The 144,179-nt window shown below is 35.6% G+C and overlaps 3 protein-coding genes and 2 long non-coding RNA genes across 6 annotated transcripts in view; 3 read left to right on the top strand and 2 right to left on the bottom strand.

Annotated features, from left to right (window-relative positions):
* Positions 1-24,022: 24,022 nt before the first annotated feature.
* Positions 24,023-26,137, bottom strand: LOC146748029 (uncharacterized). The gene is made up of 3 exons (XM_085496629.1): positions 26,034-26,137; positions 25,754-25,822; positions 24,023-24,999 (listed from the first exon to the last, which is right to left on the bottom strand). Exons 1-3 carry the CDS (start codon positions 26,116-26,118, stop codon positions 24,023-24,025), a joined length of 1,131 nt encoding a protein of 376 aa, XP_085352755.1. The 5' UTR covers positions 26,119-26,137.
* Positions 26,138-39,275: 13,138 nt separating this feature from the next.
* LOC102804386 (zinc finger MYND domain-containing protein 10-like) lies at positions 39,276-123,990 on the top strand. Of its 2 annotated transcripts, XM_085497280.1 has the most exons (12): positions 39,276-39,452; positions 40,261-40,369; positions 58,588-58,755; positions 58,961-59,040; positions 61,529-61,601; positions 61,998-62,086; positions 62,279-62,379; positions 97,707-97,879; positions 98,239-98,364; positions 100,040-100,161; positions 122,096-122,221; positions 123,702-123,990. In XM_085497280.1, the coding sequence occupies exons 1-12, from the start codon at positions 39,352-39,354 to the stop codon at positions 123,796-123,798; spliced, it is 1,365 nt and encodes a 454-aa protein (XP_085353406.1). In that variant the 5' UTR covers positions 39,276-39,351; the 3' UTR covers positions 123,799-123,990. The 2 variants fall into 2 exon arrangements, with proteins under 2 accessions (XP_085353406.1, XP_085353407.1); XM_085497281.1 differs by lacking the exons at positions 39,276-39,452; positions 40,261-40,369 and adding an exon at positions 44,129-44,280.
* On the top strand, positions 104,214-119,985 carry LOC102800909 (ileal sodium/bile acid cotransporter-like). Its single transcript, XM_085496628.1, has 3 exons — positions 104,214-104,569; positions 110,931-111,141; positions 119,035-119,985. The coding sequence occupies exons 1-3, from the start codon at positions 104,214-104,216 to the stop codon at positions 119,548-119,550; spliced, it is 1,083 nt and encodes a 360-aa protein (XP_085352754.1). The 3' UTR covers positions 119,551-119,985.
* Positions 123,991-142,906: 18,916 nt separating the features above from the next.
* LOC144341761 (uncharacterized) overlaps positions 142,907-144,179 on the top strand; it is a 9,780-nt gene continuing 8,507 nt past the window's right edge. The window contains exons 1-2 of the long non-coding RNA XR_014928922.1: positions 142,907-142,978; positions 143,472-143,715. This is a non-coding gene — a long non-coding RNA (uncharacterized LOC144341761). The remainder of the gene's footprint in view (positions 142,979-143,471; positions 143,716-144,179) is intronic.
* LOC144355300 (uncharacterized) overlaps positions 143,794-144,179 on the bottom strand; it is a 3,862-nt gene continuing 3,476 nt past the window's right edge. Inside the window, exon 4 of the long non-coding RNA XR_014928921.1 lies at positions 143,794-144,179. This exon is cut by the window's right edge and continues 958 nt beyond it. This is a non-coding gene — a long non-coding RNA (uncharacterized LOC144355300).

Below are 144,179 nucleotides of genomic sequence, written 5' to 3'. Positions count from 1 at the left end.
ACTCCTCGTCGGGCACTATGTAGCTGGTGTGGTATATTTATCACAGACAGTAGGGCAATTGTCACATTTAGTGCTCCAAGAAAATATTCTCTGTCCATGTGTATTTATATAAATAGATGCAGTTTCTTTGGCTTGAATAACATTCACTGGCTTCGTACATAAGGTATACTGGTTTACCTGTTTCTAGTTGAAATTTAGCCAATCTTATTAACCAAGACAGTTGGACATTTGCCACATGTCACAACACTCATTTCCAAGTGCCATAGCTTGAAACAAGTAGTCAAATCTGATATTGGCTGGAGCTTTAGTTTCTATGGACATGGTAAATGGCAAACTAGATGGTCAGAAAGTAATAAAAATAATCACAGCTTTACTCCATCCACCCCACTATGAAGTAAAAGGCTGTTTATAAGGCCATGTATGATGGTTTCATGTTTCTTATGGAAAACGATTTTAATTATAAACTTCTATGCTCCTGTACCCAACCGTGGGGGTCCATCACACTAAACAACAGGTGTCACTATTACTAAGAAAAATGTACTTTTTTTAAATAAAATTACTGAATGCTTATATTTATGTTTTAAGACGTTAGTTAAAATTTAATATCAGGCAATGCATTGGTTCATTACCCTGGCTACATGTTAAAATGGGTCTGAATTTACTTTCGATAAGTACATACATAACCGACCAATCTTGGACTTTATTTCAATATGTTGGTCAGGGTTCTGACCCTGTGTATTTTTCGGTGGGTATCGTTTAATTTCATTACCCTGGCTATGTGTTAAAATTGGTCTGAATTCACTTTGGATAAGTATGTGCATAACCGACCAATCTTGGACTTTATTTCAATATGTTGGTCAGGGTTCTGACTCTGTGTATTTTTCGGTGGGTACCGTTTAATTTCACTACCCTGGCTACGTGTTAAAATGGGTCTGAATTCACTTTGGATAAGTACATACATAACCGACCAACCTTGGACTTTCAATTTGCATGCAGGTAAGGTACACCTACAGAAATAACTGTGGACATTCAGTTCTTTTTCTTTAGATAATGGCAATTTTTTGGTCAGAGCGCCCTCTAGTATTTGTGGAGAATCATGTTCATTTGGAATGCTCTGATTGGATGGAAGTTCAAGCCTAGCAAGGTGTGATAGAATTGGCCTGTTATGTTCAGATTCAAATAAGCATGAACCACTAATTTGACAGGGAAGTGTTACTTATAATGCAGCAAGCTGTTCTAATTGCTGTTGTGGTAGACTTTTTCTATTTTCCTGTCAAATGCATTTATTGGTCCACTGAAAAATCAAAATAATGGTCCCTGTAACTTAGACTCTTATTGATCAAGGCATTTTAAAAATCATGGGTGTTAACTCCCCTCAAGTTATGACCCGTTGTCCCCTACAGAATAATGGTTGCATCTAATATTAAAATAAAGATGGCGGAGTATAGCGTTGATTCATCTCGTTCTACTCTGGATTACTTGGAGTCAATAAAGATCCTAGAAAGTTAGTATTTATATGCCTGTGTGTTTTTTTGTTTGTTTTTTCACTGTCTTTGACTTTCCCAGTATGTTTGTTGCTGTTGACAACAATTCAGTCCTCTGCCAGGCTTCAGTCAATGTTTTTGTTCACTGCCTACCCAACTCCTCGTCGGGCACTATGTAGCTGGTGTGGTATATTTATCACAGACAGTAGGGCAATTGTCACATTTAGTGCTCCAAGAAAATATTCTCTGTCCATGTGTATTTATATAAATAGATGCAGTTTCTTTGGCTTGAATAACATTCACTGGCTTCGTACATAAGGTATACTGGTTTACCTGTTTCTAGTTGAAATTTAGCCAATCTTATTAACCAAGACAGTTGGACATTTGCCACATGTCACAACACTCATTTCCAAGTGCCATAGCTTGAAGCAAGTAGTCAAATCTGATATTGCCTGGAGCTTTAGTTTATATGGACATGGTAAATGGCAAACTAGATGGTCAGAAAGTAATAAAAATAATCACAGCTTTACTCCACCCACCCCACTATGAAGTAAAAGGCTGTTTATAAGGCCATGTATGATGGTTTCATGTTTCTTATGGAAAACAATTTTAATTATAAACTTCTATGCTCTTGTACTCAACCGTGGGGGTCCATCACACTAAACAACAGGTGTCACTATTACTAAGAAAAATGTACTTTTTCCATTAAAATTACTGATGTTTAATCATTCACTGCACCAAAGAGCATACATTATAAGCTTCGCAAATTAACATATTAATTAAAATTAAATAGACAGTTTAATTGTTACATATTAGAGCTTTTGATCTGTGTCGGCATGATGACACAAGTTCATTTCTTTTGTTTAATGTGGAGTGATGGGGTCTAAAAATTATGATGAATTTTTCTTTCAAACATAAGATACATTGTTTGCTGGAGCTATTATACGGGCTACCGCGAGCAAGAATTTTCCATTGTATTTTATATTCAATATCTTTTTCTTTAAGTGACCAGACGTGTTTACTTAGTTCTGTCGCATTTCTGGAGGCCTGATCGCGAAATGAGGCCGTGTGGTTTCTGTATCTTGTTTTGAACTCATTACCAGTAAGTCCGACGTACGTTTCACTGGTGTGCTTGTCTAAATGTGTAACTTCCACTTGGTATACGACGCCGGACTGCAAACCCTTCCCGTCTAGTGGACATGTTTTTTTCTGGCAATTACACAACATGTTGGCTTTCGTTTCATCAGTGGTAGTGTTATTTTTCGGTAGCGAGTTGGTGTTTGTTTTTCTTGTTGATGGTATCTTTGATGTTGTTCCTACAGCTATAGCTGACTTTGATTGTATTTCTGTTAAATATTTTCTTGAGCTTGTTGCTGGTAGGAAAGCACTTGTTGATAAGATCCAGGAATCGCTTTCCTATACTTTGGTGGGTTGAACCAAAGGACGTTGCTACGCGGCCGTTTTTTTACTCTTCTCTGTGGGGGGGGGGGGGGGGGGCTCAAACTTTAGTTGCTGTTTGTAGCCGCTTTCGCGTAGAACTCTTTGGTAGGTGGTGCCGCGATGTCAAACATCTTCTTATCTGACGATATTGCGGAAAGATGCTTGTTAATCCCGGCCGGGATATTCTTTGTGATGGCGGGTGGGTGATTACTCTCCTTGTGTACATATACCAAGTTGCTATTAGGCTTTATGAAGGGACTGTACGAACTTTCAATGAGGTTTAGCGTGACATCAAGGAAGTTTACAATTTTTTTCTTTGCTTCGATCGTGATCTTTAGGCCGTTGTTTTTAAACACGCGACAGATAGCTTTTTTCAGTCTCTTTGGGTGCGGCGTCTAAGGCGACTAAGCCATCATCTCGGTATAGACCGATGTGAACTTTCTTTTTTAACTGTGCTTTGAGCTGTGAAAGCAGGAAAGCAGCCCACAAGTTCACAGGTCTCTGCGCCGTTGAAACATCCTATTGTAACATCAAACGTGTTGGAGCCCCTCTTTTGCCACGGCGATTGATTGTGGATCAACAATGTTTGGCGTGAGTGATTATGTTTATTTCTTCATCCGGAATATTATCATAAGCCGAGGCAAAACGTAACGCTTTGCTTAAAGTGCCTGTGCAATGCCCACCCTTACGTTTCCCATTTTAGATCTGTGTCCCACTGAAATGGGCAGTTATTGATTTCTTTGCTGAAAATGATTACTCGTATCCAAGTAAATTTGGGATTATTCTCGTGTTGTAGCCACGCCCACCTATCCCGAAACGGTCGACTGTTTCCGGATTTCCGACTCTCGCCGAAAGTGCGCCACCAAATGCCAAAATGTGAGAGGAAGTCATACCCCTGAGCCGTAATAACACTGGTCATTCAGTATACTTTTAAACGATATACATTTTTCGGTCGGCGGATTTCAGAAGAGAGAGAGACGTCCAGCAAATGTTTCAAATGAGTTGACTTTTTTGCGATCCTGATTATCGTTTTATAGAGACCATTTATTCCCTGTTAAGTAAAAGGTAGCAATAATTTTGACAGTGACACGAAAACGGAGCGTCGGACAAACAGGAAATTACACAGCCCTTACACACTGCTAATTGTTTTTATTTTCGGAGGCTAAAAGTTTCTGAATTGTTTGGTGGTTGGTGTTGAATGTCGAATTCACACCTCTGTTCTTTTTTTACCTCCATGCTTGCAGCTTGATCTATCATAGTGATAGAGGGACTGTGATCTGCGTAATAATTTATGAAACAAGAATCCGGGCTTGGTCAATGTGTTTCCACCAAATAAAGTTTTAATGTGATGTTATAATTATGACAATCACGCCATGGATCACGCTAAGTCGAATCCTCGCTGAATTTATCTGTATGTGTGTCGATCTCGATTATTTTTGTTATCCAATTAAACGCCGCTTTTAACGCACTTGCCCTCGTCGTGACCCGACGCGTTCACCTATTTCAACAAAATTTCAATTTATTTCCACGCGGCTGTCATTTATTTAGTAACTGTGATTTGTCGTTTTTTTAATTATTTTATAGTGATCACTATAGTCTAATGTTTAGAATGTCAAAATATGTTCTCTTTTATTTTAATTTTGAAAGTTTTACTCAGATGATTGATGAAATAAAACAGTGTAGTGACGTGCCTAGTAACCTGCTAAATAACGAGATAATTCCGTCGTCAAATTCTATTTTGTCCAGCGACAGTATACAAACGTGCGCCGGTAACTGTTACGACCACGGTGACCAGCTACACCAGAACGGATATATTTAGCATCTAACTGAACCCCATGCAACAAAAATTGATACTATGTATTCACTATGGTCCACTCCTCCTCGACGAACAAGTACATAAGTGAAAATTTAGTCAAAGACGAGAAAACTGCACAAGAAATTTGCCTTATTTACACGTATCGGCAATGCAACCTGCCATGTGACTTCCCCTTCTGACGTCACAAGGGGAATTTCTGTATGCAAATAAGAAGCTAATGAGGAGCCTCGTTTTAAAATACACAAAAATAAAGTTGCTGTAGATTGAGTTTAAAACACATTTTTTCACTCAAATAAAATAATTCATGCTTAGAAACATAACAAAATAATTCGGTCGTCAATTTCCAATGACTGGGCGATTTGCTTATCAATTTGCGTGACGTTAGCAGCGGTAGATATTTTGTATCAGCTGGAATTAACAGTTTGTTTTCATTTGAAATAGCATCAACATCATTGTTAAGTTTTTTGAGGAAAACACTACTCACGGGTTTAAACTTGCTGGATGTTATGATGCTTAGCATTCCGTCTTCAAATTCTTTTAACTCTTCTATATGCGGCGGGTTTTTTGTTTAATTAAAACCATAGGTCTGTTTACTGGACGAAGATCGAGTCGGGTTCAGAAAGAAGTGAGCTTTCCATCGCATTCTACGTAGGAAGTGTTCCGTTTTCTCGATTAGACGATGTAGGTAGTCTCTTTGCGAAGGTATAGGGATGTTCTTGGTGGAGTAGCTGGGGTTGAATTTCTCCATGTCAGGTAATCGTAGAGTGCTCGACAAGTGTAACCAAGGAGTGGAATATAGTGTAGATACAATAGTCGATTATTCCAAAACAAAAGTACTCAATACAAAGTATATGTAGAGCGGGTGAATACGGTGGTAGAGGAATTAATACACAACTACATGAATATTGAAACTCAACAGAACTAAGTAAACACGTCTGGTCACTCAAAGAAAAAGATATTGAATATAAAAAACAATGGAAAATTGTTGCTCGCGGTAGCCCGTATAATAGCTCTAGCAAACGATGTATTTTATGTTTGAAAGAAAAATTCATCATAATTTTTAGACCCCACCACTCCACATTAAACAAAAGAAATGAACTCGTGTCATCATGCCGACACAGATCAAAAGCTCTAATATGTAACAATTAAACTTTCTATTTAATTTTAATTAATATGTTAATTTGCGAAGCTTATGATGTATGCTCTTTGGTGCAGTGGATGATTAAACATAAAGCTCCTGATGAGTGAGGTACTTTTACCTTACGAAACAGTGCTGTCGAGTTTCAATATTCATGTAGTTGTGTATTAATTCCTCTATCACCGTATTCACCCGCTCTACATATACTTTGTATTGAACACTTTTGTTTGGAATAATCGAATATTGTATCTACACTATATATATATATATATTATTAATTTTATAATAAAATATGTACATTTGTCTTAGTAATAGTGACACCTGTTGGGTACAAGCGCATAGAAGTTTATAATTAAAATTGTTTTCCATAAAAAAAAAACATGATGAAATCATCATAAATGGCCTTATAAACAGTCTTTCAATTCATAGTGGGGTGGGCAGAGTAAGCATGTACTTATTGTTATTACTTTCTGACCATCGAGTTTGCCATTCACCATGACAATTTCCATATAAACAAAAGCTCCAGCCAATATCAGATTTGACTACTTGTTCTAAGGTGTGGCACTTGGAAATGAGCGTTGTGACATGTGGCAAACGTTCAACTGTCTTGGGTAATAAGATTTCAGCTAGAAACCAATATACCTGTATGTATGAAGCCAGTGTATTTTATTCAAGCCAAAGAAACTGCATCTATTTGTGAATATTTTCTTGGAGCACTAAATGTGACAATTGCCCTACTGTCTGTGCTAAATATACCCTACCAGCCACATAGCGCCCGACGAGGAGCTGGGTAGGTAGTGAAGAAAAACATTGACTGAAGCCTTGCAAAGGACTGAATTGTTGTCAATAGCAACAAACATACTGGGAAAGTCAAAGACAGTGAAAAATCACACAGGCATATAAATACTAACTTTCTAGGATCTTTATTTGCTCTATATAATCCAGAGAAGAACGGGACGAACCAACGTTATAGTCCGCCGTCTTTATTTTAATATTAGATGTAACCATTATTTTATGGGGGACAACGGGTCATAACTTGAGGGGAGTTAACATCCATGATTTTAAAAATGCAGGGAAACATTATTTTGATTTTTCAGTGGACCAATAAATGCATTTGACAGGGAAATATAAAAACTCTACCACAACAGCAATTAAAACAGCTTGCTGCATTGTAAGTATCACTACCCTGTCAAATTAGTGGTTCATGCTTATTTGATTCTATCACACTTTGCTAGGCTCAAACTTCCATCAAATCAGAGCATTCCAAATAAACATGACTCCCCACAAATACTAGAGGGCGCTCTGACCAAGAAATTGCCATAATGATTTTAATTATAAGAACTGATATATACATATACATATACATACGTGGACAGATAAATTAATACACGACTACATGAGTAAAGTTGACTCTACATGGAGTACCTCACTCATCAGGAGTTAAGACTTTATTAAATAAACCACCAAAACAGACTATGTTATAAGCGTTACAGATTTACATACCAATGGAGAGGATTTACGATATTAAAACTAGTTGTTGCATAGCAATGATTTGGCTCACTGTCTACAGAAAGAAAAAAGCTAATTTCTTTTATTTAAACTACAGTAATGTGGTTGGAAAATTATAATATATTTCTCTCTAATGCATAAGTTGCAACGTTTGCTTGAAGTATTATATGGCGCATCACGCGATAACACTCTCCATTTAATGTCATAATCGATGTTATTGTATTTAGTCCATGAGCCAGTTAGGTTGCCGGTACCATCTCGAGGGGCAAGCTCCACCATACTTTTTCTGTTAGCTCTGGACATATAGTTTACAAAATTGTTTGGTGGACGTGTCGTATAAGTAGCTAAATAGTGTTGCCATAGCAACCAATCTAACAACATTTAGTATGATAGTGTATGGTATCAGTGCAATACATGCATTCAGTATAGGTAATTTCTCATGTCAATCAATTATACTGAAGTATGTCACCAACAGGCATCTCGACGATGCCAATCGTCAGGGCCAAAGGGTCAGGGTCAAAGGTCAGAGGTCAAAGATAAAAATCACCATATCATCAATAGTTTGAAATAATGTATAATGAATTAACAAAATAACAAATAGTAGTTGAAGTAACAGTGGATTGGTAGTTAAAACATACCTGCTTTGTGAAATCATGTTAAAATCCATTTAGCTAGTTATTGCCAGAAAGTTACTGCAATGTAATTTACAATAAATGAAAACAGTATCTATTCTGTTTTTGCATCGATAATATAGCTAAAAAACACAAAACCATTGTTCTAATAAATGGCTAAAATAAATAAATAAATAAATAAAAATAAGGATAAATACATTGTGTTTCACCATACTATACATACATTCCCTGGTACACTTACAGGACAGAAACTCCATTACTATCTCTGGTGCTGGGGCCTTTCATCCAATCAATTGCAAGATTCCCTTCCTCCATTATCCATCCATATCCAGTTTCTGGGCTCGGAATTTGTGGATAACTCTCCAAACACCTATTCCACACTGCAGCCTGGTAGTTGGCACTTAGAGCATGCAGATATAGACAATCTTCACAGGGAGGTAGTTGACTGGATTCAATATCACCCTTCTTAGCTCGAAATAGTTGGTACCTCAACATATTGACCTCATTAGTTGTTGATCCAACAGCATATAATCGACAAGTAAATTGTTGGAGTAGACAAAACAGGTCTTTAGATAACTCCCATCTATCACCTAGTCGTGCTAACGCCTTCTGGAGATTCTCATCTGCAATAATTAGCTTCAATGCAGAGAGTTTTCCACATTCTCCAAATGCACTAACAGAATCACACCCTGTAAATGCATGTAGTCCCATCAAACTTTTGCAAATGTCTCTGCCAAGTGAATTACCAAGTTTCCCGATATCAATATACCTAATTCGATTTTGGGTGCCACATCTGATATAGATATTATCCAAATCATTTCTCCCAAAAGAGTTAGTGCATTGATAACATCTGTGTATTCAGATATAATTATGACTGATTGATAATGATGGGATGCATGTTTTGCATGGAGCATCATCCTTGTGTCTGCTTCCTCTCAAAATCAGGTGGAGGGCAAAAGACACACCTTCTTCACCGAGTGTGATGCAGTTTTCCTGGCAAGTGACGAGTAACACCTTTGACCCTAATTTCTCAATGTAAGAAGATTTCTTCCACTCTTCCCAAAAAAATGCAATGAGAGCAGTTTTGCTGGCAGAACATCAGAGAATGGATCTCCATTGTTGTATCTTATGGCTAGACGTAATCTTATTTAGTAATACCCCAGAACCAGACTCCATCCTTTTATTGCGTTCTGCATTCTTGATTGACAACTCTCTGTGTGTATCAAATATCACATCTATTTTAGCACAGTCTTTTCCATCTCTCAAAACCATTGCAAATACAGCTGCTGCCAGTTCACTGTATGTCTTTCTTTCAGCATTTACTTTATGTACCACAACCATTCCATCAATGATGTAGGCAGAAGGCTTTGGGATTGTGTCAGCTGGAGATACTCTCCTTTCCAGATGCCTTGCAAAAACTGATTTGGCTAGTCTTCCTCATTGTCCCATCAGAGTTAGCAAAGGACCAAGGTAGTGGACCTAATGGGTGTTGTAATACCTATGTGATATCCAAATTTCGACTTGTTGCAACAAGAAGCATATGACCAAAAAACTTGTGATCTGTCTTCAGAACAATTTCCTTGTTGGAAGCCTATGGTTTGCTAGATTTCTTAATGGTGCTTCTTCTCCTTTCCCAGGTGTTGTCAACAAGTCTTCTTTAACAGCATCAGGTAGTAAGGATCCAGTTGAGAGACACATTAGTTCTTGTTCATGACCAAATGGATTCACCCAGTTGTTTTGTAGTGCATCCAATAAGGATTGAATATCTTCTTCATTCTTTTTCATTCTTGAGAGCTCCAAATCTTTATGCAATATGCCTTGTATATCTGTCTGTACCATTTTTCGGAGATTCTTAATGCAGGTAGACCTGAACTCTGCAGTAATACAATACCTACTTACAGAACCAGCTTTAAGACTAAAACCTTTGGGTATCCCTGTTGGCCGTCTTCTCAATGGCCTGGATCCACAGGAATTCGTCCAAATGGATTGGATGGCTTAATTTGTACAGAGAATCCTCCATGATGTAGATGAGAATAGACTTCAGGATGTTCTATTTCTAGTCTTGTCATCGGGGCATAGTATACAGAAAGATATCTTGCATAGTTCAACTTATCGTATGCAGGTAGAAAAATCTATGAAATTTATTAATGATGTCTATGAAGAAAATAAAAAGAAACTAGAGGAAATACAAAACACTAACCATCTACTTATTGCTGAAAATGTTTAAATGGTCTATTAAAAAGAAAGGTTTCAAGTTTGGAGCGAAATTATAATGATTTGGATCAATATACGAGACGGGAAAATATTGTTATTACTGGCATCCCTGAAACAGATAACGAGGATACTGACGAAATAGCTTTGAAAGTTGCTAAAATCGCCGATAATAATGTAACGATGTCGGACATTGATGCTTCGCATCGTTTTGGAAAACGTCAAGTATCCGGTGAACAACATCATAAATATCCATCTCCAATTATTGTTCGTTTTACTACAAGAAGAGTTCGTGATTCTGTGTTCAAAAATCGTAAAAAGCTAGCTGATGTCAATTCATCAAACATCGGGTATCGAGCTGCAAATGTTATCTATATTAATGAGAACTTAACACCAATGGCGAAATCATTATTGACAAAGGTAAACATCAAAAGAAAGCATTTTAAATGGAAATTTATGTGAACACATAATGGTAGAATTTTAATAAAGAAAGACGAATTGTCACCTGTGGTCCATATTGCCGATGAAGAAAGCCTTACTAAGATATGCTAATGTCACCATTGTTATGTGTACTTAATGTATAACAACCAATCATATTGATGGATCCAGACTCAATATACAGTTTACTACAAAATCATAGCATCTGTCAATCCTATTCTTTAAATGAGTTCAATGGTAAGGAATCACTTCCTTTGTTATCAAATAATTTATCTGCTCTTCATTTAAATATTCGGTCACTAAGTGCACACTTTGATGACCTGTCAACTTTTTTAAGTTTATTGAAATGCAAATTTTCTCTAATTGGTGTTACTGAAACGTGGTTACATCCCGGTTCGGAAACTTCAATTTATAAAATGCCACCATATAACTTCATTAATAATAGCCGCAACTACTCCAGTGGTGGTGGTGTGGGTCTTTATGTACACCAGTCATTATCATATACTATGATTGATTCAATTACTTTACGTCACTGTGAATCATTATTCGTGGAAATACAAATAGGCATTAAACAAATCACAGTAGGAGTTATCTATCACAAAACCAAATACACCTGTACATGAATTTCTGGAGAGTTTTGAAGTCTGTCTCGAACATTTTTCAAGTAACAAAAAACGTTGTGTTATCCTCGGTGATTTCAATATAGATGTTAGTTGTACAAATATTTCACAATTTGAATATGTTACCTTACTTAATGAAAATAATTTTCAACAAATCATAGATGTTCCGACCAGAGTAACTAGTACTACATGCACAACAATAGACCATTGTCTCATAAATTTTTCTGATTATTTCATCGAAGGAGGTACTATTGAAACTGATATTAGTGACCATTTTCCAGTGTTTGCCCTATTCAGGGATCTACATCATGTTTTTAACAGAAAGTCGGTTAGATATAAATTTGACTTCTCACAGTTTCATTCAGATGCATTTGAAGCGGAAATGGCCAATATTTCTTGGACAAATATTTATAATTTATTGGATCCGAATTTGGCATATGATTATTTTTATAATTTGTTTAGTGATATAATTACTAAACATCTACCTAAGAAAATGATTTATTCTGCATCAAAATCATCACAAAAACCATGGTTATCTAAGGGGCTTCTCATTTCAATTAAAACAAAACATAGACTTTTCTCAAAAACTAAGCGACATAGTCCCAGTTCACCAATTCACATTCAATACAAAATTTATCGTAATATTTTGTCAAAATTATTAAAAATTGCTAAGAAGTCTTACTTTTCTGGCAAGCTGGCAAATGTTATTGGAAATAGCAATAAAACATGGCAGGTTATAAACGAACTGCGGAATAATCAGTCATGTAATGATCGTTTTCCACATAAACTTAGAGTGAGTACTAACCCAGATGAATTTGTGACAGAGGGTAGGGATATTGCTGAGAAGTTTAATTCGTATTTTGTTAATGTTGGTCCAAATTATGCATCTAAAATCAATTGTAATGCCAACTTCAATGATTACCTTGATAGTAGACAATCACATTCATTATTTTTCAGCCCAGTTTGTGCTTATGATATTTTAAAAGAGATCGATAAATTAGATCCTAATAAAGCAGTTGGCTATGACAATATGTTCCCTAAACTTATCAAGCAGGTTGCTGAACAAATTGCTGAACCACTGGCTCATATTTTTAACTGTTCTGTGTACACGGGTATATTCCCTAATAAATTAAAAATAGCCCGGGTTTCTCCATTATTTAAAAAAGGTTGTGCATTTGAAGTTGGTAATTATAGGCCGATATCAGTGTTACCCATTATTAGCAAATTGTTTGAATCTTTAGTAAATAAACAGATGTGTGCTTTTCTAGAAAAATTCCAAATTCTTGATGAAAACCAATATGGATTCCGTAAGCATCACAGCACCAAATTAGCTTTAGCTGACCTTACTGCTGAGATTTCAAAACAAATAGATGACGGTTTTATCACATTTGGTATTTTTCTAGACCTCAGAAAGGCTTTTGACACCATTAACCATACCATATTATTGTCTAAATTACATTATTATGGTATAAGAGGGTCTACTTTGAGTTGGTTTGAATCTTATTTAGAAGACCGCCAGCAATATGTTAATTTAAATAATTGTAATTCTGATTATAAAGTAATTTTTTTGTGGGGTCCCACAAGGGTCCATTCTTGGACCACTTTTGTTTTTAATTTATATAAATGATATTGTAAAATCATCCAACACTTTCCAGTTTAGGCTTTTTGCTGACGACACAAATCTGTTTCACTCCGTTAAAAATGATTCTATTGATATTGGCCTACTTAATTCAGAATTGAATAAGGTTTGCACATGGTGCAAGGCAAATAAATTAACCATAAATATTGATAAAACAAATTTTATGGTTTTCAAAACAGCTCAAAAGAAGACAAATATGCAAAATTTATTAAATATTGATAACTCTCCTATTGAACTTGCTTCCTCTGTGCTATATCTTGGTGTCACTCTCGACAGATCACTTACTTGGAGACCTCACATTAATAATATTGTTAAAAAAATTAGTAAAATGATTGGACTCATTTCATATCCGCGTCACTACCTACCCAAATCACTTATATTATTATATAATTCACTCATTCTTGCACACATAAGCTATTGTATTGAAATATGGGGCAACACTTTTAGTACCGTTATAGATCCAATTTTAAAATTACAGAAAAAATTTATTCGCTTAGCCACTTTTTCAAATCCCTGTGCAAGTAGCTCACAACTCTTTAAAAGATTGGGCATTCTTGATGTGCATAAATTATGCAAGTTCCAAACGTGCATGTTTATTTATGACCTGAAGGGCGATTGTTATGCTCGTTCTCTGGGTCATTATGCCTCTTCAATCTCTCACTCTTATTTGACACGTTCAGTTATTTCTGACAAACTTGAAATTCCAAAAGTAAAACTAAGCTCAACTAAAAACAGTTTAACATATTCATTAGTAAAACACTGGAATGATCTTCCAATTTCCATTAAAACATTAACATCAAGAAATCGCTTCAAGCTTACCCTAAAACAATTTCTTTTAAATAATTGAACATCAATTTTATTGTTATTTCTCTATCATTCAATTTACAGTATTGTCATTTCACTATTACCACCATATTTCATATAATTTTTCTCCTTGTGTATTATGTACTCTTAAACAATATATTAATATGATTTATGATTTCACTGTCCTTATCAGTTTTTTTCTGCTATCAGTGAATATGCAAGGGCGAGAGACTAGATTAGTTCTACTAGAACTACCTCTCTTGTCCTCGCCAGATAGTTATGTATATCTCTATCTTCGTTTTGTACTTTGTAATGTAATTTATCTGGTGAAATAAAATTGTATTGTATTGTATTGTATTGTATTGTATTGTATTGTATTGTATTGTATTGTATTGTAAAATGCCTATGGTATCATTGATCTTATCATAGCAAGATGAAGAAGCCAGTTTCCCTCCCTAGAAGCACAAATGAGACCAAGAAGAACTTCTATCATGTCAATGTAACTCATCCAGAAACTTGACAATTCTCCATTTTCAAACTTCAGGAAATTCAGGTATGTGTTAAATAGTTTCAATACCTTGACACAAGATGGATTACTTTGAAAGATTTCAACTTGATCTTTAGTAGTGTTACCATGAAGCCTTTCAGCTTCTTCTTTTGTTGCTCTGAAATCTGGCAGGTAGTTTTTGTGTTGATCTTCCATCCAAGTATAAAAGCCTTCCCATGCCAATCTTAGCAATGCCTCATATACCAATTTATGTAACCTTATTGCTCTGTTGTACTTTCGTCCTTCCATTACACCAATAATAGATCCCTCTGCAATCACACTTGTTCCTACAGCTAGATCTTTGAGACCAGCATCCTGGAATCATTTGCCAATGATAGACATGTTACACACTGTGTGAAATACAGTCTGTAGCCGGAGCATTTATAGTTGGAAGATAACCAATGGTGTTGTCAGTTACACTGTGGTTGTTAGGAGCCTGGATGTTGAATCCTGTCCATGAGCTGATAGTCTGGTTATTTACATTTGTCTGTCTAACCAAAGACCATATCTGGTTCGTAACTTGAGCACTGTACATAATCTCGTCATAGTCATGTTCCAATGCTTCCATCAAAGGTGGCCCAACATGTCTACCAGCATTGTAAAGCTTCAGTTGAATTGGTGTAAGGACAATGCTACGTTGTTTCATTTTCGCTGCAGAGACGTACTTTTTTTGGTTCTTCCACATAAGGTAGTAGTGGCTGGACTATAATACCATTAACCCTATGAGATGTTCCTGCACCAGAGAGAGTTTCTTTAATTCTGTCGATATTATCATATGCTAGAGTCACTGGAATACAAGGGTGAATGTGGTATGGTATTGCGATATCGCAGTCTTCTGCATTAGTTAACTTCTTTAAGCACAGGGCAGTGTCAATCTCTTCCAGTTGGCTGTAGGATATACCATGACCAAGACAATTTAGGATCTTGATTAACTCAACATTTCCTGTGAGCGTTTTCACTGCCCATGGCAACAAAATGTGTTTTGCTGGTTTCTGCTCACCTATAGTGATTGTATAAATCAAGTTCAAATAAATCAATGACTGAAGGCCAAATGACTGAATTTATCTTTCAACTCTTGATGAAGTACATCGCACGTCTCCTGTTAGCAACACTGTGAGGAAGTCTACTATTGATCTGGGCATTGAAACATACTCATTGTTGAAGGTGTCTGGTTGAAGTGGCCATGGCTGGTCATTCTTTGACTTCTTTACATCAGTTCTTACTGCAAGAGCACATTGTTTCCTAAGAACCTCATCACTGTCTTGCATCTTTCTCTGGTTCAGCTCAGCCATTAGTCATTAAATTTTCCCAATATATTTCTTGAGAGGGAGTCTGGTATAACAATGAGTTTGCCTTTGTCATCAGATATAATCTCAATACTATTGGCAAACTCTGCTTCCATCTTTCTTTGTATGTGGCTTCTTTGTTTGTGGCTTTACATTTTCAATGCCTAAGGACAACATATTTGCAACTAGTCCGTCTGTGATGTTAACCATTAATTCTACTCGTGGGTTTGTAAACAAATCATTACGGATATAGTTGAAAAGCACGACATAAGCTTGTCACTCTTTCACAATGTAAGCGTGTTCTTCAGATTCATCTTGTGTCTGGAGTACAGTATTCATTCTCGTATAATTTTGGTAACAGCTACAGTGATACTGTGCTTCTGCTGCTACCAGGTCTCTTGATGTTTTGGCCAACATTTTTGTATCCATCTTCTTTTGCGCTATTTTTCATAGTGTCATATCTGATCTTAAATCTACTGCTTGGCATAGGGATTCCCGTGAATGAGTTCCTTTTACATATTTTGTCTTTTCACAAAATATACAAATGTTATCATACACTCTACTGGAAATTTGAGTTCTTTTCCTTTGTGATTGTTGTAGTTGATCTGAATCATCTTGTGATGACGAAGATGGCCCTGATGCTTGCTTTTTTGTAAGACTATCAAGTGTTTTTTTATGGGTGAACTGCTTTCTGCATTCTAAATGGTAATACATATCTGGAACACCCATACACTCTTTACATTTTAAAATGATCTCACATTGCCTCATTTCAGCTGCATTCAACAGTACATTCCACGAGTCTCGGTCTTTTAGTTTGTTCAGACCAGAACTCCAAATTCCACACACACGCTGGATGTAACTTCTGTTCTAACCCACTTTTTGGGTATTCAACTTCTGACTTGTCCACTGTGTAAGTTAAGGCAAAGACAATAGAAAAGGGGGACATGCAACTGCGGCAAACATGAAAGGAAAGTAACGGAAGTTACTGTCTCTCACAGGGCAACAGTGCTGGCAACTTGTTTTCGCAATTATTTACATATTGACCATCAAATCGCTGTATTTTATCAACTTATATCTTTTGGAGTATATTAGGATTCAGGTAAGTGCCTTTATGTGTTAATGAATCAACTATGTTTTTGTTTTTTTGGGACTGTTCAAGTGATAATACAAACCGAGCCAGCAAAATCACACAATGTGATTTGAAACAGTGGACGGTAATTTTTTTCACCCGTTTTGCGTCAGAAGATTTCATAAAGGCTGTTTATAACCATGTCCAGGGGGCACCTTCTAATCGTGGTTCTGCATTTCAGTCTCAAGTTTTTGTAAAATATAAGAAATAAAGTGTATAAACCCCTGTATTTCAGAACTGTAAACGAAAATACAAATTCGACGCCATGACTGGCAGTTCATTATAGTGTTGTCGGTTTTCACCCCTTTGCGTCAAAACATTTTAATTTCATAGTTTTAAACTTTCGTTATTGAGTAAATTTTCATTATTGGTGTGCATTACGGTCTAAATTTTATGCGTCATGAATGAATGAAGTGTTCTAACCTGCGTTTTGCAGAACTGAGAACGAAAATAGGATATGTTCACCACATGATACACTGTTTAAAATCACGTTGCTTGTTTTCACCCATTTGCACCAAAACAGTTTAATTTTACTGTTTTTAACTTTGATTGTTGAGTCACTTTACATTACGGGTTTGCATTACGATCTAAATTCTAGGTGTAATGAAACTAATGAAGTGCATAAATCGCCCTATTCGAGTACTGTACGAAAAGGAAACATGAATTTTCAAAATGGCAGACGTTCGAAAACGCTGTTTTGATCGTGGAACTAATTCGCCATTCATGCTCGTGCCTGATTTCATTTCTGTTTTAATATTTGTTTTTTTTGTTGGGGGAGGTGACTTTCCACCATGATTTTGGTCTGAATTATATGTTTAGTAAAGTGTAATAAAAACGTTGCTAGGTAGTTCCCAGCTATTTCACCAAGATGGCGAGCGATCGACATTCAATTTGTTGTTGACATTTTCTTTGCCAAACATTTTTTTTTTAAATTCACATCTAAAATTTTCAGCATGTACTTGTATACCTAAACATATGAATAATTTGTTTATGTGATTACAACAGGAGGAAGTGGAATTCGCAAAACCTAACATTTATGCCTTTCTTGTCATGGGCTCTATTCACACATGCTTGTTTTGGTTTTACCCTAATCCTCTCAGCATTGTCCTGCCTGTCAACTTCCTAAAAAACAATTTCCATTGGTTGCATTTTTTTTAATGTTTTGCAGTATTATTTGTACCTAGGTGAACAAGAATTACATATTTTTTTCTCACAATTTTGACTACACTGTTTATCATATATTATTGATGAAGACTAATAGAACATCACACTGATGATACCAGCAAATTTAGCATGGCCATTTAAAATACATTCAGACACATTTATTTTAATGTGTTGTTGGTGACATTAATTAACTCACATATTGTTGTTTTGTAACAGGATATCTAAAAAAAAGAATGTTTTTTGGTATTCATTAGCTGAATTTGAAGCTGAAGTTGATGTTTTCATTACCCCTTTATAGTGTCAGTCCTGTTAATTATTCCTAAAATGTAACGACCCTGATGTGCTCCAAAAGGCTGGTTTCAAAACAACTAAAAGCCTGTATAATTATCTTCATTATTCTGAATCTATGCAATATTTTTTTACAGTCATGCCGTACAGTTATGGTATAGGGAGACGTCCAAGATATTACCATCGAAAGAGGAATGAGAGATCAAAGAAGAAACAGCATTCATAGAACAGTAATTTCAACAAGCTGGATGCTGAAAACACTTTGGACCCCATTGATACTGATAGGTTAGATGTTGCTAACACATTGTGCTCCCTTCAATTTTTAACTGAGAGTAGTTGTCAGTCAGGAGAAGCAGATATTCATCATGTAGATAGTCCATCTGTGAACAAAGATAATGGTAATAGTGTATGTGACCAAGCCAAAGAAACACAGGTACATGTAGATGACAATGCCTATGCAGTAGAAGCAAATATAAATCAAACCATGGAAAAAGATGTCATTAATACAAGTTGTGAATCAGCTACCTTGGGTGAGTTGAGTGCACCTCCTGATTGGCCGTTAAACTTGTCGCCTACTCCAATACTGCCAGTGCTAATGGGATTTGATCAGATGGCAAACTTTTTACAGTCTTTTTCATTGCCTCCTGGATGGATTTTCCAATCAAATTCTAGAGAAATGAACTTCCTCTACCTACAGTCAGTAGGTGAACTTGGGCAACAGATTACCAAATCTCTTAATATTCAGCGCAGTGGTGTGTGGGAAGCTAGGCTTGCTCAGTCAACTGTAAATAACACGGCTCCATTTCAGCAGTTAGCTAAAGTTATTGAGCGTCCATCCATGGTCCTTGCTCTGGTTTATGTTGTTGACAGCAGTAAAATTTGTATTGGGAATCCAGATACAAAGTTTTATGAGGTACCAGCATCGAGAAATGGTGTATTCACTGGTCATGGAAAGCATGCTCCAATGGTTGCACAACAGCACAAAATTCATATCATTGACAGCAAAGGTAATTTGTATGATTCCACAGTGAGAACAGTTGATTGTGGAATTATTTCTGATGAAGGAAAAGACAGGTGTAATTCATGTTGCCTTTTCAGAAACAAACTCTTTGCTATGGTTGCAGATGACAGGAGAAAAACAGATACAAGTGAACGAATTGACCCAAGCAGTAGCACGCCTCTGACTTTTTTAACTTCTGGTGAACTCTGCATGCGAGCTCATAATATAATCAAGGCAAAAAGAAGAGCAGAGGCAGCTGAGGGCAGATTGAGACACAAGCTTAGAGAAAATATTAAGAGTGAAGGATTAATTCTGGATGGTGATGTTTCTGATGGGCTTCAACAAATCATGGAAGAGTATGGCAATGCTGTAGAAGAGGAGACTGCAAAGGACACTTTTCGTAGTTTATTCTGGCAGCAACAAAAATCAGCATTGCAGTGTGACGACAAACGAGGACACAGGTGGCACCCAATGTTTATTAAATGGTGCCTGAACTTGAAATTGCGTTCTAGTGCTGCATATCAGACACTACCAAATAATCGCACATTAATGGACTACAGCCAATGGAAAAAGGCATCTACTGGCTTTAATGCAGAAACATTTGAACAGTTGTATCGAGAATGCAACAACCAACAACTTAAAGAACACCAAAAGCACTTAGTTCTTTTACACGATGAACTTTGTATTCGCTCTGACCTAGTATTCAATAAAAACACTGGAGATTTGGTAAGATTTGTTGATGTTGGCAATGCACTGATGGAATTTAAAAGAAGGATGAAAGATGAAGGTGATGTGACATCGTCTGACAAGCCAATAGCAAAGTACATATTGGCATTTATGGTTTGGGGTATAAATTACTCACTTTGCGACAACAACTATTACATCCGACTTTCGTTTCCCATTGGTGTGGGAGGCAGTGGAATGGCTAGAAAGAGTTGGATTTAAAGTTATTGCATCAACAGCTGATGGTGCCTCACCAAATCGAAGGTTTATTAAATTACATAAAAATGACCCCATGGATGAATTGGTTTACTGTACACCAAATGTATTTGCAGATGATGGAAGGATGTTGTATTTTTTTTCTGATGTCCAACATCTGATGAAAACTACTAGGAATTGTTGGGCAAATTCTGGATTCCATAATAAGAAAAGGATGTTGTGGGTGAGTGTTGATTATCACAGTATCTGTTTATTAAATGACTATTTAGCTCTGATGGGGACATACAATAAATTGTTTAGGAAGGGCTTTCATGGCCGTTTGTGATTTCTATTTTGTATTTTGCATGTTAGAAAGATAAAACAGTAACATTACTATGCCATCCTGTCTTTTGCTAGGTAATGAACCAGTTAGCCAATTTGAAAAATAAATATAGTTGTTCAGTCTTCTTAGATGGAAAAATACTAAATAACTAAATATAATGAATGATAAATACTGACAGGACTGAATTCACCTATTTTAATTACTTTTTACTGTTATCAGCATTCTTATTACATTTCAATGCTAACATAATACCAACATAGTAACTCAAAATATTACATTATTTGCACCATTGCATTATATTGATGTCACTAACAGTAAATACTATTTTTTTAGAATGGTGAACATATATTATGGATAGCTGTCATAAATTTGTACAAGGCAGATTTAGAAAGGAATGGATTATTTTAGCGCCAACAAGCTGAAATATGAGCATGTTTATTTGTCTTCATTTTTTCGCATGAATATGCGTGGAATATGCTGTACAGGTAAGCTCAGTACTGGAGGGATGCGATCTGACACAAGAACTTTGTAATTTATATTTGTCTTATGTATTATTTTAATTGTTCAAATACATGTATAAAGCCTTGTATTTACATAAATTGGGACAGCAAAGTACATGCTTTTACTCACACAAGATCAACAAGCAGGGCTGGTGCTGAACATTTTTTTATTAAGTGCAGTACACTCAAAGGCGACTTGAAAATTGAGTGCAAAGTAATTTTTGTTGTGTGCAACCAAGGTATCATTGTCCTGATAACTAAGATTTTTTTTGCATGCAGTTCACTCAATAGGGTCTGACATTTTGAGTGTACTTGTTAAAAACTGAGTGAAAACACAATAACTATGAGTGAACGTGAGCCCTGAACAAGTAACTGCGTTGTTTCCTTGCTGCGTATGCCAAAGGGAAAAAAATGTACATGTACAGTACATAAAATGATGATTTTATTCGCATTTAATGCATAAATACAGCTTAGAGATAATTGCAGTACTGTAAAACCTGTAATAGAAGCCACGGCTTCAGTGAAGTACAACAGAGGGGATGTGACTTCTATTTAAATATCTACACATGAGAAATGGTAAATTCCAGGTTGTAAATTGTCAAAAAATAGTTGCATGTGGCTTCTATTACAGGTTTTACAGTAGCTCATAAGAAAACATCTTTCAGTCAGATTCATTTTTATCTTCTAACCATTTTTTCTTTTAGGTTCTCAGCTCAAGGGTTGCCAATGCCTTAGAAGCCTTCCATGCTAATGGAAACCAAGCAACCATTAAATTTGTCAGAAATTTTGACAAATATTTGTATTGTCTCAATGTACGGAGTATGAAAGAGGGTATAAATAAAAGAAAACCAAACTTGCTACCATTCAACAATCCTGCAGATCCAAGACTAGAGGTGTGTATTTCATATTACCCCCGGTACCGTATGAAATATTGTAAGAGTTCATTCATCGGTCTGTATGAAAAAATGATGTTTACTTTAGTAACAAGATATGATTATAATATTTACTTGCTTTAAAAATATTGTTATTAAGTGTTACACTCTGTAGTGTGATAACTACATTGAGATACCGCAAATTTATAATTTTTATCTATTTTTCATACATGATTATTATCTTTAGTGGCTCAAAAAAGATTTCCTGCAGTATCTTGCTGACTGGGATGAGGCAGTTGATCAAAGAGTGGAAGTTTCCAAGAGTGACAGAATTCGTATGAAGTTGAGCAGAGAAACTTTGGAGGGAATACATATGACAGATTAGCATAAGCATATCTACAAAATGACATAATTCCCGAAAATTTCTGCAGTTCAATGGAAATAAAAACTAATTTTGTTTCCACTTCTGTTGTGACGTTTAACCAAAATGTGGTATTTTGCAGTAACATGGTGTGTGCATAAGAGGGGGGTAGCCCAAGTGTACTATCAATTTGTAGTAGTTAACATTTTCACAAATTTGTTCAATTTAGCATTGTTTCAGAATAGAAATATACATAAACAACACTAGGTAACAGATTGTGGGCTACCAATTTTGAAATGTGGTGGCCCCATCCTACAAACTGGTAGTCTGTGGGCACATGGCTTACTGTTAATTTTGAGCCCTGTCATTGTACATGCAGCTGTGCTTTAGGCCTAGTATTATATAAATTCAAATCTAATTATGTCTTGAGAACTAGAAATGTGTGCCATCTTCATTATATTCAAGAAATTGTTCCTTGACATTATTTCTTTTTATTGTTACAGTTAACTCTTGTTGGAGTCACAAGATTCTTGTTGAGTCAACCTGGCGTGCAGTGTGTCCGTTCAGAGAAGTTGAACCAAGACCCACTGGAAGCGTATTTTGGTAACCAACGTCAGATGAAAGGTGGTAACGAGGCCCCATCTGTCCAGCAATTCAGTTACAATGCTAATGCATTACAGCTCAAATCATCAAACATGTTGAGAGTCAGTGGGTCAAATGTCAGGATAGAGGCGAGTTCACGAATTGATGATACTCCTCTGCCCAATCACCGTCACATCACAGTGATGTAAATGTATATTAACTTTGGATCCAAAATGCCACTTTGCATGAAAATTGGCATAAATGTTCTTGCAATATTGAGGTCAAAAATTCTATCAACATTGATGGTTCTCAAAAGTAGTTTCAGATTTGTTAACCAGGTGACAATACTGGTGTATGGAGGTCCATATTTTTGTTAAAATTGCTATTTTCAACATGAGGGATTACACACAAGTTTGTTTTTACAGAAAAATCAACTGTAAAGCTTTTTGTGTGTGTAGTCTAATCAACGGCATTTATTCATGTAACCCTATTTGTTTATTGCTTGTAATTACCTGGCAGTTTTTTTTTTCACAACTTTAGTAATGTAGAGACTGAAACTGTCCAATATTTTGGTTACTCATTCTGTGCATATTCTTGCGTCTAAATAACACTAAATAAATGCCATTTATAATATTGCAAATGAAGGTATTTGTCCAGTAATCTTCTTGGTGAATTATCAGGCATAACCACACAGACGAGAGTGTTCTCCCCATGCCTTCTATTCATAGTCTGCTGACTATTAGGCACATTGTTTGGTGTTCATATCAGGGATCCCTCAGGTCAGAAAAAGAAATTCCCTGCATGGAAAAAATCAGTGAATTAGAAAAAAAAATAAAAATCAGGGAATTTAGGATGGAATGGTAAAAGGACCTGTTTAAAAACATATACACAATTTAATTTTGAACACTTTATTTAAAAAGGAAAAGAAAGCACGTTTGATTTTAAAATTACATTGAATATAATACTGTGCTCATTTTACATGTTAATAAACAGAACTGGGACCATCACTGCAGAAACAGTGGCAGTGTCTGATGTACAGATGGACGTTGCTAGCAATGTCCTTCATATTTGCAGTTGACCATCCCGCAGCACCAGACACTGCAACTGCGACAGTGATGCCAACAACCCAAATTTCTTTAACTTTTAACCCCCCCCCCCCCCCCCGAGCTGATGCTGTGGATACATAACAGACAAATTCTGATCTTTGCAAGTTATCAATACCAGACCCCCCTCCAAGAAAGAAAAAAATATATATATATATATATTGAATACAACAGCATTGTTCAAAGATACTAAGGATTTTAAGCTGCAAGTTCTTTCAGTTCTTTGCGAATTCCTTTGCTGCGATGTGTCTTGGCATTCTTTACTTTGAATTCCTCAATTATTTTTCGTGCAGCAGAATGGCCTCTGATATTTACTAACATCTTCACACACATAAGCATTAATTTGAGCGAGGCATCATCTTGTAAATTGGTTGACAGGTCTGACCAGTGTGTTAATGCCACTCTATCAGCAAGGATTGACTGTGTGACAAATTCATGGATAGTTTTAACCTGTGCAATGGATGCAGAATGTAGTCTAATAAAATGTTCCACTCTGCGAAAAAACAAATATGTTTTGTCACAGACAGAAAATAGTCCACCTCGATTTTCTTTGTCAACCCATGTAGTTGTGTATGCCAAAAATGTTGGAGAATCGTTTTCAGATCTTTTCATTGTAGACAAAGTCTGAATCATGGAAGTGTATGCTGGCCCACGTCTGCGCAACTGTTTGGATAGTGCCATTGGAATGTAGCCACAGGCATAACGCAATACATTCTCTTCAACTTTTGTCATTTGGGTAGAGCTGCTCTTGCTGTCACTCAGTTCAACTTGTTCTCGTTGCAGGAGTAGAGCTTCAAAAAATACTTTTGCAATACTCATCATTACAACAGATGAAGCTGGGGCACCTGCTTTTGCCAGTAATGTTGCCATGTGCTGCTTTAATTCTGATGACAGTCTCACTTGATGAAATTTTGCAAATATTGCTTCCCTTCTACTGTGACTTAGATGTTTACTGTCCCCAGCTGTTATTGCAGGCCACAAAATTTGAAGAATGGAAGACGTTTCCTCTTTAATCTGTCCTTTTAACAGTTTTGTGACAGCCAGCTTTGTTTCTTTAACCCCAGATAACATCTTGCTGTTCAGAATGTCTTTCTCACCAAATTTGTCCAATGCATTAGTAAACAGTTGTTCGCGGTTTTTCAAAGCATCTTCAATTGTAAATTTTGACTTTATTTCTACAAAAAAAAAGGAAAATGGTTGTAATTACTAAGCTGCGAAATCATCTGACCTGTTGAGTACTTCTGCATGTACATGTACACACAAAATTATATCATTACATATTTAAGGCATTCCACATCCAAGCTGCATGTTGCATCATAAATTATTATCGGTAATAATAAATCTAAGCAAAAACAATAAATTACATATAAAAGAGCTCAGTTGATGAAGTCATCAGTTATGTCATTGTCCCCATTTGTATTTTTTATTACTGCTTTCCTAAGCTTGTTTCAGTTGATGGACAGGAATGCTAATATAATAAAAACCAAGTGGGTATTCTGTAATCCTGCAGGTATTTATTTTTTAATTAATCCAGTTTGTTAATGCACAGCATTCAGATTTACACATAAAGTAGTAGCAATGAAATAAACTATTTTGGTTTGTAATAACTTTTGCAAGAGAAACACTGATGTCTAGATTAAAGTGTTGCTGTGAAATTGGACAGTGGATTTTGATCATTTGTGCGAGTTATAGAACCAAATCTGACCTTAACTATTATTATGTCCATTCATGTTACTGAGCCAATATTTAGATCCATTATTGGCATTGTAGTATAGAAATAATATCTTTCTATTGACTTAGACAACAAGTATTTTTAAACTATTAAAAAATCAATGTCTAGACAACTCAAAAACATTTTGGTTTAGTGAAAAAGAGTTGCTTTTGTTAAAGTTTCAAACAACAAAACAATGAGTGATTGAAAACACTTACCCACTGCTTTTATTTCCTGTCTAGTAGTAGGCCTACATGTTGCACTTGGTTCTCCAATACGTCCTGATTCTGAAATTAATTAATTTGAACATTAATAAAATGAGTTCGTTTAAAACAGAAAATATTAGAACAGAACGAAGCGACTAAAAAAGGGAAAATACGCCCCCCCCCAATGATTCCATGGTATCTTTTTACCTCCGTGCATGAATTTAGACAAAGTTATTGTGTACACTTCACACAAGAGAAACTTGACATACAACGTTAGAAAACACTTCCTTACCTGTAAGTTTATGAACAACGATTAGATGGTTCTTGCATCCTTGTTTTGTTTTGAATTGCTTAAGACACGGATTACAAATAAACATTTTTCTCTTGGTACTGTCTTGCTCGTCGACGGAGATTGCAATATACTGCTCAAGGTACTTGTAGGTACTTGTAGTCACGCCGAACCGATTTTGGCGCATTTTTCGCCGGAGAACTAAAGTCCACATCTTCAGTGGTGCCTTCAGAGTTGTCAGTAAACTCTTCTAAATCTGTCCAGTCTTCGTCAATGTAGACATTTACGTTGTCTCCTTCGAACACGTTTGCAAACTCGGAAGCCATCTTGTAAACAAAATTACCTAATTAGCATACTATCGCTCAACTCGTGCACTCAGATAACTCGGAATACGAGACATTTTCACGATGTTTACCAAGATGATAGTATGCAACAAATATAATCACCAAATTTGTATGAATAATTATTACCAATGTCTTTATTAAGTTTACATTATATAATTTCCTAGTAGCGCACAGCACAAACTGCAGAATACTTGTATATAAATATATCTATATATATAGCAGCTCTTCTTTTATAATTACTGTTAAAATATAAATTATACTATTTGTTACGATAATACACATTAACTGTAATTTCTGTAATGGTTATTATATTTTATGAACATGTGGATCCTTTTTAATACCATGGATCTTAATAATGGATAATGATTGAATTTTATTTTGGCTGGCAGCATCAACATAATAAAATAGTCCAATAATACAGGATTCCAATTTGTATTTGTTTGTCACAGCACACAATGTGAAGACAGTCATCATTTCGCAATACAATACATAGAAAACTGCATGAATTGCTATTTTTTATAGAAAAGAGCCTACTGAAGTTGTATGAAAAACACACGCAACAGTCAAGCAGAGAATACAAAATAATCCAGAGAAAAAAATAAAACTGCTTAATATTTTAAATGAAAAACTTTCTACAGGTGCTAAAATACAACTTCATAAATTTTGGGAGAGTCGATGGTCAAATAAACACATGGATGCTCTGGATTCAATAGAGATTCAAAATGATACTAACCTGCAACGTCAAGGCTGCCATTTTTGAAGAGGAGGATTCTGGGAGATTTTACAAGACAGCACTAGAGGGCGCTGTATACAAGTACAACTTAATATTTGTTTAAATTACAATATGAAACGAAGAGAAATATGTTGATGGCTAATTTTTTAAAATAAACAAATGCGTTCATACCGTGAATGTGGTAATTGGTGGGAAAATTTTAAATTTGCTTTTGCCCTTAATAAATAACATTAGGATTTTGATTCATGCAGAGAAAGTCATTTCACTATATAGAAGCATTAACACTGACGTCCAGTAATCAATGTTTGTAGTAGCAATATACAAATATGTATATAGTTCTCTTTACAGCACAGTTTGGATGTTTTTGTAATATTTAGGTTGTTGCTATGGTAACGCATTTTTTTAGCAAAAAGCTACATTTGTGACACGTCCACCATCAATTTTCATAAAGTATAGGTATTAATCTTTGCGTACCAATGCTGCGTGGTTTCTGTACCTGGTTTTAAATTCATTTCCTGTTAGTCCCACATATGTTTTATACTTGTTGTTGTCTTGCCGTCTGATATTAGCTTGGTAAACCAAGGTCGATTTAAACAATATCCGTCTAAGGAACATGCAGATTTCTTACGGCAATTACATAATCTTTTAATCTCGGTACTGGGTTTGTTGGCGTTGGCTGATGTAAGTTGTAGTTTGTTTTGATTGTAGATTATTTGCTTTACGTTATTCGTACAGCTGTAGCTCAATTTGATGGTGTTATAGCTGAAAATTTTCCTGAGTTTGTTTCCTTGTTGGGAACACTTCTCCCGACGCTCTTAGTGACATTTTTACTGAAGGGGGGGTTAAACCAGAGGATATTGTTACGGGATATGTTTGCCCTTCTTCTTTCGGTGAATTTGAGGTGATAATCATATCCACTTTGATTTAGAGCTGTCTGGTAGGATGGCGCGGCTAGATCAAAGTGTTTTTTGTCTGATGAAAGATATAACAATCGTTTGTAGATTCCAGTCAATATTCTTTGTGATGGAGGGTGGGTAGTTGCTCTCTCTATGTACGTATAGTGGGTGGCTGTTGGGTTTAATAGGTTTAATAATAATAATAATGATGAAAATACAATAAAGTAGTACAAAAAGATAGCAAACACAAGACATTTACAGACATTTGAATAAAGTTGGTTGGTTGAGGCATCTGTCATTTTAGGATTTTTTCTTGTCGTAATTTGAAACAAGTGTGGATGAATTTTCCTAGCTCAATGATTGTTTTGTCATTTTTACTTTTTGTATATCTGCATGGAACTATAAACCCCTAGTTCCATGATATCTGTAAGTTGTTCGTCATCCGTCCCCAAGTTGCTTTTATTGTATTTAATTTTCTTGACCATGATTTCTCGTTCCTTCTTGTATAGATTACAATTGTTTTTCGTTTTCAATGTTTTCCTGTTTGTCACAAACTGGGCAAATTCGGTCCTCCGCTAAAATGTTATTATATCTGCCCCTTTCGATTTGAAGAGTATGAACACTTATTCTGAGTTTTGTCATAGTAGCTCTATGATTTGGATTTTTGATTGTGGTGAGATATTTTTCACTGTTACCCAGTTGTCTTTTCCTTTTGTATCAAGATGTATTCCAAGATTGTAAGCGTCATGCATGTACTAGTGAATTTGGGTTAGAATTATTTATTTTGATCCAATATTTGATCATATATTTTAAGCGTGTTGCTAGGAGAGGATATCTTCCCAACTCTAGTAGGCTTGCAAAATTACTTGCTTTGCTATTTACTTTTAGGGGGTATTTGCAGAAATGTATTTGTACTTTTTTCCATTTCCATTTTTAAGTATGTTTTGATTGGAATTAGTTTTCTGAGAATAGCATTTGTTTCATTTTAAAAATAGCCTTCAATGCTCTAGCTCTGAGGTCTTCTTGTGCTCCGATAAATTTACCTGATTTGTGTAGTTTAATGCCGAGGTATGTGTAGGTTTTTGTATTTTCAAGTTCCTTTTCATCAATATTTAATAAAGTCTTAACTCGTGATGAGTGAGGTACTCCATGTATCTTACGAAACAGTACTGTAGAGCATGGAACTATAAAGGGTTTATAGTTCCATGTGTAGAGTGAACCTCACTCATCAGGAGTTAAGACTTTATTAAATAAACCACCGAAACAGACTACGTTATAAGCGCTACAGATTTGCATAACAATGGAGTGTGTTTACGATATTAAAACTAGTTGTTGCATAGCAACGATTTGGCTCTGTGTCTACAGGAAGAAAAAAGCTCATTTCTTTTATTTAAACTACAGTAATGTGGTTGGAAAATTATAATATATTTCTCTCTAATACATAAGTTGCAACGTTTGCTTGAAGTATTGTATGGTGCAGCACGCGATAACACTCTCCATTTGATGTCGTAATCGATGTTATTGTCTTTTAATGACCAAGCGTATTTACTGAGCTCTGTTGCGTTTCTCAATGATTGGTTGCGTAGCGATGCAGTGTGGTTTCTGTACCGGGTTTTAAATTAATTTCCTGTTAGTCCCACATATGTTTCACACTTGTTGTTGTCTTGCCGTCTGATATTAGCTTGGTAAACCAAGGCCGATTGTAAACAATTTCCGTCTAAGGGGTATTCAGATTTCTTACGGCAGTTACATAATCTGTTGATCTCGGTACTGGGTGTATTGGTGTTGGCCGCTGTAAGTTGTTGTTTGTTTGTTTTGATTGCAGATTATTTGCTTCACGTTATTCGTACAACTGTAGCTCAATTTGATGGTGTTACGGCTGAAAATTTTCCTGAGTTTGTTTCCCTGTTGGAAACACTTATCAACCAGGGTGAGGAATCTTCTCCCGACGCTGTTAGTGACATTTTTACTGAAGGGAGGGTTAAACCAGAGGATGTTGTTACGAGGTCTGTTTGTTCTTCTTCTTTCCGTGGGGGGTTCGAATTTGAGGTGATAATCTTATCCACTTTGATTTAGAGCTGTCTGGTAAGGTGGCGCGGCTAGATCAAAGTGTTTTTCGTTTGATGAAAGATATGACAATCGTTTGTTGATTCCTGCCGGTATATTCTTTGTGATGGAGGGTGGGTGGTTGCTCTCTCTATGTACGTATAGTGGGTGGCTGTTGGGTTTAATATATGGATTGTAAGAGCTGTCAGTGAGGTTGAATGTGACGTCCAGGAAGTTGAAAATATTTTTATTAGCTTCGATTGTGACTTTCAGACCGTGTAGTTTGAAAATACGACAGATGGCTTTTTTTATTCTTTCAGTTTCTTTGGGTGTGTTGTCTACAGCGGCTAAGCCATCATCTCTGTACAGACCGATCATTTTTCCGTAAATATCATGTAGCTGTGACAATAAAAAGCATCCAACTAATTCACACGTCTCTGCGCCGTCGAAACTTCCCATAGTTACGTCAAATGAGCTGGTGCTCTTCTGCCAGTAGTGGCCATTATGTGATAACAGAGACTTTTTTGAATGTAGAATAATATTTATTTCTTCTTCCGAAATATGGTCGTATGAAGAGGCGAAGTGTAACGCTTTGAGAAGAAGATCTTGGTGTCGGAGAAAGTTACTCCGAGTTATATGAAATTCAAGGACAAGCGACTCCACACCCGTTTCGTGTAGTACCAGCTGTGATACTAATAGTTTATATATCAGCCTTTTATATTAGCCATCCGGATTCTAAAAGTAAATCCTCTTGTTAATTACGTGTGTTTAATTAGTCTTGTTACCATGGTATTTATAGAGCCAATCACGACATAGTATTTTCATAGACATGGCCAATCACTGATCGTAAGTTTGTCCTTCAAGCTTTCCCGCCCCTTTTCACTCTGTTTTTGTGGGCTATGTTTCCTATGACGTTCGATTTAAGGGTATATAAGAATGAAACACACGCTTCTCGATATGTATTTCTTCAGTTTGTAACTCGTTACTATGTTCCAGCATTCGCTGTTGAATAAACCATTAGTTTATTAGTTTCTTAGACGAATTACTGTCTCCGTGTCTGACATTTGTATACCCCCGCTCAAGGAGTCCGGTTTTTAACTGCATTCCCCCACACTTGGTTAATGGATGGATTATCGGAAATATAACTAGCCGAGCTTGATGTCGATTTAGGATTCTGCTTACAAATAATTTAGCCAATCATAGTACGTTAATTTTAGCCAATAAAACAACCTCATTAATAGTTATTTACCTATCAGCTCGTTTCCCTATTACCCAATCATGTACAAGGCCAAAGTCACTTTCCGCCAAAATGCAAGGAATGTAAACTTGTGTATATAAGTGGGTGTTTTGACACATCACGGCAGGAGTTTCAATAAAGTCATCTGTTATAGTGTACACCAGTTCGTCTCTTGTTATCCACCCCTGAACCTTATCTTAACAATTACACACATGGATAGAATTCTACTATATCAAAGCAAATAAAACGATGTTTTTCTTTGTGTTCGATTTTGTTGAACCATTCTATTACAGATGCAGTGTTTTTCCATTGGTTTGCTCTTGTTTCTGTAATAATTTTCTTATTGATCCTGTCTAAAATTTGTTTACTTACTTTGCCAATTTCTGGTTTGGTAGGGTTGATCAATCTGCACGCAGGATTATTTGCAAAGTTTGGTTTGTGGTCTTTAGGGTGATGAAGGCCTCTCTATTTGCGGTGACGTCGACGCGGTCATCGATGTCTAATTTCACTGCAATATTCTTGTCTTCTTGTCTAATTTTTCTAGCCGTATCTTCTGTGTGTTTTTTGTAAGACTTAGTTATGTTTTTCTCCAGTAGTTTGCTGTATGTTGTTGGGTCCATCTTGTAGAAGTTTGTTGTTTTGTCGGCCGGTACAGTCAATGTGCTGCTGTTTTTTTATGTGTTTGACGTCGCTGTTGAGATCATTGAGAAAATACTACTCACTGGTTTAAACTTGGTGGATCTGATAATGATAATCATGCCATCCTCGAATTCTTTTAGTTCGTCTATGGGTGGAGGGTTTTTTGTTGAATTGAAGCCGTAGTTCTGCTTGGTGGTTGAGGCCTTGTTCGGGTGTAGGAAGAAGTAAGCTTTCCATCGCATTCTTCGTATGAAGTGTGCCGTTTTCTCTATAAGGCGGTGTAGATAATCTTTCTGGGTAGGTATTGGTATGTTCTTTGTGGAGTAGCCAAGATTTATTTCCTATATATATATACATGATTTTAAAATCTTGCCCTTACAGAGACCTGGCAGTTTAATAAGAATGATTTTTATATTATGCCAAACTATTAACTCAAGACTAGATGTAGGAATACCAGTCGAGGGGCGAGGTCGGTATCTACACAATACTCTTAAATATTAGGTAATATTAAAGTTATAACTGCGTAATCAATTTGGTTGGAAATTGTTACTGGTAACTGCTTACTGTCTTACTGTCATTATTGCCAGACCACTATGAAATTGACGGTCTGGTTAATATAATCTACTTTAAATAAGATCAAAAGTAATTACGGCGATTGTTTTTTTAGTTGCAGACTTCAATCTTGATGTTTGAAATGTTTTGACTACAAAAGCATGTTATTAATATCTTCTCTTGTTTCCAGTTAGAACAAATATATGTAAGCACGCCAATTAGAGTAACAAAACATATCAAGTCCACTACAGATCAAATTAATACTGATCTCTACAATATGTAAATTTTCTCGAGAACGATTATGTCAAATGTCTTCATTTTGAATTTTTTGCAGTTTTTCTGTTTCCTTAGTTACGCTTTTAGACATGATTTCAAAGCTGAATCATGAAACAGTGAGTGGCAAGATTAATAGTTTCAATAAACTATTTTTTTGATTTATGTGTCACGCACCCTCCCTTTAAAACAAACCAAAAATGGGTAAACAGCGTAGAAAAGATTAACCGTGGATAACAAGGGAAATCGGAAAATAAATTAATAAAACCAAAACGTACGTTATTTGGCAAAAGTTATTATGACAAAGCATAAGTATGTCATAACAAAACATGCTGAAATATTCTGACTAATAGTTTTATAAAAAGTGATGGCGTTCAATAACTCGTACTGAGCTGCTGGATATAGTACACTGTTTTAATTATTTACGTTGTGTGATATAATTAATAATACGGGGAATAATTGCATGCATTTCCTTTTGAAGCCAATGATGATAATACATTGGAATTATTATCCAAGGGTTTTATTCTAAGAAAGCGACAGGATGGGATGGCATTGGTATCAAAACTAGTAAAAGATTTTGCAACCCCTGTTATATTGGCGATCAGCTCCACTAAGATTGCACTTAAAATCACTTTTGTATGGGGTGTCTGTGTGTGTGATTTCCAGTGTTTTTACGTATTAATTATTCTGTATTTCTTTCGGCTTGGCCGATTTTGCTCAAACCTGGCAGGCAGGTCACACCTAGTTAGTAGGTAAAATCTGAAAAAAATATGGTTTTATAAAATGATATATTTTCAAACGATAACTTGTTAGTTTAATTAGGCCTGTATTGCATAGAATGGATAATAAGGAAACTGTTGGAATATCCACAGATTTCTCGAAGACATTCGATATAGTCAATCATAATATTTTACTTTCTAAACTTGATCACTATGGTATTTGGCGAACATCCCGATGCGGTTATAAAAAAACTGCTGAGTGCTTTCCTGGACTTATTTCCTCCAGTTGACCATTAAACACTTGCGATAAAGACTTATGGTTTTCGACATTGTGAAATTCTTATGGGTGCATAGGGAATATATTTCGTTATGAATTATTCTTAATATAAATTTCTGAATTATTTTGTCAAAATCACTTTTTTCAAGAATTTATGCATGTCGAAAAAGGAAAGTCTCTGTCGTAGTGTTATTTATGCATAAATTAAATAATAATCTTTCTCTCCCGAAATGTTTTACCAATAGTGGCAAATTGTCGCTTAAATTTCTTGGAGTCAAACTCTGGGTAATATACCTTCAAATATTAAAATCTCCGTCGCCTATCTTCAAAAACCAATTTAAGAAAGACATGTTATTTCATTAATATTTTTTTATTGACAACACTCGATCTGAACTTTTGTTTGCATTATTTTACACGTTTTTATAAATATGAGTATTTTTAACTAGATTAGTAGCTCAAACTTCTATATTTCAATTTCTTGTTTCGTCTCTATTTTTGTATTATTAACAAGCTTGTAATATATATATGAAAATTAAAAAAAATATTACTATATATAGAACTATATATAATAATTTATTACATCCTTAGAAATACATTTTGTATCTGTTGACAACAATATCATTTTCGATACTATACAATACAATGTAAATAATAAGTCATAACAAAATCTAGTTTTTTGTTTTTAATTTCAAACATATTTGTTTAATAATATGGTATTCGCTGTTACTCAACAAGTACTTGAACATCTGAAAATCACCTCTTATTCCAGTTAAGAACCACAGTCCCTCTACGAAACAAAGTCGGACGAGTCGACAACAGACAAGTCGAGTGAAAACCCATATTACATCTGTTCCACCACACCGGAGACTGAAGACACCACCGTAACCACCTCGAATGCTGACAATGAGGACACCACTATGCTGTTCACTATACCGGGAAAAATATCGCCAGCGAAGTCTGCAGTATCTGGCAACGGTTGCGGTGAAGCGAATAACACGAGGCTCGTCGACCTGGATATATTGATTTCGAATCTGGCTGACTACTGTAAATGCTCTCGGTGTAAAAAGGGAAAAATAAATATCCATGAAGAATCTCGTTATGGCACGCGGATTGGATAAGAATACGAGGTAGTCAAAAATAGACTAATCAGGTCCATTGTGTCATGTGGGACGGCAGACTGACTTTCAAATTTGAGTGACGCATCGGTGGTTCGTATACAAAGCAGCTACACGTACATTCTTAGCTCTTGGAAATGAAAACTGTTTTGTGCTGGTAATAATTGTATAACAATCATACTGCAAGTCGACAAAACTAAACTAAACGAAACTCCGATTGTAAAGAGTTATAGAGCAAAAACGACGACCTGTAATTCACGGCAGTACTGTCGGCAAGCTTGACTGACTTGCTTCCAAGCGGATTCAGTCAGCAAATAGTAGGCCTTTTTTACTTCAATTACGATTTTTAATTGATATTCAACAACAAAAGTTTCATCGCCGGTATTTAGTAAAAAATAAAAAAGCGTAGCTTTACCGAGTACTCGCATCTCATTATGTAGTTCTGCTCTGATGACATTTTCGCTCGGTTCAGATGCCATGGCTTACGGGAAAGTTGCGAGAAAGGGAGCGTAGACACAACAGTGTTTTTTTTATAAAACCAACACAATAGCTATCTTAAGGTAGAGATGCAGTTTATTTGTGAATTTCAATCAAAAATAGTTTTTTTTCGTTTTTTATATAGATTTTTATCTAAAGAACATTCTGTGAAAATTTAACCAATGAATTGTTATTGGAACACCGTTAAAATTGCTGTTTATTTTCTGGTTAAAAATAAAAAAACACTCACACGTGGCAATGTTTATGTCCAATTGCCTAATTTGCATGAGTAACCAAATAACAGGACCTTTGATTGACAATATGCAAATCGAGATTGTACGGGTCATAGTTCATTCAATTCACGCGCATGTGCAATTATTCTCAAATCAGTTCTCGCTCGCTAGCAAACCAAACATTATATTTCCTTAGTGTTTTTTTTCCTAATTTTTATCATTACATTATGCGTGGTGTGAAAAGAAAGAGAGGTAGAAAGAAGATTCAGATGATTTCTATGTCGGAAGAGGCAAAAGCTACACTGGGCATCAGCATCAGCCCACCGAACGAAAAACAAAATTGATGTGAGCGTCCAAACATGACTTTCCCTGAAGGCATGAATCCGAGTTTCTGATTGACTGAGGGATTTTGTTTTTAAATAATTGTTCTCAAAAAATAAACTGAGCATGTGAAGAATAATTTAACATTGTTTACATTGATAACTGCTCATTGTCGAAATGAAGCTTACCCATTCACGATAGTCACAATAAACATCATACTCTTGAATAGGCGTCAATGACTACGGTAAAACTTAGACTCTGTTTTAGGCATCAGGAATGATTGAAATATCCGAAAATGACGCCAAAATACACCTTAAAAGTCCCATTTTATTTTTTTTCTAAATCCCATCCCGAATTTACGGCAGAATCTGGTCCCTCAAATAAGGGACACGTGAGTTTTGATTCTAACCGGATATATTGCACTGGGTCGGGGAGATACAAACTTTTGTGTATCTTTTGTCCAATGGATACCTCTACTACGATCATTCGCAAGTTTTGCTAGGTGGTGCGAGACAGCTTTGTTTGTAACCGGACGAACTCCGTTTAATTCAATGAAGCAAACAACTGACAATGCTAAAATAAATTGCAGAGGTACGCTAAAATTAATTGAAAACAACCAAATAATTTCAATGAAAAATAAATCACACAGAGAGGTAACTTGATACATTACGGTAACAACTCTTTTGACGCGCTGACCGCTTCTCCGCGTCTGATGTTTTGTTTTCCTTTCGTAATACTTACTGATTGATGATTTTGTTTTGATTTTTGAGTTTTTTAGCCTGCAACTCGGCCACGACCTTTGCTTTTTCCGTGAAAAATGGGGAAGTTTACGTCAATTTGACGGACATTCCATTTTTTTTTAAACTAACGAAGCACACTGTTTAGCACTCCCATTTTTTCATTTGCCGATTTTTATTCAGAAAAATTCGACCGCTCGAAAATGCACCTTAATTTTGCAATCTTAAAACATGTCAGATTTCCAACACTTAATTATTTAAGACCGGTCGAAATTTTAAAACTTTTACGTTAGGAGCTGGAGCTCTCTTCTTACAGGCGACCGTCGCCGGTAGTACAACAGCATGTTTTGTACGTACATCCGTGCGCTGATTGTCTGCGACTGTCTTAGAAAATCCCTGAATAAGGCGTTGCCAAAATCGGAAAAATAAAAAAATGCCTCCTTAAAAAACGAACATAATTCAAATATTTCTTTTAACAAATATGTTGCAGTGGGTAAAATGGGATTGGAAAGGATGAACAAAACTTCTGTGCCTCGCGTTTGGATTCTAGGATTACGCGATTATTCATTATTGTGTGTTCGCTTCCTGGAGTTGGTTCTCAATACTACATAAAAATCATCAAGGATAAATAATTTAATATCCCACTTTGTACTCTTCACGGTAAACCATAGGCTCTGAAATACTCGTAGATTTTTTATTGAAAATACATCGAAGAGAAGCCATGATGTTTTGATCGTGATAAAAGGTCACCTTCCTAGGACCGCCCCCTGTTTAATAATTCATGAGATGACGTCATATTTACTGGCTATTGCCACGTGTTTTTACCGACCCCATCAAAACACTGGTATGAATGACGTGTTTCTGATTTATATATTCAAGAGCAGTTGTTCTGGTTCAACGATTTTACACAAAATGTCTATGTCTATACGTCAACTTTCAATTTCAATAGTCTAGAAAGTATGACAAAGTATGACAAAACAGTAATTCCCGGTTTAACGCGCAAATATGCAAATTAGCCTTTTTCTCGTCTTCTATTTTTGGTGAATTCTTGGGTTTTAAATTAAAATAGCTGATAGACGCTTTGGCCATTTGCCTCGAAATTTCACACATTATTGACAAGGTGTTCCCCCTTCAAAATGCGTCCGGACAGTTTATTACGGCGAGTGGAACAAAAATAACAAGTCCACAATTAACATGGATATATAAATTATGCAAAAATAGAAAAGAGTGAACTTTGAGGTCATGCTGTGCGACTTTGAAAGTCGTTAGAGAGATGAGTGGACGCATTTGAATTAGTAGTATACCAAGGTATCCAGTGATGTAATTTTATCCACAAATAGACTTGAAGTTTTTAAGCTATTTTTTTTTAAACCACTTTTGTCCAAAAAAGCATATTTTTGACCCAAAATCAAAAACGCATTCTGGATATTTAAAATAAAGACAATTTTTACAAAGTTTGTATAATAAGCTTTCAGAAAATATATAACATGTTGGATATATAATACCATCTTCATTGTCTAATTACTCAATTAAAAAGCAAGCCAAATAAACTGCATCTCTACCTTAAACATAAAAAAATAACTGAACACGATAAGCTGAACAGAAGATATCCTCTCGACTTTTGGTTTTTGAGTCTTTTCAGCCATTTGAAACGTAACGTGTCTAAAACCACAAAAATCACTATTACGCGAACAGTTCTTGTCCGATTTCATTGATTTTTTTCAGAGATTGAACTCAAGATCAATTGAATACAAAATGTAAAATCTTTTTCAAGTATCAGTAATATTTCATTACTAATTGACCTGTGAAAACAGAGCACTCTAATTTATTACAGAATTCTTCCCCGCCACTTTGTAAAAGAACCAAACAATTCAGAAACTATTTTTTACATTATTGTTGAGAACATTGTAGTCTTCCTTTTCTCATAAAAATGTGTTGGCTAACTGATTTCGTTTTCTAGTAGCAGTGAAAATAACAGAACAATCGATTTTGTTTATTTAACAGTCACGTGACATGATTAATATTGACATTAGTGTTGTCATAATCTTTGGATAGAGTGTTGGAAGGGCTACAACAACATGTACAAATTGTTAGTCATTAATCATTATTATAATTTTTATCAAGCTTTTTCCGTTTTGCCCAACGAAAGTCTACTACATCCTTAATTTCTTTTCTTTTCTTTTTGATAACTCAGATCTCCAGGAGGAATTGTCACCTGCGCATGCGTCAGATGACCATAGCGTGTCATTATTCACAAACAAGCGTCTACCCATGATGAGCCTTTGCGTTATTAGCGTGTGTTGTTATCGTCGCTTGGGACTCAATTCCCGCGCGCGCGCAGGTGATGATCCTCCCGCTTTTAGGCAAATTTTACACTGTTTATAATTTTTGAATACGTTTTTCCAGGCCTGGTTTTCTTTTAAAAACAATAAATTTACAATTACACGCACCACGCTGCGACTTTGCATATATAATCGGCCGGTAAACCAGGACAAACTTTATTTTCTGTTTTGTGCTTGAGGCGGGAACCAGCCAACCGGTAAACCAGGACGTTGATGTTCATTAAAATAAAGATAGGGAGTCATACATAGTACTTTGTATTCCACTTAGAGGTACCTTTCAAGTTGCGCATGCTCGCATCAGTCATTGCAAATGGTAGCGTCCATGAAACTAATATTTTAGCTGGAATAGTAGTCTTTTACAGTTTACGTGCGATTTTGTCATGGCTGGTGAAGTAGCATCAACGGTACTCTTGGCAACAGAAGCAGAAGCTTATGTACAATCGTTGGAATCATTTAAAATTCGAGATATTGGCAGTGAGAGGTAATGATACGTAATTTGTGTAGCTAACCGTTGCTTTTTTGTAAACAATTTGTTGTTGCTATAGTAATTCTTTACCATCGGTTTTTGCGTTAAATCATTATGACATCAATACTACTGACTTGTTCATGGCACTCGTTGCAGTTTTTTCTTTGCTAGCTCAACTGTTTAATTTTGTCTTTATGCATGAAAAAACGTATCCTCCTTCAATGAAAACGTTTCCGTGATTGCATGTGTAGTGTTACGATCTGTCTTTGCCTAGCACTGCGTACAGTGCTGTGTGTACGGGGACGCGTTCGGTTGATAGATGTCCCCACAACCACACCACATTACTAATAACCGTTGGTTAACGGTCTGGGAGAGCTGGAAAAAGTGTGGAAATAGCCTACATAGCAGTCAGTATCAAGTTCGGTTTATTTGTGTTTATTTGGAGATAATCTTTATTTCGGGGAAAAAAGTACCTTGCTATTTGAGATACATGCAGTCATCATACTGAACTACATGGTCACCGCTAGTCTATGTAATCAATGTATTTATGAGCTTGATTCCACATATTCAAATACATGTCAAAATGAAAGTGGTAGTGAACTTTTAAACTTTGCTGTTTGCTGGCACTCAGTGGCCTAAAAATATATAGTCTGCCTTGGCTTCATATTAACTATCTATTAAAAAATAATAACTTTCAATTAAGGGATGTACATTGGTATGGCATATGCGCTACCATATTTGCCTATATCTAAGGTTTCAGATGATTTATAGGTTGTTATATTAGCATTCTTTAATAATCTTAGTAAACTGTTTTTTCTTACAGATGGATGAGGCAACATGAATACCTTGAAAAACTAAATATGCAAGCATTGCTGAATGCTTCAGCTCAAGAAGATGAATTTATAAAAGATTTTATTATTTCCGCCGACAAGGTAATGATATTTTGTTATATTGTTATATTATCACATTATACTACATGTATATACCTGCAAGTACCATAGAAACATGGGTTATCCCTGATAATTTGAACTGACACAGGGCTTGACACTGAAGGTAGTCCTATAGCCTGCGACATTGCCATTCGAATAACAGAATAGTAATTTACATGCCCTTAGGATAACAATCAAACAAGCGGTTTCTGCTTCGGTATCTAGGATGCTCCGGTGAGTCTGTCGATTTCACTAATTAGCTTTCTATGAGGTCACCCGGAAACGACATTTTTTCTGCCCAAATATGAACGCAAGTCGTTCTATCTTTACACTGGCAAAGCAACGTGACACAGCAAATATTTATGGCCAGCAATTTTGTGAAATTGACTATTTACTAGATGCTAACAAATAGGTCAGCAGAAACCTTGCTACAATGTCCTAAAAATATACAAACGTTTAAATGTATTTACATTTAAGTTGTCCTATTTTATACAGCAATTGATGTTCTTTTGGAGTTAAACAATGGATTTTCAATTTGTTTCAGTCTGCTGGCGAAAATGAGGCGCCGCACTGAATATTCAGCTCATGAATATTCTTGCATAAATTTGCATATTGCGCGAAGCTCCTCGGAGTATCAGGGACCTCCCCTGAGGAGAAAGCAGCTCCACAAAGCTCCCTAGATATCAGGCCGGAAATCGCTTGTTTGATTTTGATCACCTCTCAGCAAACTGTGAAAAATAGGGCTGCGCATGCGTGAGTTTAGCTAATATCGTCCACAACTTTTCATCCAAGTTAAACCCGTAGAAGGCAAGGTAAAACCCGGAAAATGCCACAAAAGAAACTACTAAATACCGGAGTGACTAGAAAGGGAGATAGCCAAGATGGAAAAGTGGATGAAATGCTCACAACGGACGAAGATAACCAGATAATTCAAGATGGCGACCTACAACGGGCCATGAGGTTATCAAGCAAGGACAGATCGGAAGTGACATTAAAACTACTGTTGGCAATCAATAAAGAGGTGTCCAAGATCGACCCTCTAAATCAGCAACTCCAGGCAACTAATCAGAAAGTGAAAGATATAGAGGATTCGCTGAATCAAGTCTACGAGCGTGTAGAACAAGTAGAAAAGGAAATGCAAGCGGACACACAAACAAGTGACCTAGATGAGCTGCGAGGAAAGTTAAAAACACTAGAAAACCGGGTGCGAATATCTGAGGATAAGAACGAAGATCTTGAAAATAGAAGCAGAAGGAGTAACCTCAATTTTATGAATTTCCCTGAGGGAATAGAAAAAGAGTTAAAAGCTTCGTGTTCAGATTTCTTTCGCAATTTTATTACGGGACATATGAAAGTACAAGGAATTGAAGGTCACGTGGGAATTCAGCGCGCCCATCGAGTACCAACATACCCACTACGATCAGGAAAACCAAGACCTATCAAAGTCGCCTTCGTTGATGATAGTGTTGCCAGGACAGTTTTATATTCTGCTCCCAAAACGTTGAAAGGCAATAAATTTGAGGGAAATGAGATATTGTGGAATACTTTATTTTCGCTGGAATTAATTTTTGCTGAAAAGGCTTTTTGGGCGTTCTTTGTGGAATTTATTTTCACTGATTTTTGGATGAGTTGAATGTGAAATATAGGAAAAAAAGTATATTCGCTGGATTTTATTTTCACGGAATCATCCCTTCAGTAAAAATAGCGAAAATAAATTCCAAGCGAAAATAAAGTATTCTACAGTATTTGTAACAGATGATGCAAGTCCGAAGATTGTGAAAGAAAGAAAGCGTTTGTTAGAATACCGCAAGAAATTTCAAAGAGAACATCCACAAATAATAATAATAATAATAATGAATTTATTGCATCCTTAGAAATAATTTCCATTGGTTGAACAGCAATAAAATGTTGGTAATAAAGTGCAATACATATAAAACTAAAGTAAAAGTATTGTTATTTCTGTTTTCAAATATTTTGTATAAGTATTCACCAACTTGTCTTATTAGTACGTCTTCTCTTGAACTCATAATATATTTAAATATCTGGTTATCACTTTTCAATTCTTCTGGAATACTGATATTATTAAATACATGTAGCTTTAAAAGCAATTGTTTCTCTGAGATTCTGCATGCAGCCAGTTTATTTTTTGAACTGAATAACACATTTCTAGAAGTTTATTTTCACTTTACCAGATAACACTATATATAATTTAACAATTTCAAGAATAGATTAGATTGCTTGCTATTCCATTGGAAACTCTTACGGTACTTCCAAGTGTGATTTTTAACAAGCGTTTATGTTTAGCTAACCAAAGGGAAACAAAAGCATAGTGACAGGAAGTCACCACAGCCAAAAGTATGACAAAGGCTCACGCTTCAAAAATGACCGGAAAGTAAATAATTTATAACCAAAGACCGTCTATGCATAAACAACTAAAGATCAGGGAGGTACAGCTTTGCAAAGTAAATAATTTATAACCAAAGACCGTCTATGCATAAACAACTAAAGATCAGGAAGGTACAGCTTTGCAAAGTAAATAATTTATAACCAAAGACCGTCTATGCATAAACAACTAAAGATCAGGAAGGTACAGCTTTGCAAAGTAAATAATTTATAACCAAAGACCGTCTATGCATAAACAACTAAAGATCAGGGAGGTACAGCTTTGCAAAGTAAAAAAGTCATATGGGTAGGGGGGTTAAAACACATTGCTTCAAAACGTCATCTATTCAGCTCAGTGTACAAACACATGAAGTACAGAAATTGAATAATTACGGAAAACATTAGACAGAACAAGTATATGTAAGCAATATTAAAATTATGCCATGTTTTGTTTTGTTTTTGAAAAATCTTGATGAAGTGCACAGCCATAGAGACTGTTTTAGTGGATAATAGTATTTTGGGTTTGCAATGTCATACTCCTCCAGATATTTATCAAGTTTCCTTGTGAGGTGGTTAGCTTAAGGAGGGGGCTGTGCAAACTGTTTTTTCTCCTCTTTGTTTTTGTGCTATTCCTTTTCTAGTGTAAAATATTTTTTCTCCAAGATGTAGGCATGTCAAATTTTTTCCTATTATTGATCTCTGCAGGATTTTTTCAATAATATGGAAAAGCAATGTACAGTGACTACACACTTGGAACTTTCAAATCTGTGTGCAAGCGTAAAACTGATAAACATGTAATGATGTACCGTAAATGCTAAACCATTGCATCCATCAATACTGATTAAACTTTTTTCTTCCCTTAACGTCCATAAATTCTGGTTCTTCAACTTCTTACGTCCCATATATATAGTTTTTTCCTTTTTTTAAATTGTTATTATCTGCAAAAAATAATTCAGTTTGCTATAAGCTTACAATGACCAGTTTTTTTTTTACACTTTGTAACCAATTTTGGAAACAAAAATTTGGGGTGTCTGTGTATGCTGGCATATTTCTGTCCTCACAAATAGCAATGTGGATAAAATGACATCTTGTGATATGTTAATTTCTCCCCTTTACAACTCAGATATACTTCCAAAAAAATGATACCGGGTACATTCTGATTGAAAAAAATATAAAATAAAATAAAATTGTTTCCTAACAAAATGCCACAGTTTGTCTCTTGAGAAACTAGGACAGTAAATTGCTGTACTTGGGAACCTAATTTCTGAGAACAATAGGGGGTTTTAACTTCCTACAAGACAAGAGACAAAAGAATGTTATGTAACAAGGCAGCTGCATGATTTTGTCTCTCAAAATAGAAAGCTGTGTACATACAAAATTATAGAGTCCCTCCACAATGGGAATGCCACCATGAATGTACAACTTCATCGATCCCATTTGTGGATACTAAATCATGAAAATATTACTTATTTCGACCATTGAAGATCCCTGTAATTTACCTAAGCGTATGTGCTGCTAATAGAGTAATTATGGTAAGTGTAATATTGTTTCTATATTTTTTTTTCAAAATCAAGAAAATGATATTAAAAATATAAAAACAGTTTAGTTTGAAAAATGATATAATGGTACATGTATTCAGATGGTTATGATTTAAACATAGACCTTAGAAAACAGGGACATGCAACTTCTGTCTGAGACAAAAGAAAATCCAGTATCCTATGTGCAATGTGGGTTATAACCTCTCTAGAAGATTTATACATCTGAAACAGTTTTTACTAGTATTCCCATTGGTCAGTGTATAATGAGTGCACTATGTTATATCTGTTCTAAATATGATGAAAAATCCACTATTTATAATGACACAAATTTTCACCGGTCATTGTTTACTTTTAGGCAGTTTTGTTTTCTTGCAGAGAAAACTTACCATTTTTGTTTCCCTTTCCTGATTTCATAGTGGAATAAAAACTTAATTTTTAGTCTCACTCGCATCAATAGAATGGACTTGGCTATTCAGTTTTGATCAAATTTAATTTTTCTGATTATATTCCAACCACAAAATTGTCTCATTTTGTGTACAGTGTAGCTACACCCTGGCAGCCATGTTTGGCTTATGAAACAGGAGAGGATGTAACAGTGGTGTTGACATAGATTTATTATCAGTTTCTCTAAGGTGTTAATTTGGTAGAGGATTATAACTAAGGTTACTTGAAAGGGATACCCACAGTAGCATGCCCCTGTTCCCATTATATAGACTAAATATTTGTTTGTCCAAGTTGAGCCAGACTACCCATGATTAATTTGACTGACCCAGAAACGCCCAGGACTTTTACTGACTGCATATTACACCTTCATTATAATTTGTTTAATTTTCACCCATTTGCCCCTGGATCTTCAATAGTAGTGTTCATGCTACACAATGTACGGACTAAGATTTAAGCTAATCTCGTATGTTTGAGTTCATGCACAGAAGGAAACGATGGTTAGCACGGGGTAAGGAACGCCCAAACTTATTAAGAATAGGCAAAATCTTCAGGAATTTTAACTATGATTGCTCAGTTAGAGGAACTAGGAAGGTTAGTTCTACAGTTATAAAACAATACCAAAGCAAATTCAGAAAGTGCAAAGTGTAGAATAACAGGAAGTAGCACAGAGTCTCATCATCAGTTCATTTTTTAGTCCCCGTTCAGGCGCAGCCTGAAAAGGGGACTTTATAATTCAGGTTTTGTCCGTTTTCCGTCTCCAACATTTTCTCAGAAATTCTACAGCAGGTATCAGTGAAACTTGGCAGGTTGATGAACAAGTGTCTTCCGAGTATGCACGTAATTTTTTTTCCAGATCTGAAAATCCCAAGTGGGTTTTTTCACGATTTTTATCAAAAATTACCTCTCCCGGCAACATTGACAGAACGTCTGCGCATGCTCAGAATAAATTAATTACTGTAAAATACTTTATTTTTGCTTGCAACATTTTTTTGCTATTTTCGCTGAAGGAATGTTTCAGTTAAAATAAAATCCAGCGAATATTCCCTTTTTCCTATATTTTACAGTCAAACTTGTCAAAAATCAATGAAAATAAATTCAATACAAAAAACAGCCAGAGAAAGTCTTTTCAGCGAATGATAATTCCAGCTGAAATAAAATATTTTACAGTAGATTAGATCTGAGTAACGATACAGCACGTGATTTCTCCATTGCGTGCAATTTATTATAGTACTGTTTATACATGTATTCTGTTCGGCTCAGTGGTCTCATTCACTTGTTATTCGAAGAACTAGTAACCTTATTTGATTTCAAGAACTTCAAGAAGGCGGCATAAGAGACATGTTTGCAAAGGTAAGTTCTCCAGTTTCTACAAAATTGAATGTATTTTGTGGTACGATTGGTGTGGTACGGTTGGATGTGAATATTATGATGATTGCCAGCTTTATATTCTTGTGAAAAACCAAAAAAGCAAACAATTGTCTCCAATCTACGAAACTAGTTTGTAAATTGTATACCCTGTCAAATTATTGTACACGGACGATTAATTCATGGGGACATAGTTTCAAGTAAATCGTTATCCGGTCTTTCGCTTGTGTCGCGATTTCCGAAATATCCACAACTGGGGGGGGGGAGAATGTCCCTGTGTCGATCAACTTATTCATTATATAATAGTAGGTTGCATATGATTATATTCGTATTTTTATGTTGTGAGCATTGAACTGTTAGTTGTAATGAATTGTAACGAATTAAATTTTTGTGCGTTATTATAATCATTACCAGAGGTACATTACCTCTGGCATTACTGAATAATAATCAACAATTGCAATACTTCGAAAACAAGTGAGTTATTCACTTGCGAAACACAGAATGACCAGATTGTGCTACCGTGATCATTCGCTACCGGTACTAACCACTAAGCAATGTATTCGTGTTTGTATTTATTCGAAACTTCTTTTAGAACATACTTTTCGTTATCAACAAGATTATAAAAAAAATAATGCATGTTACAGTATGTGAATTTTTTGGGGGGATTCAATTCCAACATTTCACGATGCCTATAAACCAAAGGCCTTTCACTCTTCTCTGAGTGTGACACCTAAACCAGAGGTTTTATGGTGTATAAAATGGCACTAAATGAAAAGGCCGTTGAACCTTATTCAATTTTATAAGTACATGTTATTATGTATTTAATTATGAAAACTGACTAAATTAAATGTGATCTTATTTTTAATTATGATTATGATTTATATCGGTAATGACGTTTTCATCCAATATTAATTGTGCAATTGTTAAAATGCCTACCTACACATTTATTGTTTTTGTTTCTGTTGCCCTGAAATAGACATTTGTAAAAAAAAAAAAAAATTAAAAAAATCATGCTTGATTAAAATTCAAAAAAAAAAGATGTAGTCATGTAGCCCCTTCCTGTTACCTGTTTTCAACTTCTTCCAAAGTAAAACTGGCGAAGCCTTGTAATTGCCATACAATCATCAACTGTGGGAAAACTTGTCTGTTATTGAAAATCTTAATTTTGTTGTCTGTGAATTAATATAATATTTGAAATGACGTAATGGTGCAAAATATTCTCAAACAATCAGTCTTCTGATGACACTACACTGCGCATTTATGCACAGTCAGTATCCCAATGCGCGATCACAGCTTACTAAGTGATGATGGTGGTTGAAATGGAAAACTGAATACAAAAATCCAGTAATATCTCAAACGAATTTCCGTCTGCTGTGAATGCATGTTTCGTTGCATCAAATAAATAACCCAATTTTATGATAGAAGCTTGCAATCTTGTGCCATACAGGGTCAAGTGATTGAGCAATAACAAATGTGATTTTATGTATTAGGTCATTGAATGTATCCAAAAACATGGTACCAATGATCTGAAATTTCAGGAGTGCTCGCTGAAGGTTTATCAATCCTGCGTATTGTCTTGTTCTTTTTCAATCCTGCATTTCAGTTACTAGAATTCATACTAAAAAAATAGTTTCTGTTTTTCTTCTAATAATTCGGCCACTTTCAAAAACAAATAATTTTCCATAGTCGAAATGCTAGAAGAATACAAAACTACTGTGATTCCATAGCTATACCTGTAGGGCCATTGTCAATTAGTTCGCCTGATCAACACAGCGTTATACATAGGACTGATATTGAATCACGGAGAGTAAAATCTGGTGATACTAATCCCTAGAACCACTCAGATTGGGACATATGTCTTATGAACCCACATGTGTATGTCTTCGACTATACTCATTTTAACCTATTTTTTTTTTTTTTTTACAGTGGTGCTGTGAACTGCTTCAATTTCGCAAGGCAATTTATTCTGGGTTCCTACAGCATGGAGTATCAGGGACTTTATTGAAATGTTGTACACAAATTTCACAAAATCCTGAATATATCTAGAAGTGAAAATTAAATGGTTTACAGTATTTTATACTGTGGAATACTTTATTTTCGCTGGAATTAATTTTCGCTGAAAAGGCTTTTTGGGGGTTCTTTATGGAATTTATTTCCACTGATTTTTGATGAGTTGAATGTGAAATATAGAAAAAAAAGTATATTCGCTGGATTTTTTTTTCACGGAATCATCCCTTCAGCGAAAATAGCGAAAATAAACTCCAAGCGAAAATAAAGTATTCTACAGTACCCATTAATAATGATTGAAATGCAATAATATCACTGCACTAAAAAGACTTCAAACAATTATTTGTTTCTTCTCCATTGAAGGGAATGAGCAGACCAACTTTTATCGCAACTGGCTTTCTTAATTATTACATATACTTGCTCTGAAAACATAGCTTTTACAATTGTTTAAATTAACAGATGTTGTTCTATGTACAATGAATACATTTTAAATAATAAACCTTATTGTGTTTATAACAAATTGTATTTGACAACATGAGAATGATTCTGATGCCCAATGGTGATGTTGAAACAAACCCAGGTCTTGGTAATATACTAAGACCTGATTAACAAAGAAGTCATGTACCGGTACATCAAGGTTCACTCAGATTTATCAATGCAGTTTCTTGAGCAAGTATACATGTATGACAAATAGTTTTGTTGCACTTGTGTACTCTGAGATTCTGAACATGGGTCAGTGGAAGTTTTTAGTTGTCAGTACAAAACTAGATCATCGGAAATCACTTTATGATGAGTTGTACCCACAAAGAGTACATATTTATTCACCTGTTTGCAGATGTTCCTTGTACAACTTTATAATCAAATAACGGGGACTGTGACATTTCATGTCTTGTTTCTTGAGTAAATCTCTCTATATGTGTTAACGTTGATTGTCATGCAGGAAATGGCACACCGAAATAAAAAGTTATGAATATAGTAGTAAATCTCCTAAATGAACTTTGAATACAATGGTTTTTTTAACCGAGCTAAGTGCTCATGCATGTTTTGTTTTGCCTGTGCTAAGGCTCTGGACTGACCAGATTTACTCTGTACTTAGTATTTTTTAGCCTGTGTTCATGCACATTTTTTCTAGCACAGGCTAAGGTATTGGACCTCTTAGCCTTTGCTAAAGAGCTCTACGTGAATACTACTAACAAGTGTCTTCTGTTTATTCCTTCCTTAGGCGCATACATTTAGGTTCACTTCCCTTTTATATTGATCTCTACAACTCATTCAAATCAAATTAGGCTCAAAGATGGGCAAAGAATATTAGATTTAATTGAAATTTAGTTTAAATCCATGCTAAATTAAAAGTTATTTTGAGTATGGGAGTTTTTTTTTGTGCGCAAAGAAAATGAACTGTTGCACACTGTGGGCATATATCATCTATACTAGTTTACAGGAAAAAGGGATTCTGTATGATATTTGACGTTAAGGGCTAATATATATATTTCATACATGGTTACTAAATTAGATTTCCTAATGTACAGTACACTATTGCTGGTATTGTCGAAAGAGAAAAAAAAAACAATATACATAATCTTTGAAAATTTAAAAAAAAAACATTTTGCAGTCAGTTAAATTATATTAATAATTTGAAAACATTGCCATGAATGGAAACAAATTTATGTCACAGTCCGTCTAGATAGAGGGACTGTGTTTACGTTGATGTTTTTTGCAGTTTCAGGAGTTGGAAATAACCTTTGTTTATACTTTTCTTGTATTAACAAATATAGGAGCTAATCCTCATTAACATCTACTTGAGCTTGTTGTTTGACAAGTATGAATGATAATGAAACAGTACTTATACAGTGAGCCACGACTGAACAAAAACTTGCGCATTTATTTTTTTCAAAAAAATAGGTATCATAGTACATAAAGCAAATGCCAGTGTTTTTTTAATTAATATAATTTTTGAAAAACAAAAAACGAAAGCCCCAAAAAACTGCTACATAAACAACAACAAAAGTATCTAATATTGTATTGAAGTCATTGTAAAATGGTAAAATAATTACAAATTCATACCTTGATGTGCCAGTTGCAGTACTGCAATCGTCCTATGATTCATCTAAATACTCCGCAGGTTATGTAGTCCACCAGCAGTCACTGGCATCAGCGTTACTATAAAATTTCACTGTCGATCGAGGTATTATTCGCGAAATTTCATTTAAGTGTACTTGCAAGCGCCAGTGAAACTTGGAAAAATAAATTCCCACACGTATATTGACTCAAACGAGGTAGAAGGTTTTTTTCTTGGCCATTATATTAGTGACATGAACAAAAATACTGGTCATGTTATGTATGTAATGAAAAATAAAATTACCATTATACTGCCTATCAAAAACAAAATTTCATCAACTCCATCATTTAAAAAGCAATTGTAATTATTCTGACCAGTATAAAAAACATGGGTCATTAAAACCACCATTTAAAAAACACTGGTAAATATTTTGGCCACTTAAAAAATTCTGGTCAATATTCTGGCCATTAAGAAAATAGTGGCCATTATAATGGCCAGAAGTGACTTTTTAAAGGGGTCTGAGGGGTGAAAATAACAGTGTTAAATTGAAATGAAAAATTATTATAACCTCCCCACTAACCTAAAAGCACAAATAAATATTCAAAAGTTTTGAAAATTAAAACTTTCCGAAACGCGACGGAATTTCCGAAAGTAATCCGGACGCTGTTTTTTGTCTTTCTGTTTGGTACCTAAGACATTCCATGAAGAAATGTTCTTCATTTTCAATTTTGATCTGGGAACATTGCTTACAGATTCTGTCTTCTAAAGGTATTTTGGGTTGGGTATGTCTACCCTTCTCAATTTCTAATACATGACTGCTTATTCTGAAACGAGTCAATAAGATTTTATGTTTCAGATTACATAAGAGCAAATATGGTTCAAAAGTGTACGAATCTTTAAACTTTATATACGTTCTCAGTTTTCTATTATCATTTGTTACACTCAACTTCCAGAACTCTACATACCTTTGTTGGATCTTTTTTCGTATGTTTTTTATTTTACTGTGTGGTAATTTTTGAGGTATGACAGACGAGGACAAGTTTGTAATATTTTCGGAGACCATGTTTTTTACTGATGTAAACCAATTTAAATTTTGTTGTTTTTGTTTTTCAAAGGCTTGTTTTGTAATATTACTGTCTGGTAAGGCACTAATACGATACCAGTATTTAATAAGATTGTATATTACTGTCTGGTAAGGCACTAATACGATACCAGTATTTAATAAGATTGTAATATTACTGTCTGGTAAGGCACTAATATGATACCAGTATTTAATAAGATTGTATATTACTGTCTGGTAAGGCACTAATACGATACCAGTATTTAATAAGATTGTATATTACTGTCTGGTAAGGCACTAATACGATACCAGTATTTAATTAGATTGTATATTACTGTCTGGTAAGGCACTAATACGATACCAGTATTTAATAAGATTGTATATTACTGTCTGGTAAGGCACTAATACGATACCAGTATTTAATTAGATTGTATATTACTGTCTGGTAAGGCACTAATACGATACCAGTATTTAATAAGATTGTATATTACTGTCTGGTAAGGCACTAATACGATACCAGTATTTAATTAGATTGTATATTACTGTCTGGTAAGGCACTAATACGATACCAGTATTTAATAAGATTGTAATATTACTGTCTGGTAAGGCACTAATACGATACCAGTATTTAATAAGATTGTATATTACTGTCTGGTAAGGCACTAATACGATACCAGTATTTAATTAGATTGTATATTACTGTCTGGTAAGGCACTAATACGATACCAGTATTTAATAAGATTGTATATTACTGTCTGGTAAGGCACTAATACGATACCAGTATTTAATAAGATTGTATATTACTGTCTGGTAAGGCACTAATACGATACCAGTATTTAATAAGATTGTATATTACTGTCTGGTAAGGCACTAATACGATACCAGTATTTAATAAGATTGTATATTACTGTCTGGTAAGGCACTAATACGATACCAGTATTTAATAAGATTGTAATATTACTGTCTGGTAAGGCACTAATACGATACCAGTATTTAATAAGATTGTAATATTACTGTCTGGTAAGGCACTAATACGATACCAGTATTTAATAAGATTGTATATTACTGTCTGGTAAGGCACTAATACGATACCAGTATTTAATAAGATTGTAATATTACTGTCTGGTAAGGCACTAATACGATACCAGTATTTAATAAGATTGTATATTACTGTCTGGTAAGGCACTAATACGATACCAGTATTTAATCAGATTGTATATTACTGTCTGGTAAGGCACTAATACGATACCAGTATTTAATAAGATTGTATATTACTGTCTGGTAAGGCACTAATACGATACCAGTATTTAATCAGATTGTATATTACTGTCTGGTAAGGCACTAATACGATACCAGTATTTAATAAGATTGTATATTACTGTCTGGTAAGGCACTAATACGATACCAGTATTTAATAAGATTGTATATTACTGTCTGGTAAGGCACTAATACGATACCAGTATTTAATCAGATTGTATATTACTGTCTGGTAAGGCACTAATACGATACCAGTATTTAATTAGATTGTATATTACTGTCTGGTAAGGCACTAATACGATACCAGTATTTAATCAGATTGTATATTACTGTCTGGTAAGGCACTAATACGATACCAGTATTTAATTAGATTGTATATTACTGTCTGGTAAGGCACTAATACGATACCAGTATTTAATAAGATTGTATATTACTGTCTGGTAAGGCACTAATACGATACCAGTATTTAATAAGATTGTAATATTACTGTCTGGTAAGGCACTAATACGATACCAGTATTTAATAAGATTGTAATATTACTGTCTGGTAAGGCACTAATACGATACCAGTATTTAATAAGATTGTATATTACTGTCTGGTAAGGCACTAATACGATACCAGTATTTAATAAGATTGTATATTACTGTCTGGTAAGGCACTAATACGATACCAGTATTTAATTAGATTGTATATTACTGTCTGGTAAGGCACTAATACGATACCAGTATTTAATCAGATTGTATATTACTGTCTGGTAAGGCACTAATACGATACCAGTATTTAATAAGATTGTATATTACTGTCTGGTAAGGCACTAATACGATACCAGTATTTAATAAGATTGTATATTACTGTCTGGTAAGGCACTAATACGATACCAGTATTTAATCAGATTGTATATTACTGTCTGGTAAGGCACTAATACGATACCAGTATTTAATTAGATTGTATATTACTGTCTGGTAAGGCACTAATACGATACCAGTATTTAATCAGATTGTATATTACTGTCTGGTAAGGCACTAATACGATACCAGTATTTAATTAGATTGTATATTACTGTCTGGTAAGGCACTAATACGATACCAGTATTTAATAAGATTGTATATTACTGTCTGGTAAGGCACTAATACGATACCAGTATTTAATAAGATTGTAATATTACTGTCTGGTAAGGCACTAATACGATACCAGTATTTAATAAGATTGTAATATTACTGTCTGGTAAGGCACTAATACGATACCAGTATTTAATAAGATTGTATATTACTGTCTGGTAAGGCACTAATACGATACCAGTATTTAATAAGATTGTATATTACTGTCTGGTAAGGCACTAATACGATACCAGTATTTAATTAGATTGTATATTACTGTCTGGTAAGGCACTAATACGATACCAGTATTTAATCAGATTGTATATTACTGTCTGGTAAGGCACTAATACGATACCAGTATTTAATAAGATTGTATATTACTGTCTGGTAAGGCACTAATACGATACCAGTATTTAATAAGATTGTATATTACTGTCTGGTAAGGCACTAATACGATACCAGTATTTAATTAGATTGTATATTACTGTCTGGTAAGGCACTAATACGATACCAGTATTTAATTAGATTGTATATTACTGTCTGGTAAGGCACTAATACGATACCAGTATTTAATTAGATTGTATATTACTGTCTGGTAAGGCACTAATACGATACCAGTATTTAATAAGATTGTATATTACTGTCTGGTAAGGCACTAATACGATACCAGTATTTAATTAGATTGTATATTACTGTCTGGTAAGGCACTAATACGATACCAGTATTTAATCAGATTGTATATTACTGTCTGGTAAGGCACTAATACGATACCAGTATTTAATTAGATTGTATATTACTGTCTGGTAAGGCACTAATACGATACCAGTATTTAATAAGATTGTAATATTACTGTCTGGTAAGGCACTAATACGATACCAGTATTTAATAAGATTTTCCTGAATATCTATAAGTAATGGACATTTACCAAGTTCAGCTCTGCATGCTGCATTTGAGGAGAATTTACTCACACCTAGTATTTTTTTGCAGAATTTCAAATGTAACTGTTCAATTGGTGTTTTGTCCCATCTATTATTGTCTAGTATGTCATGTCCCCAAGTTGTTGATCCATATAACAAAATTGGTTTAATACATATCTGAAAAAGGTGCATAAATGTTCTACAGTCAGTCTCTCTTGGAAAAGAAATGCTATATAGCATGGAGAGTACCAGAAACCTGTATGGTAGAGAATGCACAGGGTAAAATGGATCCAGTTACAGTGCAAGACATCACATGGTAACCGGGACAAATTTTGTTTTATTACTCAAGTCAGGTAACATTTTTATTAATAACTATGAAGCGGAAGCCATCCAGTGCAGTGCAGCAATTCTATGCAATATGTTTTATCAGACTGTGTGAGGGGGGTTTGGGTTGTTGTTGTTGTTGTTGTTGTTCTGTTGTATTCTTGTTCTGTTAATTTTTGAAAAATGGGTGAAGCAAAATATCTACTATTCATTGTACATTCATTGTAAGGATATACAGTTATCAGTAAAGACTTTTAATACCAGAGGGCTCAGAGAATTTAAAAAAAGGAAAAAAGTGGCAAACTGGATAAATGAGAAGAAAATTGACGTAGTTTACCTACAAGAAACACATAGCACACCACCTGATGAACCATTTTGGTCTTCCCAGTTCAGGGGTAAATGTTGGTTTTCACATGGCACAAACGTGAGTAGAGGTGTTATGATTATTGTTAGAAATATGGCTTAAAGGTAACTTTAGAAAATATACAGTATGACGAGGGAAGGCTTCTGATTATCCCCACTGAAATGGACGGTCCCCCTGTATCCTCCTAAATACTTATGCACCAAACAGAGAGGCAGAACATAGGATTTTCTTGAATAATGTTAAAACTAGACTTGCCAATAATATTTCTGACCCAGACTGTACCATTGTGTGGGGATGTGACTTAAACTTTACAATTAATAGTATTGACAGATCACAGAGTAATTCTCGGCCATGGAAAAGTTCAATTTGTATAATGGAAGATATTCAGGAACAGTTCAATCTGATAGATATTTAGCGGGTTAGGAATGAGAAAATGCGGCAATACACTTGGCGAAGACGGCACCCCTTCATTCAGCAAAGTAGATTGGACTATATTATTATATCAGACGAATTACAAAATATTACCAATAGAATCGAAATAATTCCTGGGTTAAGCTCTGATCACTCTGCAGTTGTATTAAAACTCAAAAACAGGCACCAGAATCATGGCCCATCATATTGGAGATTCAACTCCTCTCTGGCAAGAGAGCCTTTTGGCCTTTGATTGGTAAACTGCTCGTTAACTCGTTGAATTATGCCTTCGAAAATGGGGAATTTTCAACCTCGCAAAGACAAAGCATGATCACCCTAATCGAAAAAACGGGACGAAATTGCTTAATGTTAAAAAACTGGAGACCGTTATTTCTGATGAATGTAAATGTGAAAATCGCCTCAAAATGCTTAGCTAAAAGACTTGAAACACTCTTGCCAGAATTAATTGGTCTAACACAGGCAGCATTTGTAAAAGGCCGTAACATCTGTGATTACGTGAGGTTGATTGATGAAATTTATCAATACACAAAAGATTCCAACCTAGCAGCCTTACTCATTGCAATCGACTTTGAAAAGGCTTTTGACACTGTTAGTTGGGCCTATCTGTTTAAAGTGCTTGAAAAATTTAAATTTGGACAAAACTTCCAACAGTAGATAAAAACGTTATACTCTAACCCGGAGAGTTGTGTCATGGACAGGGGCTTCATCAGTACAGGTTATTTCAAACTGGGAAGGGGGGTGAGGCAGGGGAACCACTATCACCTATGCTCTTCATCCTGGTATTGGAGACTCTTCTCATCGCCATCAAAGATAACAAAGGATATTTCGGCAATAACCAGTCTGGGGGAAGAAATTAAAATGCTGCATTTGCAGACAACATGACCTGCTTTTTGTCTAATGAGGAATCAGTCGGTGTGCTATTGAACTTACTAAATATATTTCATAAGTGCTCTGGCTGGGTAGATGGAGGGGTAGAAAAGAGCAAAAATTTGGGGTTATGTGGCCCACATCTCCTATCAAGATAGTAGGCATATATTTTTCTTATGACAGTCATGAAGTCAAAACAAAAAATGTTATTAAAGCAATTAATAATATGAAAACTGTCTGGGAAACTGTCGTTGTTCGGTAAAGTTCAAATAATCAAAACACTTGGAATCTCTCAATTTTCTTATATACTTAATACAACAGTGATTGACAAAAATACAATTCAGGAAGTAAATAAAATCATGTATGAATTTCTTTGGGAGGGCAGGGATAAAATAGCGAGAAAGACAGTGATAGGGGGTGTGGGCCAAGGGGGCTTGAATATACCAGACATGTACATTATGAAGAAACAGCAAAGAGTGTTGTGGATCCAATGTTTTTTGAACCCTGATTTTAGTCACCCTTGGAAATTGTTTTTGCAAAAGAAACTAGAAAATATAGGCGGTAACATCATTTTTCAGTGTAACTATATAACAGATAGATTACCGGTGCAGTTTACAGGCTTTGTCACAGAATGTTTGGATATATGGTCACTGGAAACTGAAAAAATCAATAGAGGAAAAAAACAAATTATTTGGAATAACAAAAATATTCTTATTGGTGGTAAATCTGTTTATTTTGAGGAATTTGCACAGAATGAGATAATGCTCGTCTCGGATCTTTTTGACAATGAAGGCGTTATGCCCTGGCATACTATTGCTAGAGCTGAATACTGAATGGTTAGGTTTGATTGCTGCCATTCCGGGTGATCTGAAAAATAAGAATAACGGGCCTTATGAAGTATGCTTTCAAATAACTGGAACACCAACTCCATTGGGAGATCTATCAAAGAAAAATATTGAAAATGAATTTAAAGACAGAGTCTTTGCTGCACCAGTGAGCCAAAATAAATTGGAAAATATCCTAAACTCTGGTCCATTACACTGGAAAAGGCTTTACAAGTTAATGCTCAAAATGTCTATTGATAGCAAAACAAGGGAATTTCAATTTAAAACTCTCCACAACATTCTTTATACCAATGAAAAACTTTATAAATTGAATCCACAAAAATTTTCTTCCCCAATGTGCTCCATCTGTAAAAATGAAGTGGAAAGTTTAGAGCATCTATTCTATGATTGTAAATATTCTGTAGCCCTCTGGGATGAGTTAATGTTCTATTGGGGAGACTCACTTGATATGGAATCACCACCAAGCAAAATGTGTAGGATTATTTCAGATCCAAAAGAACCATTGTTAGTTAATCTCATATGTCTACTAACAAGAAAACATATATATTTTTGTAAGATGAGAGGAATCAAACCAAAATTTAAGGGTCTACAGTCCTATATCCAACGTGTTTATCAATGTGAGAATTTTATTGCTAAACATAATAAAAAAATGGAATTCCATTTGAAAAAGTGGTCTCCAATCTTAACATTTGTTTGTTAAATATCTTTAAACAGGAATGTAATTTTTACAAGAGAAATGTAACATAACTTTATGCAGGATACCCAATAAAATACCATTAAAATACAAAAAAAAACTGTAGAAAATATATACATTTCAGACAAGTATGTTTATTGTCTAGCCCTGTTAAACTATATTAGTTTAGTTTATTGTGTTTCATTTTATTTTTAGCTCTGCTGTAATCGTAGATAATAGAGTGGAGCTGCTCATATAGATGATTGCCCATCATCGTCCATCTGTCGATCAACATTACATTTTCATTGTCTTTTTGAAAACTATCATGTCAATTGTTTTGATAATTGGCTTGAAGGTTCTTTGGATGGATATATGTCAGATTTGTTCACTTCGTGACAATATCTTCAATTCTCTATTTTTAGCAAATAGTTTTGTCAATTTTGATAAAAAATGATATTTTTAACTTCTTCTTAACAACTACCAGCACAAAATTCAATTGCTTTGATATTTGGAATTTAGGTACCTTGGATACCTAAATAAAACTATTGAGCCATTCTATTATGTAATTTTTGATTATTTTCTCTTTGCAGCTTGGTGTTTTAATTCATGAGGTATTAGCTATAGAGGTGTGGAAAGCCAATGTGTTCACTGTCATAACGAGAATGAACTTTGAACCCAAGACTACATTTCCACTCTATATGACCCTCTACCATGAAGCAACTTTAGTCAGTTTCTTGGAAACCATTTTATTTTACCGGGTAAGTGCATCCCTGATCCCTGTTGAGGCCCTCTCATTTTTTTTGGCTGATTGCTAGTAAAACTGCATGTAATAGTAAATTTGACATTTCTTAGAAAACTGTTTTATTATTGTGCAATTTATTTTAAGTGTGTGTCTGTATGAACTATAGAGGGCAGTGAATGTTAGATGGTGATATAAAACTTGATGTACTTTGTCTGTTCCAGGAGACATGTGAAGCAGCTGAAGAAATTATCTTAGATTTAATAGATTACTGTTACAGAAGAATAACTCACCTTATTGCAAAGTAAGTGCCTACTCAGGGTTCTCCCCAGAAAAAATGCATAGCGCTGTAACTAATTTACATAATTTTTCATTTGAAAAATAATTTGCATATCATTTACATACCTTTCATTCATAATTAACAGAACTCATTTACAATTATGAATATTAATGAGCTCGGTTTTTTTTAATGGAGTCAACACATTATGTTTCACAGTTTAGAAGAGTTTGAATTTAAAAATAAATCATTGTCGAAATACAAATGCTGCAGACTAAAAGCAAAAACAAATCAATTATTGTTGCATTATTAATGTAAAACGTTAAATGAAACACATTTGAAACATTAAGCCAGAAATATGATCACGATTCATGATTTTATTTACTCCAAAAACATTCTCCTTCAAAAAAGTGACCACGTAATTAATTGTCGTATTGCTGTAATTTATTATTCGTACCATCAACTTCTAAAACGTTTACATTTACAGTAATGAGCGAACAAATAAAACTTCAAAACGATCACCAAAGTTATGACGTGACATAACTTACCGGTACTTCGCGATGTTATACACCGGTTATACAAATAATTCCACTTACTCGGTCATGATGCCATGTAAAAAAAGTGTCACTTAAAATGTTTTTTATATGAAATGAAAGTAAAATCTGACTTATTTTTATCGGAAGCGATTATTTTTGATCACTCTATCGCTTTGGTAAAAAACACAGACCTGCCATGATTGTGTTGCATTAGTTGACCAGCATGTGTCCTTTGACCTATCAAAATGCCGCATGATAATGCCGGTAGAATCCATAGTTTTTCGAATGATAGTGATTGTAAAAATTACATTGCGGAAGTAAAGTGATGTCGTAGCACGATGTGTTGGCATTGAGTTCAGTTGAAAACTGCATGATGGTTTTCGAAAGAGGTGATTAGCAATTTTCAAATGGTAAAATAAGTCTTGAAAGAAGAGTTTTTACATGATTTGTGATAACAGTTCAAATGTATTTTACCAAATCATGCAAACACATTGTTTTATTTTTTCTTGAGTAGCGTAACTCATCGTGATCTCCGCTTTGATCATGTTATATCGAGGTGGAATTGATTTTGAAAGAATTTTAGCTTTCAATCTAAAGACTGTGTCTATCGTAGAAAGTATTTACTTACAAACAAAGAGGTGCTAATTTCACAAAATTGACTATTGTTGATCTATTGTTTAAAAATTATAATCCCCGACTGGCAGGATGCACGTTGGTCGGTACGTAATTATAATAACAATCAGACAATAGTTAGAAGCGTTTCCGTGGTGGTCACTAATTTTGAGTGCTGGTCGGGGCCAACCAGCGTGACGTACAAACCTTTTGGACATCTGATATTGGCATGTCAAATATGAAATCAAGCGTCGAGGTCGGAACACATAGCGCCGAGGTCCCAAGTAACGCCGAGATTCACAAATATAGCGCCGAGGTGCTCAGCGCTAAAAAGCCTTGGGGAGAACCCTGCTACTATTGTAACATGGCAAGAACTGTGTTTAATCCTCCTTCATGCTTAATATATTTCCATTGTTTTATTCGGTTACATGTTATGCCTGGCTTGTGTGATTTATTTTCAACAAGAATTTTTAATTAAGGATCGTGTGAAGATTTGTTTTTTTTAATTATTTGGATTTTTAAGATAAAAGTACATGTATGCAATGAAGATCTCTATTTCAAATTAGTGTTTTAGATTGTTATTTTTGGGTGCTTTGTGTAAATTATGTTTTTCAGCCATTATGAATATGACAATAAGCTTGCTAATTTCTGTTCACACAATCAAACCTTTATAACTCCCTCACATTTTGTTATACCAAGTACCGGTACGGTAGGTCAGGAATAGTTTAATGTGCACAGAGTTATGAACCCTTATCTTATCTTATCGAGCAAATGATATCGCCATAATACCATAGATACTAACAGTTGTTTGTCCAAGTACATCTCACAAATTCATTATGTTGATTTTTTAATGACAACAATTCTATCATTTGTATTAGTACTAATTATCATTTATCTTTTATCAATAAAAATTAGTTTAATCTGAATCAAAGTTCAATAAAATGACTTGCAGCTTTCGTATTAAGAAGTGGCACATGTACATGATTCATTTTAGTCTATAGAGGGCAGTATATCAATAACCATTTGCAAATACTGTAGAATACTTTATTTTCGCTTGGAATTTATTTTCGCTATTTTTGCTGAAGGGATGATTTCGTGAAAATAAAATCCAGCGAATATACTTTTTTTCTATATTTTATATTAAACTCATCAAAAATCAGTGAAAATAAATTCCATACAAAACTCCCAAAAAGCCTTTTCAGCGAAAATTAATTCCAATGAAAATAAAGTATTCCACAGTAGTTTTGTTAGTTTATATGCTAAGTCAGTATTTTCAAACCGTATCAGCAATAGAAGATGTGTTTTTCTATAGTCATAATAACTAAATGTGGTGTATAATTAAATCAGTATTTGTATTTTTTCTGTAGACAAGAAGCTGGAGAGTTAGAAGACAATGTCAGAAAAGATCGAGTGTCTGATTCATCAACGAATAATTTGGAGGTCTGAGCTATTTATATGTTAAATAAAGACAATGCTATTATCTTGTTTCGACCTTGGTTTAAAAGATCTAACATGGACAAAATTGTTGTTGTTGTGCCAAACAATTTCTTCAAAGGTTGATACATATTTTGTGGACTGAGTTTGACTACCTGTACTGCTAATAGTGTAGTAACCTTAACACTAAAGTTAGAGCTGCATAAATCACATGATTTCAGATTGTGGCATTTTCTTGCACTTTCTTTGCATACTACATGCATTCCCTGATGATGTGATAAAAATGTATAATCAAATTTTTCACATTTTTTATTTAATTTGCTAAAAGTAAATGCCAATACTTTTTTTTATAAACCTCTAAGTACCACTTTGTATGTAAAAGCTGTATTGATTTCTAAATAGGAACTGAAGCACCAAGAAAACACAATCAATTTTGATGTCTGTATTAAATCAATATCAATATTAAGATACATTACAGACCATTTGTCAGGGTAAGTTTACATAGTGTAATTAGTAGCTTAATATGGTTACTGTGACAAAATGCACTATATGTATCAACACCACTTGTACAGCCCTGTCCCAAACATGGAATGTGGTTACTGTAACAAAATGCTCTATACCAGTATGTTCGATATATGCCATCATTATTAACCAGCAGTAAATATATTAAAATTTGTTTTTAGGATTCCATTAAGTGGTTTAACCAGGATGTTAAATACACATGATGTGCCAGGACTACTTGTACAACTGATGGAAAACCCACCATGGAGTAGAATGCAGGAAGGTATGTCCTGCAATTGAGAGAATTTTTTTTTTTTATTAGACTTTGTCTGAAATGAGGACTTGAATTTTGGTTTTCTTCTGTCAGTCTTTGCGTATGTGTGTACATTCATCATCATTTCTCAGACATTCTCGAATGTATTTTTGTTTTAAGACGAGTCATAATGTTATACATATGCACATCAATTTGTTTTTTATTTGGTTGACCTTTGACTGACTGGCAGCCAAACACTATTAAAATCAAATTAACTATTTCTTAGGCATGCCTGGATTTATTTCATTGAAACTTTGTATTGACTTTAGTCATGGTAAGTTACTGATGCATGTCATCTTGTTTCCTGATTTGACTTAAAATGGTCTACTGGTGGTCATGTTGGTTCATTCTTTGCATGTGCCTAGTACTTTATGTGGGACATATGCAAATGCAGTGGTTTAGCGATGTGATTCAAAATGGCCGACTGGCAGCCATCTTGTTTTTTGAAAATGTTGTATTTTGGATATGCTTCGTCAGTTTTCATTCAAACTTCGTACATAGATTATACATGTTCGGATACATGTCCATGACGATTTATTTCACAATTGGATCAAAGATGGCCAACTGGCAGCCATCTTGTTTTTTGAAAATGTCGTATTTTGGACATGCTTTTTCATTTTTCATTCAAATTTATTACATAGATCATACATGTTATGTTACATGTCCTGACCATCCGTGAGTTCCTGAGTCTGTCCATCTGTCTGTGCGTCAGTCTGTCCAGAGTCATATTTCAGAATCCTGTGGACCGATTCCGTCCATTCTTTGCATGTGCCTAGTACCTTATGTGGGACATATGCACATGCAGTGGTTTAGCGATTCGATTCAAAATGGCCGACTGGCAGCTATCTTGCTTTTTGAAAATGTTGTATTTTGGACATGCTTTGTCAGTTGTCATTCAAACTTGGTACATAGATTATACATGTTAGGATACATGTCCATGACAATTTATTTCGCAATTGGATCAAAGATGGTCGACTGGCAGGCATCTTGTTTTTTTGTTTTTTATGCGGTATCTTGGACGTGCTCTGTCAGTTTTCATTCAAATTTCGCACATACATGTACTTTATACATGTTAGGATGCATGTCCATGACAATTTGTTTCAAAATCTGGTCAAGGATGGCCGATTGACAGCCATCTGAATTTTACTACTATATTTCCACAATTTATGTACCATTTTCATTCGTATTTGGCACATACATCATAAATATCAGTGTGTTTCATAATCAGATCAAAGATGGCCGAGTAATGCCTGTTTTTATTTTTGGCCATATTACTACTACAAGGAACTCGTGTTTTGATGTAAATAAACAATCTGTTGTATACGCCACTTGGAACTCAAGACAAATTTCAAGGACATGCTCGCATCAATCCCTCCGCTTTAATATGACGAGCACAAAGAACTTTCAAAAATTTAACAGGGACTGTGTCATTTTCAATGACTTGTGTCTTTAACGATTTCTCAGACATGCTTACAATTTCTCATACATACCAATTTTGTTCAAAGCAGGTACAAAGACAAATGATGTATTGTATTTGGTTCACAATGTCAAACTGGTATATGTGTGGATTATACAATATGAGAATGATCTGATTCTCATTATCCATACTACAAATGAATATTATTATGTTGCTATTTAGACTATACTATATCACCTACATAAATAAATACTACCGTAATATCTGTATTAGAAGCCTCATTCACCCATTCATTTTGAGACCCCAAAATTCACCATTTCTCATATGTACAGATGGCTCTACAAGAAGCCACATCCCCTCTGTTGCATTGTACCATTTTTATAGAAGCCGCGGCTTTTAATACAGATTTTACAGATAGTTTATAAATTGCATGATATCATAATAATATGTGCAATGAATGTTTTGAAAATCTAGATACAATAAAATGTTCACATTGGGAGCTATTTATGTGTATTAGCAAATAGATGTTTCCAAATGAAAAGTCATGAATGTGAGAAAAATCCCATGATCATAGAATTCTGCTAGATTTATGGAGTTCTGCGTTGTAAGATGGAGCTATTAAACCCATGTAGTCTGTCAAAACTGACAAACTTTATTTTCTGTTTTGTGCTGATGTGTCTATATCTTAGAAAGTTAAGTGACTGAGTGTTAATTGTAACCTATGCATGTTGGTTTACAGCTGAAATACCCATGAGTCATTGGTGCATTAAATTGCATTGTATGAAAACATGTGTTTGTGAGAGTTTTTTTTCATTCCAGAGTTTAAACTCTTTTACTAGTAGTTTTTTGTTTCCAACCAAATCAACATCATCAATGTTTTGCAGTTGGTAATAAGAGTGCTGCATTGTCCTTCATTAGCGTCAACTTTGTATAATATATTTCAGGAAGGTACCTTCTCGCCGAGTTTTGTTCATTTTGTCAAAGTAACCTCAATTCTCTTCTTTTTTTTTTCAAAAAATGCTATTTTAGATAACTTTTAGAAAATGAATTGATGTTTTTATGTAATTAAATAAAATACATTTTATACATCCATTTCAGGTAGACCTCTATCAGATGTTTTTATTTTGTAACGATAACTTTAATTTAAAGGGAATTTTTCACTGTTTATGACTACTGGGTGACAACTGTATGTTTTATCTGCCAAGAGCAAGTAATCAAACAGCAGTTAGTGAAGATTTACTGCTATACATTTAGGATATAATGCTATAACTTTGTTATGACTTTCACTCAGACATTCTAATAATCACATTGGTATATCCTAAATATTGACTAGTGTACATAGTTATTTTTTTCAGACTAATTTAGATTAACACTATCCAAAATTGGTACGAAAATACTCAACAAAATTGCATGGCTGGTTTTGAATTAAGTGTATGCAATATCACTGTTTCACACATCAACTATGGCGCGTTCCATAAGTTTCAACCAACAGCATCTCTAGCAGCATTTAGTTCCAATTGTATTTGTCCCACATCACGTATAGGTTGTGAAACCATGTACCAGTATGTTATTACATGCTCACAGCACTTATAGGTTGTGAAACCATGTACCAGTATGTTATTACATGCCCACATCACTTATAGGTTGTGAAACCATGTACCAGTATGTTATTACATGCTCACAGCACTTATAGGTTGTGAAACCATGTACCAGTATGTTATTACATGCTCACAGCACTTATAGGTTGTGAAACCATGTACCAGTATGTTATTACATGCCAACATTACTTATAGGTTGTGAAACCATGTACCAGTATGTTATTACATGCCCACATCACTTATAGGTTGTGAAACCATGTACCAGTATGTTATTACATGCCAACATTACTTATAGGTTGTGAAACCATGTACCAGTATGTTATTACATGACCACATCACTTATAGGTTGTGAAACCATGTACCAGTGTGTTATTACATGCCCACAGCACTTAGGTTGTGAAATCATGTACCGCCAGTATGTTATTACATGCCCACAGCACTTAGGTTGTGAAACCATGTACCAGTATGTTATTACATGCCAACAGCACATATAGGTTGTGAAACCATGTATCAGTATGTTATTACATGCCCACAGCACTTAGGTTGTGAAACCATGTACCAGTATGTTATTACATGCCAACATTACTTATAGGTTGTGAAACCATGTACCAGTATGTTATTACATGACCACATCACTTATAGGTTGTGAAACAGTGTACCAGTATGTTATTACATGCCCATAGCACGTATAGGTTGTGAAACCATGTACCAGTATGTTATTACATGCCCACAGCACTTATAGGTTGTTAAACCATGTACCAGTATGTTATTACATGCTCACAGCACTTATAGGTTGTGAAACCATGTACCAGTATGTTATTACATGCTCACAGCACTTATAGGTTGTGAAACCATGTACCAGTATGTTATTACATGCTCACAGCACTTATAGGTTGTGAAACCATGTACCAGTATGTTATTACATGCCCACAGCACTTATAGGTTGTGAAACCATGTTCCAGTATGTTATTACATGCTCACAGCACTTATAGGTTGTGAAACCATGCACCAGTATGTTATTACATGCCCACATCACTTATAGGTTGTGAAACCATGTACCAGTATGTTATTACATGCTCACAGCACTTACAGGTTGTGAAACCATGTTCCAGTATGTTATTACATGCTCACAGCACTTATAGGTTGTGAAACCATGTACCAGTATGTTATTACATGCTCACAGCACTTACAGGTTGTGAAACCATGTTCCAGTATGTTATTACATGCCAACATTACTTATAGGTTGTGAAACCGTGTTCCAGTATGTTATTACATGCTCACAGCACTTACAGGTTGTGAAACCATGTACCAGTATGTTATTACATGCTCACAGCACTTATAGGTTGTGAAACCATGTACCAGTATGTTATTACATGCCCACAGCACTTAGGTTGTGAAACCATGTACCAGTATGTTATTACATGCCCACAGCACTTAGGTTGTGAAAACATGTACCAGTATGTTATTACATGCTCACAGCACTTATAGGTTGTGAAACCATGTACCAGTATGTTATTACATGCCCATAGCACGTATAGGTTGTGAAACCATGTACCAGTATGTTATTACATGCCCACAGCACTTATAGGTTGTTAAACCATGTACCAGTGTGTTATTACATGACCACATCACTTATAGGTTGTGAAACCATGTACCAGTGTGTTATTACATGCCCACAGCACTTAGGTTGTGAAATCATGTACCGCCAGTATGTTATTACATGCCCACAGCACTTAGGTTGTGAAACCATGTACCAGTATGTTATTACATGCCAACAGCACATATAGGTTGTGAAACCATGTATCAGTATGTTATTACATGCCCACAGCACTTAGGTTGTGAAACCATGTACCAGTATGTTATTACATGCCCACAGCACTTAGGTTGTGAAACCATGTACCAGTATGTTATTACATGCTCACAGCACTTATAGGTTGTGAAACCATGTACCAGTATGTTATTACATGACCACATCACTTATAGGTTGTGAAACCATGTACCAGTATGTTATTACATGCCCACATCACTTATAGGTTGTGAAACCATGTACCAGTATGTTATTACATGCTCACAGCACTTATAGGTTGTGAAACCATGTACCAGTATGTTATTACATGACCACATCACTTATAGGTTGTGAAACCATGTACCAGTATGTTATTACATGCCCACATCACTTATAGGTTGTGAAACCATGTACCAGTATGTTATTACATGCCAACATCACTTATAGGTTGTGAAACCATGTACCAGTATGTTATTACATGCCCATAGCACGTATAGGTTGTGAAACCATGTACCAGTATGTTATTACATGCCCACAGCACTTATAGGTTGTTAAACCATGTACCAGTATGTTATTACATGACCACATCACTTATAGGTTGTGAAACCATGTACCAGTGTGTTATTACATGCCCACAGCACTTAGGTTGTGAAATCATGTACCGCCAGTATGTTATTACATGCCCACAGCACTTAGGTTGTGAAACCATGTACCAGTATGTTATTACATGCCAACAGCACATATAGGTTGTGAAACCATGTATCAGTATGTTATTACATGCCCACAGCACTTAGGTTGTGAAACCATGTACCAGTATGTTATTACATGCCAACATTACTTATAGGTTGTGAAACCATGTACCAGTATGTTATTACATGACCACATCACTTATAGGTTGTGAAACAGTGTACCAGTATGTTATTACATGCCCATAGCACGTATAGGTTGTGAAACCATGTACCAGTATGTTATTACATGCCCACAGCACTTATAGGTTGTTAAACCATGTACCAGTATGTTATTACATGCTCACAGCACTTATAGGTTGTGAAACCATGTACCAGTATGTTATTACATGCTCACAGCACTTATAGGTTGTGAAACCATGTACCAGTATGTTATTACATGCTCACAGCACTTATAGGTTGTGAAACCATGTACCAGTATGTTATTACATGCCCACAGCACTTATAGGTTGTGAAACCATGTTCCAGTATGTTATTACATGCTCACAGCACTTATAGGTTGTGAAACCATGTACCAGTATGTTATTACATGCCCACATCACTTATAGGTTGTGAAACCATGTACCAGTATGTTATTACATGCTCACAGCACTTACAGGTTGTGAAACCATGTTCCAGTATGTTATTACATGCTCACAGCACTTATAGGTTGTGAAACCATGTACCAGTATGTTATTACATGCTCACAGCACTTACAGGTTGTGAAACCATGTTCCAGTATGTTATTACATGCCAACATTACTTATAGGTTGTGAAACCGTGTTCCAGTATGTTATTACATGCTCACAGCACTTACAGGTTGTGAAACCATGTACCAGTATGTTATTACATGCTCACAGCACTTATAGGTTGTGAAACCATGTACCAGTATGTTATTACATGCCCACAGCACTTAGGTTGTGAAACCATGTACCAGTACGTTATTACATGCCCACATCACTTATAGGTTGTGAAACCATGTACCAGTATGTTATTACATGCCCACAGCACTTAGGTTGTGAAACCATGTACCAGTATGTTATTACATGCTCACAGCACTTATAGGTTGTGAAACCATGTACCAGTATGTTATTACATGACCACATCACTTATAGGTTGTGAAACCATGTACCAGTATGTTATTACATGCCCACATCACTTATAGGTTGTGAAACCATGTACCAGTATGTTATTACATGCCCACATCACTTACAGGTTGTGAAACCATGTACCAGTATGTTATTACATGCTCACAGCACTTACAGGTTGTGAAACCATGTTCCAGTATGTTATTACATGCCAACATTACTTATAGGTTGTGAAACCGTGTTCCAGTATGTTATTACATGCTCACAGCACTTACAGGTTGTGAAACCATGTACCAGTATGTTATTACATGCTCACAGCACTTATAGGTTGTGAAACCATGTACCAGTATGTTATTACATGCCCACAGCACTTAGGTTGTGAAACCATGTACCAGTATGTTATTACATGCCCACATCACTTATAGGTTGTGAAACCATGTACCAGTATGTTATTACATGCCCACAGCACTTAGGTTGTGAAACCATGTACCAGTATGTTATTACATGCTCACAGCACTTATAGGTTGTGAAACCATGTACCAGTATGTTATTACATGACCACATCACTTATAGGTTGTGAAACCATGTACCAGTATGTTATTACATGCCCACATCACTTATAGGTTGTGAAACCATGTACCAGTATGTTATTACATGCCAACATCACTTATAGGTTGTGAAACCATGTACCAGTATGTTATTACATGCCCATAGCACGTATAGGTTGTGAAACCATGTACCAGTATGTTATTACATGCCCACAGCACTTATAGGTTGTTAAACCATGTACCAGTATGTTATTACATGCTCACAGCACTTATAGGTTGTGAACCCATGTACCAGTATGTTATTACATGCTCACAGCACTTATAGGTTGTGAAACCATGTACCAGTATGTTATTACATGCTCACAGCACTTATAGGTTGTGAAACCATGTACCAGTATGTTATTACATGCCCACAGCACTTATAGGTTGTGAAACCATGTTCCAGTATGTTATTACATGCTCACAGCACTTATAGGTTGTGAAACCATGTACCAGTATGTTATTACATGCCCACATCACTTATAGGTTGTGAAACCATGTACCAGTATGTTATTACATGCTCACAGCACTTACAGGTTGTGAAACCATGTTCCAGTATGTTATTACATGCTCACAGCACTTATAGGTTGTGAAACCATGTACCAGTATGTTATTACATGCTCACAGCACTTACAGGTTGTGAAACCATGTTCCAGTATGTTATTACATGCTCACAGCACTTATAGGTTGTGAAACCATGTACCAGTATGTTATTACATGCCCATAGCACTTAGGTTGTGAAACCATGTACCAGTATGTTATTACATGCCCACATCACTTATAGGTTGTGAAACCATGTACCAGTATGTTATTACATGCCCACAGCACTTATACATGTAGGTTGTGAAACCATGTACCAGTATGTTATTACATGCCCACATCACTTATAGGTTGTGAAACCATGTACCAGTATGTTATTACATGCCCACATCACTTATATGTTGTGAAACCATGTACCAGTATGGTTTTACATGCCAACATCACTTATAGGTTGTGAAACCGTGTACCAGTATGTTATTACATGCTCACAGCACTTATAGGTTGTGAAACCATGTTCCAGTATGTTATTACATGCCAACATCACTTATAGGTTGTGAAACCTTGTACCAGTATGTTATTACATGCCCACATCACTTATAGGTTGTGAAACCATGTTCCAGTATGTTATTACATGCCCACAGCACTTATAGGTTGTGAAACCATGTACCAGTATGTTATTACATGCCCACAGCACTTATAGGTTGTGAAACCATGTACCAGTATGTTATTACATGCCAACATTACTTATAGGTTGTGAAACCATGTACCAGTATGTTATTACATGCTCACAGCATTTATAGGTTGTGAAACCATGTACCAGTATGTTATTACATGCCCACATCACTTATAGGTTGTGAAACCATGTACCAGTATGTTATTACATGCTCACAGCACTTATAGGTTGTGAAACCATGTACCAGTATGTTATTACATGCTCACAGCACTTATAGGTTGTGAAACCATGTACCAGTATGTTATTACATGCCAACATTACTTATAGGTTGTGAAACCATGTACCAGTATGTTATTACATGCCCACATCACTTATAGGTTGTGAAACCATGTACCAGTATGTTATTACATGCCAACATTACTTATAGGTTGTGAAACCATGTACCAGTATGTTATTACATGACCACATCACTTATAGGTTGTGAAACCATGTACCAGTGTGTTATTACATGCCCACAGCACTTAGGTTGTGAAATCATGTACCGCCAGTATGTTATTACATGCCCACAGCACTTAGGTTGTGAAACCATGTACCAGTATGTTATTACATGCCAACAGCACATATAGGTTGTGAAACCATGTATCAGTATGTTATTACATGCCCACAGCACTTAGGTTGTGAAACCATGTACCAGTATGTTATTACATGCCAACATTACTTATAGGTTGTGAAACCATGTACCAGTATGTTATTACATGACCACATCACTTATAGGTTGTGAAACAGTGTACCAGTATGTTATTACATGCCCATAGCACGTATAGGTTGTGAAACCATGTACCAGTATGTTATTACATGCCCACAGCACTTATAGGTTGTTAAACCATGTACCAGTATGTTATTACATGCTCACAGCACTTATAGGTTGTGAAACCATGTACCAGTATGTTATTACATGCTCACAGCACTTATAGGTTGTGAAACCATGTACCAGTATGTTATTACATGCTCACAGCACTTATAGGTTGTGAAACCATGTACCAGTATGTTATTACATGCCCACAGCACTTATAGGTTGTGAAACCATGTTCCAGTATGTTATTACATGCTCACAGCACTTATAGGTTGTGAAACCATGTACCAGTATGTTATTACATGCCCACATCACTTATAGGTTGTGAAACCATGTACCAGTATGTTATTACATGCTCACAGCACTTACAGGTTGTGAAACCATGTTCCAGTATGTTATTACATGCTCACAGCACTTATAGGTTGTGAAACCATGTACCAGTATGTTATTACATGCTCACAGCACTTACAGGTTGTGAAACCATGTTCCAGTATGTTATTACATGCCAACATTACTTATAGGTTGTGAAACCGTATTCCAGTATGTTATTACATGCTCACAGCACTTACAGGTTGTGAAACCATGTACCAGTATGTTATTACATGCTCACAGCACTTATAGGTTGTGAAACCATGTACCAGTATGTTATTACATGCCCACAGCACTTAGGTTGTGAAACCATGTACCAGTACGTTATTACATGCCCACATCACTTATAGGTTGTGAAACCATGTACCAGTATGTTATTACATGCCCACAGCACTTAGGTTGTGAAACCATGTACCAGTATGTTATTACATGCTCACAGCACTTATAGGTTGTGAAACCATGTACCAGTATGTTATTACATGACCACATCACTTATAGGTTGTGAAACCATGTACCAGTATGTTATTACATGCCCACATCACTTATAGGTTGTGAAACCATGTACCAGTATGTTATTACATGCCCACATCACTTACAGGTTGTGAAACCATGTACCAGTATGTTATTACATGCTCACAGCACTTACAGGTTGTGAAACCATGTTCCAGTATGTTATTACATGCCAACATTACTTATAGGTTGTGAAACCGTGTTCCAGTATGTTATTACATGCTCACAGCACTTACAGGTTGTGAAACCATGTACCAGTATGTTATTACATGCTCACAGCACTTATAGGTTGTGAAACCATGTACCAGTATGTTATTACATGCCCACAGCACTTAGGTTGTGAAACCATGTACCAGTATGTTATTACATGCCCACATCACTTATAGGTTGTGAAACCATGTACCAGTATGTTATTACATGCCCACAGCACTTAGGTTGTGAAACCATGTACCAGTATGTTATTACATGCTCACAGCACTTATAGGTTGTGAAACCATGTACCAGTATGTTATTACATGACCACATCACTTATAGGTTGTGAAACCATGTACCAGTATGTTATTACATGCCCACATCACTTATAGGTTGTGAAACCATGTACCAGTATGTTATTACATGCCAACATCACTTATAGGTTGTGAAACCATGTACCAGTATGTTATTACATGCCCATAGCACGTATAGGTTGTGAAACCATGTACCAGTATGTTATTACATGCCCACAGCACTTATAGGTTGTTAAACCATGTACCAGTATGTTATTACATGCTCACAGCACTTATAGGTTGTGAAACCATGTACCAGTATGTTATTACATGCTCACAGCACTTATAGGTTGTGAAACCATGTACCAGTATGTTATTACATGCTCACAGCACTTATAGGTTGTGAAACCATGTACCAGTATGTTATTACATGCCCACAGCACTTATAGGTTGTGAAACCATGTTCCAGTATGTTATTACATGCTCACAGCACTTATAGGTTGTGAAACCATGTACCAGTATGTTATTACATGCCCACATCACTTATAGGTTGTGAAACCATGTACCAGTATGTTATTACATGCTCACAGCACTTACAGGTTGTGAAACCATGTTCCAGTATGTTATTACATGCTCACAGCACTTATAGGTTGTGAAACCATGTACCAGTATGTTATTACATGCTCACAGCACTTACAGGTTGTGAAACCATGTTCCAGTATGTTATTACATGCTCACAGCACTTATAGGTTGTGAAACCATGTACCAGTATGTTATTACATGCCAAACATTACTTATAGGTTGTGAAACCGTGTTCCAGTATGTTATTACATGCTCACAGCACTTACAGGTTGTGAAACTATGTACCAGTATGTTATTACATGCTCACAGCACTTATAGGTTGTGAAACCATGTACCAGTATGTTATTACATGCCCACAGCACTTAGGTTGTGAAACCATGTACCAGTATGTTATTACATGCCCACATCACTTATAGGTTGTGAAACCATGTACCAGTATGTTATTACATGCCCACAGCACTTATACATGTAGGTTGTGAAACCATGTACCAGTATGTTATTACATGCCCACATCACTTATAGGTTGTGAAACCATGTACCAGTATGTTATTACATGCCCACATCACTTATAGGTTGTGAAACCATGTACCAGTATGGTTTTACATGCCAACATCACTTATAGGTTGTGAAACCGTGTACCAGTATGTTATTACATGCTCACAGCACTTATAGGTTGTGAAACCATGTTCCAGTATGTTATTACATGCCAACATCACTTATAGGTTGTGAAACCATGTACCAGTATGTTATTACATGCCCACATCACTTATAGGTTGTGAAACCATGTTCCAGTATGTTATTACATGCCCACAGCACTTATAGGTTGTGAAACCATGTACCAGTATGTTATTACATGCCCACAGCACTTATAGGTTGTGAAACCATGTACCAGTATGTTATTACATGCCAACATTACTTATAGGTTGTGAAACCATGTACCAGTATGTTATTACATGCTCACAGCACTTATAGGTTGTTAAACCATGTACCAGTATGTTATTACATGCTCACAGCACTTATAGGTTATGAAACCATGTACCAGTATGTTATTACATGCTCACAGCACTTATTGGTTGTGAAACCATGTACCAGTATGTTATTACATGCCCACATCACTTATAGGTTGTGAAACCATGTACCAGTATGTTATTACATGCCCACAGCACTTATACATGTAGGTTGTGAAACCATGTACCAGTATGTTATTACATGCCCACAGCACTTATAGGTTGTTAAACCATGTATCAGTATGTTATTACATGCCCACAGCACTTATAGGTTGTTAAACCATGTACCAGTATGTTATTACATGCTCACAGCACTTATAGGTTGTGAAACCATGTTCCAGTATGTTATTACATGCTCACAGCACTTATAGGTTGTGAAACCATGTACCAGTATGTTATTACATGCTCACAGCACTTATAGGTTGTGAAACCATGTACCAGTATGTTATTACATGCCCACATCACTTATAGGTTGTGAAACCATGTACCAGTATGTTATTACATGCCCACAGCACTTATACATGTAGGTTGTGAAACCATGTACCAGTGTGTTATTACATGCCCACATCACTTATAGGTTGTGAAACCATGTACCAGTATGTTATTACATGCCAACATTACTTATAGGTTGTGAAACCATGTACCAGTGTGTTCTTACATGCCCACAGCACTTAGGTTGTGAAATCATGTACCGCCAGTATGTTATTACATGCCCACAGCACTTAGGTTGTGAAACCATGTACCAGTATGTTATTACATGCCAACAGCACATATAGGTTGTGAAACCATGTACCAGTATGTTATTACATGCTCACAGCACTTATAGGTTGTGAAACCATGTTCCAGTATGTTATTACATGCTCACAGCACTTATAGGTTGTGAAACCATGTACCAGTATGTTATTACATGCCCACATCACTTATAGGTTGTTAAACCATGTACCAGTATGTTATTACATGCTCACAGCACTTATAGGTTGTGAAACCAGGTTCCAGTATGTTATTACATGCTCACAGCACTTATAGGTTGTGAAACCATGTACCAGTATGTTATTGCATGCTCACAGCACTTATAGGTTGTGAAACCATGTACCAGTATGTTATTACATGCCCACAGCACTTATAGGTTGTGAAACCATGTTCCAGTATGTTATTACATGCTCACAGCACTTATAGGTTGTGAAACCATGTACCAGTATGTTATTACATGCTCACAGCACTTATAGGTTGTGAAACCATGTACCAGTATGTTATTACATGCTCACAGCACTTATAGGTTGTGAAACCATGTTCCAGTATGTTATTACATGCTCACAGCACTTATAGGTTGTGAAACCATGTACCAGTATGTTATTACATGCAAACATTATTTATAGGTTGTGAAACCATGTATCAGTGTGTTATTACATGCCAACATTACTTATAGGTTGTGAAACCATGTTGCAGTATGTTATTACATGCCCACAGCACTTAGGTTGTGAAACCATGTACCAGTATGTTATTACATGCTCACAGCACTTATAGGTTGTGAAACCATGTACCAGTATGTTATTACATGACCACATCACTTATAGGTTGTGAAACCATGTACCAGTATGTTATTACATGCCCACATCACTTATAGGTTGTGAAACCATGTACCAGTATGTTATTACATGCCAACATCACTAATAGGTTGTGAAACCATGTACCAGTATGTTATTACATGCCCATAGCACGTATAGGTTGTGAAACCATGTACCAGTATGTTATTACATGCCCACAGCACTTATAGGTTGTGAAACCATGTACCAGTATGTTATTACATGCTCACAGCACTTACAGGTTGTGAAACCATGTTCCAGTATGTTATTACATGCTCACAGCACTTATAGGTTGTGAAACCATGTACCAGTATGTTATTACATGCTCACAGCACTTATAGGTTGTGAAACCATGTACCAGTATGTTATTACATGCCCACAGCACTTATAGGTTGTGAAACCATGTTCCAGTATGTTATTACATGCTCACAGCACTTATAGGTTGTGAAACCATGTACCAGTATGTTATTACATGCCCACATCACTTATAGGTTGTGAAACCATGTACCAGTATGTTATTACATGCTCACAGCACTTACAGGTTGTGAAACCATGTTCCAGTAAGTTATTACATGCTCACAGCACTTATAGGTTGTGAAACCATGTACCAGTATGTTATTAGATGCTCACAGCACTTACAGGTTGTGAAACCATGTTCCAGTATGTTATTACATGCTCACAGCACTTATAGGTTGTGAAACCATGTACCAGTATGTTATTACATGCCAAACATTACTTATAGGTTGTAAAACCGTGTTCCAGTATGTTATTACATGCTCACAGCACTTACAGGTTGTGAAACCATGTACCAGTATGTTATTACATGCCCACAGCACTTAGGTTGTGAAACCATGTACCAGTATGTTATTACATGCCCACATCACTTATAGGTTGTGAAACCATGTACCAGTATGTTATTACATGCCCACATCACTTATAGGTTGTGAAACCATGTACCAGTATGGTTTTACATGCCAACATCACTTATAGGTTGTGAAACCGTGTACCAGTATGTTATTACATGCTCACAGCACTTATAGGTTGTGAAACCATGTTCCAGTATGTTATTACATGCCAACATCACTTATAGGTTGTGAAACCATGTACCAGTATGTTATTACATGCCCACATCACTTATAGGTTGTGAAACCATGTTCCAGTATGTTATTACATGCCCACAGCACTTATAGGTTGTGAAACCATGTACCAGTATGTTATTACATGCCCACAGCACTTATAGGTTGTGAAACCATGTACCAGTATGTTATTACATGCCAACATTACTTATAGGTTGTGAAACCATGTACCAGTATGTTATTACATGCTCACAGCACTTATAGGTTGTTAAACCATGTACCAGTATGTTATTACATGCCAACATTACTTATAGGTTGTGAAACCATGTACCAGTGTGTTCTTACATGCCCACAGCACTTAGGTTGTGAAATCATGTACCGCCAGTATGTTATTACATGCCCACAGCACTTAGGTTGTGAAACCATGTACCAGTATGTTATTACATGCCAACAGCACATATAGGTTGTGAAACCATGTACCAGTATGTTATTACATGCTCACAGCACTTATAGGTTGTGAAACCATGTTCCAGTATGTTATTACATGCTCACAGCACTTACAGGTTGTGAAACCATGTACCAGTATGTTATTACATGCCCACATCACTTATAGGTTGTTAAACCATGTACCAGTATGTTATTACATGCTCACAGCACTTATAGGTTGTGAAACCAGGTTCCAGTATGTTATTACATGCTCACAGCACTTATAGGTTGTGAAACCATGTACCAGTATGTTATTGCATGCTCACAGCACTTATAGGTTGTGAAACCATGTACCAGTATGTTATTACATGCCCACAGCACTTATAGGTTGTGAAACCATGTTCCAGTATGTTATTACATGCTCACAGCACTTATAGGTTGTGAAACCATGTACCAGTATGTTATTACATGCTCACAGCACTTATAGGTTGTGAAACCATGTACCAGTATGTTATTACATGCTCACAGCACTTATAGGTTGTGAAACCATGTTCCAGTATGTTATTACATGCTCACAGCACTTATAGGTTGTGAAACCATGTACCAGTATGTTATTACATGCAAACATTATTTATAGGTTGTGAAACCATGTATCAGTGTGTTATTACATGCCAACATTACTTATAGGTTGTGAAACCATGTACCAGTATGTTATTACATGCCCACAGCACTTAGGTTGTGAAACCATGTACCAGTATGTTATTACATGCTCACAGCACTTATAGGTTGTGAAACCATGTACCAGTATGTTATTACATGACCACATCACTTATAGGTTGTGAAACCATGTACCAGTATGTTATTACATGCCCACATCACTTATAGGTTGTGAAACCATGTACCAGTATGTTATTACATGCCAACATCACTTATAGGTTGTGAAACCATGTACCAGTATGTTATTACATGCCAACATCACTTATAGGTTGTGAAACCATGTACCAGTATGTTATTACATGCCCATAGCACGTATAGGTTGTGAAACCATGTACCAGTATGTTATTACATGCCCACAGCACTTATAGGTTGTTAAACCATGTACCAGTATGTTATTACATGATCACAGCACTTATAGGTTGTGAAACCATGTACCAGTATGTTATTACATGCTCACAGCACTTATAGGTTGTGAAACCATGTACCAGTATGTTATTACATGCTCACAGCACTTATAGGTTGTGAAACCATGTACCAGTATGTTATTACATGCCCACAGCACTTATAGGTTGTGAAACCATGTTCCAGTATGTTATTACATGCTCACAGCACTTATAGGTTGTGAAACCATGTACCAGTATGTTATTACATGCCCACATCACTTATAGGTTGTGAAACCATGTACCAGTATGTTATTACATGCTCACAGCACTTACAGGTTGTGAAACCATGTTCCAGTATGTTATTACATGCTCACAGCACTTATAGGTTGTGAAACCATGTACCAGTATGTTATTACATGCTCACAGCACTTACAGGTTGTGAAACCATGTTCCAGTATGTTATTACATGCTCACAGCACTTATAGGTTGTGAAACCATGTACCAGTATGTTATTACATGCCAAACATTACTTATAGGTTGTAAAACCGTGTTCCAGTATGTTATTACATGCTCACAGCACTTACAGGTTGTGAAACCATGTACCAGTATGTTATTACATGCTCACAGCACTTATAGGTTGTGAAACCATGTACCAGTATGTTATTACATGCCCACAGCACTTAGGTTGTGAAACCATGTACCAGTATGTTATTACATGCCCACATCACTTATAGGTTGTGAAACCATGTACCAGTATGTTATTACATGCCCACAGCACTTATACATGTAGGTTGTGAAACCATGTACCAGTATGTTATTACATGCCCACATCACTTATAGGTTGTGAAACCATGTACCAGTATGTTATTACATGCCCACATCACTTATAGGTTGTGAAACCATGTACCAGTATGGTTTTACATGCCAACATCACTTATAGGTTGTGAAACCGTGTACCAGTATGTTATTACATGCTCACAGCACTTATAGGTTGTGAAACCATGTTCCAGTATGTTATTACATGCCAACATCACTTATAGGTTGTGAAACCATGTACCAGTATGTTATTACATGCCCACATCACTTATAGGTTGTGAAACCATGTTCCAGTATGTTATTACATGCCCACAGCACTTATAGGTTGTGAAACCATGTACCAGTATGTTATTACATGCCCACAGCACTTATAGGTTGTGAAACCATGTACCAGTATGTTATTACATGCCAACATTACTTATAGGTTGTGAAACCATGTACCAGTATGTTATTACATGCCAACATTACTTATAGGTTGTGAAACCATGTACCAGTGTGTTCTTACATGCCCACAGCACTTAGGTTGTGAAATCATGTACCGCCAGTATGTTATTACATGCCCACAGCACTTAGGTTGTGAAACCATGTACCAGTATGTTATTACATGCCAACAGCACATATAGGTTGTGAAACCATGTACCAGTATGTTATTACATGCTCACAGCACTTATAGGTTGTTAAACCATGTACCAGTATGTTATTACATGCTCACAGCACTTATAGGTTGTGAAACCATGTACCAGTATGTTATTACATGCTCACAGCACTTATAGGTTGTGAAACCAGGTTCCAGTATGTTATTACATGCCCACATCACTTATAGGTTGTGAAACCATGTACCAGTATGTTATTACATGCTCACAGCACTTATAGGTTGTGAAACCATGTACCAGTATGTTATTACATGCTCACAGCACTTATAGGTTGTGAAACCATGTTCCAGTATGTTATTACATGCTCACAGCACTTATAGGTTGTGAAACCATGTACCAGTATGTTATTACATGCCCACATCACTTATAGGTTGTTAAACCATGTACCAGTATGTTATTACATGCTCACAGCACTTATAGGTTGTGACACCATGTACCAATATGTTATTACATGCTCACAGCACTTATAGGTTGTGAAACCATGTATCAGTATGTTATTACATGCCCACATCACTTATAGGTTGTGAAACCATGTACCAGTATGTTATTACATGCCCACAGCACTTATACATGTAGGTTGTGAAACCATGTACCAGTATGTTATTACATGCCCACATCACTTATAGGTTGTGAAACCATGTACCAGTATGTTATTACATGCCCACATCACTTATAGGTTGTGAAACCATGTACCAGTATGGTTTTACATGTCAACATCACTTATAGGTTGTGAAACCGTGTACCAGTATGTTATTACATGCTCACAGCACTTATAGGTTGTGAAACCATGTTCCAGTATGTTATTACATGCCAACATCACTTATAGGTTGTGAAACCATGTTCCAGTATGTTATTACATGCCCACAGCACTTATAGGTTGTGAAACCTTGTACCAGTATGTTATTACATGCCCACAGCACTTATAGGTTGTGAAACCGTGTACCAGTATGTTATTACATGCCAACATTACTTATAGGTTGTGAAACCATGTACCAGTATGTTATTACATGCTCACAGCACTTATAGGTTGTTAAACCATGTACCAGTATGTTATTACATGCTCACAGCACTTATAGGTTATGAAACCATGTACCAGTATGTTATTACATGCTCACAGCACTTATTGGTTGTGAAACCATGTACCAGTATGTTATTACATGCCCACATCACTTATAGGTTGTGAAACCATGTACCAGTATGTTATTACATGCCCACAGCACTTATAGGTTGTTAAACCATGTACCAGTATGTTATTACATGCCCACAGCACTTATAGGTTGTTAAACCATGTACCAGTATGTTATTACATGCTCACAGCACTTATAGGTTGTGAAACCATGTTCCAGTATGTTATTACATGCTCACAGCACTTATAGGTTGTGAAACCATGTACCAGTATGTTATTACATGCTCACAGCACTTATAGGTTGTGAAACCATGTACCAGTATGTTATTACATGCCCACATCACTTATAGGTTGTGAAACCATGTACCAGTATGTTATTACATGCCCACAGCACTTATACATGTAGGTTGTGAAACCATGTACCAGTGTGTTATTACATGCCCACATCACTTATAGGTTGTGAAACCATGTACCAGTATGTTATTACATGCCAACATTACTTATAGGTTGTGAAACCATGTACCAGTGTGTTCTTACATGCCCACAGCACTTAGGTTGTGAAATCATGTACCGCCAGTATGTTATTACATGCCCACAGCACTTAGGTTGTGAAACCATGTACCAGTATGTTATTACATGCCAACAGCACATATAGGTTGTGAAACCATGTACCAGTATGTTATTACATGCTCACAGCACTTATAGGTTGTTAAACCATGTACCAGTATGTTATTACATGCTCACAGCACTTATAGGTTGTGAAACCATGTACCAGTATGTTATTACATGCTCACAGCACTTATAGGTTGTGAAACCAGGTTCCAGTATGTTATTACATGCCCACATCACTTATAGGTTGTGAAACCATGTACCAGTATGTTATTACATGCTCACAGCACTTATAGGTTGTGAAACCATGTACCAGTATGTTATTACATGCCCACAGCACTTATAGGTTGTGAAACCATGTACCAGTATGTTATTACATGCCCACAGCACTTATAGGTTGTGAAACCATGTACCAGTATGTTATTGCATGCCAACATTACTTATAGGTTGTGAAACCATGTACCAGTATGTTATTACATGCCAACATTACTTATAGGTTGTGAAACCATGTACCAGTGTGTTCTTACATGCCCACAGCACTTAGGTTGTGAAATCATGTACCGCCAGTATGTTATTACATGCCCACAGCACATATAGGTTGTGAAACCATGTACCAGTATGTTATTACATGCTCACAGCACTTATAGGTTGTTAAACCATGTACCAGTATGTTATTACATGCTCACAGCACTTATAGGTTGTGAAACCATGTACCAGTATGTTATTACATGCTCACAGCACTTATAGTTGTGAAACCAGGTTCCAGTATGTTATTACATGCCCACATCACTTATAGGTTGTGAAACCATGTACCAGTATGTTATTACATGCTCACAGCACTTATAGGTTGTGAAACCATGTACCAGTATGTTATTACATGCTCACAGCACTTATAGGTTGTGAAACCATGTTCCAGTATGTTATTACATGCTCACAGCACTTATAGGTTGTGAAACCATGTACCAGTATGTTATTACATGCCCACATCACTTATAGGTTGTTAAACCATGTACCAGTATGTTATTACATGCTCACAGCACTTATAGGTTGTGACACCATGTACCAATATGTTATTACATGCTCACAGCACTTATAGGTTGTGAAACCATGTATCAGTATGTTATTACATGCCCACATCACTTATAGGTTGTGAAACCATGTACCAGTATGTTATTACATGCCCACAGCACTTATACATGTAGGTTGTGAAACCATGTACCAGTATGTTATTACATGCCCACATCACTTATAGGTTGTGAAACCATGTACCAGTATGTTATTACATGCCCACATCACTTATAGGTTGTGAAACCATGTACCAGTATGGTTTTACATGTCAACATCACTTATAGGTTGTGAAACCGTGTACCAGTATGTTATTACATGCTCACAGCACTTATAGGTTGTGAAACCATGTTCCAGTATGTTATTACATGCCCACATCACTTATATGTTGTGAAACCATGTTCCAGTATGTTATTACATGCCCACAGCACTTATAGGTTGTGAAACCTTGTACCAGTATGTTATTACATGCCCACAGCACTTATAGGTTGTGAAACCGTGTACCAGTATGTTATTACATGCCAACATTACTTATAGGTTGTGAAACCATGTACCAGTATGTTATTACATGCTCACAGCACTTATAGGTTGTTAAACCATGTACCAGTATGTTATTACATGCTCACAGCACTTATAGGTTATGAAACCATGTACCAGTATGTTATTACATGCTCACAGCACTTATTGGTTGTGAAACCATGTACCAGTATGTTATTACATGCCCACATCACTTATAGGTTGTGAAACCATGTACCAGTATGTTATTACATGCCCACAGCACTTATAGGTTGTTAAACCATGTACCAGTATGTTATTACATGCCCACAGCACTTATAGGTTGTTAAACCATGTACCAGTATGTTATTACATGCTCACAGCACTTATAGGTTGTGAAACCATGTTCCAGTATGTTATTACATGCTCACAGCACTTATAGGTTGTGAAACCATGTACCAGTATGTTATTACATGCTCACAGCACTTATAGGTTGTGAAACCATGTACCAGTATGTTATTACATGCCCACATCACTTATAGGTTGTGAAACCATGTACCAGTATGTTATTACATGCCCACAGCACTTATACATGTAGGTTGTGAAACCATGTACCAGTGTGTTATTACATGCCCACATCACTTATAGGTTGTGAAACCATGTACCAGTATGTTATTACATGCCAACATTACTTATAGGTTGTGAAACCATGTACCAGTGTGTTCTTACATGCCCACAGCACTTAGGTTGTGAAATCATGTACCGCCAGTATGTTATTACATGCCCACAGCACTTAGGTTGTGAAACCATGTACCAGTATGTTATTACATGCCAACAGCACATATAGGTTGTGAAACCATGTACCAGTATGTTATTACATGCTCACAGCACTTATAGGTTGTTAAACCATGTACCAGTATGTTATTACATGCTCACAGCACTTATAGGTTGTGAAACCATGTACCAGTATGTTATTACATGCTCACAGCACTTATAGGTTGTGAAACCAGGTTCCAGTATGTTATTACATGCCCACATCACTTATAGGTTGTGAAACCATGTACCAGTATGTTATTACATGCTCACAGCACTTATAGGTTGTGAAACCATGTACCAGTATGTTATTACATGCTCACAGCACTTATAGGTTGTGAAACCATGTTCCAGTATGTTATTACATGCTCACAGCACTTATAGGTTGTGAAACCATGTACCAGTATGTTATTACATGCCCACATCACTTATAGGTTGTTAAACCATGTACCAGTATGTTATTACATGCTCACAGCACTTATAGGTTGTGAAACCATGTACCAATATGTTATTACATGCTCACAGCACTTATAGGTTGTGAAACCATGTATCAGTATGTTATTACATGCCCACATCACTTATAGGTTGTTAAACCATGTACCAGTATGTTATTACATGCTCACAGCACTTATAGGTTGTGAAACCAGGTTCCAGTATGTTATTACATGCTCACAGCACTTATAGGTTGTGAAACCATGTACCAGTATGTTATTGCATGCTCACAGCACTTATAGGTTGTGAAACCATGTACCAGTATGTTATTACATGCCCACAGCACTTATAGGTTGTGAAACCATGTTCCAGTATGTTATTACATGCTCACAGCACTTATAGGTTGTGAAACCATGTACCAGTATGTTATTACATGCTCACAGCACTTATAGGTTGTGAAACCATGTACCAGTATGTTATTACATGCTCACAGCACTTATAGGTTGTGAAACCATGTACCAGTATGTTATTACATGCTCACAGTACTTATAGGTTGTGAAACCATGTACCAGTATGTTATTACATGCCCACATCACTTATAGGTTGTGAAACCATGTACCAGTATGTTATTACATGCCCACATCACTTATAGGTTGTGAAACCGTGTACCAGTATGTTATTACATGCCCATAGCATGTGTAGGTTGTGAAACCATGTACCAGTATGTTATTACATGCCAACAGCACATATAGGTTGTGAAACCATGTACCAGTATGTTATTACATGCTCACAGCACTTATAGGTTGTTAAACCATGTACCAGTATGTTATTACATGCTCACAGCACTTATAGGTTGTGAAACCATGTACCAGTATGTTATTACATGCTCACAGCACTTATAGGTTGTGAAACCAGGTTCCAGTATGTTATTACATGCCCACATCACTTATAGGTTGTGAAACCATGTACCAGTATGTTATTACATGCTCACAGCACTTATAGGTTGTGAAACCATGTACCAGTATGTTATTACATGCTCACAGCACTTATAGGTTGTGAAACCATGTTCCAGTATGTTATTACATGCTCACAGCACTTATAGGTTGTGAAACCATGTACCAGTATGTTATTACATGCCCACATCACTTATAGGTTGTTAAACCATGTACCAGTATGTTATTACATGCTCACAGCACTTATAGGTTGTGACACCATGTACCAATATGTTATTACATGCTCACAGCACTTATAGGTTGTGAAACCATGTATCAGTATGTTATTACATGCCCACATCACTTATAGGTTGTGAAACCATGTACCAGTATGTTATTACATGCCCACAGCACTTATACATGTAGGTTGTGAAACCATGTACCAGTATGTTATTACATGCCCACATCACTTATAGGTTGTGAAACCATGTACCAGTATGTTATTACATGCCCACATCACTTATAGGTTGTGAAACCATGTACCAGTATGGTTTTACATGTCAACATCACTTATAGGTTGTGAAACCGTGTACCAGTATGTTATTACATGCTCACAGCACTTATAGGTTGTGAAACCATGTTCCAGTATGTTATTACATGCCAACATCACTTATAGGTTGTGAAACCATGTACCAGTATGTTATTACATGCCCACATCACTTATAGGTTGTGAAACCATGTTCCAGTATGTTATTACATGCCCACAGCACTTATAGGTTGTGAAACCTTGTACCAGTATGTTATTACATGCCCACAGCACTTATAGGTTGTGAAACCGTGTACCAGTATGTTATTACATGCCAACATTATTTATAGGTTGTGAAACCATGTACCAGTATGTTATTACATGCTCACAGCACTTATAGGTTGTTAAACCATGTACCAGTATGTTATTACATGCTCACAGCACTTATAGGTTATGAAACCATGTACCAGTATGTTATTACATGCTCACAGCACTTATTGGTTGTGAAACCATGTACCAGTATGTTATTACATGCCCACATCACTTATAGGTTGTGAAACCATGTACCAGTATGTTATTACATGCCCACAGCACTTATAGGTTGTTAAACCATGTACCAGTATGTTATTACATGCCCACAGCACTTATAGGTTGTTAAACCATGTACCAGTATGTTATTACATGCTCACAGCACTTATAGGTTGTGAAACCATGTTCCAGTATGTTATTACATGCTCACAGCACTTATAGGTTGTGAAACCATGTACCAGTATGTTATTACATGCTCACAGCACTTATAGGTTGTGAAACCATGTACCAGTATGTTATTACATGCCCACATCACTTATAGGTTGTGAAACCATGTACCAGTATGTTATTACATGCCCACAGCACTTATACATGTAGGTTGTGAAACCATGTACCAGTGTGTTATTACATGCCCACATCACTTATAGGTTGTGAAACCATGTACCAGTATGTTATTACATGCCAACATTACTTATAGGTTGTGAAACCATGTACCAGTGTGTTCTTACATGCCCACAGCACTCAGGTTGTGAAATCATGTACCGCCAGTATGTTATTACATGCCCACAGCACTTAGGTTGTGAAACCATGTACCAGTATGTTATTACATGCCAACAGCACATATAGGTTGTGAAACCATGTACCAGTATGTTATTACATGCTCACAGCACTTATAGGTTGTTAAACCATGTACCAGTATGTTATTACATGCTCACAGCACTTATAGGTTGTGAAACCATGTACCAGTATGTTATTACATGCTCACAGCACTTATAGGTTGTGAAACCAGGTTCCAGTATGTTATTACATGCCCACATCACTTATAGGTTGTGAAACCATGTACCAGTATGTTATTACATGCTCAAAGCACTTATAGGTTGTGAAACCATGTACCAGTATGTTATTACATGCTCACAGCACTTATAGGTTGTGAAACCATGTTCCAGTATGTTATTACATGCTCACAGCACTTATAGGTTGTGAAACCATGTACCAGTATGTTATTACATGCCCACATCACTTATAGGTTGTTAAACCATGTACCAGTATGTTATTACATGCTCACAGCACTTATAGGTTGTGAAACCATGTACCAATATGTTATTACATGCTCACAGCACTTATAGGTTGTGAAACCATGTATCAGTATGTTATTACATGCCCACATCACTTATAGGTTGTTAAACCATGTACCAGTATGTTATTACATGCTCACAGCACTTATAGGTTGTGAAACCAGGTTCCAGTATGTTATTACATGCTCACAGCACTTATAGGTTGTGAAACCATGTACCAGTATGTTATTGCATGCTCACAGCACTTATAGGTTGTGAAACCATGTACCAGTATGTTATTACATGCCCACAGCACTTATAGGTTGTGAAACCATGTTCCAGTATGTTATTACATGCTCACAGCACTTATAGGTTGTGAAACCATGTACCAGTATGTTATTACATGCTCACAGCACTTATAGGTTGTGAAACCATGTACCAGTATGTTATTACATGCTCACAGCACTTATAGGTTGTGAAACCATGTACCAGTATGTTATTACATGCTCACAGTACTTATAGGTTGTGAAACCATGTACCAGTATGTTATTACATGCCCACATCACTTATAGGTTGTGAAACCATGTACCAGTATGTTATTACATGCCAACATTACTTATAGGTTGTGAAACCATGTACCAGTATGTTATTACATGCCCACATCACTTATAGGTTGTGAAACCGTGTACCAGTATGTTATTACATGCCCATAGCATGTGTAGGTTGTGAAACCATGTACCAGTATGTTATTACATGCCCACAGCACTTAGGTTGTGAAACCATGTACCAGTATGTTATTACATGCAAACATTATTTATAGGTTGTGAAACCATGTACCAGTGTGTTATTACATGCCAACATTACTTATAGGTTGTGAAACCATGTACCAGTATGTTATTACATGCCCACATCACTTATAGGTTGTGAAACTGTGTACCAGTATGTTATTACATGCCCATAGCACGTGTAGGTTGTGAAACCATGTACCAGTATGTTATTACATGCCCACAGCACTTAGGTTGTGAAACCATGTACCAGTATGTTATTACATGCCAACATTATTTATAGGTTGTGAAACCATGTACCAGTGTGTTATTACATGCCAACATTACTTATAGGTTGTGAAACCGTGTACCAGTATGTTATTACATGCTCACAGCACTTACAGGTTGTGAAACCATGTACCAGTATGTTATTACATGCCAACAGCACTTATAGGTTGTGAAACCATGTACCAGTATGTTATTACATGCTCACAGCACTTATAGGTTGTGAAACCATGTACCAGTATGTTATTACATGCCCACAGCACTTATACATGTAGGTTGTGAAACCATGTACCAGTATGTTATTACATGCCCACATCACTTATAGGTTGTGAAACCATGTACCAGTATGTTATTACATGCCCACATCACTTATAGGTTGTGAAACCATGTACCAGTATGTTATTACATGCCAACATCACTTATAGGTTGTGAAACCATGTACCAGTATGTTATTACATGCCCATAGCACGTATAGGTTGTGAAACCATGTACCAGTATGTTATTACATGCCCACAGCACTTATAGGTTGTTAAACCATGTACCAGTATGTTATTACATGCTCACAGCACTTATAGGTTGTGAAACCATGTACCAGTATGTTATTACATGCTCACAGCACTTATAGGTTGTGAAACCTTGTACCAGTATGTTATTACATGCTCACAGCACTTATAGGTTGTGAAACCATGTACCAGTATGTTATTACATGCCCACAGCACTTATAGGTTGTGAAACCATGTTCCAGTATGTTATTACATGCTCACAGCACTTATAGGTTGTGAAACCATGTACCAGTATGTTATTACATGCCCACATCACTTATAGGTTGTGAAACCATGTACCAGTATGTTATTACATGCTCACAGCACTTACAGGTTGTGAAACCATGTTCCAGTATGTTATTACATGCTCACAGCACTTATAGGTTGTGAAACCATGTACCAGTATGTTATTACATGCTCACAGCACTTACAGGTTGTGAAACCATGTTCCAGTATGTTATTACATGCTCACAGCACTTATAGGTTGTGAAACCATGTACCAGTATGTTATTACATGCCAAACATTACTTATAGGTTGTGAAACCGTGTTCCAGTATGTTATTACATGCTCACAGCACTTATAGGTTGTGAAACCATGTACCAGTATGTTATTACATGCTCACAGCACTTACAGGTTGTGAAACCATGTTCCAGTATGTTATTACATGCTCACAGCACTTATAGGTTGTGAAACCATGTACCAGTATGTTATTACATGCTCACAGCACTTATAGGTTGTGAAACCATGTACCAGTATGTTATTACATGCTCACAGCACTTATAGGTTGTGAAACCATGTACCAGTATGTTATTACATGCTCACAGCACTTATAGGTTGTGAAACCATGTTCCAGTATGTTATTACATGCTCACAGCACTTATAGGTTGTGAAACCATGTACCAGTATGTTATTACATGCTCACAGCACTTATAGGTTGTGAAACCATGTACCAGTATGTTATTACATGCTCACAGCACTTATAGAATGTGAAACCATGTACCAGTATGTTATTACATGCTCACAGCACTTACAGGTTGTGAAACCATGTTCCAGTATGTTATTACATGCTCACAGCACTTATAGGTTGTGAAACCATGTACCAGTATGTTATTACATGCTCACAGCACTTACAGGTTGTGAAACCATGTTCCAGTATGTTATTACATGCTCACAGCACTTATAGGTTGTGAAACCATGTACCAGTATGTTATTACATGCCAAACATTACTTATAGGTTGTGAAACCGTGTTCCAGTATGATATTACATGCTCACAGCACTTATAGGTTGTGAAACCATGTACCAGTATGTTATTACATGCTCACAGCACTTACAGGTTGTGAAACCATGTTACAGTATGTTATTACATGCTCACAGCACTTATAGGTTGTGAAACCATGTACCAGTATGTTATTGCATGCTCACAGCACTTATAGGTTGTGAAACCATGTTCCAGTATGTTATTACATGCCCACAGCACTTATAGGTTGTGAAACCATGTTCCAGTATGTTATTACATGCTCACAGCACTTATAGGTTGTGAAACCATGTACCAGTATGTTATTACATGCCCACATCACTTATAGGTTGTGAAACCATGTACCAGTATGTTATTACATGCTCACAGCACTTACAGGTTGTGAAACCATGTTCCAGTATGTTATTACATGCTCACAGCACTTATAGGTTGTGAAACCATGTACCAGTATGTTATTACATGCTCACAGCACTTACAGGTTGTGAAACCATGTTCCAGTATGTTATTACATGCTCACAGCACTTATAGGTTGTGAAACCATGTACCAGTATGTTATTACATGCCAAACATTACTTATAGGTTGTGAAACCGTGTTCCAGTATGTTATTACATGCTCACAGCACTTACAGGTTGTGAAACCATGTACCAGTATGTTATTACATGCTCACAGCACCTATAGGTTGTGAAACCATGTACCAGTATGTTATTACATGCCCACAGCACTTAGGTTGTGAAACCATGTACCAGTATGTTATTACATGCCCACATCACTTATAGGTTGTGAAACCATGTACCAGTATGTTATTACATGCCCACAGCACTTATACATGTAGGTTGTGAAACCATGTACCAGTATGTTATTACATGCCCACATCACTTATAGGTTGTGAAACCATGTACCAGTATGTTATTACATGCCCACATCACTTATAGGTTGTGAAACCATGTACCAGTATGGTTTTACATGCCAACATCACTTATAGGTTGTGAAACCGTGTACCAGTATGTTATTACATGCTCACAGCACTTATAGGTTGTGAAACCATGTTCCAGTATGTTATTACATGCCAACATCACTTATAGGTTGTGAAACCATGTACCAGTATGTTATTACATGCCCACATCACTTATAGGTTGTGAAACCATGTTCCAGTATGTTATTACATGCCCACAGCACTTATAGGTTGTGAAACCATGTACCAGTATGTTATTACATGCTCACAGCACTTATAGGTTGTGAAACCATGTACCAGTATGTTATTACATGCCCATAGCACATATAGGTTGTGAAACCATGTACCAGTATGTTATTACATGCCAACATTACTTATAGGTTGTGAAACCATGTACCAGTATGTTATTACATGCTCACAGCACTTATAGGTTGTTAAACCATGTACCAGTATGTTATTACATGCTCACAGCACTTATAGGTTATGAAACCATGTACCAGTAAGTTATTACATGCTCACAGCACTTATTGGTTGTGAAACCATGTACCAGTATGTTATTACATGCCCACATCACTTATAGGTTGTGAAACCATGTACCAGTATGTTATTACATGCCCACAGCACTTATAGGTTGTTAAACCATGTACCAGTATGTTATTACATGCTCACAGCACTTATAGGTTGTGAAACCATGTTCCAGTATGTTATTACATGCTCACAGCACTTATAGGTTGTGAAACCATGTACCAGTATGTTATTACATGCTCACAGCACTTATAGGTTGTGAAACCATGTACCAGTATGTTATTACATGCCCACATCACTTATAGGTTGTGAAACCATGTACCAGTATGTTATTACATGCCCACAGCACTTATACATGTAGGTTGTGAAACCATGTACCAGTGTGTTATTACATGCCCACATCACTTATAGGTTGTGAAACCATGTACCAGTATGTTATTACATGCCAACATTACTTATAGGTTGTGAAATCATGTACCGCCAGTATGTTATTACATGCCCACAGCACTTAGGTTGTGAAACCATGTACCAGTATGTTATTACATGCCAACAGCACATATAGGTTGTGAAACCATGTACCAGTATGTTATTACATGCTCACAGCACTTATAGGTTGTTAAACCATGTACCAGTATGTTATTACATGCTCACAGCACTTATAGGTTGTGAAACCATGTACCAGTATGTTATTACATGCCCACATCACTTATAGGTTGTTAAACCATGTACCAGTATGTTATTACATGCTCACAGCACTTATAGGTTGTGAAACCATGTACCAATATGTTATTACATGCTCACAGCACTTATAGGTTGTGAAACCATGTATCAGTATGTTATTACATGCCCACATCACTTATAGGTTGTTAAACCATGTACCAGTATGTTATTACATGCTCACAGCACTTATAGGTTGTGAAACCAGGTTCCAGTATGTTATTACATGCTCACAGCACTTATAGGTTGTGAAACCATGTACCAGTATGTTATTGCATGCTCACAGCACTTATAGGTTGTTAAACCATGTATCAGTATGTTATTACATGCCCACATCACTTATAGGTTGTTAAACCATGTACCAGTATGTTATTACATGCTCACAGCACTTATAGGTTGTGAAACCAGGTTCCAGTATGTTATTACATGCTCACAGCACTTATAGGTTGTGAAACCATGTACCAGTATGTTATTGCATGCTCACAGCACTTATAGGTTGTGAAACCATGTACCAGTATGTTATTACATGCCCACAGCACTTATAGGTTGTGAAACCATGTTCCAGTATGTTATTACATGCTCACAGCACTTATAGGTTGTGAAACCATGTACCAGTATGTTATTACATGCTCACAGCACTTATAGGTTGTGAAACCATGTACCAGTATGTTATTACATGCTCACAGCACTTATAGGTTGTGAAACCATGTACCAGTATGTTATTACATGCTCACAGTACTTATAGGTTGTGAAACCATGTACCAGTATGTTATTACATGCCCACATCACTTATAGGTTGTGAAACCATGTACCAGTATGTTATTACATGCCCACATCACTTATAGGTTGTGAAACCATGTACCAGTATGTTATTACATGCCAACATTACTTATAGGTTGTGAAACCATGTACCAGTATGTTATTACATGCCCACATCACTTATAGGTTGTGAAACCGTGTACCAGTATGTTATTACATGCCCATAGCACGTGTAGGTTGTGAAACCATGTACCAGTATGTTATTACATGCCCACAGCACTTAGGTTGTGAAACCATGTACCAGTATGTTATTACATGCCAACATTATTTATAGGTTGTGAAACCATGTACCAGTGTGTTATTACATGCCAACATTACTTATAGGTTGTGAAACCGTGTACCAGTATGTTATTACATGCTCACAGCACTTACAGGTTGTGAAACCATGTACCAGTATGTTATTACATGCCAACAGCACTTATAGGTTGTGAAACCATGTACCAGTATGTTATTACATGCTCACAGCACTTATAGGTTGTGAAACCATGTACCAGTATGTTATTACATGCCCACAGCACTTATACATGTAGGTTGTGAAACCATGTACCAGTATGTTATTACATGCCCACATCACTTATAGGTTGTGAAACCATGTACCAGTATGTTATTACATGCCCATAGCACGTATAGGTTGTGAAACCATGTACCAGTATGTTATTACATGCCCACAGCACTTATAGGTTGTTAAACCATGTACCAGTATGTTATTATATGCTCACAGCACTTATAGGTTGTGAAACCATGTACCAGTATGTTATTACATGCTCACAGCACTTATAGGTTGTGAAACCTTGTACCAGTATGTTATTACATGCTCACAGCACTTATAGGTTGTGAAACCATGTACCAGTATGTTATTACATGCCCACAGCACTTATAGGTTGTGAAACCATGTTCCAGTATGTTATTACATGCTCACAGCACTTATAGGTTGTGAAACCATGTACCAGTATGTTATTACATGCCCACATCACTTATAGGTTGTGAAACCATGTACCAGTATGTTATTACATGCTCACAGCACTTACAGGTTGTGAAACCATGTTCCAGTATGTTATTACATGCTCACAGCACTTACAGGTTGTGAAACCATGTTCCAGTATGTTATTACATGCTCACAGCACTTATAGGTTGTGAAACCATGTACCAGTATGTTATTACATGCCAAACATTACTTATAGGTTGTGAAACCGTGTTCCAGTATGTTATTACATGCTCACAGCACTTATAGGTTGTGAAACCATGTACCAGTATGTTATTACATGCTCACAGCACTTACAGGTTGTGAAACCATGTTCCAGTATGTTATTACATGCTCACAGCACTTATAGGTTGTGAAACCATGTACCAGTATGTTATTACATGCTCACAGCACTTATAGGTTGTGAAACCATGTACCAGTATGTTATTACATGCTCACAGTACTTATAGGTTGTGAAACCATGTACCAGTATGTTATTACATGCCAACATTATTTATAGGTTGTGAAACCATGTACCAGTGTGTTATTACATGCCAACATTACTTATAGGTTGTGAAACCGTGTACCAGTATGTTATTACATGCTCACAGCACTTACAGGTTGTGAAACCATGTACCAGTATGTTATTACATGCCAACAGCACTTATAGGTTGTGAAACCATGTACCAGTATGTTATTACATGCTCACAGCACTTATAGGTTGTGAAACCATGTACCAGTATGTTATTACATGCCCACAGCACTTATAGGTTGTGAAACCATGTACCAGTATGTTATTACATGCCCACATCACTTATAGGTTGTGAAACCATGTACCAGTATGTTATTACATGCCCACATCACTTATAGGTTGTGAAACCATGTACCAGTATGTTATTACATGCCAACATCACTTATAGGTTGTGAAACCATGTACCAGTATGTTATTACATGCCCACAGCATTTATAGGTTGTTAAACCATGTACCAGTATGTTATTACATGCTCACAGCACTTATAGGTTGTGAAACCATGTACCAGTATGTTATTACATGCTCACAGCACTTATAGGTTGTGAAACCTTGTACCAGTATGTTATTACATGCTCACAGCACTTATAGGTTGTGAAACCATGTACCAGTATGTTATTACATGCCCACAGCACTTATAGGTTGTGAAACCATGTTCCAGTATGTTATTACATGCTCACAGCACTTATAGGTTGTGAAACCATGTACCAGTATGTTATTACATGCCCACATCACTTATAGGTTGTGAAACCATGTACCAGTATGTTATTACATGCTCACAGCACTTACAGGTTGTGAAACCATGTTCCAGTATGTTATTACATGCTCACAGCACTTATAGGTTGTGAAACCATGTACCAGTATGTTATTACATGCCAAACATTACTTATAGGTTGTGAAACCGTGTTCCAGTATGTTATTACATGCCCATAGCACGTATAGGTTGTGAAACCATGTACCAGTATGTTATTACATGCCCACAGCACTTATAGGTTGTGAAACCATGTTCCAGTATGTTATTACATGCTCACAGCACTTATAGGTTGTGAAACCATGTACCAGTATGTTATTACATGCTCACAGCACTTACAGGTTGTGAAACCATGTTCCAGTATGTTATTACATGCTCACAGCACTTATAGGTTGTGAAACCATGTACCAGTATGTTATTACATGCCAAACATTACTTATAGGTTGTGAAACCGTGTTCCAGTATGTTATTACATGCTCACAGCACTTATAGGTTGTGAAACCATGTACCAGTATGTTATTACATGCTCACAGCACTTACAGGTTGTGAAACCATGTTCCAGTATGTTATTACATGCTCACAGCACTTATAGGTTGTGAAACCATGTACCAGTATGTTATTACATGCTCACAGCACTTATAGGTTGTGAAACCATGTACCAGTATGTTATTACATGCTCACAGTACTTATAGGTTGTGAAACCATGTACCAGTATGTTATTACATGCCCACATCACTTATAGGTTGTGAAACCATGTACCAGTATGTTATTACATGCCCACATCACTTATAGGTTGTGAAACCATGTACCAGTATGTTATTACATGCCAACATTACTTATAGGTTGTGAAACCATGTACCAGTATGTTATTACATGCCAACATTACTTATAGGTTGTGAAACCATATACCAGTATGTTATTACATGCCAAAATCACTTATATGTTGTGAAACCATGTACCAGTATGTTGTTACATGCCAACTCTGTAATATTTTGTTGTTCTACTTGTGATTACTCAGTAATTTGATGCAAACCATAATCACTCATAATTTGAATACAATATTGAGGGGATTGTTCTATATTAACCAGTATTATGCCATATGTTTTCCTGTCAAAATTTTGGTTCCACATTTTTTTATATTCTCATTTATTTTTCTTCAGTTTTTTTCTTAATTTTGGACTAAATAAAGATAATTTTTTATTGGCAGCTAGTTTTGATCAAAATTGTTAATAATATTAATATTTAATTGAACTATATCCTTGGATCATGATAAGTTGTACTATAAAGGAATCACGGGGGGGGGGGGGGGGGAAATGAGAAAAAAAAATTACAATAAAACATTAGCAAAATATACGTGTTTTTTTTCTACTTTGTGAAAATTTTATATTCAAGCTGTTGATATTATTTGAAAAACGCCCAAAAAACATCTGTTTGTGTCTTGTTTTCGATTTCATTCAAACATAGTGCATAGAATGAACATTGGGGCTTTGTTACATATACCCGATAATTTTGTTTTACATATCAAAATCAAAATGGCTCTCTGGTGACCATTTGTTTTAACGAATGCTGTTAAATGCCTTTTCTCATGTCATACATATGCACATGATCCAAATGAAGATGGCCAAATGGCATCCATCTTAAAACTAAAAATGCTTTAAAATCATGTTTTCTTACGGCTTACTGCTTACTATTGTGCGAGAGGGATGTTCACAGCTCTCATTCACTGCTGTATTTTTTAGGTAAACTATTGAAGTATATTGATGGCAAATGGCAAGAAGTACCAATGAGTGAAAGACTAAAATTAACTAAGTTAGAGGGTCAAATATGGATTGCAATGTTTAACCTACTTATGGGGCCCGAGTGCCAGAGGAAATATGAATTCAATTCTCATAATAAGAACCAGATACTCAAGGTCAGTGTTACAATTATTTCCATTACCAGACTAAATATATATTATGTAAATATAATTTTTTGACTACATTGCAGTTTACCTGAGTCTGTACTGATATTTAACCGATCACTTTGGTGCTAAGAAGTATGTCAGTTGAGTAAGAGTTTTCCCACATTACTTGTATGAGAACTGAAACATATTTTAGCGTAGCAGTGGGTATTTTTTAGCAGTGTTATAGAGTAGGGGACCCCCCCCCCCCTCCAACTCTGTAATTGTTGATAAACAATAAAGGTAATTTTATTTAAATTAGTCACATCATCTAGACTTTTTCTGAGAGCACTTTCTAATTAATTTTCACATCATGTTTGTTTTTTTAACAGCTGCGAGCCCACATGACAGAGGTCTTATTAGATCAGATACCAATGCTAGTAGACTTACAGAGGTACTTAGAACACTTATCAATGATGGAGCCACCAGCAGCCAGGCAAGGATTAGTATTAGAACAGGTACAGTGTATAATATGCATTGAATTGTGAATGCAGGAAAGGGGTGCAATTAACGAGTCATTGGTGCAAAGAAATTACTAGATAATCCACTTTCAATCATTAAATAGAATTACCCTAATATTATTCCCTTGAGCGCCATATTTTTAGTTCCCGTTTGGATGCAGTGCGTGCGTCCAGACCTGTATCTTAGAAATGCCTGGACCAATCACAATCAAACTTTACACATACATCATACATTACATTATACATATGCACATGAATTTGTTTCACGATCTGATTCAAGATGGCCAAATGGCAGCCATTTTTGCACTGAAAATCATCAAAATTAAGCAATTCTCGGCTGTTTACAGGTGGACTTGGTATATACATTGGACATTATAGGACCTTGATGCACATCATTTTGTTTTTCAGATTGGATTCAAAATGGCTGACTGGCTGCCATTTTGTTTTAATGAAAGGGCTTATAGAGCCATATCTCTGACATGCTTTGACTGATTATGTTTAAATTTTTAATATTCATCCTACATCATGTCGTAGATATACAGATTTATTGGTTTGACGATCCTATTCAAAGTGGCGAAATAGTAGCCATATTTGTGCTAAAAAAATCATCAAATATCAAGCATTTCTAGCATTTATGAATGGATTTTATTCAAACTTATAACATACATTCAGACATTACGAGTTCCTGATATAGATTTATTGGTTAGACGATCCTATTCAAAGTGTCCGAATGGTGGCTACTTTTGTGCTAAAAAAATCATCAAATATCAAGCATTTCTGGATGGATTTCGTTCAAACTTATAACATACATTAGACATTACAAGTTTCTGATGCACGTCATTTTATTTTTCAGATCGAATTCAAAATGGCTGACTGGCGGCCATTTTGTTTTAATGAATGGGTTTCTAGAGCCATCTCTGACATGCTTTGACTAATTATGTTCAATTATGTTTATATATTTTATATATTCATTATACACCTTATGTCATAAATATATACATGTATACAAAATGGCTGATTTTGTTTTAATTAATGCTATTCTTGAGCAATATCTCTCAATGTGGACAAGTACTCGTTTGACGATCAGATACAGATGTCAATCATTTTAATGTTAAACAATCATCATAATCATATTCTTGACATGGTTATAATCCAGCTATATTACTATCAACAAAACTATACATCTTAAATTCGATAACTAACTGGGACTGTGCCATGCATGGCTTGTTTATTTTAATTTTCTTTGATCCAAGTTGGTTAATAGGCCTTTTTGAGTATAGCACCACATTCAGTCAAACTGTTCTATTGTAAAGAATTGTGGGTATTGTTTAGGGCAAAATCAATTGTTTTTGCTATTACTCATGTGACTTTGCCTCAAACAATACTGATAACTCTTCATATGATGGAATAGTTTGGGCTGAATGTGTCACTATTCTCAAAATTACAATATACATGTATATATGTTCACATGCGCTTTCTTAAATGTCTTGTAAAACAGATGACTGGCAACAGATGTACTTCTAATTTGGCCATAGCAAACATTATGGACTTGAATTTATGTATTGACAATGTACTTGCCATAAGATAAGAAGTTTGAGCTATCTTGAATTTCTACTAATTTATTTGTGGCATGGCATGGTATGTGTGATTTTGATTTGTTCATTTTTTACAGGTACCCGAGATCTATGATAGTATGGTACGTGAGAATGATGGGAAATGGTCAGCCATAGCCAAACATCAAGTCAAGAAATACTTTAATCCACCAAAAGCAAATTTGAGAGAACAGGCAAGAAGGTTGGTACTGACAAATCATACGAAGCATTGTGTTTTTGAAATGATCAGACGTGCAGTATACAGTAACGCACAGAACTGTGATTAATTTGAAATATTTGCTTGATGTGTTATCTTGTAAATAAAATGCACACAGTTAAAATGCTTATCTCTATGGCAGCACAATGCCATTGAATCTGTGTAAAATACAGTAAATCCTGAGACTGTGTGTTCAAATGCTGGACAGAGGTAGTCATCATTTATTTGAAAAAAAAAATGAACTAGAAACTTTGAATATGATAAACAGTCTTTCCTTGTGTGACATCATCTTGGACTCCTGGCTCCCCATATAGCTGTATCCATCCTTGTGTGACATCATCTTGGACTCCTGGCTCCCCATATAGCTGTATCCATCCTTGTGTGACATCATCTTGGACTCCTGGCTCCCCATATAGCTGTATCCATCCTTGTGTGACATCATCTTGGACTCCTGGCTCTCCATATAGCTGTATCCATCCTTGTGTGACATCATCTTGGACTCCTGGCTCCCCATATAGCTGTATCCATCCTTGTGTGACATCATCTTGGACTCCTGGCTCCCCATATAGCTGTATCCATCCTTGTGTGACATCATCTTGGACTCCTGGCTCCCCATATAGCTGTATCCATCCTTGTGTGACATCATCTTGGACTCCTGGCTCCCCATATAGCTGTATCCATCCTTGTGTGACATCATCTTGGACTCCTGGCTCCCCATATAGCTGTATCCATCCTTGTGTGACATCATCTTGGACTCCTGGCTCCCCATATAGCTGTATCCATCCTTGTGTGACATCATCTTGGACTCCTGGCTCCCCATATAGCTGTATCCATCCTTGTGTGACATCATCTTGGACTCCTGGCTCCCCATATAGCTGTATCCATCCTTGTGTGACATCATCTTGGACTCCTGGCTCCCCATATAGCTGTATCCATCCTTGTGTGACATCATCTTGGACTCCTGGCTCCCCATATAGCTGTATCCATCCTTGTGTGACATCATCTTGGACTCCTGGCTCCCCATATAGCTGTATCCATCCTTGTGTGACATCATCTTGGACTCCTGGCTCCCCATATAGCTGTATCCATCCTTGTGTGACATCATCTTGGACTCCTGGCTCCCCATATAGCTGTATCCATCCTTGTGTGACATCATCTTGGACTCCTGGCTCCCCATATAGCTGTATCCATCCTTGTGTGACATCATCTTGGACTCCTGGCTCCCCATATAGCTGTATCCATCCTCATCTTGGTTTCAGAGGAATGTTGTCGTCTGCGATTTCATCACACTTGTTCAAAATACGAGGTGATTAATTTGTGGTAATTATGGGTTTTCTGATATTTAGATGAGAAACAGAATTTGATATTTTAATGGCACGTAGTATGGTTAAAAAAGTCAGGTGCATTCACTATGACAGGGAGGCATTGTTCATCTAGCCACTTCTTTGTATGGTCTGTACTGATTGATGGAAACAGGGAATTGACCATGTATTATACGTGACTGAACAGTTTGATTTGTGTTGTAGACTGCACGCATTGACCGTTGTTTGTCTTAAAACTGAGAGGAGATACATGTACGTGATATCTAAAGTGCTTGCTTCACAAGGCTGCTTTCACATTCTTCCTGATGGACTTTAAATAATGTATTCACAGTATGTGTATTGTATTTGATCTGTTTATATTGCATGCTTACGTAAATGATAAATAAATCAAAGTTGAATGATCTAAAATACAATAAATGCAAATTTTTGATTTATGTATATCTCTATTTGAGATTCACTTCTAAAGACAGAAATACCTCAAATTCCTTGATTGACTATTATAGTTTTTGGTTAAATTAAAGTATGCTTCTATTAAAACACAATAAGAAAAATATTTTTGTAATAAAAAAAAAATTTAAAAAAAAAATGTCTGGTCAGGTTGTTTTTGCTAAAATCAATGCAGGCATTCATATATTTACTTTTGTATACTTTTATTTTGTAATACGGTTGTAATTAACAATTTATGAATGTAGGTCAAGCTTGCTGTCCTTCACATGACCTTGCATTTTGTGAGGTCACACCACACTACTTCAACAATGGTATCAAATTTAATGTTACCCAACACAAGACTAGCATTCATCTATTCCATCAGCACAGCAAAAGTGTAAATTAATGTTTGTGACGGCTATTACCCACAGACATGACAATCACCACACCCGACTTGTTACCTATTGTGTTTGTTACCTCAGTTGTAAACTGTTTATAGTGGAATAAAATTAATTACATTAAATTCTATATTTGTTGCATGTTTTTGTCAGTTGCCAGTTGTTATGCTGTTTTATTTGATATATTTTATATTTCTAATACTTCGCAGTTTCTTTTTTAAATAAGTCTGTTTCAATTTGTCAATTTATGTATGTCATGAGGGTATAAAAAAAAACATACTTTAGCAAACATATATGCACAACTCTCTCCCTCTGTTGCTCTTTAAAAGTCACTTGAGTGGCATACTTCTTTAATTGTTAGCAAGACTTTCCATTCATGTCTATTGTTGAACACAACAACTTTACTTAGTGGGCATTAAGCTGATTGGACTGGGTATTAACATTTGTTCATAGGTACCGTACATGTAACTCAGTTAATGGAAAGTACAAGCATTATGAAGTCATACTAAAAACAATTTATTATTAATGATGTGACTCAGTTCTTTTTTTTTAAATTGTTAAACATTTATCAAGATTATTTTGTCATTGTGTCTTCTGTAACCCTCTATCTACCTATGCCCTCCCTGCATTTCGACCATTGTGTCTATATGCAATTAGCCCCACCCCTTCTTTTATCAAGCACACTTCAGTTTTTCTTTCACACCGATGACAACAGTCTGACATTCTTGCTGCAAACCCCAAGGTAAGTTTAACATTTCTGTTTTTTCTGTATTTATAATTACAAAAACATTGTATACAATGATTCCTATGTCTCATCATTAAGTTTTTTTTGTCAAAACAGTCGCCCTATGTTTAAGTCTTGAATAACTTTGTTAAGTGTTCTGTTATTCCTAATAATTTGTCTTATTTTATAATATCAGCTGCTTTACTCCTGGTACTTGATCAAACGTTCTCACAAATTAAACAAAAGTTATACAAAAAACTTTAAATTAACAAATGTTTTTATTTTTCAATTCCAAAAAGTTTGACAAAAGCTTGACTACATGATATGTTTTAAATAATCCAACATAAGTTTCAAAGTTTCAGGGTAAAGCACAGAAAACTTTTGCTTTTTTTTCAATGAGAGCAAAGTGCAATAAGGAACTACTTCTCTGCTGTCAGTGAAAACATTCCTAGTACAATATGTTGTTACCTGGCAAACATTTTGAATTGGCGAGTGCAGTTTAATTTTCTTTTTGAATGCATGATTAGGGTACCCTCTCTTTTACCCAGGATTGCCATTTTTTATTCATTGAATAATGGTAATGATGCCATTACATGTATGTCATTATTTGAGAATACTTAAAGTTGTATTGTTGGCATTTTCTATTATGTGTAACATGACCAAAAATCAAATTTGAGAGTAATGGCATTCATGAGTTATACTGATTGAAACCTAACATATTGGAACTTAGAAAAGTTATTTGTCTTTATAACGATACATCCCTTTATGCATTGCTGTTTGAACTCTACTTCAGGTATGCACTAAACATAACTAGCCCAGAGAGTATATATATTTGATTTTTGAGTTCACTCAAATGCAGTAGTAGTAACATGAATAAAATGACAATGCAGAAAATAGTCAAGATGTGCATCTCAGACTAAACTTAATGAATAATGATTTTGTTATATACGTGATTTGGTGACTTGATGACACTTAACTTAATTACAACCATACTACAAAACTGCTCAATGATGTTCAGCTATTGACAAGGTCGATATCTTTACTGTATTAGGTACAATATGCATATTACATTAACATGTCAAAGGCATACACAAGTTGTGCTGACAACAATAATCTCATTGAATTTAACTGTTCTGATTTTTTTTTCAGTTGTAGTTGCCTTTCAAGATGGATACTACTACAATTGAAACAACCACTGGTAATGAAAGTAGTGATGGTGGTGGCGTTCCTCCACTCGTCATTGCCAGCCAAGTTGATATTAATGTGACACTATTTATCATGATGGTGTCAATGGGATGTACCATGACTGTTGGTGAAATCAAACAAGTATTCAAACAACCTCGTGGTATAGCGATTGGAATCATATGCCAGTTTGGTCTGATGCCATTGCTCGGGTTTTCGTTGGCACATGCTTTCAGTTTAGAGCCTAACGTTGCCATTGGTACTATTATCATTGCTAGTTGTCCTGGGGGTGTTCTGTCCAATGCAATGACGTACTGGACACAGGGAGACACAGTACTAAGGTAATTACCATAAAACTTGACAGCCCTACTCTTATATCACCTTAAAAGCTCCAGTTTTAGACGAAATACAAGTTTTCAATATGTTCAATAATATTTAGCCAATCACTATCAAACTTTTTGACTCCCATGGTTAATCTTTATAAATAGATGACCTGTATATTATTTTAAGTAGATCTGCCAAAAAAATGTATTTTGGGTGATTTTTTTGCAATCATTGATGTGTGCACTGATCCATTATAGTAAACAACATAGCTTAACAATGTATGTGATTTCAATATCTTGGTCATAGTACAACAGAGAGTTTGAATGTCAATTACAAATCATTTGCCATGCTGAATAATTATTGTTTTATGCAATTATTCCAACCTTTTGAATAAAACAACAAATTATTATTTCAACATTTTCAATATTGCTCTTCTACTGCATGATTTTCGCTTCAAAGTCTATACATACAGTGACTATACCATAGCTCCCCTGGAGTTTGTAATGGTCCACCCCTAAGTTGCTAGAACTAAATATTCTGCACAATAACTATACCATAGCTCCCCTGGAGTTTGTAATGGTCCATCCCTAAGTTGCTAGAACTAAATATCCTGCACAATGACTATACCATAGCTCCCCTGGAGTTTGTAATGGTCCATCCCTAAGTTGCTAGAACTAAATATTCTGCACAATGACTATACCATAGCTCCCCTGGAGTTTGTAATGGTCCATCCCTAAGTTGCTAGAACTAAATATTCTGCACAATGACTATACCATAGCTCCCCTAGAGTTTGTAATGGTCCATCCCTCAGTTGCTAGATCTAAATATCCTGCACAGTGACTATAACATAGCTCCCCTGGAGTTTGTAATGGTCCATCCCTAAGTTGCTAGAACTAAATATCCTGCACAGTGACTATAACATAGCTCCCCTAGAGTTTGTAATGGTCCATCCCTAAGTTGCTAGAACTAAATATCCTGCACAATGACTATACCATAGCTCCCCTGGAGTTTGTAATGGTCCATCCCTAAGTTGCTAGAACTAAATATTCTGCACAATGACTATACCATAGCTCCCCTAGAGTTTGTAATGGTCCATCCCTAAGTTGGTAGAACTAAATATCCTGCACAGTGACTATACCATAGCTCCCCTAGAGTTTGTAATGGTCCATCCCTAAGTTGCTAGAACTAAATATCCTGCACAGTGACTATACCATAGCTCCCCTAGAGTTTGTAATGGTCCATCCCTAAGTTGCTAGATCTAAATATCCTGCACAGTGACTATACCATAGCTCCCCTAGAGTTTGTAATGGTCCATCCCTAAGTTGCTAGAACTAAATATCCTGCACAGTGACTATAACATAGCTCCCCTAGAGTTTGTAATGGTCCATCCCTAAGTTGCTAGAACTAAATATCCTGCACAGTGACTATACCATAGCTCCCCTGGAGTTTGTAATGGTCCATCCCTAAGTTGCTAGAACTAAATATCCTGCACAGTGACTATACCATAGCTCCCCTAGAGTTTGTAATGGTCCATCCCTAAGTTGCTAGAACTAAATATCCTGCACAGTGACTATACCATAGCTTCCCTAGAGTTTGTAATGGTCCATCCCTAAGTTGGTAGAACTAAATATCCTGCACAATGACTATACCATAGCTCCCCTAGAGTTTGTAATGGTCCATCCCTAAGTTGGTAGAACTAAATATCCTGCACAGTGACTATACCATAGCTCCCCTGGAGTTTGTAATGGTCCATCCCTAAGTTGCTAGAACTAAATATCCTGCACAATGACTATACCATAGTTCCCCTAGAGTTTGTAATGGTCCATCCCTAAGTTGCTAGAACTAAATATCCTGCACAATGACTATACCATAGCTCCCCTAGAGTTTGTAATGGTCCATCCCTAAGTTGGTAGAACTAAATATCCTGCACAGTGACTATACCATAGCTCCCCTGGAGTTTGTAATGGTCCATCCCTAAGTTGCTAGAACTAAATATCCTGCACAGTGACTATACCATAGCTTCCCTAGAGTTTGTAATGGTCCATCCCTAAGTTGCTAGAACTAAATATCCTGCACAGTGACTATACCATAGCTCCCCTAGAGTTTGTAATGGTCCATCCCTAAGTTGCTAGAACTAAATATCCTGCACAGTGACTATACCATAGCTCCCCTAGAGTTTGTATTGGTCCATCCCTAAGTTGCTAGAACTAAATATCCTGCACAGTGACTATACCATAGCTCCCCTAGAGTTTGTAATGGTCCATCCCTAAGTTGCTAGAACTAAATATCCTGCACAGTGACTATAACATAGCTCCCCTAGAGTTTGTATTGGTCCATCCCTAAGTTGCTAGAACTAAATATCCTGCACAGTGACTATACCATAGCTTCCCTAGAGTTTGTAATGGTCCATCCCTAAGTTGCTAGAACTAAATATCCTGCACAGTGACTATACCATAGCTCCCCTAGAGTTTGTATTGGTCCATCCCTAAGTTGCTAGAACTAAATATCCTGCACAGTGACTATACCATAGCTCCCCTAGAGTTTGTAATGGTCCATCCCTAAGTTGCTAGAACTAAATATCCTGCACAGTGACTATACCATAGCTCCCCTGGAGTTTGTAATGGTCCATCCCTAAGTTGCTAGAACTAAATATCCTGCACAGTGACTATAACATAGCTCCCCTAGAGTTTGTAATGGTCCATCCCTAAGTTGCTAGAACTAAATATCCTGCACAGTGACTATAACATAGCTCCCCTAGAGTTTGTAATGGTCCATCCCTAAGTTGCTAGAACTAAATATCCTGCACAGTGACTATACCATAGCTCCCCTGGAGTTTGTAATGGTCCATCCCTAAGTTGCTAGAACTAAATATCCTGCACAGTGACTATACCATAGCTCCCCTGGAGTTTGTAATGGTCCATCCCTAAGTTGCTAGAACTAAATATCCTGCACAGTGACTATAACATAGCTCCCCTAGAGTTTGTAATGGTCCATCCCTAAGTTGCTAGAACTAAATATCCTGCACAGTGACTATACCATAGCTCCCCTGGAGTTTGTAATGGTCCATCCCTAAGTTGCTAGAACTAAATATCCTGCACAGTGACTATACCATAGCTCCCCTGGAGTTTGTAATGGTCCATCCCTAAGTTGCTAGAACTAAATATTCTGCACAGTGACTATAACATAGCTCCCCTAGAGTTTGTAATGGTCCATCCCTAAGTTGCTAGAACTAAATATCCTGCACAGTGACTATACCATAGCTCCCCTGGAGTTTGTAATGGTCCATCCCTAAGTTGCTAGAACTAAATATCCTGCACAGTGACTATACCATAGCTCCCCTAGAGTTTGTATTGGTCCATCCCTAAGTTGCTAGAACTAAATATCCTGCACAGTGACTATACCATAGCTCCCCTAGAGTTTGTATTGGTCCATCCCTAAGTTGCTAGAACTAAATATCCTGCACAGTGACTATACCATAGCTCCCCTAGAGTTTGTAATGGTCCATCCCTAAGTTGCTAGAACTAAATATCCTGCACAGTGACTATACCATAGCTCCCCTAGAGTTTGTAATGGTCCATCCCTCAGTTGCTAGATCTAAATATCCTGCACAGTGACTATACCATAGCTCCCCTAGAGTTTGTAATGGTCCATCCCTCAGTTGCTAGATCTAAATATCCTGCACAGTGACTATACCATAGCTCCCCTAGAGTTTGTAATGGTCCATCCCTCAGTTGCTAGATCTAAATATCCTGCACAGTGACTATAACATAGCTCCCCTAGAGTTTGTAATGGTCCATCCCTAAGTTGCTAGAACTAAATATCCTGCACAATGACTATACCATAGCTCCCCTAGAGTTTGTAATGGTCCATCCCTAAGTTGCTAGAACTAAATATCCTGCACAGTGACTATAACATAGCTCCCCTAGAGTTTGTAATGGTCCATCCCTAAGTTGCTAGAACTAAATATCCTGCACAGTGACTATAACATAGCTCCCCTAGAGTTTGTAATGGTCCATCCCTAAGTTGCTAGAACTAAATATCCTGCACAGTGACTATACCATAGCTCCCCTAGAGTTTGTATTGGTCCATCCCTAAGTTGCTAGAACTAAATATCCTGCACAGTGACTATAACATAGCTCCCCTAGAGTTTGTAATGGTCCATCCCTAAGTTGCTAGAACTAAATATTCTGCACAATGACTATACCATAGCTCCCCTAGAGTTTGTAATGGTCCATCCCTAAGTTGCTAAAACTAAATATCCTGCACAGTGACTATACCATAGCTCCCCTAGAGTTTGTAATGGTCCATCCCTAAGTTGCTAGAACTAAATATTCTGCACAATGACTATACCATAGCTCCCCTAGAGTTTGTAATGGTCCATCCCTAAGTTGCTAGAACTAAATATCCTGCACAATGACTATACCATAGCTCCCCTAGAGTTTGTAATGGTCCATCCCTAAGTTGCTAGATCTAAATATCCTGCACAATGACTATACCATAGCTCCCCTGGAGTTTGTAATGGTCCATCCCTAAGTTGCTAGAACTAAATATCCTGCACAGTGACTATACCATAGCTCCCCTAGAGTTTGTATTGGTCCATCCCTAAGTTGCTAGATCTAAATATCCTGCACAATGACTATACCATAGCTCCCCTGGAGTTTGTAATGGTCCATCCCTAAGTTGCTAGAACTAAATATCCTGCACAGTGACTATACCATAGCTCCCCTAGAGTTTGTAATGGTCCATCCCTAAGTTGCTAGAACTAAATATCCTGCACAATGACTATACCATAGCTCCCCTAGAGTTTGTAATGGTCCATCCCTAAGTTGCTAGAACTAAATATCCTGCACAATGACTATACCATAGCTCCCCTAGAGTTTGTAATGGTCCATCCCTAAGTTGCTAGAACTAAATATCCTGCACAGTGACTATACCATAGCTCCCCTAGAGTTTGTAATGGTCCATCCCTAAGTTGCTAGAACTAAATATCCTGCACAATGACTATACCATAGCTCCCCTAGAGTTTGTAATGGTCCATCCCTAAGTTGCTAGAACTAAATATCCTGCACAGTGACTATACCATAGCTCCCCTAGAGTTTGTAATGGTCCATCCCTAAGTTGGTAGAACTAAATATCCTGCACAGTGACTATACCATAGCTCCCCTAGAGTTTGTAATGGTCCATCCCTAAGTTGGTAGAACTAAATATCCTGCACAGTGACTATACCATAGCTCCCCTAGAGTTTGTAATGGTCCATCCCTAAGTTGCTAGAACTAAATATCCTGCACAGTGACTATAACATAGCTCCCCTAGAGTTTGTAATGGTCCATCCCTAAGTTGCTAGATCTAAATATCCTGCACAGTGACTATACCATAGCTCCCCTAGAGTTTGTAATGGTCCATCCCTAAGTTGCTAGAACTAAATATCCTGCACAATGACTATACCATAGCTCCCCTAGAGTTTGTAATGGTCCATCCCTAAGTTGCTAGAACTAAATATCCTGCACAGTGACTATAACATAGCTCCCCTAGAGTTTGTATTGGTCCATCCCTAAGTTGCTAGAACTAAATATCCTGCACAGTGACTATAACATAGCTCCCCTAGAGTTTGTATTGGTCCATCCCTAAGTTGCTAGAACTAAATATCCTGCACAGTGACTATACCATAGCTCCCCTAGAGTTTGTATTGGTCCATCCCTAAGTTGCTAGAACTAAATATCCTGCACAGTGACTATACCATAGCTCCCCTAGAGTTTGTAATGGTCCATCCCTAAGTTGGTAGAACTAAATATCCTGCACAGTGACTATACCATAGCTCCCCTAGAGTTTGTAATGGTCCATCCCTAAGTTGCTAGAACTAAATATTCTGCACAGTGACTATAACATAGCTCCCCTAGAGTTTGTAATGGTCCATCCCTAAGTTACTGAAACTAAATATCCTGCACAATGACTATACCATAGCTGAAGTTTGTAATGGTCTAAGTTGCTAGAACTGAATTTGACATCCATTGCAAGCATCAATAAAGTTTTTGTATAGGTGGCAAACTGTTGATAAAAATTGATTTATTACACAAGTCAGTGCACAACCAATCTATCATAACCAACAAGTTTCTAAGTTGCTATAAATAAAAGGTGAAATTTCTTTGTCAGACAAATACATGCAGCTAGTCTCAATGAATACAGGACAAGCCATGTATAGTTGAACTTTGCTAGTTTAAATAATTTTATTGTCAGTGTTCATGTGGATCTACTGTGTATTTCTGCTTTATTTACCAAGCTTCTTTGCATAATTATATAATTGTCATGTGTTGTGTTGTTTTAGAACCACTTGAAAAGATGATGTACAGTATCTCTTGATTGTTATGCATTTTTTTGCAGTGTTTGCATGACAACAGTGTCCACCATTCTTGGGATTGGGATGATGCCATGGTGTCTCTTCCTTTATAGTCAAAGCTGGTCAAGTTTTGATGGTGTTATCTTACCCCAAAGTCGTGATATCATTATTGCTTTACTTATCATTCTAATTCCGGCTGGGTTTGGAATGATCATCAAATGGAAAAGACCAGTCACAGCAGAAAAAATAGCAAAGGTATTTTTTGAATTAAATTTTTTTGTGTATAATAATTCAATAGTTTCTCTTAGAGTGGTGATCAAAATCAAACCAGCGGTTTCCAGCTTGGTATTCATGGAGCTCTAGGGAGCTATGCTGATTTCATTAAATAGCTTTTAATAAGGTTAGGTGTTGGGGTTTGGGTAAGGGTTTATAGCGGCTAAGTAACATAACACAGCAAATACATGTATTTACAACCAGCGATTTTTTATACAGCAATTGATGTTTTTTTGGAGATAAACAATGGGTTTCAATTTGTTCCAGTCTGCTTGCAAAAATGAGGCGCCTCACTGACACAGCTCATGAATATTCTTGCATAAATTTGCATATTGCGCAGAGCTCCCTGACAGAGCAGCTTCCCAGAGCTCCGTGAATACCCCAGCCAGAAACCGCTGGTTTGTTTTTGATCACCTCCCTTGCTCTGTCATCAGCTGGTACTAGCGATATACTGCTGAGTTTTGTATCACTGAGTTATAGTAGCAATGTGCAAGATATGCTGCTTTCCACTCCACTCACAATATGCCTAGAATTAATGTAGTGTTTCACTTACTATATGCCTAGAATCAATGTAGTGTTTCACTCACTATATGCCTAGAATCAATGTAGTGTTTCACTCACTATATGCCTAGAATCAATGTAGTGTTTCACTCACTATATGCCACTCTACTAATGCCTAGAATCAATGTGGTCTTTCACTCACTATATGCCACTCTACTAATGCCTAGAATCAATGTGGTGTTTCACTCACTATATGCCTAGAATCAATGTAGTGTTTCACTCACTATATGCCTAGAATCAATGTAGTGTTTCACTCACTATATGCCTAGAATCAATGTAGTGTTTCACTCACTATATGCCTAGAATCAATGTAGTGTTTCACTCACTATATGCTATTCTACTAATGCCTAGAATCAATGTAGTGTTTCACTCACTATATGCCATTCTACTAATGCCTAGAATCAATGTAGTATTTCCCTCACTATATGCCACTCTACTAATGCCTAGAATCAATGTAGTGTTTCACTCACTATATGCCTAGAATCAATGTAGTGTTTCACTCACTATATGCCGAGAATAAATGTAGTGTTTCACTCACTATATGCCTAGAATCAATATAGTGTTTCACTCACTATATGCCACTCTACTAATGCCTAGAATCAATGTAGTGTTTCACTCACTATAAGCCTAGAATCAATGTGGTCTTTCACTCACTATATGCCTAGAATCAATGTGGTGTTTCACTCACTATATGCCTAAAATCAATGTGGTGTTTCACTCACTATATGCCACTCTACTAATGCCTAGAATCAATGTAGTCTTTCACTCACTATATGCCACTCTACTAATGCCTAGAATCTATGTGGTCTTTCACTCACTATATGCCACTCTACTAATGCCTAGAATCAATGTGGTGTTTCACTCACTATATGCCTAGAATCAATGTAGTGTTTCACTCACTATATGCCTAGAATCAATGTAGTGTTTCACTCACTATATGCCTAGAATCAATGTAGTGTTTCATTCACTATATGCCTAGAATCAATGTAGTGTTTCACTCACTATATGCCACTCTACTAATGCCTAGAATCAATGTGGTCTTTCACTCACTATATGCCACTCTACTAATGCCTAGAATCAATGTGGTCTTTCACTCACTATATGCCTAGAATCAATGTAGTGTTTCACTCACTATATGCCTAGAATCAATGTAGTGTTTCACTCACTATATGCCTAGAATCAATGTAGTGTTTCACTCACTATATGCCTAGAATCAATGTAGTGTTTCACTCACTATATGCCATTCTACTAATGCCTAGAATCAATGTAGTGTTTCACTCACTATATGCCATTCTACTAATGCCTAGAATCAATGTAGTATTTCCCTCACTATATGCCACTCTACTAATGCCTAGAATCAATGTAGTGTTTCACTCACTATATGCCTAGAATCAATGTAGTGTTTCACTCACTATATGCCGAGAATAAATGTAGTGTTTCACTCACTATATGCCTAGAATCAATATAGTGTTTCACTCACTATATGCCACTCTACTAATGCCTAGAATCAATGTAGTGTTTCACTCACTATAAGCCTAGAATCAATGTGGTCTTTCACTCACTATATGCCTAGAATCAATGTGGTGTTTCACTCACTATATGCCTAAAATCAATGTGGTGTTTCACTCACTATATGCCACTCTGCTAATGCCTAGAATCAATGTAGTCTTTCACTCACTATATGCCACTCTACTAATGCCTAGAATCTATGTGGTCTTTCACTCACTATATGCCACTCTACTAATGCCTAGAATCAATGTGGTCTTTCACTCACTATATACCACTCTACTAATGCCTAGAATCAATATAGTGTTTCACTCACTATATGCCTAGAATCAATGTAGTGTTTTACTCACTATATGCCACTCTACTAATGCTTAGAATCAATGTGGTCTTTCACTCACTATATGCCACTCTACTAATGTCTATAATCAATGTAGTGTTTCACTCACTATATGCCTAGAATCAATGTAGTGTTTCACTCACTATATGCCACTCTACTAATGCCTAGAATCAATGTAGTGTTTCACTCACTATATGCCACTCTACTAATGCTTAGAATCAATGTGGTCTTTCACTCACTATATGCCACTCTACCAATGCCTAGAATCAATGTAGTGTTTCACTTACTATATGCCACTCTACCAATGCCTAGAATCAATGTAGTGTTTCACTTACTATATGCCACTCTACTAATGCCTAGAATCAATGTGGTCTTTCACTCACTATATGCCACTCTACTAATGCCTAGAAACAATGTGGTCTTTCACTCACTATATGCCACTCTACTATTTTTAAATGCCTAGAATCAATGTGGTATTTCACTCACTATATGCCACTCTACTAATGCCTAGAATCAATGTGGTCTTTCACTCACTATATGCCACTCTACTAATGTATAGAATCAATGTGGTCTTTCACTCACTATATGCCACTCTACTAATGTCTAGAATCAATGTAGTGTTTCACTTACTATATGCCTGGAATCAATGTAATGTTTCACTCACTATATGCCACTCTACTAATGCCTAGCATCAATGTGGTGTTTCACTCACTATATGCCACTCTACTAATGCCTAGAATCAATGTGGTCTTTCACTCACTATATGCCACTCTACTAATGCCTAGAATCAATATAGTGTTTCACTCACTATATGCCTAGAATCAATGTAGTGTTTCACTCACTATATGCCACTCTACTAATGCCTAGAATCAATGTGGTGTTTCACTCACTATATGCCACTCTACTAATGCCTAGAATCAATGTGGGGTTTCACTTACTATATGCCTAGAATCAATGTGGTGTTTCACTCACAATATGCCACTCTACTAATGCTTAGAATCAATGTGGTCTTTCACTCACTATATGCCACTCTACTAATGTATATAATCAATTTAGTGTTTCACTCACTATATGCCTAGAATCAATGTAGTGTTTCACTCACTATATGCCACTCTACTAATGCCTAGAATCAATGTGGTGTTTCACTCACTATATGCCACTCTACTAATGCCTAGAATCAATATAGTGTTTCACTCACTATATGCCTAGAATCAATGTAGTGTTTCGCTCACTATATGCCACTCTACTAATGCCTAGAATCAATGTGGTGTTTCACTCACTATATGCCACTCTACTAATGCCTAGAATCAATGTGGTGTTTCACTTACTATATGCCTAGAATCAATGTGGTGTTTCACTCACAATATGCCACTCTACTAATGCTTAGAATCAATGTGGTCTTTCACTCACTATATGCCACTCTACTAATGCTTAGAATCAATGTGGTCTTTCACTCACTATATGCCACTCTACTAATGTCTATAATCAATTTAGTGTTTCACTCACTATATGCCTAGAATCAATGTAGTGTTTCACTCACTATATGCCACTCTACTAATGCCTAGAATCAATGTGGTGTTTCACTCACTATATGCCACTCTACTAATGCTTAGAATCAATGTGGTCTTTCACTCACTATATGCCACTCTACCAATGCCTAGAATCAATGTAGTGTTTCACTTACTATATGCCACTCTACCAATGCCTAGAATCAATGTAGTGTTTCACTTACTATATGCCACTCTACTAATGCCTAGAATCAATGTGGTCTTTCACTCACTATATGCCACTCTACTAATGCCTAGAAACAATGTGGTCTTTCACTCACTATATGCCACTCTACTATTTTTAAATGCCTAGAATCAATGTGGTATTTCACTCACTATATGCCACTCTACTAATGCCTAGAATCAATGTGGTCTTTCACTCACTATATGCCACTCTACTAATGTATAGAATCAATGTGGTCTTTCACTCACTATATGCCACTCTACTAATGTCTAGAATCAATGTAGTGTTTCACTTACTATATGCCTGGAATCAATGTAATGTTTCACTCACTATATGCCACTCTACTAATGCCTAGCATCAATGTGGTGTTTCACTCACTATATGCCACTCTACTAATGCCTAGAATCAATGTGGTCTTTCACTCACTATATGCCACTCTACTAATGCCTAGAATCAATAGAGTGTTTCACTCACTATATGCCTAGAATCAATGTAGTGTTTCACTCACTATATGCCACTCTACTAATGCCTAGAATCAATGTGGTGTTTCACTCACTATATGCCACTCTACTAATGCCTAGAATCAATGTGGGGTTTCACTTACTATATGCCTAGAATCAATGTGGTGTTTCACTCACAATATGCCACTCTACTAATGCTTAGAATCAATGTGGTCTTTCACTCACCATATGCCACTCTACTAATGCTTAGAATCAATGTGGTCTTTCACTCACTATATGCCACTCTACTAATGTCTATAATCAATTTAGTGTTTCACTCACTATATGCCTAGAATCAATGTAGTGTTTCACTCACTATATGCCACTCTACTAATGCCTAGAATCAATGTGGTGTTTCACTCACTATATGCCACTCTACTAATGCCTAGAATCAATATAGTGTTTCACTCACTATATGCCTAGAATCAATGTAGTGTTTCACTCACTATATGCCACTCTACTAATGCCTAGAATCAATGTGGTGTTTCACTCACTATATGCCACTCTACTAATGCCTAGAATCAATGTGGTGTTTCACTTACTATATGCCTAGAATCAATGTGGTGTTTCACTCACAATATGCCACTCTACTAATGCTTAGAATCAATGTGGTCTTTCACTCACTATATGCCACTCTACTAATGCTTAGAATCAATGTGGTCTTTCACTCACTATATGCCACTCTACTAATGTCTATAATCAATTTAGTGTTTCACTCACTATATGCCTAGAATCAATGTAGTGTTTCACTCACTATATGCCACTCTACTAATGCCTAGAATCAATGTGGTGTTTCACTCACTATATGCCACTCTACTAATGCTTAGAATCAATGTGGTCTTTCACTCACTATATGCCACTCTACTAATGTCTAGAATCAATGTGGTCTTTCACTCACTATATGCCACTCCACTAATGTCTAGAATCAATGTAGTGTCTCACTTTTTATATGCCACTCTACTAATGCCTAGAATCAATGTAGTGTTTTACTCACTATATGCCACTCTACCAATGCCTAGAATCAATGTGGTCTTTCACTTACTATATGCCACTCTACTAATGCCTAGAATCAATGTGGTGTTACACTTACTATATGCCACTCTACTAATGCCTAGAATCAATGTGGTCTTTCACTCACTATATGCTACTCTACTAATGCCTAGAATCAATGTGGTCTTTCACTCACTATATGCCACTCTACTAATGCCTAGAATCAATGTAGTGTTTCACTCACTATATGCCTAGAATGAATGTAGTGTTTCACTCACTATATGCCTAGAATCAATGTAGTGTTTCACTCACTATATGCCACTCTACTAATGCCGAGAATCAATGTGGTGTTTCACTCACTATATGCCACTCTACTAATGCCTAGAATCAATGTGGTGTTTCACTCACTATATGCCACTCTACTAATGCCTAGAATCAATGTAGTGTTTCACTCACTATATGCCTAGAATCAATGTAGTGTTTCACTCACTATATGCCTAGAATCAATGTAGTGTTTCACTCACTATATGCCTAGAATCAATGTAGTGTTTCACTCACTATATGCCACTCTACTAATGCCTAGAATCAATGTGGTCTTTCACTCACTATATGCCTAGAATCAATGTGGTGTTTCACTCACTATATGCCTAGAATCAATGTGGTGTTTCACTCACTATATGCCACTCTACTAATGCCTAGAATCTATGTGGTCTTTCACTCACTATATGCCACTCTACTAATGCCTAGAATCAATTTGGTCTTTCACTCACTATATGCCATTCTACTAATGCCTAGAATCAATATAGTGTTTCACTCACTATATGCCTAGAATCAATGTAGTGTTTCACTCACTATATGCCACTCTACTAATGTCTATAATCAATGTAGTGTTTCACTCACTATATGCCTAGAATCAATGTAGTGTTTCACTCACTATATGCCACTCTACTAATGCCTAGAATCAATGTGGTGTTTCACTCACTATATGCCACTCTACTAATGCCTAGAATCAATGTGGTGTTTCACTCACTATATGCCACTCTACTAATGCTTAGAATCTATGTGGTGTTTCACTCACTATATGCCTAGAATGAATGTAGTGTTTCACTCACTATATGCCTAGAATCAATGTAGTGTTTCACTCACTATATGCCTAGAATCAATGTAGTGTTTCACTCACTATATGCCATTCTACTAATGCCTAGAATCAATGTAGTGTTTCACTCACTATATGCCACTCTACTAATGCCTAGAATCAATGTAGTGTTTCACTCACTATATGCCTAGAATCAATGTAGTGTTTCACTCACTATATGCCTAGAATCAATGTTGTGTTTCACTCACCATATGCCACTCTACTAATGCTTAGAATCAATGTAGTGTTTCACTCACTATATGCCTAGAATCAATGTGGTCTTTCACTCACTATATGCCTAGAATCAATGTGGTGTTTCACTCACTATATGCCTAGAATCAATGTGGTGTTTCACTCACTATATGCCACTCTACTAATGCCTAGAATCAATGTGGTCTTTCACTCACTATATGCCACTCTACTAATGCCTAGAATCTATGTGGTCTTTCACTCACTATATGCTACTCTACTAATGCCTAGAATCAATGTGGTGTTACACTTACTATATGCCACTCTATACTAATGCCTAGAATCAGTGTGGTCTTTTACTCACTATATGCTACTCTACTAATGCCTAGAATCAATGTGGTCTTTCACTTACTGTATGCTACTCTACTAATGCCTAGAATCAATGTGGTGTTACACTTACTATATGCTACTCTACTAATGCCTAGAATCTATGTGGTGTTTCACTCACTATATGTCACTCTACTAATGCCTAGAATCAATGTGGTGTTTCACTCACTATATGCCACTCTACTAATGCCTAGAATCAATGTGGTGTAACACTTACTATATGCTACTCTACTTGCGAGAGCATTATTTGGAATTCTCCTGACACAGGATTTACACACATGGCAATTTTTTCAAGATCGTTTATACATGTATTTACATAAAATTAAATGGGTATTGAGATAAAACTACTGGTAGTCTGATCAATGCTAAGCATTACTGCAGTGGCATACAGTGAGTTGATTATAGGCTACTGCTATATGTATTGCTAATGTATGCAAATGTTATGATGTTATCTACATTTTTACATTTCTATGCGATCTGTACTAATGCTTACTTATGTACAGTAAACAGTAATTGTCTTATTTGTTTCTATCTTACAGATACTGAGTGTCTTCGTTATTCTTGGTATTCTTCTGTTTATAGTCCTCACCTTTTTCACCTCACCACACGTTTTCAAGTCAAGCTGGCAGCCGTATATGGTGTCATTTCTTTATCCACTCTTTGCCTTTGCACTTGGTTACACAATACCAATTTTACTGAAATTTAATAGTGCTCAGGCCCGAACCGTTGCATTTGAGACTGGTATACAAAATAGCGCCCTCGCTCTCAGTATAATCAATCTGTTAATTATACAAGGCAATGATGTTAAGGAGATGATGATAGTACCAACGCTACATGCTGTAATGACTGTTATAGAATCATTCACCATTGTTGGCATCTATTGGGCTTATAAAAAACTGAAAGCCAAACAACAATTACAATCAGTCTGTGTTGATGATGAAAAAGGTGAAACAAAATCAATTCAGCATAGTCAGCATGAATTGAATAAAGTGAGTGGGATTGAAAATATTTCCATGGTTACAGGAGATGAAAAATCTACCAACACAGGTGAATAAAATTGAAAGGAGAGATTATTCATATTCTATGGGATGCTGAAAACTCTTGATGACAAAATAAATTGATAAACATGCTTCATAATTTTGAATGTTTTCTTCAGTGTATGTAATAAAGTACTTTATATATCACAATAATACAATGTAACTTTGAAGCATGTGTCTTTATAAGTCGAGAATAGAGTCAAGAGTATTGGACTATTATCTACAGATGAAGGCATGCTTCTTCCAGAGGCCACTAAGATGGTAAAACAATTGGTGTACTTGTATTTACAAGATTGTCATCTACAAAAATTGTTAAATATATTTAATGTATTTTTATTTTACATATTTATATTTTTATTGTATGTGTGCAAAGGGTTTCATTATGTACTAAAATTGTGTGTGTTTAATTTAGATAAAGGAATCATTGTCATAAATGGCAAGTTGTAAATTCCATTATTTTCAGCTTTATGTATTAAAATATACATTTTTGTCTTGCTTCTCATGTCCTGACAAGAATGCATGTGTGAAGTACATCACCATCCTAAAATTCATTGACAAGGCATATTTACTGCATTCACTCACATTCACATAATCGTCTGCAGAGTTGACTTGCAGTATATTATCTTACTATGGTTAATGCATGTCTGTGGTGTAGAAATCAGCGCATGGGAAATCAAAACGACCACCTACTGGCATTTTAGCAGTAATATACAAATATATATATATATATATATATATATATATATATATATATATATATATATATATACACACATGTATATAGAGAGTAGTTTTACTATATTTTGGGATCCCCTACATTTCTATTTTTACGTGAATTTCTCAAGTAAACTCAGATGAATTCCATTGAACATTATTGGTCCCTGGTGCACATATTTTTTTTTTCAAGATGGGATTGAATATGGGCATCTGGTGGCCATTTTGTTAAAACAACTGGTGTTCCAGGGCCATATCTCTAACGTGCCTTAACTGATCACATTCAAACTTTACACATACATGCATCTGCTGTTTGATCCACATAATGAATATATTTCATTCAAACTTAGTTACGTTCATTGAACATAATGGGTCTTTGATGCATGTCATTTTTTTTTCTTGGCAGTTCAGATTCAAAAAGGCCAACTTTGATAGAACTTCAATGCATATAAATTGTTTCCCAGATTAGATTCAAAATGGATGATTGGTGGCCATTTTGTTTTAACAAATGCTGTTCTAGTGCCGAATCTCCGACATTCTTTGACCAGTCTCATTCAACACAAATACACAAAAAATGCACATTAAATAAATTTGACTTCTGTTTGTATTATATCTGGCATATGAGTATCAGTCATAATAGATAATAAAAACATGTACTGAATCAGACATCATACAACCAGTACCATTCTACTGATGTAACCTATCAGCATACTAATCACACTAACTTCATAAATCGATACTGTTATTTTCAATGACTTGTTTATTCTGTATTTTACTATAATTTTGTTGATATTGTTTTTAATTAAATAATAATTGCATAATAAATTGTATTTTAATTTCCCTACAGAGTGTTTGGTGAGTTTATTTAGTCTTGGCTGCAATGTCTTGGTTTTCTTTATCAATGGTTATTAATGTAGAGTTAATGCCCGTCACCTGAAAGAATTTCTGACCATGATCAGTCATGATTCATCATAATTATCATGGGTTATCTTGGTCTTTACCTATGATGTAATGTCTTTATCTGGAGTTGGTCAAGTTCATTTTGTATACTTTACACAAATACATAAACCTGAACATATTAAGTTTTATGTCAGGCTTGTATATTTTGATTGTGAAAACCACAATCTTGGCAGTCTAAATCAACATATTCACATTGAACTTGCATTATATTGATATAACATTGATTGATGACACTGAGTTTATGCTCCATGCTTAACAGTCAACCATTAAGGGAAGACTTGATTGAAACAGACATACCACACTGTCCTGTGGAGAGAACACACAAGGCAGCTGTTTCACATGAAATTGAAATATCATTAATGTTTGCTGGGACTATTCGTGGGTGCATGCGTGATTTACCTTGGAATGTGTGTTGAGCCAGCATGTCTACAGTTGTCGTAATTATATTTTCTGTGACTGTCAACTATGAATGGTAGTGCAAGTAACAGTACAATTCTACTGATCAAAATAAAGATATTGTCTCAAATGATTAATTGTCGCCACATATAAAAACAGATGAGAGGTCACGAAAACAATGCTGTTATTGTACCTGGCTATGGGTCTGTAATTTGTGTAAACAGAAATACTCCCATATCGTGTTTTTCTGGTAAAACAGCCTTGCTTGCACTTAAAAGAAGGAAAGTGAGCAATTGTAGTCCATTACCAGTAGTAATTGAACTTTGAAAAGTACTTTTTTTGCTGCTGTTAATGAAATTCTTCTGTCATGTACACTGACACAGCTTCATCAGTGTCCTTTCAAATGTGTCAGATTTTTATTCAATTCACAACTCGATAAAATTCTATAAATGCTGCAGACATATTTATTTACTGCACTTTCCGCTTTTTCCAGGTTTGCTGAGACTTATAATTTTGATGTGTTAGAGGGCCTGATCACTGAACCCCCTAAGTGTGGTGTTTGTGGTGAATCAGCAACAAAGAGATGTTCTAGATGTCAGAATGAGTGGTACTGCAGAAGGTATGTACTGTTTAGCCAGTCTGGTGGTGGGACAACATTGATGATTCAATCCCAAACCACTCACATAAATACCAAAAACTCTTCAAAATGTTGATAGATTTATTAAATAATTAGTTTATGTTTTTAGAATACAAAATAACAGTGAAATCTTAATTGGTTGAAATGAGTGAAAATATTTATTTAAAAAAGTTAGGTGAAATTCAAGGTTCTTGGTTGCTAAAACAAAAATAAACTATCAAAATGCACTTTTAGGATATTTCACGGGCAAAGTAATATCTTGCAAGTCAGTAAAATATATTTCAACTGTTGTCAGTGGCAATTCTGTTAAAAATGGTTCAACACTCATTTCACTTTTTAAAATTTGCTAATTGCTTCTTTAAAAATCTTGCCAATAGTCTGATGGGATAATTACGAAATCATTTCCATAATGTGGTGTTTGTGATCGTCATTATCGATAAATTTTCTGCAGTTCTGACTGGTTAGTGCATGCATGGCCTTCCATGTTGAAGGACACAATAACAGGTCAATAAACATGGCATGGCAGACATTGTAAAAATTTGAATTTTACATATACATGAACAAAAATTATATCAAAAAGTTTTTTGTGTATGTTGTGATTAGCTAGGTGTTCATTTTTTTGTGATTTTGTTTTGTCACAATGTCCCAAAGAGACAATTTTATAAATTAGTATTTATGCTGAACCATTGGCAGAAAAGGAAAAAGCAAATCAAATTTTGGAGTACCAAAAAACTGTGCAATCAGTCAAAATTAGTAAATCATGAACATCTGCAAACTAATTATGTAGTTAAAGTTTTAGAGGAAGCCAAGATTACACAATATGCACAGACTTCAATGTTTCTGTAAATCATACAGTGACTTGTATTTTTACTTTGTAGTATTGTGTTTCAGAAATAGACATAATTTGGTTAAATTTAAGGAAAGTGATATGGCTTTAACCATTTATGTTTTGATAAATGCACACACACTACTTTACCATTGACTTCTTATAAAAAAAAACATCTGTTAAATAACTAATAATATGAGGTTATTACAAGAATACCTCAAAGTTTGCATGAAGACAGTACAGCTGAAGTATCAACCAATGCGCAGCGGAGGTCGATGCAAAGGCGTACTGTCTGAGTGCATATTTTGCGGTATCCTCATAATAACCTTATTATTATACATCTTTTCCTCCCAATGATACACCATAGGAAAGTCAAAATCCAAAAAGTTTAGAACAGAATCGGCGAACTTCTTAGTGTGGTGTTCGGTCAAACCCTGATGGCAGCCATGTTTGTTTTGTATTATTAGATGCTTATGCGTGTAATCATTCCACATTTGGAATTAACATTTCCTTATATGGTAGGATAAAAATACCCTGTAAAATACCGCAAAATTACAACACGCTGTAACTTATGGCGTTACAGTGACAGATGTATAATAATGTGAAAGAGTTGAATATCTCTTCCTTTTTTTACAGAGAGTGTCAGGTGAAACATTGGCCCAAACACAAACCAGCCTGTAATCTTCTTGTTGATGCCCTGAAAAACGAAAATAAAAGTAAAGAAAGCAGTTGAAACTGATACTCAGATTACAGGCTTTAATATGGGACCAGTAGTACTTATTTTTATTCATTACTTCATTGAAATTGTCACTTATGATCTCTGACATGTTTTGATCATTATGTACACACAGTATGCAAACCAAGTTTATTTTTGTATAATTATATATGTATCAGAAAAACAATAAATGTATGTTAGTTCGCTAAATTACAGTTGTGTTTGTGTTATATTATCACATTGCAGGCAATGTGTAGACATAGAATTTTGGACAGTTTCTGAACAATGTTACTATTGATATTACAATTTGTACCACAGCTGTATTCATCTGGCCAGTGGTGATTGTCATCAATACATAGTGACACAAAGCCATCTATGATGATAAGCAATCAGTATTCTCCCTTCAGAACTGATCAAATTATTATTTATTTTAGACTAAGTTTATATAACAACATTATACCAAAAAAAAATGTGACAATGGCAAAATAGGTATAAATGAATCATTTTTCTAGTGTTGCCACAAATGAGATGACCAAACTAGGTCACTATCACACAAAGATGCTACTAAAGTGTTCATAGACTCGCAAACATCAATAATCTTGTGATTTATCTCAACAAACACAAGAAGGTGCATAGAGCTGGCACTGTAGTCAAACCTATGGCCAAATAATTTTCAAAAGACATTGTTATAGCAGAGAGTGAAGGTGAAAGATCATGTACTTGCATTCAAATCAATAGATTTTTAGACAACTCATTGGATCATGTTGCTCATGAAATAGTTGCTCCAGCTGTTTAAGGCCATCTTAGCATGTAAAATCGGGTAACAAAAATTGATTACACTACAAATTTGGGTAAGTAAGATATACTTTCACACAACATCCTAAATAGGCAAAGCGAAGCCATACTAATAATTTATAGATATTATCAGGGTCCCTGTTCTAGTCACAGCAATTACCAAATTATTTCTTTTTTCTGTAGCTTTTCCCCAAAAATACATTATCTGGGATTTAGATTTGTTGAAGCTTAATTTCCATTGCTCTGGAATTTTGGTTCATTTCTAACATAGTTTGCCGGTAATTGTCTTTACTGTGTTTCAAAGTAGGCAAAATTGGATAGGTTTTATGATGAACTGATTTTAAAGTAGATATAAACAGTACTTCAGTCAGATGTAGTGTGCCCTTGTTCAGAATTTGTGTAATGAATTGTTTTCGTTGTCACAACATGGTAGGCACCACCCACAGTGTCATGAATATTATTCTTTCATTGGCAAATTGGGACTGTTTGTTCTTAAATACAACATTCATTCATCAGTGCTATAAAAAATCTACTCTTTTTAGCCCCTACCTGGACAAAGTCCGATAGGAGGCTTGTAGTTTTGCCTTCCAAGGTGATTTCTCAGAGATGGCTGGCGGATTTTTTTTTGAAACTTGGTACAAAGACATAATGGTCAACCATACATGTGCACGACAATTTATTTTCTGATTGGTTCAAATATGGCCGACTGGCGGCCATTTTTAATGCCAAAATTTGGTCCTTGTGTGTCAATCGTCATTTCTCACAGATGGCTTGACAGATTTTATTAAGACTTGTTACAAAGACAAAGAGTCCACCCATACAGTTGCACATTGTTTTACTTTTTAGCTCCGCTGTCGACTTTGTCGAGCGGAGCTTATCATATGAGTGATTGTCCGTCGTCGTCCGTCGTCGTCGTCCGTCGTCGTCCGTCGTCCGTCGTCCGTGTCAATGTTTTACTTTTTCGACTTCTTCTTGAAAACTACAAGCCTAAATGCTTTGATACTTGGTGTATATGTACCTTGGGTAGACCTCTCTTAGGTTTGTTCATTTTATGTTGATATCTTTAATTCTCTAATTTTGGTGAATATTTTTGTCATTTTTGGTAAAAACTGATATTTTCGACTTCTTGTTAAAAACCGCAAGTGCAATTGCTTTGATATTACATCCATAGGTACTACATGTGGACCTCTCTCAGATTTGTTAATTTTGTAATGATATCTTTAATTCTTTAATTTTGGTGATTATTTTTGTCATTTTTGGTAAAAACTGATATTTTCGACTTCTTGTTAAAAACCGCAAGTCCAATTGCTTTGATACTACATATATAGGTACTACATGTGGACCTCTCTCAGATTTGTTCATTTCGTGATGATATCTTCAATTCTCTAATTTTGGTGAATATTTTTGTCATTTTTGGTAAAAACTGATATTTTCGACTTCTTGTTAAAAACCGCAAGTGCAATTGCTTTGATATTACATATATAGGTACTACATGTGGACCTCTCTCAGATTTGTTCATTTCGTGATGATATCTTCAATTCTCTAATTTTGGTAAATATTTTTGTCATTTTTGGTAAAAACTGATATTTTCGACTTCTTGTTAAAAACCGCAAGTGCAATTGCTTTGATATTGCATATATAGGTACTACATGTGGACCTCTCTCAGATTTGTTCATTTTGTAATGATATCTTTAATTCTCTAATTTTGGTGAATATTTTTGTCATTTTTGGTAAAAACTGATATTTTCGACTTCTTGTTAAAAACCGCAAGTGCAAATGCTTTGATATTACATATATAGGTACTACATGTGGACCTCTCTCAGATTTGTTAATTTTGTAATGATATCTTTAATTCTTTAATTTTGGTGATTATTTTTGTCATTTTTGGTAAAATCTGATATTTTCGACTTCTTGTTAAAAACCGCAAGTCCAATTGCTTTGATACTACATATATAGGTACTACATGTGGACCTCTCTCAGATTTGTTCATTTCGTGATGATATCTTCAATTCTCTAATTTTGGTGAATATTTTTGTCATTTTTGGTAAAAACTGATATTTTCGACTTCTTGTTAAAAACCGCAAGTGCAATTGCTTTGATATTACATATATAGGTACTACATGTGGACCTCTCTCAGATTTGTTCATTTCGTGATGATATCTTCAATTCTCTAATTTTGGTAAATATTTTTGTCATTTTTGGTAAAAACTGATATTTTCGACTTCTTGTTAAAAACCGCAAGTGCAATTGCTTTGATATTACATATATAGGTACTACATGTGGACCTCTCTGAGATTTGTTCATTTTGTAATGATATCTTTAATTCTCTAATTTTGGTGAATATTTTTGTCATTTTTGGTAAAAACTGATATTTTCGACTTCTTGTTAAAAACCGCAAGTGCAAATGCTTTGATATTACATATATAGGTACTACATGTGGACCTCTCTCAGATTTGTTCATTTTGTAATGATATCTTTAATTCTCTAATTTTGGTGAATATTTTTGTCATTTTTGGTAAAAACTGATATTTTCGACTTCTTGTTAAAAACCGCAAGTCCAATTGCTTTGATACTACATATATATGTACTACATGTGGACCTCTCTCAGATTTGTTTATTTCGTGATGATATCTTCAATTCTCTAATTTTGGTGAATATTTTTGTCATTTTTGGTAAAAAGTGATCTTTTTGACTTCTTGTTAAAAACCGCAAATCCGATTGCTTTGATATTACATATATAGGTACTACATGTGGACCTCTCTCAGATTTGTTCATTTTGTGATGATATCTTCAATTCTCTAATTTTGGTGAATATTTTTGTCATTTTTGGTAAAAAGTGATATTTTCGACTTCTTGTTGAAAACTGTAAGTCTGATTGCTTTGATATTACATATATAGGTACTACATGTGGACCTCTCTCAGATTTGTTCGTTTTGTGATGATATCTTCAATTCTCTAATTAATTTATTTTGGTGAATATTTTTGTAATTTTTGGTAAAAAGTGATATTTTCGACTTCTTGTTAAAAACTGTAAGTCCGATTGCTTTGATACTATTCATATTGTTCATTTTCTAATGATGTCTTCAGTTCTTTAATTGAAATGTGCATTGCTAACAGCGGAGCTATCTCAGCCGATAGGCTGCTTGTTTGAAATGATCAAATATGGCCGACTGGCAGCCATTCTGATTGTTAATCATGGCTTTTGTCTGTCCATTGATATTTCTCAGAGATGCCTTGACTTATTTCAATGATACTAGGTATCAGTGAAGAGGTATACATATACATTCTACCTTTATAATTCATAGCCAACTATAATCACATCTGACAAGTGGGGGCTGTGTCATCTTGTTATTTAATGAAATAAAAAAATGACAACAAGTGATAACTGGTGTGATGTGTTGTTGATGTACAAAAACTGATTCAAGAGAGTGAGGTTTTGGGGCTAATCTGCACTGGCTCGGAAGGTTGTAAATGATTAGCTAGTTTGAATTTGCATAACAATTCTGACAATGAACGTGCATTCAACGCCACAAGTTTTTTTGTTTTTTTAGCCAATCAGAATTCATCTTCCGAGCCAGTGCAGATCAGCCGAGGTTTTCAACGATTTAAAGATATCTTTGCTTGGGTTGTTGCAGAAATGAAAAGCATTGGGTTTAACTTGTATCCTGTCCCCAAACAATCCAGACTTTAGTTTTCACAATCTCCAAAGGTATTCAAGGAGATCCTGGAAGATCTGCCATGTGGATAGATGTCATACATGTACATCTCTTACAGTAATCATGATCACATCTCTATTGGGATTTTCATTGACTGTCTTATTATTAATTAAAGAAATTGACAAGTATATTGCTACATGTAAGCTTGTTACAATGATTATAATAATCTATCATATTTTCTCTAATAAAAACACATTCTGTCCTGTAAATTATAGGAGAGATTCTATAGTGTAAACAAGTTGTATTCTAATATACACTCTTCTAATAGAGAAAATATGGTAATGGCATTATCGTCAAGTATAGCAAGATGGAGAATGGATAGGTTTACAACACATTTGTCAAATTCTTGAAAGTATACCATGTTTTTCCTGTAATTAAATGCACTGTAATGTACTACATTAACATTTTGCTTCATGTTTGTGAGTTCTGCACAGATATACACATACAAAGATTTCTGCACAGATATACACATACAGAAGCAAAAAATAAAATACACGCACGCCTATTGTAGGTGGACTCACTCAGTGTTTTTTTAATAGCAGTAATTCCCAGTAAAAATTAAAAGTTGGTAGTTTCCTGAAGCCTTTTACGTATCTTGTGTTATATTTGTGCAAACATCGTGTACTTTGGTGTGTGTGTGTGTCGTTATCAACATCATGTACTTTTGTACATCAATACCAAAATCGTTGACAAAGTATAACCCTCCTCAATAAAATGAACTTCACATCGGGCTTGTTAATGGCCTTGTCCCTTCTTCTGATTATCAAATATGGGAGGCAACAAGGTTATCACTTGGCACTTCCAGCCAAGACATATTTTTGGATAACTCCGGCTAAATGCAAACAACCTGCAAAACATTGGGCATAATAGTATATGTGAGAGAGCTATTCATATCTTTAATTGTACATTATTAAGAAACAAGAAATTCTAAAAAGTGCCTGTCAATCATTGCAGATATCACAGTGCTGTGTGTCAGCATGATGCACTGACTTACACACTGATACATAAACTGATTTTCAACATAGACAACTATTTTCCCACACAGACGACATTATAATAATAATAATAATAATAACTTTATTACACTACTAAAAACCTTCAGAGGGTTTTTGTATGGTAAGGAACATAAATACAAAGAAATAAAAACATACAATACATAAGAGATAAAAATAAAATGTTAGTAAAATAAAAGAAAAAATAAATTAACAAGACATGAAATGTCACAGTCCCCGTTATTTGATTATAAAGTTGTACAAGGAACAAGGAACATCTGCAAACAGGTGAATAAATATGTACTCTTTGTGGTTACAACTCATCATAAAGTGATTTGCGATGATCTAGTTTTGTACTGACAACTAAAAACTTCCACTGACCCATGTTCAGAATCTCAGAGTACACAAGTGCAACAAAACTATTTGTCATACATGTATACTTGCTCAAGAAACTGCATTCATAAATCTGAGTGAACCTTGATGTACATGACTTTTTTGTTAATCAGGTCTTAGTATATTACCAAGACCTGGGTTTGTTTCAACATCACCACTGGGCATCAGAATCATTCTTATGTTGCCAAATACGATTTGTTATTAATACAGTAAGGTTTATTATTTAAAATGTATTCATTGTACATAGAACAACATCTGTTAATTTAAACAATTGTAAAAGCTATGTTTTCAGAGCAAGTACATGTAATAATTAAGGAAGCCAGTAAAGGTTGGTCTGCTCATAACCTTCAATGGAGAAGTAACAATAATTGTTTGAAGTCTTTTTAGTGCAGTGATATTATTGCATTTCAATCATTATTAATGGGTATAAAATACTGTAAACCATTTAATTTTCACTTCTAGATATATTCAGGATTTTGTGAAATTTGTGTACAACATTTCAATAAAGTCCCTGATACTCCATGTTCTAGGAACCCAGAAAAAATTGCCTTGCGAAATTGAAGCAGTTCACAGCACCACTGTAAAAAAAAAAAAAAAAAAAAAAAATATACCCAGTAGGTTAAAATGAGTATAGTCAAAGACATACACATGTGGGTTCATAAGACATATGTCCCAATCTAAGTGGTTCTAGGGATTAGTATCACCAGATTTTACTCTCCGTGATTCAATATCAGTCCTATGTATAACGCTGTGTTGATTAGGCGAACTAATTGACAATGGCCCTACAGGTATAGCTATGGAATCACAGTAGTTTTGTATTCTTCTAGCATTTCGACTATGGAAAATTATTTGTTTTTGAAAGTGGCCGAATTATTAGAAGAAAAACAGAAACTATTTTTTTAGTATGAATTCTAGTAACTGAAATGCAGGATTGAAAAAGAACAAGACAATACGCAGGATTGATAAACCTTCAGCGAGCATTCCTGAAATTTCAGATCATTGGTACCATGTTTTTGGATACATTCAATGACCTAATACATAAAATCACATTTGTTATTGCTCAATCACTTGACCCTGTATGGCACAAGATTGCAAGCTTCTATCATAAAATTAGGTTATTTATTTGATGCAACGAAACATGCATTCACAGCAGACGGAAATTCGTTTGAGATATTACTGGATTTTTGTATTCAGTTTTCCATTTCAACCACCATCATCACTTAGTAAGCTGTGATCGCGCATTGGGATACTGACTGTGCATAAATGCGCAGTGTAGTGTCATCAGAAGACTGATTGTTTGAGAATATTTTGCACCATTACGCCATTTCAAATATTATATTAATTCACAGACAACAAAATTAAGATTTTCAATAACCACAGTCCCTAGAGGGACTGTGCAATAACATACAAGTTTTCCCACAGTTGATGATTGTATGGCAATTACAAGGCTTTGCCAGTTTTACTTTGGAAGAAGTTGAAAACAGGTAACAGGAAGGGGCTACATGACTACATCTTTTTTTTTTGAATTTTAACCAAGCATGATTTTTTTAATTTTTTTTTTTTTACAAATGTCTATTTCAGGGCAACAGAAACAAAAACAATAAATGTGTAGGTAGGCATTTTAACAATTACACAATTAATATTGGATGAAAACGTCATTACCGATATAAATCATAATCATAATTAAAAATAAGATCACATTTAATTTAGTCAGTTTTCATAATTAAATACATAATAACATGTACTTATAAATTTGAATAAGGTTCAACAGCCTTTTCATTTAGTGCCATTTTATACACCATAAAACCTCTGGTTCAGGTGTCACACTCAGAGAAGAGTGAAAGGCCTTTGGTTCATAGGCATCGCGAAATGTTGGTTCATAGGCATCGCGAAATGTTGGAATTGAATCCCCCCAAAAAATTCACATACTGTAACATGCATTACTTTTTTTATAATCTCTTTGATAACGATGCGCCTGAACTGGGACTAATTACTTTCTGTGGTTTTAAAAATTGTGCTCTTTAAGTATTTTGCTAAGGCTATATTATTCTCCATAATCTTTTTAAATATGGAATTCACATCCATTGTGTAAATATTTATTGCACACTCATCAAACAGTTTTTTTCTTTGTTCTATTATAGCCAGTACAAAATAGCAGGAAATGTTTTTCATCTCCTAATGCTTTAGTGTTACATTTATTACAGTGTCTATTTTCTAATTCTATTTTGGGCTTTGTTCTTCTACCTAATTCTATTTCTAAATTGTGATCACTCAGACGGAATTTTGAAAGCATTTTCCTGAGGCTGAAATTTGAAATGTTTTGCAAATAATTTTCCATATTATAACTTACTTTGAATAGTTTGTATGTTCTCAGTTTTGTTCCCATATTTTCATTGGTTTCACTGAAATTTAGTTCTTCTCTCCATATTTGAATATAAATCCAAGATAGTCTGAGTTTTACTTTTTTTAGTATTTGATTTCAATTTTCCATATTGTGATCATTTTTTTATTTTAATTAGATCATGTCCCAGTGTAGCATTAATATTCCTTACCCAGTTTGAATTAATTTTTATCATTTCATCCAGGGCTAATTTTAAAATGTGATTATCATGCAGACTATATAGTCTATGCCAGTATTTAATTTGAGCCAAATTAATTTTTAATTTTACTGGTAACCTACCAAGTTCTGCTTTCAAACCACTAATTGGTGTCATTCTACTCACTCCTAGGATAAACCTGTAAAAATGACTGCAAACTTGCTCTAAACTTTTACTGTCAGTTGTGATTTCATTGGCCCAGATTTCTGCACCATACATGAGTATAGGTGTAATGAATTGGTCGAAAATTTTCAAACTACATGTAAGTGCTGGTGAGATTATTTTGTGGTTTAAGACTGTTTGTCTGATGCTGAAAAGAGCCTTCATTGATTTATTTTTTAACATAGATAAGTTTGTTTTAAATTTAAATTTTAAATTTGGAGTAAATATTGCCCCTAAATAGCAAAACTCGCTAACAGCTGTTATGTCTTGGTTGTTGGTTTTAAAATTCATGTTTTTAATCAGTCTGTTGCTGCAATTAAATACCATGACTTTAGTTTTCTATATGTTTACTTCTAAATTCCAATTTATACAATAGTCATTTAATTTGTTCAGACAGCTTTGTAGGCTGTCTTCCGTTTCTGAAATAAATGCACGGTCATCTGCATATTGGATGCAATTTACAAGTTTCTCGCCCATTAGAACTGGTTTATCAATTTGATCTCCAAATAAAGCCTTGCTTAATTCCACAGGTAGACTGAAATCCATCAGTTTACCCTCTGACAATTTACTTTTATATTTAATATCCTTATACATAGATTTTATTATTTCATAAAAGTTCCCCGTAATACCAATGTTTTGTAACTTGAGAAAGAGCGCATCCCTCCAGATGCTGTCAAAAGCTTTTCTAAAGTCAACAAAACATGTGTATAACCGTTTTCCAGAACTGCTGCTTTTATTTTTATTATTAATTGTTTTGTCAACTGCTGTTTTTAACAGGAAAATTGCGTCTGTCGTTCTCCTGTCTTTCCTAAAGCCAAACTGCATGTCGGTAAATAATTTATTTTCTTCCAAGTATGTGGTCAATCTTTGATTCATTATGCCAGTAGATAGTTTTGAGAGACAACTTGTTAATGCAATAGCTCTATAATTACCAAGATTTAATTTGTCGCCTGATTTGTGTAGTGGAACAAGAATCGTAGATTTCCAGGTTGCAGGAAATTTTCCACTGTCTAGAATACAGTTGAACAGTTTCTGTAAACATCTCATCATTAACTTATTCTTGGTTTTCAACATTTCATTGGCAATGCTGTCATCAGCAGCTGATTTATTGTTTTTTTACTTTTCTAACAGCGCTAAGAATTTCTTCGTATGTGATATTTGAGTTTAGATATTGGTTAGGAATTTGTCGCATTTCTTTTTCTATAAGATTATTTTGTAACTCATGATTTTTAATGTTTGTTTTATTATAAAGTTTTGAAAAATGATCAATCCATTTTTTTCCGGATATTGTTGTGTCTTGATTTTTGGTCTTTTGATTACGTAGGCTTTTCAGCACAGACCAGTACTCATTTTGGTTGGCACTGTCCATATGTTCAAGTTTGGACACCAACATGTTTTTATATTCTCTTTTTTTGTATTTTATAAGTTTTGTATAATGCTTTTTAAGAATATAATATTGGTGTTTGATATACGGGTTGGTTGGTTGTTTTGTTAGCAACTTAGAGGTACTAATTAATTCCCTTTTTAGTGTAGAACACGACTTATCAAACCATTGTTGTTGTTTTGGATGTTTATAATTTTTATTATTTATTGTTCTTTTATTGGTTACTTTTTTAAGGCAATTATCTGCTGCATTAATTAATATTTTGTTGAATTGATCTGTTGGTTCATTGACATCACTGTCTTTAAATCATTGGCAAGGTAGTTTTTGAACATTGTTTCAAAATTTGAATTTTGTAACATAACTTTGTATTTTTGCTTTGCCTCAACATCCCAAATGAATTTTTTACAGTGCGGTTTCAATTTATCCACAAGCTTTGTGTTCTTGGTGTGATTGTAATTTACAGTTAGTGAGAAACCAATAGGGCAATGATCTGACAAGTAATTAATATCATGAATTTTAAGATAATCAATATGTCTGTGTAAATCCTTTGTGCTAATACAGTAATCAACTGTACTTGAACCGACCGGATTATGACAGGTAAAGTTGCCATTTAAATCACCTATCTTCCTACCATTGGCTATTAAAAGATTATTTATTGTACAAAGATCAACTAATTGTTTGCCAAACTTATTGTTAGTTTTATCTTGGGTGTGCCTTTTTTCGAAATTTTCTAAAGCGTAATTATTTGCAGTGGGTACATGAATGTTATCTTCAAATGCAATGTAATCAATTAGATTTCCAGTGCGACTATTGAAATCACCTGTTATAATTACCTGGCCCTGATTGGAGAAAACTGTTATTTCTTTTTCTAAAATGCCAAAGTAGTCAACATCTAAGTGATAAACATAATTTTCGGGTGGAATGTATATACAACCCAAATAAATATCATTTTCTAATGAGAAAAATTCCTTGTCCAATTTACACCAAAGGAAGTCGTTAATTTCAGACCTTATTTCACTCAGCCCTCCCCTCAACCCTGATTTAAACAAAATTGCCACTCCCCCAGAGTTCCTCCTACTTCTAGCTGATTTGCATTTTCTGTTTCTGCATTTTCATTTTCAACTATCTAATACATCTAATGAACTACTATTACTACCTAGACTACCTAACCAAGTCTCTTGTAAGCACAAAATATCAAATTTCTTTAAAATAGAAGTAAAATCAGACTCTACACACTTAGCACCAAGGCCGTGAATGTTCCAACTACCTACATTAAGATTAGTCTGCCTAATACTGTTGACAGTTGTTGTTTTCATCATTATTCTATTCTCCACGATACGGGGTTGCAGGCCATAAATTTTTGTTTTTAAATGAAAATTAATAAAATCAAAACAAGCAGAATATTGAAGTTAAATATTAGTAGATATATTTTATTATAATGTATGATCTCCCAGAATGATAACTAAAAATGTCAATATATAATACCAGTTGACTGCCCTTGTCGACCAAATGAAGTGATGAAGAATACTTAGCAGTTATTCAATCAAATGTTAGTGTCTATAATTTTACTTTTTCAAACCTGTTTTCCATAAATATGAACAGCTTTTCATGAACAAGCAGCCTATCGGCTTAAATAGCACTGCTATTTCAGATGCATAATGAGAAAGAAATATCAAATCAATCAGTCTGGTCATTTTGAAGATGAGAAGAAAACTGGTATTTACTAGAATGAGAAATTTATAATCAACACTAAATGAATTAATCTAAAAGAGAAAGGACTAAAATCAATCTGACAGTTATCCATCGAATGCACCAATATATAAAATAAAACAATTGCTTGGTGGTTCTCAAAAAGATGTCAGAAATTATCAAAAATAAAAAAAAATCACTAAAATAAGAGAACTAAATTATCGCCATGAAAACAAAGAAACCCAAAACACCTATAACATATATAAATTATCAAGACAATCAGGCAAGCTGTTTTTAATAAGGAGTCAAAAGTATCAGTATTACAATGCATAGGGAAAACAAGCAGAGACAGTTCTATGGACATCAAATGATATAGCCACATTGAGCAAATCCGCTGCACATATTTAATATTTTTATATTGAAAACACGCTGCACCAATGTTGATGTATTGTTGTAAAAGCGCGTGAACCTGTGTAAGTATAAATACTACTGAAACAAGTGATATTTCTACGTTGGAAATTTGTGATATATGCATCAAGTGTTATTATTCCTGAACGGTCAAATCAATCTCAAAACTACACCTATTTCGTTACATTCTATAAACAGTAGATTGAAACATTATACGTTATTTTTTTTAAGTATATTTAATTTGGTTATTAATTTTGATGAAACGTAGAGCTTATGGCTGGCCGTGATCTCAACAGTGTACTCAACTATTGTTTACTCGTCAGAAGAAGTTCACTTAATAGCAAACAATACTAGCAGTATTAGTTTGACCTTATTGATAATAAATAAACCATGAAATTAATCAGTAATGTATATGTTTTGTGTACACATGATGCACATGATTTTATTTATTATTGTAAATTAATATATATTTGTCGTATGCAGATCAGAATTTCAGTAATGATTTGAATGTATACAAAATGTATATATATATATTATATTTTACGTTGTCACAACAATCGTTCTTGTAGCCTCTCTTTCCGTAACAAGATATTCTGTTTTCATTTTAAGTATTATAATATGCTGGTGCATATCATGCCCTTGTATTAAAATATAACTCGCATATATGATGTTAGAAGAACTCAATGTCTTGTGTCGCTTCTAACATAACAAAATTTGATTATCGTAAGATTGTAGTGGGGCACATGAGACTTTGTTGCTTTCTTCTTTTTTTGAAAGAGCTTAGATCACTTATTGTCTTGATGTGCATATCTTTTTCAGTGTTTCGACCAAATAACGAATTATGCTTTGGTGCATAATACCTTTCTATTTTTCCTACGTTTGCCCTTCAGGAACTGTTATTACGGTTCGTGGTTTCTATTTTCTATTTCGCATTGTGTGGTTGCACAACACGACAGTGTATACATTCTGATTGATAGTATTTTTGCATTCATTATTTTCACCCAATGTGTTGCAAAATACTATGTTATTATAGGTACTGCAAGACAGTGTTTGCAATATAGTGTTTGCATTCAGTTCCCTGCCAGTGTCTACTCTTTGTCCGCTGTGACAAGGTGGTAATTTTCCCGGTAATTTGTAAGCACTCATGAAAAACAGCAACTATTGTGCAGATCAAAGTTATTTTACTTTTCTCTTTGTACAAAATATCAAGTTGCTTGGGTAAAACTCACAAATTCGTTTAAACGTAAAATATTGTCGACTACACTATGGACCTAACCCTATAAAATACGTGGATTAATTTTATAAGCATATACGCACTTAGTTTGAAAAGTGTTACTGGCTGGATTATGAAGCCTGAATTGGTTTAACACATTTAAATTGTACGCATCTAACTTTCATTTTTTTATCAGACTAAATCAGTAATAATGACACGCATTATCAGTTTAGTCATATACATAAGCGTTATGCTTGTGTATGTCAATACCAGTAGTTTTGGAAACTCCATACGTCAATTTGGAAAGTCTTCATCCTGTCGATGTTTAGCGGAAGCTGCAGACAAACTCAACAACTTGGAGAACGTGATGCACATACTCAGTGATAAACTGGACGCCATCATCGCATCACAACCAGAAGAAAAATCGACATCGAACAATTTGACATGTAGCTTGCCATGTTAGATAATTTAAAACATGCACTGTACATTATCGTACGAAATACATACTATAACCAACACAACGATCACAAAGATTTTCATGATTCATAGTTTATTTGCCGAATATATTGCCAAAGGTTATCTCCATCAATTCTAACATCTTTTACAGATCCTTCTGGTCCCATAACCAACATAGCACGTGGTAAATCAACATACCAAGTCAGTACACATAGAACTGGGGAACCTACCGAGCAGTGGACGGGAATGCTGATCCATTTTGGAGTGGAGAATTGTGTACACATACCGGTCTTAGCTAGAATGCCTGGTGGAAAGTGGACTTGGACATACATAGCATCACAATCACGAACTGACTAGAATGTTGCTGTGAGTAATACCCATCCTTGAAAATGTGTTTCGAGGTTAATTATATCAAGGCCATATCAGATATTTGCGGTATTTTACGGGGTATTGTCATCCTACCATATTAGGAAATGCGAATTCCAAAGATGGAATGATTACGCGCATAAGCGACCTCTAATAATAAAAACAAACATGGCTGCCACCAGAGTTTGACCGGACTCCACACAAATAAGTTCGCTGATTCTGTTCTAAACTTTTTGGATATCGGCTTTCCTATGGTGTATCATTGGGAGGAAAAGATTTATAATAATAAGGTTATTACGAGGATACCGCAAAATATGCACTCAGACAGTACGCCTTCGCATCGACCTCCGCTGCGCGTCGGTCGATACTCCCGCTGTACTGTCTTCGTACATACTTTTCGGTATCCTCGCAATAACCTCATAGTATTATCATGAATTAGCACCTCTTGGTCCCATGCCTCCAGTATTGTTTCTCAGTTCACACCCCAAGCACTGATTATTTTAGAATATTGTTATTGTTAGAATAAAGCATAGGTTAAATAATTCATGAATGGTCCATGCTACCTTTAGTCGATTTTAGGTGCTGTTTATTATTGGTTCAGCCACATGAATAAGTAACGGTGAAGTTCGAGCTGGATTGTATTCTGATATTCATAAAAATACAAAGTGTGGTGAAAGAATCCATTCTAGTGTGGCATCTCATAACTTCATGCGTTATGTTTTCATTTTTTAGGTCTAAAACTTTGCTTTGATAACCAAAAATGTGAACGAGTTTTTATGTTTTAGTCTGTTGCTTTATTCTAATTCTAGACTTTTTGTCTAATAATTGTGAATTAGTATACAATATTTGGAGCTGAATTTGTGAATCTATAACATATTGTCTGACTATTTAAAAACACACAGACACATAGTATTTGTGTGTGGTAGGTGAAGAACAATTGATATTCTAGTTCATGTTTAAATCACAGCTGAACGACATCTTAGTGTCGAGGTTAAAGTAGGGAGCACGGTTGAGAAATCAAAGAAGTGTGGTACCCTGGTCAGCTCATTAATAAAGAGTGACGAGACTAAAGTGTTCGTATGTAGTAATTCCCCCACGTGGTCAGTATGTCCAAGCACAGATAAAGGACAGAAAAGATTCCCTACAACTTTGTGAAGTTGCAGTATATGCAGTTGGTGAGGCGTGTTGTAATACTCAATTAATGTTAATTATATTATTTTGATATTTATTGAGATATTCAATATTTGGAAATTCCTAATAGTTTCGTGCATAGCTGTTTCGGATATAACAAGTGACGTCATATATATTTCGTGATTTTGTGACATATATCCAATTATTTTATTCACGTCGGTGTTACAATATGACCAATTATTTTATTGATTTCTCATACAGAAACCCCGCCTGACAAGACATAGTAAGTGTTGCTGAAGGAAGCCAGCATCACAGAGCAGTGTACACGGTGGTTTTGGTGCATCAAAAGCTGTAGATGCCAATACAAACAGTCAGTGGAGTGGTGGTAGTTGTATGCATACGGAATTTCAATCAAGCCAATCCCTGGTGGAAAGTAGGTCTTGGGGGACTTTATTACGTTCATACTGTTATCGTTACTAACCACATGGATTGTTGCCGTAAGTATATTCCTCTCTCATTTCTCTTTCTTCGGTATCTATGATGGAAATTCAAAATTTAAATTTGCATCTAACAGTCATATATTATAAACAAACATTAACCCATGGTTAGGATTTGATTAGATTTATTTCACCAAAAAATATACAACAGAAAATAAACAATGTGAGAAAGAAAAAAAAGGATGTTTGAACTTTTCTGGTTTCAATTGGTCCAGGGAAAATAGATCATCTGAACTAATCTAGTCCAAGAACCAACTTATTGTATAATATTATGGTAATAAAACTGGTTAAATGATTAAATAATAATTAGAATAATTAAATTAAAATGTAGTTAGGTAGGTAGGACAACCAGGATAGTAATATACAACTTATAGAAGGAGGAAATAAAAGAAAATAACAAATCTGATGTGTAAAATATATATTGATAAGGTAAAAGGTTTAATTCTGTAGTAGGTAATGCTTTACTGTTTTTTTGAAGTGTATTCTATTATGGGATATTTTAAAGAAGGCTGGGAGTGAGTTCCAATGTTTAACAGATGCAAATTTTAGATTATGCTGAGAAATGGTCAGGTTAACTTTTGGAATTACAAGGTTGCTTTGAAATATTGACTTCATCGGATAGCTATGAGACAGATCATCAAAGTAGTAACTCAGATTATTGGCAAAGCGATTATGTTTAAGGTCAAAAATAAATAGACAAGTGTGAAGTTTGCAAAGTTTATAATGAGGGGGGGCAAGGGTTATTTTCGTTCAACGTAATTCAATATTTTTTTGTTCGTACAACGTAAATAGAAAAAATAAATTCCGTAATTCTGTAATCACAGGCTAGACGTACAACGTAATCAATCAAATATTCTTTTCGTACACTGTAAAAATGTGTCATTTTTCTCGTACGTACAAAAATTCAAATCTAAATAAAAAAATCGTAAAGAATAATCCAGGGAAATTACATTTTAGAAACTGTAAAACGACTAGATGACACAATTCACTACAAAATTGAATGTCAAGACGTAAAAGGCCCTCTAACCGAATGAAGAGCATTACGAGGGTAATATGCGCATGCGTCTCTTCACACGGCGCAGCAATTATGGAGAATTTGAGCCGGAGAGCTCTTCGGACCATTCAATGTTTCATTTGTTAACACTGTAAACTGTAAAAACGTCTTTTTTTTTCGTAAATTGTGAAAAGCCCTTTTTTATTTCCCGTAAAACCGTACCAGCTACCCCCTTGCCTCCCCTCTATAATTATCTAGTAAGATATGTGCAGCAGGTGCTCAAAAGTCTGAAAATGTGATTAGTCTAGCTCCTTTTTTGTAAACTAAGTATTGGTTCTACCAATGTAGGATATGTATTCCCCCATATGTCAATGCAGTAAGTTAAATGTGTCAGAATTAGTGTGTTATATAGAAGGATTAGTATTGATTTAGGGACATAGTGGCGTGTGTCAGAATTAGTGTGTTATATAGAAGGATTAGTATTGATTTAGGGACATAGTGGCGTGTGTCAGAATTAGTGTGTTATATAGAAGGATTAGTATTGATTTAGGGACATAGTAGCGTGTGTCAGAATTAGTGTGTTATATAGAAGGATTAGTATTGATTTAGGGACATAGTGGCGTGTGTCAGAATTAGTGTGTTATATAGAAGGATTAGTATTGATTTAGGGACATAGTGGCGTGTGTCAGAATTAGTGTGTTATATAGAAGGATTAGTATTGATTTAGGGACATAGTGGCGTGTGTCAGAATTAGTGTGTTATATAGAAGGATTAGTATTGATTTAGGGACATAGTGGCGTGTGTCAGAATTAGTGTGTTATATAGAAGGATTAGTATTGATTTAGGGACATAGTGGCGTGTGTCAGAATTAGTGTGTTATATAGAAGGATTAGTATTGATTTAGGGACATAGTGGCGTGTGTCAGAATTAGTGTGTTATATAGAAGGATTAGTATTGATTTAGGGACATAGTGGCGTGTGTCAGAATTAGTGTGTTATATAGAAGGATTAGTATTGATTTAGGGACATAGTGGCGTGTGTCAGAATTAGTGTGTTATATAGAAGGATTAGTATTGATTTAGGGACATAGTGGCGTGTGTCAGAATTAGTGTGTTATATAGAAGGATTAGTATTTATTTAGGGACATAGTGGCGTGTGTCAGAATTAGTGTGTTATATAGAAGGATTAGTATTGATTTAGGGACATAGTGGCGTGTGTCAGAATTAGTGTGTTATATAGAAGGATTAGTATTGATTTAGGGACATAGTGGCGTGTGTCAGAATTAGTGTGTTATATAGAAGGATTAGTATTGATTTAGGGACATAGTGGCGTGTGTCAGAATTAGTGTGTTATATAGAAGGACTAGTATTGATTTAGGGACATAGTGGCGTGTGTCAGAATTAGTGTGTTATATAGAAGGACTAGTATTGATTTAGGGACATAGTGGCGTGTGTCAGAATTAGTGTGTTATATAGAAGGATTAGTATTGATTTAGGGACATAGTGGCGTGTGTCAGAATTAGTGTGTTATATAGAAGGATTAGTATTGATTTAGGGACATAGTGGCGTGTGTCAGAATTAGTGTGTTATATAGAAGGATTAGTATTGATTTAGGGACATAGTGGCGTGTGTCAGAATTAGTGTGTTATATAGAAGGATTAGTATTGATTTAGGGACATAGTGGCGTGTGTCAGAATTAGTGTGTTATATAGAAGGATTAGTAATGATTTAGGGACATAGTGGCGTGTGTCAGAATTAGTGTGTTATATAGAAGGATTAGTATTGATTTAGGGACATAGTGGCGTGTGTCAGAATTAGTGTGTTATATAGAAGGATTAGTAATGATTTAGGGACATAGTGGCGTGTGTCAGAATTAGTGTGTTATATAGAAGGATTAGTATTGATTTAGGGACATAGTGGCGTGTGTCAGAATTAGTGTGTTATATAGAAGGATTAGTATTGATTTAGGGACATAGTGGCGAATGCGAGAAATTATGCCTACTTTGGGGCTGATAATTTTCTTAACTTTTTTAATTTGAGTTTTCCATGTCATTGACGGATCAATGCCAATCTGATTAAAATAAGATCCTGGTTGGCTTAATTTTTGTTTTTATTTTTTATATAATTACTATAATTATTATTTATTTTAATTATTTACTATAATTATTATTTATTTTAATTATTTTTGACGTTACAATTATTTTGCTGCAAGAATGGTTTTGTTCGTGAAAGCCACCTGAATCTGAACAACCCGCATAGCAACTCTAGTTCCAGTCTCACAATTTACGAGAAAAACAGCAGTCAATCAAATTCGTTGTAACATATGCAAGATTACGCGAGTGTAATTGTTTTTGTTATGGTCGCCATTTTGTTTTTCGTCAGCGTGAAGATTTCGGAGTTGTTATTGGTAAGTATATTGTGTATTTATAGATTCGTTTCTTGCTAAAAACAAAACAAAAACGACAGACAACTTTAGTCAACTGACAGTGTATGTATGACATGATATTGTGAAAATTGAAGCAATTTTGTTTGTACTCATTCGTAATGATGGATCTAAATTCAATCACTTTTTGTTATTTTGCGTCGGAGGTTAGCTGCAGTTCTGTAGCTCGCTTGGTTTCGCTGTCGGGTATTTCGTTCGTCGTGGTTTTAACGCGAAACCAGAGAGCTACAGTTCTATCCTATGCGAGTTGCTCTATTTTACCGACCTGAAATCAGGTCGGGCCGTAACAGCAGTTTTTTTTTTCATTATTTTCGCCTCAAGTTTCTACTGTCGATGGGTTCCGAAACTTTTTCATCAATTATTTTGAGGACGATGGTCCGAAAACTACAGCGAAATCGTGACGTAACGTGAATAGGAGCTGTAAATACAAGTGAACTAATTATTAATTTTCTTTTAGTTTCAGATTGTTTCTGTTTGTTAGCTACTATGTCGTATGTAGTTGGAGTTTTTGAATAAAGCTGGAAACCTCCCAGTGGATACACCAAGAAAAAAGATTCTCCGGAATACAGATGAAATTATTGGATTGAAAAATGGTTGGCTGTGTCCAGCAGAGCTGATATGATTGTTTTTAGCCTTTTAGAATCATTTTTTTGGTCAAAAAATGAAATGCAGTTGTATTGTCAACAAGGATCACCCCCAAGGTACATAGTTTTATAGTTCTAAATGTGTGTAGGGAACAAAATATAAAACTGTTTTCAAAGCAATTAAGACACATTGGCAATTGTTAATAATTTATTAAAAAAGATAACTGATGTCTCTGTACATGTTTTCCCAGCATGGGGACAGATCCAATAAAGGAAATTTTGTACTACAAGTAATAATTCATATGCAAGATAGAGCTTTTAACTACAATTTCTGTAGTCAATCACAAATAACATGACTGACTCATGCTGCGGGGAAAATGGGTAAAAAAAAAGGTTTTACAAATTTAATTAGTTATTTATTATTGAAGTTTGTCAAAATCTACTTGACATTGGATTAAAAATATCCCCTAAATAAGAATTTTCACATATTCAGAGATATTTGTTTGAATCTGTTGGATAACAAATATAGATCCTCATGTCACACTTGTAAATTATGACAATGTGATCAATTCTCGTTCACC

This window comes from Saccoglossus kowalevskii, chromosome 3, assembly GCF_978046115.1.
Source record: "Saccoglossus kowalevskii chromosome 3, keSacKowa6.1, whole genome shotgun sequence".
Classification (NCBI taxonomy): Eukaryota; Metazoa; Hemichordata; class Enteropneusta; family Harrimaniidae; genus Saccoglossus; species Saccoglossus kowalevskii.
Note: the sequence above shows the minus strand (reverse complement) of the source record. Positions and strands in the feature narration are given on the sequence as shown.

Bases quoted from the DNA above. Each gene is read 5' to 3' on its own strand.
- LOC102800909 (XM_085496628.1), top strand. From the start codon at position 104,214: ATGGATACTACTACAATTGAAACAACCACTGGTAATGAAAGTAGTGAT. The intron at 104,570-110,930 runs GTAATTACCATA...ATTTTTTTGCAG, and splicing joins CAGGGAGACACAGTACTAAG to TGTTTGCATGACAACAGTGT. The intron at 111,142-119,034 runs GTATTTTTTGAA...TCTATCTTACAG, and splicing joins CAGCAGAAAAAATAGCAAAG to ATACTGAGTGTCTTCGTTAT.
- LOC146748029 (XM_085496629.1), bottom strand. From the start codon at position 26,118: ATGTTTATTTGTAATCCGTGTCTTAAGCAATTCAAAACAAAACAAGGA. The intron at 25,823-26,033 runs GTAAGGAAGTGT...AATTAATTTCAG, and splicing joins CGTTGTTCATAAACTTACAG to AATCAGGACGTATTGGAGAA. The intron at 25,000-25,753 runs GTAAGTGTTTTC...TTTTTTTTGTAG, and splicing joins ACAGGAAATAAAAGCAGTGG to AAATAAAGTCAAAATTTACA.
- LOC102804386 (XM_085497280.1), top strand. From the start codon at position 39,352: ATGGCTGGTGAAGTAGCATCAACGGTACTCTTGGCAACAGAAGCAGAA. The intron at 39,453-40,260 runs GTAATGATACGT...TTTTTCTTACAG, and splicing joins CGAGATATTGGCAGTGAGAG to ATGGATGAGGCAACATGAAT. The intron at 58,756-58,960 runs GTAAGTGCATCC...TGTCTGTTCCAG, and splicing joins AAACCATTTTATTTTACCGG to GAGACATGTGAAGCAGCTGA.